At 42.1% G+C, this 107,770-nt stretch overlaps 3 protein-coding genes across 14 annotated transcripts; 1 reads left to right on the top strand and 2 right to left on the bottom strand.

The window, feature by feature from the left end:
- Positions 1–8,998: 8,998 nt before the first annotated feature.
- Positions 8,999–10,548, bottom strand: LOC108092824 (putative odorant receptor 92a). The gene is given in 4 exon segments (XM_017192628.1): positions 8,999–9,140; positions 9,142–9,240; positions 9,298–9,496; positions 9,681–10,548. Coding segments are annotated over 4 exon segments (1,227 nt in total). The 5' UTR covers positions 10,496–10,548; the 3' UTR covers positions 8,999–9,026.
- A 6,696-nt stretch (positions 10,549–17,244) lies between these two features.
- Positions 17,245–18,008, bottom strand: LOC108092831. Its single transcript, XM_017192635.1, has 2 exons — positions 17,889–18,008; positions 17,245–17,828 (listed from the first exon to the last, which is right to left on the bottom strand). Exons 1-2 carry the CDS (start codon positions 18,005–18,007, stop codon positions 17,378–17,380), a joined length of 570 nt encoding a protein of 189 aa, XP_017048124.1. The 5' UTR covers position 18,008; the 3' UTR covers positions 17,245–17,377.
- A 7,619-nt stretch (positions 18,009–25,627) lies between these two features.
- LOC108092860 (protein sidekick) lies at positions 25,628–104,637 on the top strand. Of its 12 annotated transcripts, none has more exons than XM_017192685.2 (18): positions 25,628–25,830; positions 26,324–26,590; positions 49,526–49,585; positions 71,158–71,304; positions 80,526–80,702; positions 82,513–83,266; positions 83,330–83,457; positions 83,782–83,928; positions 91,011–91,130; positions 91,407–91,562; positions 94,714–95,145; positions 96,045–96,224; positions 97,008–100,253; positions 100,313–100,594; positions 100,816–100,839; positions 101,214–101,534; positions 101,595–101,929; positions 102,298–104,637. In XM_017192685.2, exons 2-18 carry the CDS (start codon positions 26,440–26,442, stop codon positions 102,538–102,540), a joined length of 6,903 nt encoding a protein of 2,300 aa, XP_017048174.1. In that variant the 5' UTR covers positions 25,628–25,830; positions 26,324–26,439; the 3' UTR covers positions 102,541–104,637. The 12 variants fall into 12 exon arrangements, with proteins under 12 accessions (XP_017048174.1, XP_017048173.1, XP_017048171.1 ...); XM_017192684.2 differs by having other exon boundaries at positions 96,039–96,224; XM_017192682.2 differs by having other exon boundaries at positions 96,027–96,224.
- Positions 104,638–107,770: the final 3,133 nt, after the last annotated feature.

Here is a 107,770-nt window from a genome sequence, read left to right as displayed (position 1 = left end):
GCACACTGTATCCAGTGGAAATACATTGGTCGAAACTAGAGAGAAGTAGAGCTTCTAATGAGGTAACTATATTCACTTTTGAAATGTTAAAAGAAATCTTATAGGGTGTCATACTATATCCCTGATCTTATTAATCTCATTAGGATTAAGTTGTTTTTAGTTATTCTTATCATAAGTTTGAAGTCTTGTTTCTTCCTTCATATTTTAGAGAGTCTTGGGGAAACTCCTTGTGGGCCAGTGTTCTCCAGATTGCTTATGCGGGTTCAGGCTTGCGTTTGGTACAAAGATTGGGTTTGGGTTTGGGTTTGGGTGGCGATGGCGATGGCGACGGAATTTGGATTGAGGGGCTGGCTCCCCACTTTGGGCAGGAGTCGTGCAAAAGTTAAGCAAATCGCATATTTTATTCATGTGTTCATTAGGCAGCTACAATGTGCGACCGAAAATGTTTAAAGGAAGCGACAGGACGAGAAGAAGGATGGGCAGGTGGGAAAGGCGGGAAAGGAATCCACTGGCGATGAAGGAGTTGAGCCCGATGTGTTGATGATGGTGTGTGTGTGTGTGTGTGGGCCGACTGGCAATTCATGAAGCTGGGAAAAGCTGCAAAATGGGTCGCCAGGCGAGAACTTCAAAAGGGAAACCAACGAGGATGCAGGGACATATTCAGGCACCTTCTGCCAATAGAATTCAAGGGGTGGCACCGAGTGCATCACTATTATATAAGCCAAAAAAACGGGGACACCCTGATAAAGTCACTCGGTGTGTGTGTGTGTCCTTAAAGCCTGGCTGGCTGTGAGAACATAAATTTTTACTTAAATTATATGACGCGACATGACTCCAACCGACACACACAGAAATACTATATATCTGAAAGAGTGGAAAAAAAACGACGTGGAAAATGCCCGTCGCATAAATAAAACTCTTCATTTGGATGCAGGGCAACGGCAGCTAACTTTCGCATGTCACAGGGTTAACCCGTAACCCCCCTTAACCCCTCCTCTTTGGGCATCCTTGTTAGCTCCTTTCACGTTTCCTGACGTGGTCAAATGCATTTCCATTTGCACGCTGCCAAGCCAAAACTGCAAACAAATTTTTTGGTTGGCTCGCGCTATTTGACCAAAGTCGGCGAACCGCCGGGTAAAATGAACCAAGGACAAGGGCTTCGGTTTGGAAAAGCGGAACCTGGTTAGTGGCCACCGAATGGAGGAGGAGTGGAGTGGAGATTCCCAAGTGGGAAGGGAAATTCCCCAGCTAATGGGGAAGGCAAACCAAAAGGTATTGTTTCGAAAAAGCGGAAATATGTTGGTAACTTATAGTTGTTGTTCACATTTTAACTAAATAAATTACTCAATAGCAACTAATTCATAGTTGACAACAACAAACAGCCATAAAGCTAATGTTTTCCCTTTGAAAACCAAAAATGGTTCCATCGATTAGTGTTTGGTTTTCCTGGTTTTCCACGCCATCAATCGCCTGGGAACAAAAGCAGAACCACGCTGACAATTACCTATCGCTGCCATCTAATAAGGGGAACACCGAATGCGAAACTCCCAGCACAATTATTGAACTCCACTCCATCGCTTTGTCCCCAGTGCAAAGCACCCACGTCCCCTGTCGATTTCCGAATGACCATAATTAAACACCCTTCGAGGTGAACATTAAATGCGTTTTGCATTTCCCATTTCCCATATCCCATTTCGATTTGAAAATTTTCGTTTTCATTGGCCAACAAGTGCCACATTTGCATTCGGTTGGCATCTAATTAGAGCCGGATTTGTTGAGTTACGATTGCGTTTAGAAGTTCGAATTACGATGAGATTTCGGCTTGAATTTTCATGGCGTTATAATTCGCTTTCTCTTTTGAATTTTGTGGTTGGATTGGGTTTTAGTTGGATTTGGGTATATTGGTGTAACTTGCATGCAATTACGATTGCATTTTGGCTTCTGTGTTGTAAAGGGGACATCGCATAAATATTGCGCATACGACAGGTATGCCGTAATATCATGTTATGAGCAATTTTTTCGTCCGTTCTCGGTTTCACCTTTTTTGTGCCATCCGTTTATTTTTGTATACCCTTGCAGAGGGTATTATAAGTTCAGTCAAGGCGATTGCAATTTTATATAGATTATTGATCAGCTATTCACTGTAACTTCAACAAAAGTATAACTAACTATTGTAGGTTGTGTGTGTTTTCAAATCTTTTCATGGATCGTTTTATAAACTTACCATAAATCCTAACTGCAAGGGTGCTTAAGATTCGGCTGTAGAAATTTCATTTTCATAAATCGCCGCCAAATGTTGTTGCTGCTGTGTTCCTGCTTGCATAAATTAAATGTTGCATTTATGCACATCAGTGCGCTTTTAAAATTGTACAAATTGATTAAGAACGATTCGCATTAAAAATGTTCAAATTGGATGAGTGCGCTGTGTGTTCGACGCTTGTTGTTATTATCGGCCGCGATGTTGTTGTTTGCTGTTGCCGGCTCGCATTGCTGATAAATGATGTGAAAATCAATTAAAATAAATTACCAGCACTGCTCTGCGATGGGACTCTCGGTTCAGGAGAGAACTGTCAACTTGCCTTGCCCATCGTTCGTTGTGCGAAGCAAACAATCCACACAGAGTTTGTCTTTCCGATGTTCTGATGAAAGAGCGGAGCTATCCGATAGTGGTTCGATATATTAAAAAAAAAATGTTGTCAAAATCAGTTGAGTATAAGCCAAGATAATGGTCTTAAGTTATTCTAATATAACTCCAAAAACCACTAAAGTATATCCTTTATTAAATACGATAGTTAAACGATATACACGATAAAGAACATGTTGTCAAATTTACTTGAGCCTAAGCCAAGATAATGCTTTTAAGTTATTCTAATATCACCTTTAAAAACTCTAAAGTATATACTTTTATAAAGAACATGTTATCAAAATTATTCTAATATCAATATCCAAAAGACACTAAAGTATATCCTTTTTCAAAAACGAACACCATTATTTGAGGCTCCGCGTTCAGCAATGCCTGATAGTCACTGTTGATCGAAATGATTTCACACGATTTTAATATGTTGACTATTAAATTAATTTCATATTATTATTGCGGCTGAGGCAACTGACAGATTATCTTGCCCATTACTCATATTTATGTGGCCATAATTGCGGATAATTCGGAAGGCAGTTCGCTTTTCCGCTGGCTTAAATCTCGGCGCTGCGAGGGCTTAGATCCAAAGACCCCGTGTCATTTCATCCATGCCATCTTTAATTCAACAGACTATTACCATTTTAATTGTTTTCCATATTATGTTATAACGCTCTCTCGTCGCGATGTTTTTCCACGCTTTTCTTTGTCATTGTAAGCGCATTAACAAAAATGTGCAACAAAATGTTGATGGCTGACAAAGATGCTTTGCCGCTCGGCCGTGGCGATTATTTATGCATATTGTTCAGATTTGCATATGGCGAATGTTCAACAACGTATTGCCAGCGGGGAGGCGGGGCTTAGGTAGGGGGCGTGTCACGGTGACATACAGTGTTGCATTTTGTGCTGTGTTGCATGTTTTTAGGCGCTCAACGTTCGACGTGCATATTCATTAATAATAAACCAAATTACCTATATTCTCCACTCCTTCCCTGCCACTCCCCCCGCCTCCCTTTGCTGCCCTTATTGTGGCTATATCGCTTACGGTCGTCTATATCCTGTGATTTTTAACCTCCCGAGTCCCACCACCTGTTTTTCCTCCCTTTTTCCACCGCTTATCCGCTTTCCCAGTGCAATTTAATTATGCAGAACTGCCCGAAAACGGGGCAAACGGGGGTTTTGGGGGGCGGGGCGGGGAAAGCCTTTCTGTCTGGACAGGAGCAGAGCCTATATCCCATAGCACACCCCCTCCAGTGTGTGTGTGTGTGTGTGTGCTGTGGCGTTCATAATATGCATGCACACGCAGCACATTTGGGAGCAGTTCGAGTTGTTCCTGTTTCGTCCTGTTTCGTCCTGTTGCTGCTGTGTCCAATACATAGTTTTTTTCTTTTTTTTGTGGCTTGGCGAATGGTTGAATTGCCTGACCCGGATGTAAGCCAAACACAGTGGTCAACGTTTTGGGGAAAAGGCAAAAAAGAAAAAAACAACTTAACAAATATCCCAAAGCAATCAGATATGACGTTTGCCTCCTTTTTAGGCGTAAACATCTTAAATCTAAGAATTGAATCAATGTTGCCTTACCGATACCACTGATAAGTGTTATCGATTATTTGAAAATCTGAATAAAATGAGCTTGAGTGCTATCCTAAATCCCTTAGATTCCTTCAATTTAAATCGAAATCTCAGGATACTATGCGCTTCTCACCTTTGCCACCTGTTGTTGTTGGCTTCTCCCGGTTGACATTTGTTGTTGCTGCTGGCGCCATGCATATTTGGTTCATGTTCGACAAGCAAAGGGAGATGTCGTGTCCGTTTTTCAGTTTTTTGCCTTTGCGCTTATATGGGCCAAGATGCCCAGCACATTGGGCGCCATTAGCGACCATCGGGATTTGCATGTGCGAGCGTGTCTCGCTTTTACTTTCACATTAATTGGCCAGCAAGGGCGGGCAAAGTGGGCGGTGGGCAGTGGGCGCTGGGTGGTGAAAGGGGTGGCAGAAAACCAGAAAGCATTTAACGCGCGTTTCGCGTGAATGCCTCCCCCTCCCGCAGAACCAACCGCCCACAGAAAGTGACCGCATCGGGGGCCTTAATTCCAGGTAAACAGCTCTGCCCCACTTCCACATTCCCCAGTGCAATGAACTGGCGATGTTTTGGCTCCAAAACGCAAAAAAACCAAACAAAACCAGAGAGAAAATAAGCCAGTGGATCAAAGCAAAACTGAACTATATATAAACCTTTGAAAAAACACTTGTATTCTACAGAATTGGAACTCAAAAAACTAAACCAAAGTTCTAAAGATGCCGATAATATTATAATCCAAAGCTTCCGAACGGTTATGCCAATTCCATTTGTTATTGTGTGAAATGCACAATGCAAAGCGGGTGAAACCACATTAGACAGATCAGCCAGAGTTAAGCCAATAAATTCCTGCACAAAACGAGTGAATTTTCCCAAGCCCTTTGCTTTTTCCCTTCCTCGCATTCTCTCTTATTGTTTTCCCTTGATTTTGGCTGCTGACTGAACTGAACGCATAAATCTGCGGCTGCGTACCACTTTTCCACCCACTAAAAAACTAAAAATCCATCCTTTGCCTTCCCGCTGCCGGAAGACTTGATAAAAATCTTTGTTTTCGTTTCGGGAAATGCTTAAATTATGTTGCTTAGGCGACGACGGCGACGTTCGTCGTCGTACTTGACTGCATGGGAACCAAAAACTGCAATGGCAATGGCAAAACTTCGGGGAGAGCTCGAGGAGGGGGTGGGGCGAAGTGCAGCAGTTGACAGGCAAATGAAGTGCAGCAATTTACATAGTTCAACATGCGGAAAGCCAAGAGGTGTGGGAGCTGAGCCCTTGATGAGGTCCACGATTTCCATTCATGCACGTACACAAAAGTGAGATTTACTTTGCCCGCGATTAAATCACTCCACTTCGATCTGGAAGCAACGATATATTAGTAAATGGTATTATTACTTTACTAACATTATAACTTTGCAACACCCTTTCCATTCATAATTTGGGTAGCCACAAAAGGAGTTTAAGGTGCACTTATCATTCTTGTGCTGTGCTGGCATTACAGGCTGTTCTGCCTCTTGTTGTTTGGCGAATGTTGCCGAAAACGTGTGCGCATAAATATTTAAATGCCAAAAAGTCACGTCTTGAATAATTGTTAAACTTGTGTGCGCCGAAGGGCTGTCACATCTGTATTAGGGTGCGGGGTTAGCTCGCTATTGCTATTTTAGGAACTTTTTCAACTAAGTGCAGCTGTTACACTGCCTGTTCCCCTCCCCCTCATTTCCCTATTTTGCCAGCGACTTGCGTCAACAGGCACAAGGATTCATTATTATGAACGAAAATTACTCAAACTCCCACACCCGTGCACAATTAAGTAATGCGTGTGTGCTGCTGCGTTTGCATGTGTGTGCCGCTGTTAATTTTCATATTAAATCCGTTAAAATGTGCAAATACCCAACAGGCACTCAGCGAGCACGGACAGGAGGCACGTCGCCTGTCTTGAGATGGCAGCGTGACACGCTTAAGCGGCTTAAGCTCGGGATATATGAAATGGAACAGTAGGAGAGTGCAGAGTAACGCATAATTGGCGCCCAACGTGGGATAATTTAAGCAACACAAGAATGAACTTGTCATAGCAAGTCTTAGTTTCTTATTTTGAAGGATACAAATAAGTGAAATCATAGCTCTTTACATTTAATTTCAGCCATTTAAGTAGTAATATTCATTCTCCCACTCAACTTATTTAGATAAAACTATTCTTTCAAACTTCACAGATTTCAATACTACTGAATCACGCAGACATCCTCCGATCGAACCACACTAAACCAAAACTTGTTCAAGATGAGGCGAGGTAAAGTCAAGTCAAGACCGAGGGCGGCGCGTGCCACCCCCGGGTGGGGAATTTCAATAAACGAGCATCGTGTAAGTAAAGTTATTAAAGGTACTTATACAACCAAACCACCAGTAGCAACCGACCCACCGCCACTCACACACAGTTACCTACTTACCTGTGTAACTACTTACATTATGCATATTACTTTCGCCCACTTTCCACGGCATTTTTGGCTGTTCAAATGTACAAAATGTAATACAGGTTCGTACATGTGTGTACGTTGGCTGGGGTTGAAAAATCAGTGAAAAAGGTAACTCAACTACATTACACTCGCCCTAATGCGTGGCATAGAGGGAAAATCAGTTTACCTAAAATATTAAGCTGAAGGGAATAATTGGTTTTATTTCAGTCCAATTATGGGTCTATAAATACTAGCTGGAGCCAAGTCATTAATTACCGCCCATGTGGAACCTGTGATTGTGTTACATTTTGCAACCCTAAAAAGTTTCAAATATCTAGTGTTTTTTGAGTTCCGCCACGAAGATCATCTGGACCGTAGCAACTTCGACATAATTGTCAATTAGGTTATGTTAGGTGAGCATGTTCAGGGTTGCATTCCGGTCCGACAAGCATGTGCAGGTCAGCGCTTGACAGCTAAAGGGTGGCAAACGCAACTGTACCCCTTTCGTGTGGCGCTACATTGTGCCAGGCCATCCGAATTGTTAATAACTGGCAACTGGCACGTGCTTACCTGCAGCTAACACGGCCTTCTGCAAGCTGCTCCTGCTGCTCCTGCTCCTCCATTCATCCCTTTATATCCGCTCCCGTTGAGGGAAGATGGTCATAAAAAGCCCGGGCCAAGGAAACATTTCCACATGCTCACAAATTAGTGGCACATTTGGGAGAATTTCACCATGTGTTTGTGGATGGGGATGTGTCTTTTGTGGCTGTACTGCAGCAAAGTTGTAACCACCGAACAACCCACAACAGGCCACAAAAACAGCATTAACTAGCTGACAATCTTTAAAGTGGAGGGAGCTACGAGATTCAGGTGTTCAAGTTAAAAAAAAAATGCCAGAATGGCCGCAAGGTTGGATGTCAAGACACTTTTCGGTTCTGCCAAGTTTTCCTTTAGTGAAACCACAAATGAAAGGAAAGGATCTATAAATTATGAAAGTTTAATGTATTTCGGTGGTTTACATACCAAACCAATTCAACGATGTCGCCCCGGGTGGTCTTAACTAAACTGCAATTGAAATGCCTTCCGAAAATATTTTTCTTTGTGCATATTTGCTGCTTAATTGAAAACCAACAAGATGGTGATGACAACAAAAAAAAAAACTTGCAACCATGTAAATGTGTGTGCATTCCAGGCAAACAATTGAACACGTATATGTTTTTATAAGCACGTGAAGCTGTCAAGGACATGAAATCGGTACTTTGTTGTTGACTCTGTCCGGACAAAACGAACGAAAAAGGAAGGCCTCCGATTTTTCCAATCAATAAAGAGCTCCCGGGCAGCTTCATTTGGCAAGCTCATTACAAACAATAAACAAACAACAACGGTCAACCGAAATGACAATACAGGAAAGCCCTTGCAGATACAAAGCAAGTTAAATGTGAAACCTGGTTGGTTTCAATTTCGGAGTTACAAGCTATTAAATATGATACTTGGGGGGATTTTAAATATATTCTAGTTACTCAGGAACTGGCATTTGATATTCTTCTCATAGGTACGAAATTTTTCTCTGTCCACATAAATCACTTAAAAATTTAACGACTTTTGAACTTCACAATAAATTAACACATGTCGACAATCTAATCGCAAAAAGCGTGTCTTACAAATCGCTGATCATTTGCCGACCTCCGGTTATGGATCTAGCCTTAATGGCTTGACCTGTCAAGAGCTATATAACACAAATAAACGGCTTTCGGCCTTCAGATATCAAACGGACATTATTATCACACCCTCCACTTTAAAGTGCCAGAACGGTGAGGCAATCACACATTTTATGAGCTTTGATTGCTTTTGACATTTATTGATTTATTTGTCCAGAAAGGCATACAGCTGTGTGCGTGTTCAGTGTGTGTGTGTGTGAGTGTGTTCAGCTGGGATGTAAATATTTATAAAATGCTGATATGCAATTAAAAATTACAGAAACAAAATGACAGCTGCCTCAGGTGCAGGACCACATGCAAATTAAGCTGCGATGCAGCTCTTTAAAATGCAAGTGTGGGTGGAATGGTTTTATATATTCCACAATATCGGATTATTATTATTATTTTTAAAAACATCCCGTGGTTTGTAAAAAAATTAGCTATAAACATTTATGACTACTTAGGCCAAAGCTCTTTCTTTAATCCTGAAAAAAAACTTATTTCGGAAATGGGAAAATTCTGAATGCATTTCCGTTTTCACAAGAATCAGTAGGAGTATTAAAAGAAGTCTGGATTTGTTTAATGCATACTATTTCTTTAACATTTTGTTGACACTTTACAATTCATTTACCTTACATTCCCGATTAGCCACAACTGAAGGCAGTGACTCCTTTACCCATAGTAAGTTGTGCGGAGGAGTGCGAAAAACTGATATGACATGCTGATTACCTTCATGAAGGTGTTGAAAGATATCGGTGGAAAGGTGGGAGGTCTTATAGAGGCGGGGTTTCTGACTGCGCATAATAATAAATTTCAGAATGCGCTTGTATTTGGTACTGGTGGGCAACCAGTTCTGATTGAAGGCGGAGTGGCCGATCCGAGAGCTCTAAAAAGCATTAGAATGTCAGCAGATGTTTCATTGAATTTACTATTCAATACTCACCGAAGAAATCATTTCATCTCCGTAGTAACAGACCACAAAGACTTGAACCAGCGAGGCCGAGAAGAAGATGAAGTAGAGCACAATGTCCTCCACATTGGAGGCTGTGATCTGAAAGCCAGCGAAGCAAATCACCAAGGAGGCGGCAATAAAGTTCCAAAGGATCAGGAAGCTAAATATGTTGTTAACCTCCTCGCTGAGGCTGCAGCAAGAAATGAAGAATTTTAAACTTAATTTCTCCTGCGAATTAAAATCTCTTATAAATACACCGGAAAGTATGCTTCTTTTTTAATGAGTAAAAGGAGAACGAATAGCATTCTTTCAGGAGTCTTTGGAGTGAATTCTAGATATGTAGAGATTTTAGATTATAGAGATTTTAAACCTACTCCAAAGCCCTGGCATGATAGACGACCAAGTTGTGGAGGTACTGGATGTTCTCCTCATCCGTGTGCTCGCCGCCATCGTAGGCCTCCAGGTCGTCGGCTATGAAATTGAAGTGCATGGTCAGCTGGGTGATGGTCGTGATGAGCAGCAGATCGACGCAGACGTAGGAAACCCCGGCGACGTAGGCACAGTGGGCCAGTCCCCAGTAGGAGACCCAATAGACCCTCAGATCCGTTTCGGCGTCGTAGGGAAACAGAATGTGGAAACCGTAGTTGCGTTCGAAAATCTCCGATCCCAGTAGGTAATACTTAATGGTCGACTTGATGGCCGGATAAAAGCTGAAGGACGAGGTGTAGGTCATGCAGAGGATGGTGAATAAATTCATGACCCTGCTCATGTGCTTCTGGTAAAAGGGGACGTGATACTTCCGCTGCGACTCCAAATCCACGGGGTATATCTCCTTCAGATCGTCGAGCAGTTGAACTAAACGCTTTCGATTCACCGTCAGTCCGAACTGTTTGAAATCGGCCATGAAACTGAAGCCGATGCAAGGCGCCACCGCAGTGGCCTCCAATAGAGTTGTGGTCGACATGATGTGCACGATGAAGTAAGCGATTTCACCGACCACGTACGCATTGAAGTTGAGGAAACCGAGCACCAGGTAGAATCTAAGTAGATAGCGCCTGCACACATTCGGATCCCTGTCCGAATAGAGATCCTCGCCGATGGTCTTGTAGAACTTCATCGGGAACGAGGTGAGCTCCTCGAAGGTTACCACCTCGTCCTCGTCCTTTGGCTTGCTCTTGCGGAACAGCATGGCGATCTAATGGCGTTTAATCGCCGGATCCGCTGCTCCTCAACTTTTTATAGTGGGCGCTCGGTCGAACGGGAGGCGCATTAAATCGCCATGAGCCAGCCTGCGCTGACCTCATAATTACTTAATTGAATTTCGGGTAATTGCAGACACCTGCCAACACTGGCCTGCTAAAATATTTAGCTCTTGCATATGACTCGCAGGAATGTTCCCATGGCTACACAGAGAAAACTGATAACTGAGCTTTATAAATTAAAAACTGAACGGCTAAAAAAAAGGAAAGAAAATATCAAGATTTGTAATTATTTAATCATTAATCCTTTTCCAACACTCACCCGCCTAAATGTGTATTAATAAATATTTTTTTTAGGTACATTCACAATAATCCCGTTTGAAAGATTAAATCTATTAAAGCCGGAAGGATTTAACGGGCTGGACTTTGAGTCCGTCCGCCAGCAATCGACATCAAAGACAAGTTCGCAAATCAAGTGGGAGATGTAAGTACCATTGTGCCCGGGGAGTCCTTTGGCCCACTTACTAGCAAAATGCCAAGCGAATATCCTTCGGTGATTCGGTTTTGATGAATGTGGTGATGTGTGTGGTTTCCATAACCCCCGCTCATTTTCGGTCTTCTTCACAGCAGTTTGGCATTTCAACGGAAAGTTTAAGCTTGAGCCACAGCCTGCTTCAATTATTCATTAGGAATGTCCGTCGTCTGGCATCAAATATGTATGTGCTGGCATATATATCCGACCAATGTCCATATCCCCAAGCTAAGATTTGTTCAAGACGGCCACTGAGAACAAAGGCTTGGATTGGATTTCCCAAAACAATACCCTATTATATGGCTTCAGAATGTAGGAGAATTTCAAAGTCCTCGAATTAATCCTAGAGCAATAATGTTAGGTCATCGGAATCGCTGGGTTTTCGTGTCCAGATTCTGAGGCTGCATACTCCATTCCTTTATTTCAATTCGAATAATAGATAAATGGTAGTAACCGGCACTAATTTCCAATTTTCAATACAGCTGCAAACATTCCTGATCACAGACTTGGAAAATTTAAATTCGTTGATTTGTTTACCTTACGCTTAGTTTGCGGTTAAAGTTTCGCAATTAAATGCTGCATAAATTACATGCTTGTGCAAATGCGTCAAATAATTTACGGCAAATTGAAATTAATTTGAGTTACATGTTCGCCGCAACCGAATGCACAAGCAAATCAAATGTAAACTTTAATAATAATACGAGTATGCAGCAAAAAAAAAAAAAAAAAAATCATCCGAAAAAGCCCGACATTTTCCGACTTACAGGCGACGCACATGCAAATGGGCATTTCATGGCAGTGGTAATTAGTTTAAAGAATACTTATACATTTATGGCCTGGCTGACGATGTGAGAATGAGTCGAATTCCATATTTATTGGCTGGCAGCAACAGCAGCAGCAACAGCAGCATTCAGTGTGCAAATATGTGTGCGTTGGATAAACAATTAAATCGGAGATATCAGTGCTCATTGGGCTAATAATTGAGTTAAATATTTGCAGACGGAAATTCAAAACAACTCAGGGCCGTCTGCCATATGCCTCAAATTGAAATACATTTTAATTCGAAGCGTTGACTCAATTATTAATGCAAATTAATTGCATTGCCATTAGCACGAACGTGTGCCTGCCTCATCGGAGTCTCTTGTTTTTGCAGCCCAGAGGATGTGCGATGTGCAACACTTGCCACGTGCTGCCACACACAACACACACAACAGTTGTCACCCAATCACCTCTGCTTTATTTGCGTTAAATTAATTCTTTAATTAGATTCTCGTATGCCCATATTGTGTTTCCTTTGTATATAAACATGTCCATCAGTCGAATATCTATCTGATTCTGTTAAAAAAAAAAGTAGCAGCACACTCTTTTTGACTTTTGCATGTGGTGCATATTAATTCGCAATCATGGCTTCTTTTTTTCCTGAGTGTACTCTCCCCGCTTTGTATTTTTAATGGCGCCCAACTGCTGGCCGACAAATATAGTTTGTGCCGATTAGAAGTCGTTTTAGCTCTTCTAATGTCAAATTGGAATTTACATCTGGGGCAGCACAGAACCAACTGGAAATGCGCTCGTGGTCCAGTCTTCAGTCTTAATATTCAGGTAGAAGGCATAAAGAATTATCTCTCTACCAATTTAGTGAAATTGCGATGCCCTTGTGCCATCGACAATAGCAATTTTAAAGATTCCTAAACCCCCGCACACACAATTGGGCAATTGCTAGAAAACTTCCTGTAGGCTGCAGGGTTTTCCGAAGGGGAAACTTCATTTCCATCACTTGTCGATATTTGACGATGTGTGTGTGCAGCACAAAAATTTCTATTACAATTTTTGGCTCAATTTTTTCCCACTCAGGTTTGAACTATCAAAGGCCAAAGGCGCATTAGGTTTCAAAAGAGATGTGTTTTTGCCCCCCGTTTCGCCCATTCTGCATTTTCCAGCTGAGAATTGAGCTGTCGGCTGTCCGAACACACAATGCCAGCTCGTCTGTGTGTGTGTGTGGGTAAGCGAACGAGTGTGCGTGTGTGTGTGTGAAAGGGTATTCTCGGCCATCAAAATGTTCTCAAACATTTCAGCAAAATGTTGCCTTAAATTCCTCTACAAGTGGTATGCATTCTTGACCCAAAGCTTTGAAAAATCAACTTCCTCGATTACTGTAAAGTATGCTGTGGAAATTTTAAGATATCCTTGGTGGTCCTGAAATCCAGATTTTACATTTACTTAATCGCAATGTATAAAATACACAGGGTTTTGTGTTAGATATTTCTTTCCTCTTTTGAAACAATTTATTCTACAAAAGTATTGTCTTTTACAAAAATGATTTGCCAGAGCATCGGACTTCGACATAAACACTTTAATCGCTTACAAACCCGTTTCCCCTACCCGTTTACCTCGTGAATTTTTTTTCTTTGTTGGCATAATATTTAAATTGGTTGGCTCGGCAAAGAAATGCAAACTCAAAGAAGTCCTTTCCACATTCACTGGATGCGCATTTTTTTATCCTACCTTCGGGATGGGTTTAGAGCACTGCTTCCGACACTTTCAACAATGTTTGCCAGTGTGGGGAAATATCAGTTTTGGGCATCTGAGGAAAGGGCAAAAGAAAGGGCAAAATCTGTTCAGAGAGCGTAAAGAAAACACGGGCGGAAAATTTCAGGTGTTGAAAAAGGCAACTAAAGTCACGCTTTAATTGCGCTTGAGAATTTTATATGAAACACACTCAAAAATGCAACAAAATAAGGTCCAAACGCACGTATCCTTCAGCTGCATAACGGTAAATGTGGGTGCAAGCCTGGTTTTACCGTTTCTGCTTCTTCTTCTTATTCGCCTTCTTCCGTTATTTATGGTCACTTAACGCGTAACCTTAAAAATGTCCGTCGACAAAAAGGGAGAAGCCAAGATGTAGAAATTCCTGCAATTTATTGACTACCACAACCAGCGGACACTGTCCATTGATTGCCAATTGATTTGTCGAGTGTGTGGGCGTGGCCAGTAGTCGGCTAACCAGTGGCTTTTTCGGGGGCGTGCCGTTTGGTACAGTGTGGCCAAGTTAAAGCACAAAAGTCCGTTTTGGGTTGTGTTCCGAATTGTTCGCCTTAAGTTTACCCCTTTCCACCAAAAAGTTTTAAGTAAAAAAAAATAACTTGCGAATCATAAGTATAATTTTGGTAAAAGATTTTATTGGTTCACAACATTTGGTATACAACTGCAATTTCGCTTCCTGATAAAGTACTTGAATCCATAATTGTGAACAAAAAAGGATCCTTGAGGGATCTTTACATCCTAAAGGAACTTTGCTGGCGACTTATGACCCAAAATGAACAAGAGAAATTGTCCAGCACTAGCATATTCGTTAAAATTACCGCAGTGAGCGTGATAGAGGAAAGAGGAAGAGGAAGAGGAAGGTCCTGAGCCTGAAAGGAGACAACCACATAGCTTATGCAGTCGAGACCGAGGAAGGGAACCGAGTACTGTACTGCACTGATAAAAAACATTAGCATGTTCACAAATATGTATTGATAAGTTCAATCCAAAGTCACACTGAAAATATATATTTTTTTTTGTTAAATTATTAAATTGAAACACGAGTGTATTGTACATTTGATAAAATACTATCATCGAAGCACATCAGATTTTCTTTGTCTGTGCAAATGGAACCAGGCGAATCCCATGGCCGTATCCGTACAGCCAGCCTCGCGCACCGGAGCCGGAGTGATGGGCCGTGGCCCAGGAATCGCAGCGGAAAGGGATCTCGGTGAGGTTCGGCACGGCAGGACGAAGTGCAGAAGTGCAGGGAGGTGGCAGTCAGTAGTCAGTAGTCGGTAGTCGGTAGTCGGCAGACAAAAGCACGCAAAAACTTTGTTGCAAAACACTTAGCACACACATATGAATGTGGAACAGGCGACAAGGCTTTCCAGAAGGATATCTGCCTTTCAGCTAAAACAACTCAATAGCTAACAAAGTCTCTGAGGTTCGTTTACCGAATCCTCGCTTCATGGGATCTTGAACTTGCTTAAGAAGTGCCCATTGTTTCTCTGCTAATTCGGGATTACGAGTTGATTGTTCCACTATTTTATTGCTGAGTAACTTAGAAATGGCTTTTAATATTCTTACTAAACAACTCCGTTACTCTTGTCGCCTGATTTTCGCATGTTAAATGCGCGCCGCCACACATTTCTCATTGAGTGCGGCTATGTGGAGAACGAGTGCAAGGATGTGAGTGTATTGTGCATTGTCTGGTTAGTCCTTTCCGCATATATTTGAAAATAAAGTTACGACAAGTTGCACTCAATTTTCAGCATTTACTGTCAGCGCACAGGCACGCCACGCCAGCCAGTTGAGCAGTACAGTAAAGTCAGGGAAAGAGGGCAAAAACAAAAAAAAAACCGGACAGAGAAAGGCGGGTACTGAACCCAAGGACTCGTGCAACAAAAACTGTGTCAGGCCCAACGATGGTGGACAGTGGCCAGGGCATATAAAGCCAGCACTCCAAAAAATATTCCTTTAAAACTAAACACGGAAAATACTCAGAAAAAGCGGTTGGGAATTCTAAGCGCCTTCCTTGTAAAGTACTATCTCTGAACATAAAACAAAGTAAAGAATAAGCGGTTGGGAATTCCAAGCGCCTTCCTTGTGATGTACTACCTCTGAAAATAAAAATAAGTAAAGTAAATTTTTAGAAGTACCATGTAAATTTTTTTTATTTGATCAATGTTTTTTTTGCGTGTAGAAACAAAGCCTTGCAACGCATAAACGCTTGAAATGAATACGTGTTACAATTGTTAGCCCCGTAACTCCCCACGGGACCCTAAGCCCCTTGGCAAACCGCTATCGCCTATTGCAAGCTACGCCCATGGGCATGTCACCCCGAAGCCCCCCGACAAGTGTTCTTTTGCGATTTGCAAACATTTTCATTATGCCCATGGACATGGGAGCGTGCCTCTAAATTGATCAGGAATATTGTTTTACACACATGCCTGAGTGAAATGGGATCAAAAATGTATTGCTTCAGGTACGAGTGCTTGAGACCCAATAAAGTGGGGGCATAAACTGGTCAGGCCTTGATAAATGCACTTTTTTTATGAAACATGTGCCATCATAAGAGCTCTTCTAACGCACTGGGTATCTTGTTTCAATAGAGGAGTTTTCTTTTAGCAATTACTTTGTCGCAATAGTTCCGAGAATACAATTCTTAAACAGAAGTACGTGATTATTGAAAGTAAGGAAGATAGTATACGATATAATTTCCCAATTACACGTTGATTCCAAGAATAATGACTGGTAAAAAGTGAATTCCTTGAGGAGCCGAGCTCAGATAAGCGACTTTTCGAAGGACAATGAATGGAGGACACCGACGGTACGTGAATCCTGCCTTACGGTCGTCGTGACTCGCAACTTTTTGCTTCCCTACAAGCACCAGGCACCAATCCCAAATGAGTCCGGTGTGGTTGCACTTTTATGGGGCAAGAGTACATAAAAAAGGTGGTTTGTTTTACTACTGAAATGGCCTTCAACCAGTTTTTTCCGTTTTTTTTTATTGCATAAGACTGTAAGACTATACGGCTTTTGTACAAATAACCATTCGCTATTTCTGCGTTGGTGAATTCAAACCATTTTGTCCGGCCAAACTGACCAAGGGATTTCTGCGTGTGTATCTGCTCGACTCTTTTGGAAGATAAGCTCTGCAGGTGGTCCTCGTCGTTCCCGGCATTTGCATACGGAATTGTGTGGTGCGTGCGAAGTAACGTCAACAAAAAAAAAAAAGGGGGAAGGCCAAAGTGGCAAGAGTGGTGGCTGTAGTAGTCCACCGCCCACGTCCGCATCACATCTCACTCTGAAAAGTGTCACACAGCCAGCTGTCACAGCCTCCGGCAGCTGCAAGTGTATTTAAATTTCAACAAATTAGCTTAGTAAATTAGCTGCTCATAAATCTGTGGCCATTAAAACACGGACGACACGCGAGAGACGGGACGCCGGGGAACCTGGCGTTCCGAAATGGAGATGCAGATTTAGGAGACAGTTGGGACAGCCAGAGCGACAGCATCTGTCGTTGGCTTAGTTTCCATTTAGCCAAGATCCGCTCGGTGTTTCCCTAAACGTAATTAAACGGTATCCAGGCACGTGCACAAGCCAACTGCTTTTCTAATGATCTGAATCGGGTTTCGGCTGCTTCCCATATTTTTTCAAATAAAGAAAAAAAGAGCTGTGGTATCCTATTTAGTATTTAAATGTTATTATTTAAATCAGGATGAAAGTGTTTACAGCCAAAGCTCGCTCACGAGCTCAATCAAATTTTCGCCGTGATTTGTGTGATTCAATTAGATTAAAACTGGAGGGGAAGCCTTCAAGCTGTCGGTAGATTGGGATTGCGCTTGCCGGGATCGGTGTCGCCACGACCACCGTTTTCCGTTTCAGGTAGAAGTCCGCAGGGTTTGCCCAGGCGATTGTGGTAGATTCCAGCGGATCGCAGACGTTCGTTCAACTGGTCGCGGTTGAGAGACACATTGCTGTTGCCATCGGAATCCACCATGCGGTGGGCCACCAGACGCCCAATGTTCAGCAGTTGGCCAACGCGGTAAGTGTATGGGGATCCGGCTTGAGGGACCATGGACTCGAAGGCGCAAACAGCCTGGATGCCGGACATCTCCGGACAACTCAGCGATATGTCCCGGGAACAGCATGGCAGATCGAAGTAGGCATCGTCGTTAGTGTAGCGTTTGGAATTTTGCTTGACCAGTTTCTCGACAATCTCGCTGATCTTCATCTGGTCCTCCGTCTTTAAAAAGTTGGCCATTCTGTGTGCAAAGTTTATCTTTCCTACTCGCAATGTTGCAGACACGAATGAATGGACTTACCTGTTCTTCTCAGTGTTAAGAAAAATAGAAGATTTTACGATACAACCGGATCTGAATGAATAGAAAAGCTGAACGCAACTCTCTGACAAGTATTGAACAAATCTGGCAAGGACAGCCATTCCAATGAAGAGATGATTGCAAACTAACTCGAAATGGAAACTGGTATTGCACCATTTATTCAGCAAATAAAGAACCAATTCAATTAAACCAATCGCTCTGCCGCACAAGAGTTAATTAATAGCAATAAATTGTTTGTTGAAAATCGTAATCATATTAGCAAACATTTTTGTCCCTCGTTTGGCACACTTTTACTCTATGCAATGCTGGGATGGCTCTTATCAAAGTCAAGTTTGCTGTCTCACTTTTTGCTTGGTCAGCTACTACTAGTTTTTCCGGAGTCCTTTTCCCCAAAGTGTTGGGTGGGGGGTGGGGGGTGTACGGCATACATTAGCCACACAAGTTCACGTATGGGACACCCAAAATATAGAGTCACATTTTGCCAGGGGATTTTTGGGGGGTCTTGGCACGTGGGTCATATGCGGACCGAGTCGCCCCACAAATAAGTTGTAAAGTGGAGTGCCTGCTGGGTGGCGCATGCAGATGGGGTGACGGCAATTTCCAGGCAGTTAAAATAATTGCAACAAATTTTCAAGTTTTCCTTATTATCCCTTTTTGCATGCTCCTGCACATAATCCAAACGCAAACAACAGACTGCAGGGGCAGAGGCGTCCTTCCCCCAAAGAGGCAGAGGAAGGGGGGTTGTGGGGATTGTGGGGCTGTCTGTAAGAGCTCGGGGCTCGGCAGCCACATAAATGTTTTAAGCTGTTGTGAATTATGGTAATGAATGTCAGCGCAAACTTCCGGATGCCTGGGCTCAGACCGAAGACCAGACCCGACTAAAGCCTTCCATATCCACCTGCTTCCCCAGATCCCCCTTTTCTCCCTCCCCCTTCACTGACAGCACAGAAGGAAGGGAAGGGAAGGGAAAGGGAAAGGGGAGTCTCTGGATCCCCCACAACCGCTGCGCCTTTTGTTTTGACCGTCTTTTGTTCTCGGCCACGTCGCCACTCGACGACATTGGCCAATGGCAACGGCGGCGTCGGAAATGCAACGTTTTCAACTGCATGCGAAACATAATTGACAAACGCTTACACTCGGTTACAATCGCCAACGGAGGGCGAACTCTGGCATTAAGTCGATTGAGAATTGGATATATTAAGCTTTATTTTCATTATTTTAACACATTTCCAATATTATTTCAATTCCTTGCAAACCAAATTTACCAAGAGAGAATTTTTGATAGAACAAAAGTGTTGAGATGTCAGAGTTTGATGTTGCCAAAAAATAATGCAATCCTTAACCACTGTTTAATGAGTTTTTTTTGTGAGAAAAGAAAGAGAATGTTAAGTAGCGTTTTTGCGCACAAAAATTACAGCACAGTGATCGCATTAATTGGGAAAACTTTTAAATTAATATTTATATATATATATATGGATAGTAATGGCAACTTCTCAAGGGAAATAAAAAGTGTTCAGTGCACACGAGAATACTTGTACTCGAATATGAAAAATGTGTACGTATTTTACCATTTTACCCGCAAGCCACCGAATTGAATCGATTTCCGAGTGGATAACTGGCGATAGCCAGGGTTCGACACCACGGTGCGAGTTGCATGCCGCAAGACAATGCCACAATCCGCAACAATGTTGCTGCTGGCGCTATTTGCTGCTATTTGCTGCTGCTGCTGGCCAAGCAGTCTGCAGTCTGGCAAGCGAGCCAAGTGAGCCAAGTGAGCCTGCCCCTGACCAGAGCGTTTCCTCTGGGAATCCCCGCCAGGAGGAGGCCAGCGGCACTCCTGATTTATGGGGTCGCGCATTGCCATTTTTACCTGTCCATAACAAATTGGACACCAGTTGATAGAAGCGCCAACTTGTCGCAATGCAGCAGGACGGCCAAGAGCCGGCCAACCCGCAAATGCTCCACCCACTCGGCATTGGAGCGAAATTACTTATTGGAAACAGGAGGGAGTTAACCGAGGGGAATCCCTAAGTGCCGGCAAAGAGAGCTCCATTCAATTGGTTAGCTGTGCGAAAAGTGTTTCAGCTTTGTTTCAGATTATACCCAGCATAAAATCCTTTTTTTTTGCCGCTCACAAAGTTGGGCTTTTACCTTCATTTTGCCAACAGCAAAGGGAAGCGCGTGCAAACATTGTGAGTTTTAATGCAGAGCACTTAATTAAATTGTGCAAACGGGCAGGCATGCAAAATAATTGTAATTAAATGAAATTGCGATAAATAATTAAATTGTTTGCATAGAAAAGAATCGCATTTTTCGACAAAGCTGCCATAATTCGCAGCTAATTGAGCGATTATCGACGAGTTTCCCCGCGGGGAAAGCAGCTTGTCACAACTTAAGCGATGATTTGGTTACCTTGTAAGGCGGGCCACGCCCTCTTTTACCTCCTGCCGCCCACGGGCAAGTTGCGTTGTAATTTCGTTAATCGATAAAGTGTCAGATTAACAATGTTCGACATCCGGTAATGACGGCCATCATCAGCTTTGCAACGGATATGCGAGTGTATAGTATGTGTGCAGTATGCCATTGACACCTTAGTTTTCGGCAATTACGCCCACGGGGCCACGCCCACCACTTACGATGCACAGGAGAAACCACAGTCTATCAACTCCGGATCTCCAGGATAATCCCACTCCAACTCCTGATTCGCTGACTCGCTCACTCAATGTCGCATTAGTCACACAAAGAGGATGTTTGAATAAATGAGCTGCCGCATACAAACAGACTTTACACTTCGAGAAAAAATTAGTCAACTTAAAGAAGAGTTTATGACTGCAGACAATTAAAAAACAGGTATATCCCTTGAAATCGTATTATTATTGACTAAGTTATGGGCTCTCTATGAGGACTTCTAAAAGTAAAAATAATTCTGTGATTCTAAGAATCTCTGACAGTTTTTCTCCAAGTGTTGAGTGTTCTTCGCAGCTTCTACAATCCATTGAAATCGTATTTATATTGACTAAGTTATGGGCTCTCTATGAGGAATTATTCTGTGATTCTAAGAATCTCTGACAGTTTTTCTCCAAGTGTTGAGTGTTCTTCGCACCTTCCACAATCAACAATTGCATTCGCCCGATGCGCTTCATTTGACAGAAATTTAAATTCGATTAGCCGAAAGTGTTCGTGTCCGTATCGGCAGTCCATTTCCGGATGTCCACATCCGCTGCCGTGTGTCCCGTGTGCAGCATCTTCACTTCCATCTGTCTCCTGAAATCCTGAAGTCCTGATGTCCTGATGTCCTGAAGTCTCCGCTCACATTGTCGGCAAATGCCAATAACGCAAAGTCCTGGTTTATTTCCCTGTCAAAATGGCATGGCCATGGGTGGCGGGGCCAGAGGGGATCGGTGTTGATTGGCAACATGGACTAGGGTTGAGGATTGGGGGGGTGAGGGGTTGAGGGGTGAGGGGTTAGGGGGTTCGATGTTGCAAATGCCGAAGAACAAACAGCAACAACAATAAAAGGAATTGGATTGGAATGACTGCTGCTGCTGGAACTTGTTGCGCTTCTATTCCTCCGAACCCCCTTCTTCTCTCCATGGGAGTCCGCGGGCGATTTAAGGGGGGTGAAGGGGGTTGAAGGGGATGAAAGGGGGTGGTGGGTACGTGGCTGCAGTTGCGGTCCGTGGTCCAAGCAGATGGATTTTCGTGCGCAAATAAATTTGACAGCTGCTAGTCCGGATTAGGATAATGCCCTTTCTCTTCGGTTCAAATTGGAAGTGCTTGATTTTATAATGGCGCTTGACAGCCAATGATTCTATTTAATGATTCTCCAGTTAAAAACTTGATTAGCTTATGTGTACATTTAATTAATTTAGGTTTCTTTGATAATTAAATTTATAAAACCAAGGTTTATTTGGACTTATAAGTGAGGAAGCTACATAAGTAGCATTAAATTCCTTATTTGAGTTTTTAAATTAAATTTCAAATTAGTTTATTTGAAAAGTGCATTCAAAGTCGGTTGGCATGTGCAGTTGCCAATTTCCCCGCTGTTGTTTATCACGTTTTTGTTGCTTTTTTTTTTGCTGTTGCTGTCGGTGGGGTTTTCGTTTGTTTTTGTTGCATACTTTGTGTGATTTGCCAACGAGCTTGTCAACACCAAAACCCCGTGGGGATCCAAAAGGGGGGTTTTTTGAGGGGAGCTGAAACGGATTGGCCGGTTGTGATTTGTTTTTTTTTTTTATTCTAAATGCATTTCGTATGCACACTGACCACACAGAAATAAATGATTGAATATTATATGCGCAACAATTGAGTTACTCTTTATTTAACGTTGAAATTGCTGCCTGCCGATCAGAGATAAAAGTAAAAAACATTTTACTTATGGGAAAATGGAAAACCTTGGATTCAAGAACTTGAAAAACAAAAGTACTGACTTAAAGAGAAATACTACTACTCCCTCTGAACTTTGAGTTTGTATCAGACTACTTGACTTTTCTTTTTACTGTGCAGCTATTTTCCATTTTCCTATTTCCCCCACACTCACTCACTTTTTTTTTCTGTCGTCGCGTCCGTGTGTAGCATAATTTTTTAAGCACATTTCAAATCAATTTGAGTGTTAAGCCATGTCCGACTGACCAATCGGCTGGCCATGTGGAAATTGAATGGATCACAGGTCACATGGAAATGGGGGGTGAAATGCTCCGTTAATCATTTAACTCAATTAGGCATAATTAAGTTTTATTTTTTGGCCGGGAGTTTGGGGAATTTGTAATGAAGAGTCAAATTGCAATGACACAAAATAGAGGAATAAATAACACGGAGATGGGTATCTGGAGCATGTGAAAAGCTTTTTCAATTACAATTAATTGGTGGCAAAAAAGGGAGTTTCTCATTTTCAGGTTTAATCTTAGTTTCCCTTTTTGAGTTTTAATTATGTTGGTCATTTAAATGTGATTTCATTTAAGTTGTGGCCTCATCCAGATTACAATTACACCCGTTGAGCAGCGTCAATATTTTTATGTTTAATCTTCGCAGTTTTTATTTACACATCATTGCATTTGACAATTGTTTATGTATTTTAATACCAGGTTGGTCAGCTGGGGCGGCGATTATTAAAATGTTTTAATTCCAACTGTCATTGCATTGTTTGATAATTCGAATCTTAATTTGCGTCGAATTTGACTTTCGTTTATTTACTGAAATGTATTTTTAACATCTTTAATAAATTCTCCAATGCCGTCGGTTAAATGTCTCTCGCTTTGAATTTTTTCACTTATTTTTTGACTGCCTTGCTAATATTATGACATTTTATGGTATTTTTAAACAGCTTTTTGCTCTTCAATTTTCTTGGCTGCCATGCAAAATGTGGCTCATTTCCCGCTCAATCTACGATTGCGCTTTTCACGGCTTGTCTCCGATTTGCAGGACGCATGTTATTTTAGCTCCGAAAGGTAGGCAACACTTTTTTCTATTTGATGGGCAAAGAAAACTTTTGCCTGGATTTCCGATTTGCCTGGCTCTGGTGGTTTTGAGCGTGTGTGTGTGTGTGAGTGCTTGTGCGGCAGGCAAACAGAGGAGTGAAAGTGGTGAAAGCGCAACTCAAATACTATTGCACGGATACACCCACACGGCTGTCGAGATTCTCGTCGTTGGTGGGATTTTGCCAACTTGTTGCGCAAACGACAAAATTTCCAACTCAAAACAATACGACACATGCGTGGGTGTGCGCAAGGGGGCAGATGCAAAATTGAGTGAAACAGTCGAGCAGCTTTCTTTTATTTATTATTGAAAGAGTGAGTATGAAGAAAGAGTGAAAAGAATTGCCGGATGATTTTTGTATTTGTTTTTAAAACCGAAATTCATTTATTTCATCAATGAGGTTGCTTTTATCTGTGCATTTAAAGACCTCATTTCTCGCAATCGACAGAAGTGCACTTCGCGCCAGCCATTCTCATAATATATATTTTGTTGATTAAAAAAAGTTCCTCCTTTTGGCGAGTCCTAGCCTCTGGAACACCCCCTATCGCCGCCCTTTGGCCGCGTAATTGTTGTGTTGTTAATTAACTGAAATCGCATTAATAAAGTTACTTGAAAATGCGCTTGCCATCGTATGTGTGTGGTTACTAGCGAAAATATCGTGACACGGTCAACGTTTAAGCACTTTATTGGACTTTCTTTACTTAAACATAATAAATAATTAAAAGAGAAATAATTTATTTTATCCTTAGTTGATTTTCAAACAGTTAAACTGTTGGCTTTTCTTTGAAATATTATTAACATTTATCGAATGTCAAAATGGTATCCCGCATTCGGTTAAATGTCATCTCTGAAAAGGCTGTTTATGCTGCTCGTTTTGTGTGTGGAGCCGCCGCAGCGCATAAAAAGTTTTAATTGGCAAGCGACGAAGTTGACCTGTGACCTCTGGCGGGACATACACACACGCACACCGCACCAGAGCACACACACACACACGCACACGCACGCAGAGAAGCGACAACAATTTTTAAGTGCATTTTGAAATGCACATTTTATTTCGCATCTTTCTCTGCGTGTTGCGTTGCTGTTTCTTCTTCAACTTGTGTGGGGAAATGGGTAAAAACACCGCACACAACTTACAATTGCATTACATTTTGCATACATTTTGTGTGTGTTTAATTTTAATGCGGAGAAAATGCCAAGTTTAATAGCCAAAATGTGTTGTTTTACACACTTAAAAAATGAATGCACCCAAAAAGAAAAACGCTGGGAAAACCGAAAGGGGGGTAACTTAATCAGAATTTATTTATTTGCATATTCGTACATGCATTTTCCATTAAAATCGCTCCTGGAATTTCGCAATGCCAGAGGGCCAAATTCAGCAGGAGTTGACTTTAGAGTACTTTTTACATTAATATTATGCCTTTAAAATAAAATAACTCTCCATTTCTTATTAAAAACTCGTAAAAATTCATACAAAACTTAACCGTCTTGCATTTCCGCTCTAAGTTTGAACATAATACAAATTTGGTTTTTAACGAATGTTCGAAAATAATTTTTTATTTGTTTCAAATCAGTAAAGGTTACGGTTTGTGATTGAGTCAGCCGTCTAATTCCTTCAATCAAACAGCAATTAGAAACCAGATGGCGCCACTCAAATGTTTTCCGCTCAAATTTGAGTGAAGTGGCAGTTCTGAGTTTGAGTACCAGCGTGCTGGCTTTGAGCGGATTTTGCACAGTGTGGTGGGTATGATTTAATGCGCTTAAATTGTTTTAATTGTTTTACCAAACATTAATTTTATTGAACACATTTTATTTTCAGCAGTTTATACTCACAATGAAATAATATTCATCCAATTAAACCACGATATTTGTATTAAACAGCTTAAAAAATGCATTAATTATTCTATTGTAAGACTTAAAAAAATTATTGGATATTGTTAAAAATTATTACTTAAAAACTATACAACTTACAATTTAAGTAATATGGATAGCGTTGTTAAAATAATTATAATATTTATATGAATATATTTAGTGTGAATAATATTTCCTTTTAATATCTGGTATTAAGATTTTTTAAAAATATGATTTCCGTTAAACTTTTTAAAATATTTTACAAAACTATTTCAAAGAATTAAAAAACACACCGTGTTATTTACAAATTTCAACTTCGAACTTCTTTGCATCCCACTGTGCGAATCGTCGGTCGTGGCCGAAGCAGCAAAGGCAGCGACAGAAGCAGCGCAGTTTGTTTTGGACCCGCTTCGTGAACGGTTGTTTCTCGCTTGCGTTGTTTCTCAGTTTTTCGCTTGCGGAACGATTTGCGACTTTCCGAGTAGCGCGATTCTTGATTTGTTTATTATTGTCGTGTTGAGGGCAAATCTAAAGGTTTTAGTTAAAACTCGTTGGCCGATTAACAAATAACAGCGTTTACCCAAAAGAAGAAAAAGCAGTAAGCGCGTCCTCTCTCTTTATCTCTCTCTTTCGTACCGATCGCGTTTTTTGTTGGTTTTTTGTTCTGTTTTATTGACGATGTTTTGTGTGTGAAATTATGCCGCCAAAAAGCCAGGCAGAATGAAACAAACATTTGTTTAATTAACAAATTTACTAAATGTTTCTTAGTTACGGATATTTGCCAGTGTGTGAGTGTTGGTGAGAATTGCATGAGAAAAACGGGTTCAAAAAACCAGTCTTAAAAACCCAAAAGAAAAAGGGTTCAAAAGCAGTGAGAGCGAAAGAGAGGGAGATTTTTTGGTTTTGCTTCTGCATTCTCATTCCCTCTCTCTATTCGTTTTTGATCGCTCTCTTTCTCTGCTCGCTTCTACCTGTGGCAGGTGTGCTTGTGTGAGTTTGTGAATGCGCGAATGACTGGCACAAAGCAAAAACTGAAAAAGTGACGTTTAAAATTTCATGATTCGCTCTATGTTTTATGTTTTATATTTCAGCCAAAAAAGATGTGAAAAATGAGTGACTAAAACTAAACATTAGACTACAAAGTAGAGAAAAAGCCGGGAGAAAAACTTAACGAAATCTAGGAGATACGGAAACCCAACAACAACAAATGCCCAAATCAGCGGCGTCGTCGCTGCGCCGACGTCGTCCAAAAAAACCAACAACAGTCATCAAGATGCCGTCACTGCCGCAGTCGGCGTCGCTGCTTGCAGCGCTGTTTTTGATCTGCTACTGCGACAGCTGCTTTTTTTGTTACGCGGGTAAGTTATCTTCTTCTTGTTCTTTTGCATTCCCTTATTTTCAGCTCTTTTTTTTGACGAGAAACAAGTACAAAACAAACAGCCGTGGGAATTTCGAAATTAGAAGGAGCCGCACAAAAGAGAACTGAAAATAACCGTCGCGCTTGCAGTTCGAATTTAAATTCGAAGTTCGAACGATCCGCTGCAATTATTGGCTTTTTTGTTTTTCTGCTCTCAATTTTCCGCCTATCAAAATATGGCAGGCATATATTATAAATCGAAGCTCGAGTAAAACTTTATTAAGATTGACTTCTATGAATACATCTTTACAGTTCTCGCTGCAAAACAAAAGAGTCAGGGTAAAAATAAAACCGCTTATCTGAGCTTCTCTTTCAAGAGTGTAAAAATATTTTTCGCTTTTCCACGATCTGCTGGAATTCTCAAGGTTTTCTTCGCCGTGATTCTTCTGTGTGAAAATTATAAAAATGGAACCAGAATCATTAAGCATAACTGTGAAATGGGCTCCGTAATCTAGATTCCAGAACTCAAGTTTCGTGGTTTTAGTGAAGTTTTATTACAAAATACTTAAAACGAAACTTTTTGTCATATTCTGATTAAAAACGTTCCAAAAGTGTTAAAACGGCTTTCAGCTAATGTGAGATAGGATCATATTTTGTCCTCTTTATATTTTTCTTAGTTTTTTCCCTGAGAAAATATCTTATTTCGTTATTGTGCAATGCATTTCCTCCGTTCATTGGAAGACGATCTTTTAGATACAAGAAGATCTGTTTGCAACGAGGCAAAATGAGATCTATCTGCGACGACGCAAAAGAATGCCACATAAATAATCCAATTTTTATCTACATTTGCATTATACTGATTATACTGTAAGACGAATAATTTTCGCTGATCGTATTAAAAATTGTGGGAAATATATCCTCATAGAAGCTCACTGTATTCATACCCAGTGCAATTCTTGCAGTTTGTTCATTTATGCGCCGATTTGTTTGCGCAATAAATCCTTGCCCCGAGGTTGGCGAACCAAACATTATATTGTGCATTGTATTATGTGCCCGCCAAACCAAATATTAAATACGGAATCAACAAATTTCCGATTTGAATTTCTGCTGGGGCTTTCGCACATAACCTCACATTTGCACTGGGGCTTTCAACATGGAGCGTCTGAATAGTTTATAGCGGGGTGTTTCTGGGTTTTGGGGGTTTCGACTCACCACAATGAGTCCCTCAGGCTCTGTTTGTGTTGCCGCTTGTGTTTGGGGCTCTTTGGTTTTGCGGGGGCGTTCCATGGAGCTTGAAATCGTTGTGCAAATTGAACTCTATCTGTAGATAGGAAGTTGTAAATCCACATTTAATGCATTAAGTAAATCCAAATATGAACTGGAGAAGCCAGCAGAGTTTGCAGCCTAGGAGTTAATTTACTGGCTCAAAATACGCCGCGTAAATAACTGGCAGTCAAATCAAAAGTCTCAAGTTTATGAAGCGACGGAAAAAGGAAACTCTGATCTTGTGTACAAATACTTTAGCGATATTTAAGTTAACTGACTGCAACTTGACCTTGTCATGGGGCTGGGGAGGAGTACAGAAGAGGGCGGGGCATCGATCAACTGCAGCTGAGCGTGGAAAGTGCTGAATTGGCCAAATTGTTTGTGAGCTTTGTATCATTTTCCGTCTCATTCGCTTCTTTATCCGTCTGGCGGTTCGTTTTTATGTGTTTTTTGGTTTTGGCCATTTGATTCTGCCACTGCAGGTGCAGCCCGACCCTTTTCGCCCGCGGTACAATGGCTGTCAAACTGTTCGCCAGGCTGAGAAACGGAAAAATGAAAAGAATACGACGAGGAAATCTGGCAAAAAATTGAAATTGTTTGTCCAGCTGCTTTACTTTTGCCTTGTCTTTCCGCACTTGTTGCCCTGCCTCTTCTCCTTTCTTATTTTTTTTTACAGTGAAAACAAAATTGCATATGTTTTTTGGGTCCATCTTAAAATTCTTTACAATTTTTTTTGAATTGAATGAGTATGCTATGCATTAGCTGGTCTTTAACTATTGATTTATTTAATTATAACACTGTTTTTTTTTTGTATGCATTCATTTTATCATCAGTTTTCGGCCTTTTTTTCACCATTTGTGTTTCCCATAGATATCTTCTGGCCAACATCTCGGGTTGCACGACAAACATACGAAACCCAAAAGATGCCAGCCGACAGTTTTATAATTGGCTCCATCTTACTCAGGATCTTACGATCTCTGTTCATTAAATAGTGACATCAATTCAACACTGCAAAGAAATCGCCATTCAAGTTAAAAGTACAACAAAATCAACTACAGCAAACACCAAAAGTTATGAAAACCACCGACAACGAACATGAAATCACTTTTTAAGCTCTTTTTCTCGCTTAGTATTGTTGTTTAAGTTACGAATGGGGAAGGTTAAGGCACGAAAAAAATAGTACACATAAAATAGAGCAGCAGACGAGAGCGAAGCGAAATAATTTATAAAAGATTGTCCAAGGGAATTGACTGTGAAAGAGATATATGTAATTTAAACAATATACATAGAGCAGTGATGATGATGACTGTGCGGCTTTATAACGTAAACAAAGGAGCACAGTGCGTTTCATAACAGCAAGTCAATTAAACGCGACTGCGGTAATCAGAGCGGCGCAGAAATATGGTAACTGAAAAATGAGCACCTATCAAAAGCGAAAGTTTGTTATCGTTTTCAATAGGAAAAATGTTGATCGATAAATGAAAAGTGTTTCAGTGATGGTTTTATTTTACGTTTATGGTTGTGAATTTCATTTTAGTCCTTCAAACTAAACAATTTACTTAAGTTAAATAATATTTTTCCGTTTAAATTGCTCTAATTACGTATTGTCGTGTCCTTTTGATTATCGATCCATGCCAATATGCTCTTGATCCCTATATTTCATTAACTATTTTAACATGGTCGAGTTATGTGTGCACCTACGAAAATTCGATTACTTTCCCTCTGCCATCGCTTTTTCCGGTTCCTTCGTTCTGCATTTGCGGTTATTCTGGTAGGTATTTTTGGCAGAGAAAAAAGGGCAAAGGGGGGTTATATTCATCAACAATGTCACATGATATTATACTGTTATTCCTGTGTCTATGGCTGGAAAAAGAGTTTTCATTTCGCCTTCGGGGGGCATATTCTCTCGATGTCCTGTCAAACTGCTTCTGCCACACAATCTGGGCAACAAACCGAATATCTCTTTTCGGTTGCCACTGCACATTTTCCGTTAACAAGCTTTCTCTCTGGATTGCCATTTTATAAGCCAATAAGCGCCTTTGGCTAACAAAACTCTTTCAAAAGTTCGCCCAAAAATAAATCGCAGTTCTACGAAGAACAACCATTTTGTTCGCTTTCCAAAGGTTCTAATGACCAAAAGTTATATGTTTCCTATATGGGGAAATCTACCAAAATAGTTTTATTATTTAACAGCCACAAATACACGTATCGCAATTATTGCACAATACACTCGCCTAATTTAATAAAGAATTTCCGATCGAGGCGCCGAAACGACCGCATTAGATAAATCAAATTTTCCCGACCAATTGTTTGAATGCGTCAAAAATTGATTGACCCACAAATGGCCATGGGCGGCATCCCGCAAAGGGGGGATTTTGTTTGTCCTGGTGTGGCTTTCGAGCATTATCCTAATGCCTTTCTATTGACAATGTAAATCGGGCGACGCGCTTGGATTTCTGCATTAAATGGACATTTACACACTCGGGATGGCAGGGAACACAAAAGCGGAAGGCAAGGCAATAAAAAGCTTTAAATAAAACCATATTGACCTTAGTAAAGGCGTAATTGGACTGCAGATGAAGATTTCAGCAATGGAAAAAGCTTTGAGATAATTCATTTCAGTAGGCTCAGTTAGAATTATATACATACATATTTAAAAAAATTAAGCAAACCTCTTCTCCTCATACCTCTTAATTTTTAGACTATTAGGAAAATTTTCACCTAAAAATCAGTGGCAGCAAAAATGAGCAAACATGATTAGGCAACCAAAACAATTATCCGGGATCTATCGGAATATGCAAAGTGTTGATGTATGGGTAATACGTTAGAGGGAAAAGCTGACAAACAGGCAGCAAACCGAAAGCCGGTCAACAGCATTTACAATGTCAAATTACAACCAGCGGGACAATGTTTGGCCATCATAAAGAACGCTGTTCCCTCCCCCTTGTGGTCCGCAGAAAATACTGCCCATTCCCGCCGCATTGCAGTTTACCCGTTTATTTTCCCCCATTTCGAGGGTTTTCCCCGGGGAGCGATAGATTGACCAAAAAGTCAAATGGGTCTCGCACAGTTTGAGATTTTCGCTGGCAAACTGTGACAAATGAGCTAACAGTTTGATGATCCCAAAATGAAGCAAATTAAACTGGAGAAGCTTGCTCGTTGCGAGTGTCCTTAAAACTTTGATACGGTTATTAAACAGATTATCAAGTTTTCCGCTTGTTGCTAACTTTCCAGTGAGTATAAAAATCAAAAACTACAAAATGAGCAACTGCATTTCGGTAGCGAATTTCACAGAAGGAGAATGTTTAATTACGAATTAATTACAAAATTCACTTTGGGGAGTATTTATTTTGGAAGCTCAACGCAATGCGGCTAATAAAATGGTCGAAAGTTTGGTACAAAGTAAGCCCCACTAATTTCCTAATGGCTGCCAAACTGTGTGCTCAATAGTTCTGAATTGTTTAAATTCATAGAAATACCTAAAGATACAAGATACAGCAAATACTCGATAGTGTTTGTATGTACAGATTGTAACTGCTTGTGTAAATATTTAATGATTTTTTTTTCTTGCTTCATGTTGTTTTTTTTCCGTCTGATTTTTCTTTCTGCTTGCCACGCATTTCAATTAGCATTGATCCACTTGCAACAAAAGAAACTTGGAAGAAGCGGTAAGCAAGCAGTAAAACAAAAACCATTAAAAATGCAATCGAAAATATGTTTTCCCCGCCATTGTTTTTGCTTCGTCCAAATGCTCAATAATGATTTATATAGAAATTTGTGGAGAATATTTTTATGGCTTCTAATGAGGCACGTCTGTAGGTACAGTTAATGTTCGCTAATTGATAAAACCACCCTCGATACCCCCACTCAATGTTGATTACCAATTTTTTCTTTGTTTCTTCTTCTCTTACCTTGATTCATGAGCACTTTTATTGCATTTTCTTCCCGCTTACAACGATTTTTTTCTTCAATTAATATGCGAAAGAGGTAAGACCATCGCGGCATGTCAGAGGTGTGGCAAAGGGGGGTTTATTTTTAGCATGAAGCGGGAGAGGGACGCATGTCAAACTAACCGAGCGAATGATTGAGTGAAGAGTTTCTTGCAACACCTCGATCAAGGCCAGGCTAAGAAGTTGTTGGCAACGCAAAGGGGCAACAGGGGCGTCGAGGGGGGAGGGGGATATTGGTGCCGGGTGGGTCATTGCATGTGTGCTTGCCTTCGCTGGGCACATTTGCATAAGCTGCAAGCAAAGCAGCACAGACATTTTATTGTGACTTGCATACTGAAAAAGAGGTTGCAATGGGGTTCTTGCAACTCGGAGATCGAAGTACCCTATGTGATGGCTAAAGAAAAACGATTTTATTTGTTACTCACAAAAAAACGTCATGTAAATGGAGTGCTTGTTTTATTCCGTTTTAAAGTAATAAACCCATATTTAAAATTAAAAACCCACTTTTCGGGATTATCAAGTTGTATTCAAAATAGTGCAGCCCGTAGTTTACAGGGTATTGAAATACAGAAGCGCCACGACGAGCAGCGGACCAAAGTCAGGTGTAAATTTAAGCCACAAACGCCAGAAGAAAACGAAGAGGGAGCCGCTAAGCAAACAGCAGTGTATGGGACATATACATACGTATATAATACTAGAAGAAGAAGACGACGACGACTGATATCATTAGGCATTTCCGGTCTTTGACTGCCACGCACACTCGCGCATTCCTTGAGCCACTCTTTTTGGGTTCCACTTCGAGCGATTCCTTCACCCAAAATCACAGATACAAAATACTGCACACACATGGATTGAAGTTGCACACGTTTCGGATTGCGTGGAAGAAGAAGAAGATGGGGAGATGCAACCAGAAAGCCAGAAATGCAGAGGCAGGTAGCCGAAAATAACAAAGTACCATACCAAAAGTATGCCTCCTCATTGGGAAAACACCGCCGCCGAGTCGTGAGTGCAACAATCTGGAGACCAAAGTTTCAAGAGATTTTCCACAGTGTGCCGTTCGTTCTGTGGAAACTCATTGCGGCTCATGGCTTGGTTTTTCTTTCACCATTAATTGTAGCAAAGTTTCCTGGCTTGCAGACGCAGACTTGAATTTCGTAATTGATTGGATGTCGTTTTTAATCAGATGTTTTTTCGTGGCCTACCTTTCACGAGTTTCATGCGAGTTGTGTGGGCATTGCGTTGTATTTGACTGACTTTAACGTTCGTACTCCTAAGGTAATAAATATGGATGGATGCAAAACATAAAAAAAAAATTAAAATGGTTACCCACTTGTCACCTTGCAAACCCTTAACCCCTTTGTACTCGACTCCTCGTTACTTTAACTATGCGGTTACACGTTCTTATTTCCGTAGCCTACTTAACAGCCAAGGAGCCGCCAGAAAAAAGGGGTTGCTACTGAAGGGGGGCGTGGCTATCGCTAATTTTATTATGCACACACACACGTACACCCAATTTTACTCTCCACTTTCGACGCGGTGCTTTATCACTTTCTACATGGACTCGAATCTGGTCATAAGAATTGCTCCACAGCCCCGCCGTTCCATTATTTAAATATTAAATAAGAACCAGCTAGGAGAACAACAGGGAAAAACAAGCAAAAAAGGCACACAAATTCAGGGGGAGAAAAGGTGAGCCATTTATTTTTCAGCGCTTGGGCACGTTGTCAATAGCCCAAACCTGTGTAACACCCAACTTACCACTAGGTTTTCGAAACGGCACGAAACTCCCCCGCCATCAACACTTTTTGTGCCAGAGTCACCCTGTGTCGGTGTTTTTGAGTTTGCTCAGTTTTTTCCTCTTTGTGTTTGCATTTTGATCAGCTTCAACTTTGGAGATTTGCTAAGTGGGGAGGGGTTTCCTCTTTGCGCTACCTTTTGTTCCCCCCTCCCCTCCCTTCCCCTCCCCTCCCCCCACTCAATATATTTTCCTCTGACACTGTTGACAAGTTCCCTTTCCCCTGCTAATATTCCTCCGCCTTCTCTTTTTTTCTGGCTCCTTGAGTCGCATCGCCGGCTACTTCATCTTGTTTCTCGGCGTCTCCTTCATTCCACTTAATTGTGGCCACTTTTTGAGGGGGTTAAGTGTATACAGACAGAAAAATAAGTTCTACATTTCAGATATTCTGATTGCTAACCTAAGTGCAATTAAAATATTAACATTTTTCCAACAAATATTTATCATTTTAAGAACTAGTTTGTAAGTATTTAATAAGTTATTTTCTGAGTGTGCATAGTAGGGAGGGATAAATGTATCTTGTACCTCATCTTCTTGCACATTTTATTGCCTTTGTGTTTTATGACGCCTCGGCGTGTGCTGCAATTTATATTCATTTTCTTACCTTAATCGCTTATGGCCCAAACAGCTGGATAGATTCTCCTTATTTTTCCATTTCCCATTTCCCTTTGCCCATTCCCTTGTCAGTTATCCGTTATCCTTGCTGCCCTCATCCATTGTTAATAGCAGCTAAGTTTGCTTTTAATATCTCATAATTTGCCAAGTAGATCTGATAAATGATTAGGGATATCCTGCAGGGGATTAAATAGATGGCTTAACTGGGAATCCTTTCAGCGTTTGCACCTGTCTTATCAGTTTGCTATATTGCCATTGCTCTTACTCGCTAATCTGCGTAGTGCCATTCATATATATCTCGATATATGGTGAAATATTCAATAAGTTTGACTCTCAGGTTTTTATCTTATCACTCGTAAATGTCAATGGTTGATATACTTTTGTTTTACTGAAATGAATAATAAAATAGACACTGTTAATATTGTCGGGTTTCATGTTGTTGTGTTCCAAAAATATCTATTATTCCTGGAAACAACTGCGTACAATTTTCCGTGGCCAAATTCGCACCGCTGCAGGTGGCAAAACAGTTCCCCTCGCTCAACAATTGCAACAGATAATCATAACAAATCATAATGACAAGTACACAAGGGCCTGATACTGGAGCCAAAACCTAGAGCACATGCATAATTTGTGATAATGGGCGCCCACAAAATCCGTATCCACAAAAAAAAAAAACAATCGGGCAGACACAAAAAGAAAGCCCCCGAAAAATCTTATCACACACAATTGTTGACAAACGAAGGTGGAACGTGAAAAAAAACCAACACACCACAGAATACGTATAGAACTTGTAAAAGACCGGGGTTTACCTGGTCTTTGTTTGTACTGCCATTGCAGCCATGCGCCGCCCCCGCCCGCCACGCCCACTCTAATGAGCCTCATGTGTTGGCTTAAATGTTTCAACATTTATTTTACTTTCATTGTTGCCACACACTTGTTCTGTGTTTATCTCTAGGTTACCGCTGTATCTTTTCTCTACTTTTTTCGTGAAAGGGTCTGGCCATTCTTTTTATTATATTTTGAAATTCGAACCATAAGCTTGATAAAAAAGATGTTCAAAACAATTCTTTGGTGTCTATTATGAGAATTTAGTATATAAATAAATCACATTGACAAATTTCTGGCAAAATATCCATTTGCTTTTGTGTAGACAAACATTAATGCAGAGTATTGAAGCTATTGTTTCCTTTATATACATATATGGTATATTGTTTATTTCGGTTTTTTGCTCATCGGATATCAATTTGAGTTGCGCAGGGTGGCGCACCATGTTCAATTCGGTATCAATGATGGATGTTGGCCCGGCGATTAGCTAATAACTCGGGCAGCAAAAACCGTGAGGTGTTTTTTTTTGTTTCTCGGCCCCCCGAAAAACACACTGGGAAATGAGGAATGAGCTCTAAATGGGAAATGAGAGAGAAAATGAGACCAAACGAATCGAGCCAAGTTGAGTTTTTTGGCTTTGTCAAGCAGAGAATTGTGCTTAACTCATAAAGCCGGTGGAACAGCCGCCCATACGTATATATACCTGTACAGAAAACCCCAACCCCAAACCAAAAACTCATTGGTAACCAGATGCATGCCAATGGCATGAATCATGAATATTGATCTCCCTCTTTTGAATGGGTCTTAGTGTTTTGTGTGACTCAGTTCGGTTTTAGCCTTTGGTTGTGTGTTGCCTCCTCCTCCTCCTCCTCCTCTTTTGTTGCCTGTTGCCAACCGCTTTTTGGCCAAGAGAGTGGAGAGTGGGGACATAAACAAGAAGCGGAAATGGTCAACAGCAAGAGTAGTACACAAATAAAAAACACAGTTTGATGGCAATTGAATAGTCGGAGGTATTTAAGCCTTTAAATATAGTTGATATAATATGTTAGCATACTCGTATGTTGAAAAAAAAACATTTAATTTACATTTTTATTTTATTTTCACTTTTTAGAGAACAAATTAATACACGCAGTTATTCCATCGGAAAAAAAAGAAAGTGATCTCCGTATCGTTTTCATTTTTTTCTGTGTAGGAGCAACAGCAAAATGTATCCGAAACTCTTCAAAATGAATTGTCATCATCATTTTGTTGTCGCTCGCATCTCCTTTGGGGCCAACTGGGGCGCCACCTGGCGAGAACTGGTCCAACTAGTCGAACGTCGAATGGGGTAAAACCTCTGGTGAATCGGTCTTTAATAGTTCGCCTTTATGGATTTTAGTAATCTTTTGCTGATCTTCAGGTAATTCGAGGTAAACCGAAAAGTTTCTTTGAAATTTTAAATCGCAAGCTGACTTTCATCACAGCTGTCTTTTGTTATTTAAATGTCTTATGAATAATGTAGAGCTTGAAATATGTCTTTGAATTACTCTATAAAATAGATTAATTCAATTAAAATCCAAAGCATCTTTAATACAATTTAAATAAATTGCGGCCAAATTTTGTAATAAACATTCTTAAGGGATTTAAATCGGATGTCAATAAAGAAAGCTGCTACAGTTGAAAAGTCGAATGGCGATAAAAATAGATTGCCATTTTGGGCTACCTTTTTCAGGTGAGCTTTTATGGGAAATGTTTCATTTCATGATGGGCATTAGAGCTCGCTTTTCATAATTTCATTTTTTACATTTTTAATTTTCAATCCCCTGGTGGATGTCGTGTCATTCATTACGAGTGCATCAATCACAATGGATCAATACGTACCAATGGTTAATTGAAATTAAATTCTTGTGAAATTGCAGTCATAATCTCTGCTGAATTTTTCGGTGGGGCTTCGCTTTCGGCTTAAATTCCCCCAGCCAATTAATTGTGAAATGAACGTATATTTATGTGTAAATTCTGGACAGGCAACTGATAATAGAAGACATTTACTACGGCTTCGGCAGGGAGAAAAGATTGCTGCGGATAGAGTCGCTTTCCCTAATTGGGTAAGTGGGTATAGGTTTCCATCGCCCACCGCCCACCGCCCATAAATAAACCCCCCGATTGTGTCTGTTCTTTGTCCAACTATTTGAGTTATTTGTAGTTTGCGTGCGGGCAGCGCATTTCATATTCCCTCCCTATATAAATGCTCCGGAGTATCTTTTCTCCGCAGCCCGGGAATCGCTGTAATTGTTGAGATTTTTCCCGCCCACCAAGGGTTAAGTCCGTGGATCCGTGGATCCGTGAATCCGTGTATCCAAAAGCGATTGAGAGCTCCTGAAACAAAACGGCACAAAAATATGGAAAAAGAATGCCTGTTTCCATGAGGAGCGCAAAACTCTCGTTTTGATGTTTTCTTTTGTTGACTGAATATTTATGGCAGGGGGTGGTTGGTTGGTTGGCGGGTACTTATATAATTATGTGGTAATTATGTTGTTCAACTCTTTGTCCCAGTTGTTGTCTGGGTGCCTCTTCATGCCGTTACAACGACAACGACAACAACAAAGAGCAAATTGTTCGCTGACAATTGACAAAAGCGGGAGGAGAGTCAACAAATGGAGGTTTTGGAGGGAAAACAACAAGCCAAGCTCTTTTAAATCGAAGTTTAAGTGGACTCCCGCAAAACGGAAAACGGGGAAAGCGATGCGGACATATGTACATTTAAGTTGCCTTGGTTTCCAGCTTTTCTCAGCGGGTATCAATGCTTTGCCAAAATCTACAGAACCAAATTCATATTATTTGGGATGTCTAAAAATTTCCTAGAATCTACTTAAACATTATATTTTTCTTTAAAAAATTGAAAAAGTTAATCCTTATAATTAAAGTAGGTTTAAACATTTTTTTTTTTATTTAATCAAGGGAATTGAAAGTCGGACTTAATAAAAGAGTATGCAATGTTTTAGTTGCCCGTAAAGTTCATTCACGATTCTTGTTCTTGTTTCTGTTTTTGTTGTTGATTGTGCGCAGCTTCTTAATTAATTTGACATAAATTGCAAGCGAAATAAAACGCAAAGAAAGTACAGAGACATGAGTATTGTATGAGGCCGCCCCTCCGGAATTTCCACCCCGTCTGGTGCCTCCTCCCCCTTGCCAACCAGTTGCACACAGTCTGTTGCAAAAGTTGGCGCTCGGCAAATTTGTTTGCTTAAGCCCTTTTGTCTGCCAGTGTGCGTGTATGCGTGTATGTTTGAATGCTTGTTTGTTTGTAAGTTTGCTCGCTCGCACTCTTGTCTGTGTGTGTGTGTGTGTGTGTGCGAGTCTGAAAAGGACGATTGGGCAAAGTAAACTTTTAATTGCATTCACTTTGCATCAAACATCTACATACAGACATCTTGTATTACAGACTATACTTAATTGGGCATAATATTGATCGGACGGACCCGGCTTCATTAGCAGCCTTGGAATATAGTTAAAGTTTCAATCTATTCAGTCGGGCGGATGGAAAAGTTGTACAGGAGCGATTTTGGGATAACTCCATTGCCCCATTAAATAATTAGTTTTGCATACTATTAAAAAACCGATTAGGAAGGATTACCTAGATATATAAACACTGACAAATATAAATAAGAAATAATAATATATGTAATTCATGAAGTAAGTACTATCTTGTCTACAAATTTAGATTCTACTCAATTGGCGGAAAGTTTATTAATAAATTTTTTTGGTATGGCAACTTAAGGTTCAACTTGGGTTTCAGCAGAGGCGACTTTCTAGGCGGGTCATCTTGATTGTGAAAGCTTAGCACCTTCGCAATCTGCTTTTTCCCCGCCTTTCTGCACATTTGTTAATTTCAATGCCGTAATTTTTGTTTATTTCTCTCTTTTACTCATTAAACGTAATCGGAGCCCAAGAAACGAAATCAAACTTGGCTGAGTTTTCTGTTTTTTTTTTTCCCATTTTTTCGCTTTCCTTTTTTCTTTTAGCCCATTTCAATTGTAAATTTCAGCGTCAGCAGAGCGGAACAAAGGGGGGAATGTCTTGGATAAGGGCAAAAATGTAAATATTTTGCCTATTAAAAGCTAAAATTGAAATTGGTTTATGGACCTGCCTCAATGTGATTTTTTTTTCAGAGCCGATGGCAAAGAAAATTAAGTTAATGAATTGGAAAGCCAAGGAGCAGCAGAGGTAAAGGTGCGCCGAGGATCAAGAGTGTAACAATATTAATGGAGGTTCGCATTAACCCTTGGTTAATCATCTCAGTTCATCTGATTCTGATTCTGATTCTGTCCTGGGCCATTTTTCCAATTTTCTTAGTAGAGAGAGAGGTGTGGACTGGAAAGCTGTTATTTATGCGGATTTAATTTTCCTTCCTTCTGCTGGCTGTTTTTTCTTTCTGCGCTGTGAAGGTTAAAGGTTAAAGGTTTTACGTTTTACACTGTGCATTTAAGACCAGCTGTTCTTTGTGTATGGAAATGCAGTACCTAAATTTTTCTTGACTGCCACGCCTTGTTTTTTGGCCCGCGGCAGCTTATTATAATTGTTTTGTTTGTTTGCTTTGGCTTCTTTGAAAGCAGAGAGCAGTTTCGTTTGTTGCTTCTCGTTTTGCGGCTTGCAATTTAATTTCTATTCGGTTTTCCGCCCATACTTGGTTAATGACTTTCGGTTTATTTATTTAAAATTTGATTACGTTTCATTATAATTTTTAATATTTCTGCGCTCAACTTTTGGCTTCTTCGTCGCCCTTTCGCGAGTTACACTTTCTCGCACTTGGTGGCAAGTTTCGTGTTTGCTCGATGTGTGTGTACTTTTCTTTCACTCGCTGGCTGTTTCGCTTTTTGCTGCTTTTTGCGGCATTAAACAAATATTTTCGCCATTTTACAGCGGTTGCACCACCGCACCACCGCCTACCCACCCACAACTGCCTTACTTTTCCCCGTTGCTCGTACATGATTTTTTCAATCAACAATGAAAATAATTAATTTTGATTTTTGTGCTCGACTGCCTGCGAAGACTTTGTGTTTTCTCCTTCGACGAAAAATTTGAGAAATATTTTAATGAAAAATTTCTGTTTAATGCGTTTGCGGAGTTTATTAAGAGCTCGCTCAGACTTCACTGGTTTCAAAAGATCACTTAAAAAAAAAAAGAAAAATGGTGGATTCAATCTTTAATAATAATATTTTTTTTAATCAAAAAAAAATGTTCTTGACCATTTTAGTCTTTTGCTTTTTCCACTTCCGCTTAGCGAAAAATTGTTTAAATTCCATAAGCAATTGTAAGGGCATCTTAGATTTCAAATGGAATTTCAACGTTTCCCCATATTTCCCTTTGACGAAATTATAACATTTTTCAAAGAACTTGTGCAACGTGGAAATTCCGTGTGAAAAGCGCTTTTGATGGGGGCAACTTCTAACTGTTTGCCAGGCGGCAGTCTGACCGCATGCCACGCCCACTACTTACCACTGTCGCCCACTAACCGCCCACTCATATGCAGGCATAAAAACTCGGCCACATTTCTGTGCTGCCTTTGCTCATTTTCTTCGTGTTTTTATACCCTTGCAGAGCAAAGGGTATTATAATTTTGGCCAGAAGTTTGCAACGCAGTGAAGGAGACACCTCAGACCCCATAAAGTATATATATTCTTGATCAGCATCACGAGTAGAATCGGAATACGTCTGTACGTCTGTCCGTCTGTCCGTCTGTCCGTCTGTCCGTCTGTCCGTTTCTGCCTAAACTAGTCTCTCAGTTTTAAAGCTATCTCGCTGAAACTTTCCCAAAATGTGTGTAGTTATTGCACGCAGTATATAAGTCGGAACGGGCCGGATCGGCCGACTATATCGGATAGCTCCCATACGAGAGAATGAAATAAAAAATTCTTACTCCGTTGTTTTTGATCAGATCGACTTGAATTCTTCAAGATGGCGTTTTCTAACTGTTATTGAATTTCGGATTAAATTTGATCAAAATCGGATAACTCTATCATATAGCTGCCATAGGAGAGATCGAAAAATATATATATAATTAATGGAAATAAATTGATAACATCGTTGTTTTTTATCCCACGAGCATGATTTTTTGAATATAAAGTTTTTTAACAACGTTTATATTGAGAAAAAAGTTTCATAAAAATCGGTCGTCTATATCTTATAGCTGCCATAGGAAAGATCGAAAAATCTATATAGAAATAAGGGAAATAAACTTATAACATCGTTGTTTTTCATCAGACAAGTATGATTTTTGGAATATAGAGTTTTCTTACGACTCTTGAATTACGAATTAAATTTGATCAAAATCGGACAACTATATCGTATAGCTCCCATATGATCTATAGTCAAAAATATGGAAAATGAATAGAAAAATCGTCTTAGCTTCGATGTTGTCTAGCCTTTATGAGCTTTGTTCGACATATTTGATGACTGCAAGGGTATATAAGCTTCGGCTTGCCGAAGCTAGCTTCCTTTCTTGTTTCTTTTCTGTTTTCTTTTTTCGTGCGGTTTACGCTTCATTTAATTTGGGTTTCTTTAAAACAAATAACTGTGACGAAACATGGGTTTTGGTGGGCGAGAAGAAGAAGAAGAAGATAATGAAGAAGAAGAAGCGGTGGCGTCACAGGATGGTTTCTCTTCAAAAATTTATATGTTTTATTTGATCTCATCGCCATTATTTTTTTTACATTTAATTATTTTTTATATATAATTTTTTAAATCATCGCAATTGTGATATTCCTTTAAATATTTATTAATTGTTTTAAAATTGTATTTATATACAAACCATCTTTCCTTCAATATTTTTTTGTTTTCATCTTGACTGCATTTGTACCTTTGGTTTCTGGTGCCACAGTTGACTTTGATCCCTCTCTTTCTATGCCCCTATTTGCCTTCTCTTTCCATGACTCCGCTCGACTGACCCTGCTGTCTCTTTCTGTCTCTGCTGCTTAATTGAGCATCAATTAAAAATGTCTCGCCTCATTAAGTATACGCTTAAAGAAAATAAAACCAATGGGGACAAAGAAAAAAAGAAGCGAAACCAAGTAAGACCAAAGAAAAACAGATAAAGCAGCGAAGCGGCAGTGAAAATATATTTGCAATGCTTTTCTTCATTTTTTGTTGATGAGAGAGCGCTCCGAGCATTTATCAGTTCGTTGGCGATCTTCAGTTTGCCGTTCCACTCGCCAGTAGCCCCAAAACCCCTCGAAAACCCCCCATTTGTTTCTTCTTTGGCCTTTTATTTAAATATCATCTTACGCCCCGCAGTCGCCATGTAAATGCACTCTTTAATGGCTGCTCCTTAAGTGCGAGTTGTGCATTTCGTGATGACTCATTTGCATATTTGCATATTTAAGTCGTGTGTGGGATTCTCTGGTTATGAATGCAGTTGGTTATCTACTGACGAATGAAGTTTGCATGCCGACAACTGCAACTAAAACTCCGAGAAAACAACAGGCAGTACTTTTAGGTGTTATTGCCAAACTTAACAATTAGGCAAACTCAATTATATGTAGCTATTAAAACAAAAGTATAACAAACAAATCGTTTATCAAGTTACAAGTTAAATTGAAATGGTCGGACCAATTCAGGAGTATCGATTAGAGGCCTTTCATTACGCTTTGCAGATCGTATTCAAGCGATTTTCGAGTGACTGGTGACCTTTGGTCCCCTTGGGCCCTTTAATTAGATTAAAGAGCTTTCCGAGTTTTCCGAGTTGCCCTCGCTCTCTCTCTCTTAGCTCCTCCCATGGACAAATTAAAATAATTCCAGCGAACATAAATGCCATGTCCTCGCATATAAATCAAACCTCCTCCGCTGCAACCTTTTTTTTTCGACTGCTCGTAATTAAAAGATGCACAGCGTCCGGAAAGCAGCAGGGATCGGGGGGTTGAGGGTGTGAAAAGGGTGTGTGTGTGTGGAGTCTCTGGAGGGGGTGTACAATTTTCGGGGGTCTGGTCGCTGCTGGGTGGCACACATGTTTGACACAGATGCGAAAAGCTCGTAAAATGCGATAAAAAGGGAAAGCGCAGCGGAAAGGCAAGAATTTTCCAGCTGTAGCACACTGTAGTGCAATGCAATTTAAAACTGGAAATTATGTAGTGCAGTGTGGCAAAGATTTATCTGGTGTGTAGTTAGGTGTAAAATAGCGCGGTAATTACTTGTGCGCCGAAAAAGGGAGACCAATTTTTAAAAGCTTAAGCTTAATGCAAAGTGTCGCTTCTTTTCTTTAATTTTGTATTAAAAGTCATTATAACTCAAATATGCAGTACATTTGCAGTCGCCGATAGCCAAGAAAAAAATGAAAGAAAGAAAGGGAAAAAGGTGAAAAATTAATGACAGGCACGCCGCCGACAACAAAAATAATAAAGTCAAGCTTTTGGGGGCAAAGTAGAAAAGGTGTGTGGCCTTTTGCAAAATGCACATAGGTCAACCGAGTCTCGGCAAATATGTTTTGTATCTCGCTGTCTTTTTTCATCTGCCTGCCGGTGTATAGTACTGTATAGTATTTCTCGGATCCGGCGAGCATCCTAACCTCAAAAAGCGAGGGAAGAGGGAATCGTATGCCCGCGGGCGTCCTCCTCCTCGTCCTCCCCTTCAAAAATACTTGTGTGTGTGCAATGTGGCGCACTTCCTGGTTGCGCGGAGGTTGCTTTCCTTCTCTTATTTTTTTTTTTTTACCTCGAAAACCCCCTCCCAGTGCAGTGTGTTGTTGTTGTTGTTGCGCCTGCTTCTGTTTGTTAATGAACAGAATGATGGAAAACGTCCAAGGAGGAGAATTTGCGTACTAACTTACTGATAAATACCTTCTAAATAGGCGATTATTCTAAGGATGTTTTAAGAAATATAAACTGTTTTGTTGAGGGAAATATATATTGGAAATCCTTTGTATGTGCAAACGATCATCTCTTAAAACTAAGTTTGAATTCAAGGCAATCATAAAATTAAACATTTAAATTAATACATTATTTTGTTGTCCTTTAGCAGGGGATTACCAATTCTATAACCACACAGCTACCTTTAAAGTCAAGGCAAACAGCTGAGAGGGAATTTAGAGCCGAGCCGAACGCGGAAGCGTCAACATGTTCCCATCTCATCTTCTACTATCCTATCCCATCTCATCTTCTACTATCCTATCCCATCTCATCTCATCTCATCTCATGGCTTCCCATCTCATTGCTTCAGAATGTTTGTTTGCTCAGGACGGGGCAGACATTTTTCCAGCCATTTTCTCCCCCAAAGACCCCGACCATTTTCCATCATCTTTGGTGTTGTTGCTGCTGCTGCTGCTGCTGCTGGCTTTTGCTGCAACTATTTTGCAACAATTTTTTCCGCACTTTGCTTGTCAAATTATTTGTTGTTTCTGTTGGGGCTTTCCCACTCTATATACAGTGGCGAGCAAAAGTGAGTGCATGTTCGCAAAACTGACTTTCGTCGTCCATAAAAACGGAACGGTACGAGATAATTTAACAAAGTAAATTTTTTTATGTTTACTATTTTATTTATAACAAATGTGAAAAAGAATCAATATCATATAAGGTAAATTCTAAAAGTTAGAAAGAAAAAACCAAAAAAACACGCATAAACTCACTTTTGCACGTTTGAACCAAATTATTTAAATATATCCATTTTAATATTTGGTCCGCAAACCCTTATTAGCCATAATTTTATTAATGCATTTTGGCATTCCCTCTACCAAATTTTTTATAACATCTTCAGGGATTTGATCCAATTCCGATGTTACACGTTCCCAAAGGTTGGCCATGTTTGTTGGGGCTGCTTCTTACTGGCGGAGCCGTTTTTTCAAAATTGATCAAAGATTTTCAATCGGATTGAGGTCGGGACGTTGTGCTGGCCACTCCATTAGCTGAAAATGTTGTTTGCCAAACCATTTTTTGACAATTGTCGGTGTGTTTCTCAGACTGCAGCTCAAAAAAAGGCGAAATATGACTCCCAAACCGCTAGTCAAAGGTAGAAAAAAAATTATTGACAGACTCAGATGCTCGACTTATGATGTCCAAAATGTGAAAAGTCAAGCTGCTCATACCAAAGGGTGCTTCTATGGCCATTAATAAAAATGTTAGCCAGTGGACGGCCAGGGAGAGCACTGCATAACATTGGTTATGTGTCAATCGTTAAACCTGCATTATCTGCCTAGAACGTTAAAGCATAATTGGATATGCTAAAGACGACAAAAACTGGACTACTGATGATTGGAATCGTGTTATCTGGTCTGATGAATCCAAGTTAAACCGCTTTCAATCAGATGGAAAGAAATACTGCTGGTGCAAGCCCGGTGAACGTCTTCAAAGGCACCATGTAAAGCAAACTGTAAAACATGGCGGCGGAAACATAATGGTTTGGGGATGCTTCACATGGTGGCATGTTGGCCCTCTGCATTTGGTAGAAGGTAAAATGCGAAAAGAGGACTACCTAAAATTTTAAAAAATCAATCTTCCCAATTTTATGGAAAAATATGCTTATCCTGAAGACTAAATTGTTTTTCACCAAGAAGGGTGATCCAAAGCAAACACCGAAAATTGTCAAAAAATGGTTTGGCAAACAACATTTTCAGCTAATGGAGTGGCCAGCACAACGTCCCGACCTCAATCCGATTGAAAATCTTTGATCAATTTTGAAAAAACGGCTCCGCCAGTAAGAAGCAGCCCCAACAAACATGGCCAACCTTTGGGAACGTGTAACATCGGAATTGGATCAAATCCCTGAAGATGTTATAAAAAATTTGGTAGAGGGAATGCCAAAATGCATTAATAAAATTATGGCTAATAAGGGTTTGCGGACCAAATATTAAAATGGATATATTTAAATAATTTGGTTCAAACGTGCAAAAGTGAGTTTATGCGTGTTTTTTTGGTTTTTTCTTTCTAACTTTTAGAATTTACCTTATATGATATTGATTCTTTTTCACATTTGTTATAAATAAAATAGTAAACATAAAAAAATTTACTTTGTTAAATTATCTCGTACCGTTCCGTTTTTATGGACGACGAAAGTCAGTTTTGCGAACATGCACTCACTTTTGCTCGCCACTGTATATATATTTTTTTTTTAACTTGCTGTGCCATTTTGCGGAATGCGAACTGTGGGCTCCTTGTTGCATCGGTTCTAAACCGTTTGCGTTTGCCAGTGTTTCGCGCCCATTTCGGAACGTGTTTTCTTGCCATTTGCGGCTAAAGGCGAACCAAGCCAAGCCAAACCGAACCGAACAGAACAGTTTGTTTTCCCAACTTCCCGGACTCTCTGCATCCCGGAGTTAGTCTCTGTTTTTTATGCTGTTTGCTATAGTAATTAAAATCCCAAATGTCCATAAATAGAACAACTAGAAATGGGAATGAGAACGAGAACGAGAATATGAGGCAGCAACCCAAACAGAACTCACACAGAAATGGAAAGGGGGAACTAAGAGTAGAGAAACAGAAGCTGGAACTCAGATCTTTAATTGAGATCATAATTCATTGGAACTCTGCACTCGGACTCGCCGAAGATCCCTCAAAAACCAAAATCAAAACCGAGAACGCACATAAACATTTTGTCTGTTCCAGCAGGAAGTTCGTATTTAAAATAAAAAACTAGAGACAGTCACGCACAACTCACAGAACAAAATTGTAAACCAAATCCAGTGGACGGACGGGCAGGCTAGAATTTACAGTCAATTAGCATAAAGACCTTTGACTTCTCCGTAGTGTCGAGGCCTACGCCCATTTTCCTGCCTTCCGTTTCGTTTGCATTGGTGATATTAATCTGGAATTCGGTGCTGTAAAGTCCCTTTACTTGCTAACGAAGCAATACCGAATGTTTTTGGTAGTTTACCTAGGCCTTTAGCAATCTCTGGGTCAACAAACTGCGTGATTTGAGATTGTCGATGGAAGATATCAGTTTAAACTGTGTGATTTCAGATTGTCGATGGAAGATATTAGTTTAAAGCTCAAAGATTTTTTGTGTCTTAGGTCTTCAGGTGCTTAAAAAATGTATTTTTCTGGTTTACTTTTTGGTAAAAATTAAATATATATTTTATAGAAAGATAAAGTTTATATAATTTTTCATTACTAATTTAACATTATAGATTTTTTGTTCTACATTTTTTCGGTTCACTCTTTATTTGTTTATTTAGTTTCTTGATTACGTTTTATGTTTACTCTTGTCGTCTTGCGTTGAGAGTGCTGGTGTTGTCGTTTTACCGCATTTAAAAGTCATTAGTCGCAGGCCTCAATCAGCATTTCTCAGCCGTATCTGAAAAGGGGATTCCCCTTCCCCACTTTCATATTTCTACTCTTTTTCCATCTCTGTGTCTGCCCCTTTATTATTCCCTTATTCCCTTGGTGATTCTCCGCTTCTCCACTTCTCCAGTTCTCCAGTTCTCTGCTTCTGTTTTGGTTTGATCAGTTGGCCAAGTTCCCTGCCTCGGGGCTCTTTATCTATCATGCACTGTCATTAATTGTCGTTTAGTTTAGTCCTTGGTTTATGGCTTCCCCGGAACCACACAGCCCCACCCATTCGCCCATTCACCCATTACCCATCACCCACTCCCTGTCGGCGTAATTATGTCCATTAGCGTGCCGTGCCGCAGTTGCAGGCCACAAGAAGCCAGAAGGCAGTTTCAGATTCTCTGAGCCCGCTTCGAAAAGTCCAGGCCATTTGGCTCAATTGTCTTGGCACGTTTCTGGTTTTCTCCCTTCGGACGCCTCGGAACTTCAAACAAATTTGTGCAACTCACGCGGCCACATAAACACACACACACGCATACACACACATGCGTTTGGAACATCAATATGGAAGTTGATGCACAGAAAGAAATAAATTCAGGAGCAAAAATACACCCTAGTAGGTCGCCTATTATCGGAAAAAACCAGATAGGAATTTTGTAGGAGAGGCAAATTGGGATATTGGATGTTAAATGTTAATATTTAACTTTCTACTTTTATGTTTCTCTCTGTGCTGACCACTTGCCTCCCTGCAACGAGTTGTACAAGATTTATTTAGCCCTTTCCCTGTCTCCTTGTTCTGTCCTCGTAAGTTTAAAAATAATTTCCCTTGTTTTTTGCATAACTTCCAACGTCGGCCTATGTTCATATATCAGCCACTCAGAAAAAGGGCTGGAAATGGGTGGGGAATTAGGGAAAGAAAAACAAAATCCAAGAGTTATAACTTTGTTTTCCTTAAAGCAATTAAAAACTCAACATTGTATTTTAACCATAACCCAGATTCAATGCACTTTTAAATTGAATCAATTTTTTGTTGTTTAAAAGGCGTTTTATTTTTTAGACATCCTAATGCTTTTATTCACTTCCAATCCAAGACTCAATTTATGCAGAGGAGAATATTTTCCAGAAATTGTACAATTCCTCTGACTTATTTAAGGTGATCAGTTTTTCCCCCGTTTCCTGCGAGTCCTGCTTTGCATGCTTTTACCATTTCTGCCAAGATAAGGAACGGAAAAACTGGCGGGGAATCCCCGTTGCGCAAATGCTGCCAAAATGCATTTCTTCTTTCAAACGCTCGAGAGCAAGACAATTTTTGTTACTTGTCGTTCCCCCCCCAATTTTTATTTGATTTTTGTATATTTATTTACTTAGCCCCCGAATGTTGTTCATGACTTTCCATCGGTCCCTCAAAGATTTTCTGTATTTTGTGTCTGTTTGGTTTTGGTCGCGTGTGTTTGTTTGTTTACCAGTTTATTTGTCGTTCTTGGCTTTTTGGCACACTTAACTTGAGCAGTGAAACAGGCAGGGAACAACAAGTGAATCAATTCACTAGCTGATATTTATTAAATCGCACACTTGCATTGCTTCATAACTTTGTGTACTTTCATTGCTATATCTTGCACCATACTTAAATTTTATTTCATTTCTTCCCCACACCCATTGTTCCAATAAAAGGTCCAACCGAGGGCGCCACATTTTCGTATCGTGTCTGAGGGATAATACCCTCGTCAGCATTGAAATTGAGCCTGCCCCCCAATTGCTTGTTTACAGCCAATATATAAAGTTCCTCGAAAGAATTTTCTGTTCAATAGGCAGATGGTCGGTCAGTTTGTTTTAGGAGCTGCAAATGTTTGGACAGCTTCCTCCAACGACTACGGCCCCCTTGTTTTTTTCTTTTGTACCTCCTTCCCTGAATGTTTGCTTTGCCGCTTGTAGTTGGCGTTTAATTGGGCAGATAACGCGCGACGAGTTCATCGTCGAGAAGTCATTGTTATTGTTTATGTCACACATAACTGGGACACACAAATATACAAATATACACGAATGCCCAGAAGAAAGAGTAAGACGTGTACCCCACGAAATAAATGCCCCAAGTCGTCTGTCTTGATGGTCTCATGGCAGCTGTGTCTCTCGCCCTTTTGTGTGGCATTATTTAAGTGACCCCTTACTTTAATCTAAAACCCCCTCGCATTTTTATTCCAAGCTCTAGAACAATACCAAGTTATTCGAGTTTTAATCAATTTCTTTTGTTTTCGTTTCAGGTGAGTCGCCTTTCTTAGAAGCTAATTTAGTGGAAGTGTCGTCACGTAATCGTTTGGTTGGTAAGCCACTCAAAATTGATTGAAAACGATTTTGACTCATTTTAATCAAAACTCAACAAAAATATTCTCTTCAAATTTTTAACAATTTTATTTGATGTTACAAAATGGCAATCATGTTTCTGAGCACTTGACTTTCATTCATTTCATGTTGCCTTAATGTTTCGCAACTTTTTCCATTGATTAATCCGTTTATAAATGGGCAAACATTTCATTTTTTTTTCAACTTTTTATTTGTGTCTGATGCCAACGAAATCCCCATATTATTAGCCATCCCAACTCCCTTTATTGGTGTTTGGTCTGCCGTATTCCCTTTCATACCTCAAACTTTCTAGGGGAACTGGGATCTGGGGGAAGTACGAGTATTCAGTTTTCCGCTCTTATCCAGATGAGCAGCCATAAAGTCGAATTCCTTTATAAGGCTTCTGTTTTCCCAATGTTTAATTCGTTTTCCGACTAGGTTGTTGTTTTAATATACTTTTTGAAAATATAATACATAATGTATATTAAATAAAAAATAATTTATATTTGCATTAGTTGCAAGGTTTCACAAAGTGAAGTTCTTTTCAGTAGATAATAGTGTTAGGGCATTCAAGCATCGGTTTAAGGACTAGTTCTTCATCTCTTCCTTTTTCAGTAAAAATAATTTTTGTGTAGCTCGTGCGACCGCAGTTGAGAGTTCATTTGGTGTTGAAGGCTCCGGGCTTCGGAGAGGATGAGGAGCATTTGGAGCTGCTGCTGGATTACCCCTTCACTGATTATATTTTACTGCACTTGCCGGCATGTTTGGATTTTTGCCCCATTCAGACACTTTCTGGATGCCATGCTGCTGCTCTCATGCACATGCGAATGTTCTTTATGGAGTTAAAAATGCATATAAATCGCATTTAAATTTTATGGTTGACACTTTGTGCCCTGGTTTTTGTCTCATTTTGCTCTCTTTTCCACTCTTTCTCGCCGTCGGTCATATATTTCACTCGAAAATATTTCGTTTCTCCTCTGGCACTGCCGCCCAGGCAATTATTTCATTTTAATAAACCATAATTTATTTATTTTTTGGCTATTTTTAATTAAGTAATTGATAGATTCCGAAAAAGGCCGACCAACGATGGCCGGTGGTCGGTGGTGGGGGGCGCCAAAATCGATGGAATTTAATTAAATATTTTCCGTTTTCTTGTCCATAAACTTTTATGCAGTCAAAAAAGGGTTGCTTGCTTGCGAGTTCAACAAAGTGGAGTGGAGTGGAGTGGAGGTCACGAAAGCAAAGCTTCCTATTTTGGCTTGCTTCCGTTCCTTGCCTTTCACTTTTGGCGGTATCGTAGTCCCTAGAACTCGTAACGTCAAAATGTCAGCCGCCAGCACAAAGTAATCTGTAGTCCTTCCCCACCTGACTGGTCTGTTTTTAATCCCACCCGAAACGCACCTGGGCGCCCCTTTTGTTTGCCGCTTGATAATCAAACACAATTTACTACACGCACACCGCCCAAAAATGCGGAGGAGTTAGCTACCTAGTTTGCCAGCCTTTTGTTTTGCCTACTTATGTGCATTTTATTATTTTCGGTTTGGGGAAAAGTTAGGAAGCCAAGTCACAGGACAAATCACACAATGCCAGTTGGTCACGTTCGTGTTTCAAGTAATCTATGGAATAGGTTTACATGGAATAATTATTAGCTGATTATATTGAGAGTGTGGAGTTTTCATTAGTCAATTATTGTTGATTATCTCACTGAGTTTGGTGCGAGCCTCCACTCTTTGTGGCACACTATTGAGGTATAATCTCGTCCATTAAATTGTACTAATGTGTCTGGAGCAGAGCATTTTAAGTGTGACCAGGCTAATTACTATTTTCCACATAGGCAGCATGTTTACCGAAATTGCAGACAAGTGTGCAAGTCATTCTATGGTGACCCCCACAACACTGTACCACAGTCACACAGTCACACAGTCACACAGTCACAGTTTATTTGCCAACACTAATTATCCGCCACTAATTAGGTTCTGCTTCGACGGAGGCGTGGTGTTGTTCCTGACGTAAACTAATTTTCAAAGTCAATGTCGCGGCGTGGCCCCATGCACCACTTCCAACTTTTCCGCTTTTCCCCCACTTTTCCTCCACTTTTCCCCACTTTTCCCGCTCTTCGCGCTAACTGGTTAACTCCTTTTCCACGTAACGCAAGACTTTCTGTATTGCCCGGCTTTTCCTCTATTGGCCCATTTACCCAGGAGTCCTGGTGAAAACTCTCAGCCCCTTTGTGTTGGCCTCTGTATGTGTGTGTGTGTGTGTTTGTGGGTATTTGTGTGTGTGGGTGCGTGAGAAGTTTTCATTATATATTCATGCTAGGCACCTACCCACCCAAACAAAACCATTCACACACAATTTGCTATTAGACGCTCGTTGAAAACTTTTCGACTTTCGGTTCGCACAATTCAATCAACAACAACTGCAATGGCAACTCGGCTCTCAGTTGAAGAGAAAGGAGGAGAAAGTTGGGGGAAAGGGAGGAGGGAGAGATTATCAAAAATACATAGGGAGAACATTTTAAACTGTGATTAGTTTACTTCTTTAAATAAGGAAAAACATTGTGCTTAAAAAATTGCACAACAATCGCAGTCAAAGGGTGCGAATTTTATTGAAATAATTTTTAGCTGAACTATGATCCCTAAAAACATCTTAAGCTTCACTAATTTCTCTCACTGGCTTAACTTCAACTCATGCAGACTGAGATTTGTTCAAAACACACACACAGGCACGTAAGGAGAATGTGGCTATAACAAAAACGTGTTGATTTGCCGAAATCATTTTCATTTTGATTTTCATTTTTATCGCATGAGGAAAACTTCCTCGATGCAGAAAGTCAATTGTTTCAGCTTCTTTGTTCTATTGAGCTTGTGTTTCTGTAAGTTTTGCTTGTTGAATCCTCCGGATTGTTCACATCCCTACGAGCTGTCAATGTACCATAGTAATCATGAATTTATTCGCTGGCATAATGGTCTATTTTGTGACTAAAACAAATCTTAACTTAATACAAGTTTTATGATGCTGTACTTTAGTTGGATAATTTTCTATTTGTCTTGTATTTGCGCTACCCAATAAAATAAAGTCGCTGGAATAACAAATTTCTGTCTTCTGCAGCCCTTTCCACTTCGGTTAATGAATAATTAGGCAGAGAGTAAAGCATAATTTCAACTTAAATAATTGTCCCATCATTTCCGGAATGAAGTGCTGCCTCGTCGAGTGGCGCAAGAGTGGGGGAAGCGCCGAGTGGTCTTCTCGCTAGCGAGTCAAGTTAACATAGAATCCCTCTGAAGTGGCACATAAATCGTTGCCTACTTCAAGGGAATTTGTCGCAGAACTATTCGTCGCTCTTCCACAGCACTTGCACAGTACTGTATTTTCAGCTACTGTCGAAGGTAGATATCAAAAATTGAGTGTATATATACGAGTACAACTCTCTGTGTAGCATCCGTTCATGTGCGGAGTGGGGATTTTGGAATTTGCATGGCATCGGAAATAATTGGGGGGGCGGGGAGCTTTACTCTGTAGGAACAAAACGACAATGAAGGGGAGAGATTTGATTAGCTTTGTCAAATTGCCCAGCAACCGGAATTCATGTAACTTGTAGCTTGCTCCCGTCCGCCCACTGACCACGCCTTCTGGCCAAGTTGGCGAGCTTATGCAGTTGGCCATTTTGCAATGGTTTCATACAAATATGCGAAGGCCTCAATCAAAGCGAAATACAGGCATTTCGTCGACCGACTTTGATGGACCAAAATTCTCCGATTCACCACAAATACTTTTATGCATTTTTCTCGAACAAATATGGATCTTTTGTCAATAAGGAATTCTCCTAATACAACTATTTAAACATATTTCTTTATCCATGTTTTCCAACCGTGAATCATTTCCCCCACTTTGCTTACGATAATCGAAGCTGTTTTTCTTTAATCACCAACGAGGAACACTGTGGAAATAAAGATTGACAAAGTCCGATGATTCACGAATAAAAGAGTGAGTAATTCGATGTATGGAAAGCATGGAAATAAGCTTAGCAATCTTGTTCTGCAATCTCTATTCTATATTTCTCGCACAAAATGTATGCTCCTCCCGAGGTTTATCTCTCGGCTTTTACCATTCAATTGGCAGCTTTTGCATCCCTTCTGGTGATTCTTTTCATCTTGCGCTTTATTCATACATCCAGTCAGTCGCATTGGAGAAACATTACTAGATAAGTTGAAAGTATAAGCTGTTGATCCTTTCTTCCATATCACTTAAGGTCCATACATCTACTATATACATTTCCCTCATCAAGCAATTTAAATAATATATTTCAAGTGATCTCATCTGCGGACGAGATTGCCGCCAAGCGGAATAGATAATTTCCTTTCAGACTGCTGTTGTTTCCCCATTTTAATTAGATAACATGATTCGGAACATGTACTTTCCCTTATTAAATCCCAGTTCCCCCTCTTTTGGGGTTCGGCCCCTCAATCTCTGTGATCCCAGACGCAGACGTTGCAGGCGTTAATTAAAATTAAGAAAGAAATAATAAAGAATAGAATGAACTGGAAAATGCAGCTGGAAATGCAGCTCCTTATCGTTGGGGCTACGAGAAGGGAAATGTTAAGAGACCCCTCAACTATGTATAAATTCTGGAGTGGGGCCACAAGGGGGGGATAAGTGGAAATAAAACTTCTTATTCTTGGCTGCTGTCTGACAGGCGATAACAACACAAGTTGACTGCACTGTTTTTTTTTTTTTTTTTTTTTATTTGTATTTTTTGGAGTGTCTGTGTTTTTGATGGGGCGGGGAGAAAAGGGGGTTCGGAATTCGAATGCTCTTATTTAGAAATTATGCGCAACTTAGCCTTGTGTGTTTGTGTGTCCTTTTCTGATTCTTTTGCCACTTGAAGTGGAGCATTTCCACCGCTGCAGCTCCGTGTTCCTTCTCCGCTGCTCCGTTTCTTGTTGTCAACAACTTGTTCCCCGGCAAAAGTTTTGGAGCGATGTCTCAAGCCAAACAATAACCTATATCACTGGAAACAATTTCAACATTTTCACCTATAGTTTAACGTACCATATTTTATTACACTTTGTAAAAAAAACCTGTTAATCTTATGGTCTAATCTATTTTTTGCAAAATTAATTCGATTTCAAAGATATTTTATGTATTATGTAAAACGAAATAATTTTTTTTGGTGTTTTATTATTCAACTATCAGACAAAGACAAGTAAATCCTTCTACGAGGAGTCTAGGGGATTTCAGTATTGGCCTCACTTCAGTTTCAGCTGCGGGGCCAACAGAAACTCCACTAGGAAACTCCACTTGGAACGAGAGGGAGTCTACGTAGGCGGGGGAATTAGGGGTACCATGGATGGATGGATGTATGGATATGTGGAGCGGTATTCGAGCGGTAAAGGGGGGTGGCAAAGGGGGGCGGTAAAGGGGGGCTAATACTGAAAGAGCGAGCCTGCGTCTGCCTTGCGACTGATTGAATTGCCTGATTGCTCTGATTGCCGCCGCCAGACGTCATCAACATCATCAATTCAGCAGACAGATAAATGGGGGAGTGAGGTGGCAACAACAGTGGGTGCAACAGAAGTTCAGACCGAACTAAGTGGTTGAGTAACTGAAACATTTTCAAAAGAGATGATCACGTGAGCAGCTGAAGCCATACAATTCAAATTTTAAAACTGAGCCTATTGCATCCACATACTGCAAGAGATTGTTTCAGCAGCAATCTATTATCAATGAATATAACTTTAAATTCAAAATTATCTTATCAGAACGCACCATATCTTATCCCCAGCGCAGCACATTCATTTACAGCCCTCATGAGTCACGAGATACCATCTCAATAATATGAACCTGGGTCCCCAACCCCTTCCCTATATCATATATGTACGTATGTTAATCTCCCAACATTTCCGAACAAGACTGTGTCCCACTTTCAGGGCTGGTTTGCTTTTGGCTTACTTTTGTTATCTGCAGCGCCGCGATAAATGTGAAATGTAAACAGTTCTCACTCCACTCGATTTCGTTCGATTTTTTTTAGCACCGAGGCACCGAGATTTCGATAGCTAGCTAACTTAAATGGATCGATTACGTTGCGACCCGACGTTGCAGTAATACTTCAATTGGTTTAATTTTAATTTCTGTTGGTCGAGTCATCGACGAATGTTGTATTGGGAAATATGTGTTCTTTGCAATTGCTCGAGTGATGTATTAATGTGTAATCTTATCACTTGGGAACCAGATTCGGTAACAAATTGGGGTAATGTGCATGTTTTTTAAGCTCGTTTATAGGTTCGAAAGTTATCCAAGCTCTTGCAACATCTGTCGTCTACCTTCTGTTTTAAACACTCCCTTTTAAATGCCACTGAAGTGGAACCGACCGACCGACCAACCAACCCCCGATTCACCCCGCTTATTGGCTTCCTGTTCTGTTTTTTTTTTTTTTAGTATAACCGAGCACCAAGTACATTACCTCCTCTCTGGCTCTTTCACCGCCTACCTCACCACCCCCATACATTTCCATCTTCTTGGTTTCCTGCTGTTTTTTTTTCGCAAGCCGCTCAACTGAAATATGAAAATTTAAATTAACAAATAAACGAAATTGAGTTAACTTCCGTTGCAGCTTTTCGCTTTCTTTGGGGTGCGGTTGTTTCTTTTTTTTTTTTTTTTTTTTTTGGTGTGGCACGTTGATGTTGTGGTAGCTGTTGCAATTCTAGAGTTGCACTGCCAACAAAAACATCAACAACAACAACAATAACAACTGCAATTTGGGTTAAAATGATGGCGAGCGGGTTAACAAAGCATAAGCCAAGCAAAAGCAAAAGCAAAAGAGGCCTGAAAAGGAAAGAGTCAATGGCGCAGTAACAAAAGAAGCGAAATAAAAGAGCAAAACAAAAAGCCAAATTGAACAAAATGCAGTTCACTGCCTTCACTGCACTCCCCTTCTTCTTCTTCTTTTTTTCACCACATAGATGGGTGTGTGTAGTGTGTGTGTGTGTGTGTGTGTGTGTTGCAGCCACATTTCATTTGTTGTTTTTTCCTGCTATCGACACTTGGCGATTTGTTGCAGCGTCCACTCTTGGCTTTTTGATTGCCTTTGTGTGCGAGTGTGTTCTACTTTTCCGCACAGAGAGCCAAAAATACCCTGTAAATCGGGCGAGAGGTGTAATGGAACTATATTTGCTTGGCGCACATTGAACATAGTCAGACTTTTAAGAGATATTTCCTTAAAGGAAAGCCCATCCTGATGTAATTTCTACTTATCGAATATATTTGCAATTTACGAGTATGTCCTGGGTGATGTCATGAGTGATCTTGAGTGATTTGTGACCCTTCATCTATGCAGACACGTTTATGTTAAAACTAACACGGTTTTGGGCGATTTCCCAGGAAGTTTTCTTGATTGATTGATTAATTGATGCATTGCATATGTTTCCAGGTCCTCTTGCAGTCTATCTTGGTGGTTTTTTAAAATGTACTTCTTTTTTATGTTATTTTTCTTTGGTGTAGCTACTTGGCTGTTTTCTTTTTCTTAGCCATCCCTGTCTCTGTTGTTAACTACATCACATGTCGAAACTGACCCAAAGACCAGGGGTTTTTTTTTGAGAAGGCATGGGGGGGAAGTTCTCAGGCAGCCAAATCCAAAAGCAGCATGCAAAAAGGCGGAAATAAGCCACTTGAAGTGACCTCAAAAGCAGAGCCGCTGTGAGGGGGGTCGTCGAACATGTGAGTAATCGTGCGCGCCACTTGCCGCTGCCACACTGGCCGCCAAAAGTCTCCAACCGTTTCGACTTTAACCAGTGTTGAGAAGGGTAAATACGAGTACCTTTAAACTCCAACTCCGAATGGCCAATCGAGTTGTGATCGTTTCATGTTAAGGGGTTATATCCAGTTGCGATTTTGAAAAAATCGAAAATTTTTTTTTGCCTTTTTTGAATGTATATATATCTAAAAAGATTATCTGAAAATTTCAAAGTATTCCGGTAAATAGTATTGGAGTAATCAGTGTATTTGTAAAGACGTCTCCCATGTAGTTCAACTAGTAGCCAAAACTTTAAATGCGTTTTTCTCGAAACTATGTCTTCAAAGTCGGTGAGGAAAATTTCTCAGAGACGACTTGACCAATTGACTTGAAACTTTCACATTCTCTTCTTAGATATTTTTTTCAGGTAATGAGACTTGGAATTTTGGCTCCGACAAAAATTTCGATTTTTTTAGCCACTTTAAAGTTGAAATTTTTGTGCCAAAAACAAAGTTTTATGTTTGGGAAGCCGCCATTTTGTCAAAAATCAAAATTTTGAAAATCCCAAGTCTCATTACCAGCATTTGTCTATTCTTTACGTAATCCTTCTGGTTTTTTGTATTTCTGATCATTTGGACCGGAGATATTTTCCTCACCGCAAAACCCTTTTTTGAAGTGGACCCTCGGGAGATCCTCTACAGGACCGACGGAGTCCAAAATTTTTTTTTTTCAAAAATGTATTCTAAAACTAGAAAAAATTACCTATCTTTTCATATATAACACGTATACATACAATAAATAGCCTCTCCAAAAATAATTTTCAAAAAAGCTCATTTTTTTGGCCTTGCAACTGGATATAACCCCTTAAACATACGAGTAAGTGGCTATAAATGGTTGAAAATATTTTCATATTTTGATTAGCCACATATTTGATCTAATAGTGAGGTAAAAACAAGAAGAATATAATGTTTTGACCTCGGCACGAGTGCGAAATATACAGCATTTTCTTTAGCTCGACGTGAGATTGGGGAGTTGTTTTTTTCCCCACCTGTGTTTTTCGTCGTTGCCCCTTTTTGTCACACCTGAGCTAAGCTGCTGCAGTTTCTGTTTCTGCAGCTGAAAGACTCCAGCTGGTCTCCTTCCTTTTGAGCTTCCGTCGATTCATTCTGCTTTATGGAATATATGTACATTTATTCCTCGCATATATACCACTCGTAAAATGCCTGAAATATTTCACCAGCAGCGCTGCAATGGTGCTCCAACAAAAGGTTAATACTTTGACGGCTGAAAAACCTGATTTACTTGTTCTCCATGTTTGGCTCTCTTCTCCTTTAGCTTCTCATTCTTTTAAGCCGTTTTTCCACTGCTGTTGACTGACCTGCAGCCTGAATTTTCCAGCGGTTATTTAAGGTTGCACATTAGCCAACTCCATTTTCCTTCCCCCGTTTCTGTCTGTTTTTCCTCCAGCGAACGTGTTGAACACATGGCTCCGGCATTAAATGACGCCCAACTGCATTTTATTTGTATCTATCGGTGCGCAGATAAAGAAAAAAAAGATACACTCGGCAAATGTTATCTACATTTGATATGGTTTTGTTGCATTTTGTTTTCCTTTTGTATATAAATTAAATAAATCGCAAAGCCAATATTCATTATTTACATTGTGAATTTTTTTTTTTTTTGATAAGTTATTAATGTTATTTTTGTTTCTGTGTGCTCCACTCTTCAACTCTTTTTGGTTGTATTTGTGCTTGTGGAGTCTGTGCTGCAATTGCGGCATCATCTCCTCCCAAACTCCCCGTTCGATAGTATAACCCCCGATCCGAACCAAAATAGAGGAATAAACAAAAACATTTTTAGACGATTTCATCATCATCGTCAGCAGCAGCAGCAGCAGGCAGCTAGAATGAGAATGTGAAGCGGCAAAAGTTGAAGGCGAGGAGCAAATGAGAAGATGCCGCCGCAGCTTGAACAAAAACAAAACTAGCGGATGCAACACCTCCCCGAAAGACCCGAAAACCCCGAAAGCCCCGAAAGCCCCTTGAAAACACCAGACAACTTAGCTTGTCTTGCGTTTTCAATAATGAAAATAGCAAAATTGTTTATAAATCCAAAGCAATTGCAATTTGGTTTGATGGTAGTTGAAGGGGGAGTAAAGGGGGTAAAGGGGAGTAAAGGGGTAAAGTGGGTCTTGCAAACGATGCGTTTTGTAAATTGGGTTAATGCGCGAGCATAACGATTTCAAATCCATTGGGTGTGCTTGGGAAAACTTTAGAAAATTCGCACAGCTAAGTGATTGTAAAAAAAACAAAAACAAAAAAAAACACTGAAATGGGAAAGATAATGATGAAACGTTGGAACAGTGGTTGTGAAACGGAAATGGTTGTGTGACATGCAATAACTGTAAGGAAATGGGGTATTCATCGAACCGGTTATGAAACGGTTTTCTGTTATTTATTCATTTTGTAAGAAGCTTAATTTACTAAGCGTCTATAACCAATTGTGCCAAACTTAAGATCAAACTTAATTGCCTTAGGCAAATTGCTTGAATCAATATTTGCCAAACATGGTCCGCCCACACTAGAAATTTCCCCCACTTCAATTGCGTCCTTATTTTTGATTGGCAAAAAAACTGGAGGATGATGTTAATAGGAATAGGAGGAATCTCCTCGTCTTCTCTTTTTTTTTTTGTAAAAATAAATTGCTTTGCTCAATTAGCGGTTTTTCCCCTTACATCCATCTGCCCTCTTGACCATTATTGCATTTCTCAATTGCCTCGGGGAGAGACTCTCCAAGCTAAATTCTTTTCAATTTGGGGCCATCCATTTGCCGGGGGGAGAATGGCAGTCGTGCTTCAGATTGATGGAGATGGGATATATATATAGACACAAATATATACATACATATATATATGTATGTGTTTGCTAGTGGGTGTTTGCTTGTGTGTGTGTGTGTGTGCGCTCCCTTCAATCTGTTTGATTAGCCAGGTGACCCCGACCACCTACCTCACCCCAAACTGAACCCCAACCCTACCTTAATTTTGGCTTCCGTCTTGGCTGCGAAATCTGAGTCGAACGAGAGCGTCTCAAATTGTAGGAGTTAATCGAGCTCTAAATTGTCAGTCAGTCAGCCAGCCAGCAGCTGGCGGCGGCATTGCCCCACCTCCAGTGCTGTCCACCCAGCCCATATCTCTGCGATGCCCCAGTTACTGCTACGCTTCAGCGGTGGCAACAAAACCTAATTATAATAATCAGGCAACGAGGGAATAACTTGCATGCGAAAGGGACGATGCAATAATAAGGGGGATCGGTTTATATTTCAGGCGAATATGCATTACCACACACGGCACACGATTTTTATTCAGCGATGGGATCGGTTTATCGGTTTAGCTATTATTTTAAAAATCTAACATAGACTGTTCTGTTTAATCAATGTTTAATCCAAAATGAAAACCTCTTGATAATATAGGTCTATGTAAATAGACATTAAAATAGGATAAAGATTGTATATTTTTTTTAGACTGTCCCTAGGTGATATTAGACGATATTTTAAACTATCGTAGCACGATACTAACTCACGAACTCACGACACCACAACGAATCTTTGAGGGCTTCAGATGCTCTGGCATTGTTTCAATGTCGGGTTATCTCTCCTTTTCCCGCGGAAGTTTCTCCACTTTGGGCGAGTGCGTGTTTAAAGTGCCAGACACTCTCGAGTGCCGAAAGGGTGTGAACCCAGAGTCAGGGGCGTAGGGGAGGGGGACGGCTGCTTCTCCGCTTCTCTGCACGCTTCTCTGTCACGGATGAGGAGCTTCTCCCGTTCTCCCGTTCCTCTTCTCCTGTTGCAGCTGTCGCTGACAGTGCAAGGAAATGCGCTAATTATGTTGTTCTTGTTACTCTGGTTGCTTCGGTCGAGACCTCCCCCCACCCACTCACTACCTACCACCTTAACCCCCACCCCCTTGAACTCCCCTTTTTGCGACCTTGATTGCAAAAACGGAAGAAGAGAAGAAGAAGAAGAAGGCGCACGGCAGAACAATGAGCAAAGTTTTGAGGTTATGAAAATGTCAACAGAAAGCTAGCAAGTGCAACAAAATGAGATACGAAAATTCCCCTGATTATTATTGCCACAGAATTTTTCTATGACTGCATGCAAAAAAAAAACAAATCAAAGTTAAGCTGAGGTGGAAACAGGTTAATTTTTTATCATATAAAAAAAAATAACAATTTATTGCATTTCAAAATGTATTTTTAACTGTGAAAAGGATTAAGTTTATAGGATTTTCCTTTCTAGCAGAAACCAAATTTACAAATTTTTCCAAAAATCTACATATCTCCTCTAAATTTGTACCTCTTTGCGCTTTTATTAGTTTTTAATTTGCCTCTCGTCTTGGTCCCAACTAATTTGACTTGTTGTCAGTTGTTTAGAAGGGCAGGAAAACAGCACAGAAGCCAGCAATACAAAAGGGCCAGAAAATTCAAACCCCAATGATGAAGATACCGAAAGAGCAGGAAGAAAAGAAGGAGCAACAGCAGACAACAAGCGGCAATAAAGTAAAGAATTATTTATATGTAACATATAATTCCGAGAAGCTTCCAACCCAAACTGAACTACTTAAAGTACAAATACGGCAAGATGTACCGGGTCCAAAAGAGGAACCCCCCTCCTCACCCCCCGGTTTCCCCCCACTTCCACGTTGCCAAGTTGTCGTGTCCAAGTCTGTAACTCCCAATAAGACGGCGGAGGTTGCTCCATGTGTTGCCAGCCAAGGAACACTGACAGTTTTTTGAGAGGTTGTCTGGGAAAGGAAAAGCAAGGGAACTACACAAATAAAGGGACAAGTGCGGAGAACGAGGAGGGAAAACACTGGCAAACAACAGCGAACCGACAATGACAATTGCTGGAAAATCATATTAAAATAAAAGCGCAATAAACAACACACGAACACGTCGAGGAGAAAAACGGGAGAAGCTTCCCTTTCCTTGGAAGACGTCTCGACTTTTCCCCCATCGCTCCTCGGCTCCTTCGCCTTTTCGTGCCAAATCCTGGACGACACACGGTTGGGTTTATTAAGTCGCATCAAAACACTCATAAATTACTTAAGATTCTCCCTGGATGAGTCCGAATAACGACCGCAGTGAATAAGCATTCGCTTTAGAACATAAAGTTTACAGGGCTTGTCTAAAATATGATAAAAGCGGTTTCCAAATCAGATGTTAAGGTGACGTTAAACCAAATTGTTTTGAAAATTCACAAACCATTTGAAAGCCTAACACATATATTTCAATTATATAAATTTGAGCTTGCTTTCGATTACATATACATATCTCCTCTAAAGCCTCATTATATTTGAGTTCATTTAGTTGTAATGCCCTTCGTTTTGAGAGCTAACTCAACTAAGAGAAATCTACCAAAAAGGCGAACTGAATGAGCTTCCTAGCGCAATTTGAAGATACGATCCATATAAAGAGTGTGTCCTTCATGCTCAAATGATTTCCGTTGTTGCCACCGCGCTGCTTGGCACAAATTTTGCCGCTTTTCTGTAGCGGATTTTCAGTGCTTCGCTGTGCCACATATTTTCCTTTATATTCCTCGCCAGCAGTCAGGTGCATTGTTGCTGCCACCGCTGCTGCCATCGTGGTGGCTCATAATGAGCTCGAGAGTGAGAGTCTTGGCCAGAAGAAGAGACAGGAAAGGAAAGGAAGGGAAGAGGAGCTTCCCAAGCTTCCCGAGCTGCAGAAGCTACTGATAAAGCATCTTGACAGCCGGGCAGCTAAGCTGGATGGCCGTGTGCTAAAGTCTACTAAAAGAAAATTGCACGCCATCCAATTTTTCGTGGTACTACACACACGCTGCACAGATAAAAAATATCGATGCTAACTTGATATTTGCTGGTCAGATAAATACATACACTTAATGAATAGCTCCAGATTGCTCAAGCTATTCTGCAAGCTATCGGAGATTGGCAAATAGTTGAAAATTAGACCTGCACCAAAAGGTGAAAAACTATAAGTTTTTTCCCGTGTACACAGTGGAAAAGAGCCGAACGAAAACGGGTTTTCCTGTGTGAATTCTCATACAGAGATGAGACATAGCGGAGTGAAGGCGGAGGAACTGGTTTGGGGCACATAATATAATGTGGCCACATGTACCGGCAGCTTGGGAAAGTTCACTTTTGTTTTAATTGCACCTAACAAGTGATTATCGCTGGTATGCAAATCTGTGAGGAAAGCGCCGCCGCCTTTGAATCTCTCGAGACAATCTCAAAGCGGAGTAAAGTGGCAAAAGCAAGTCGATATATAGATCTTTATCGGGTGGAAAGACAGCTCATGGAAAACAATTACCAGTTCCAGTGCAACTGAAACAGAAATACAAATTTAAAGGACGACCAAACTGATTTTCCAAATAATAATTTTATTTCAGCTTGTTAGCACTTAAATGCAACTACCCAAGTTAATTAAATTTATGAACCGATTGGATATTAATGAAAATATATGCAGATTAGAAACCCAAGAGCGTTAAATTAGTTCTACTTAATGTTGTTATAAACAAATTGTGCAAAAATGGAAAATGATTTAAAATAGTGTAATTTGCTGCACTTAAATCATTACTTTGAGTGGCCTGCACAACGTTTCATAAATAGCCAAGGACATCATAAACAAAAGTGTATAAATATACATTTAGCCACGTTGAAACCCTTAATACCCGGGCTTGGCTAAATAATCCATTATGAATCGGGACAGCAAACAAACATCTTTCGTGGGCTATTTTTATCGAAGGTTTCAGTTACAGACTCGCTGTTTTTCCCCCTCTTGGGGAAAAAAGAGCGACGACAAAAACGATGGCCAATGGCCATTTGCCTCTTGGACGGCAACAATGTCAACGCAAAAAAATATTTTCACAACTACGCCTGTGACCCCCGAAATTCCTGCTTTCCACAGCCCCAGTCCAATGCAAACTAAATGCTTTTCAGCATTCAAGTCTAGGGCAAAAAAAAAAAAAAAAAAAAAAAAAAAAAAAAGGGTACACAACAAGTTGGAAAAAAAAAGTAAGAAAACAACGCGAAAATCAATAAACTCTGAACTTAAGTTTTTTGAACTTTCTTGTTCGAGTTGTCGGGCAATTCATTGTCATACATATATGTATATATACATATATACCCAGCAATGGTGATATATGGCCATCTCAGTTGGCTTCGGGCAGGCCGAAAGATTAGCGATTTGTGTGTTATGTTACCACACTTTGGTGTCATGACAAATACGACTTTTATTTAATATCTTACACTTGTTAAACTTAAAGTTTAACACTTTTTTTTATTTCGTTTGCTTACAGTGAGCTTCACATTTCTGTTTTTTTTTTTTTTTGTTTTTTTTTAATATATCAGATTTATTAATTATATGTTTTTCATAAACAAGCTATTTAAGAGGTGAATTTTATGTTTGCTTAGCATTCATTTATATTATTTTACCTCTGCTTTGTGTGAATTCCGTTCAGTTAATGCAGTTTCTAGTCGAGAGGAACAGTTTTTGGCAGACAGCCGACCTACATATAGAGTATGTTCTTCAGTTAACTCTCCCTTGTCTGCTCAGCTTTCTGTCCTTAGTATTAGTTTCCCGACAGAGTGCCAAGAATTTCTCGAAATGTCATTTTAATAGTTCTGCCTTTGCCTTCGCTGTGTTGTTAAGTTCCCCCAGTTTGGCCATTTGTCGCATTCAAAACTTTCGCAGAGATTCAATAAGCCCACGGACCTGGGGATTTTCAAGTAGTGGATCGTATTTTGGCTGCAGGCATCATTGATTTCGGAATGGATTTTTCTTGTAGTTAGAGTTGGCCGATAATAGTTCAAAGTCGGTTGAGCCGGGGAATTAGTGCTTGAATAATGTCTTCATTCCCGGCGACTCCCACCTCCTCTAACCAGCCGTTTAACCCTTAACCCCAGAGGGTCCTGGCCACAGTTAAACCTATTCAACGGTATTACGTGCGTAAACGCAACCGCAGGAGATTAAAGCGAAAATCACGGAATGGATTTAACTCGGGAGAAAAGGGGAAAGGGCAAAAAATAAAAACAAAATAGAACGGGGGGCAAGTGATAAGTGCAATTTCTCACGTGACACGACAGACAGACAAGGACGGCGATATTGTGGGGGGGTGGGAAGAGACAGGGAGAGAGAGAGAAAGAGAGAGAGAGGAGGGAGAACGCGGATTAGGCGACGGCGCAGCGACAGCAATGAAATTTATGAGACGTGTCAACGACGGCTGCTGGCCAGGAAAACTAAGCTAACGGGAGCTTGGGAAATTGTGGAGGGAAATTGTGGAGAACCCGGGGAAAAGATAAAACTATCGCGTGAAATAGGGAACTATTTGTGTGGTGTTTGGGCTAACTCCTTTTGATAAACGACAACAATGTCAGATGGACAAAGCAAAGAAAAATACAAAATTACGAGGAAATGAAATGAAAGCGGGATGACAGTTGCTTCTTCATTTTTAGATGGTTTGGAGTTTCGTTTTAATACCTTTTGACTTTAAAATATTGCCAAATTAGCTAAAAAGTATGCTTGAAGGATCTATAAAAACACAATTATGCATTACGAATCAGAGAAAATAATAGCCGAACTTTGTTATGGTATAGTCTTCTCCATTTTTAATTTCGTATAATTATATTTTTCTTTTTCGTTCTGGGCGTGTAGCTTGAATCCCTGGTCCCAGAAGCCAGCGGTAATTCCATGTTTTCATAGCTCGACTCTGGGAATATGTGAAGTACAAAACAATTGCCACACTTTTTCGCTGTCTCCCTCTCATTCCCTTCCATCCCTCTCACTCCCTCACTCTCTTGCCCACAAGCAGCGTGCTTTAAAGTAATTTAAGGCGTCACATGTGGTTTTAGCCGGGTGAAAGAAGAGTTTTGGGGGTGGAGTTTTCTCTACCGCGCACTTTTTTTTTTTTTTTTTTTTGTTCTGTATAAATTATTCGCTTCTTGACTCGGGAAATCTCCCACAACCCCCGCGGGAAAATGACGCCGCACCCCGCACTTCAGTTGATGTCTATAATTACCAAAAATGCTTCCTCCCTTCCAACTATTTCGGGGTGAGCGTTTCTAATATTATTGAAAATTTGCTGCCCATTTATCTTTGGTTCCTATAATCCCCTGTTACCCCCGTGTCCCTTTGTTCTTTTCTAAATTTAAAGACAACTTGAATGGGATCATTAGCATGCATGCGCCGCCCAAATATAGGGGCGTCACCCCCACATTATTGAAAAACTCGGGGAAAACTCGGGAGAAAATAACAATAATTGAACAAATTAATGTTTTTGCTTACTCAGAAATATTTTTAAATATTCCAAGTCTATTCTACGAAAATGAATCTATACATTTTGGAAGCCCTTGAAAATATCAAAAAAATGTCTGTGCTCGGCAAACACTTTTCTTTAAAGGCTGAAAAATGGCAGAAATCCGCGAAAAGTTTCCAGCGAACGTTGGCCAAAAGTTACCACCTAGCTTAATTTATTTAAACTTGTAATAAACCATTCTGGAAACTTTTTTACTGGCCCGGAAAATGTACACGATATAAGTATGTGGGTTAAGAGTGTCAGAAAATCGGGGGGAAGTCGGGGAAAACTAACCCAAAGAAATCAAGTTGAATTGTTTGTGCGGGTTAAAGTTTGATTGATGTGCCGTGTCCCGCGTGCAGACAACATGAAAATTAGTTGAGAGACTCGAAAGTTGTATGCGGAATGGGATGGGGGTTCGGATATATCTACGTATATTCCCCGGGTCACAAATAGTTCGGCCTGCAGTTGGAATGGAATGATTGACGGTTAGGCAAACGAGCTGGGCATTCTGGAAACGCTTTAAAAACAACCATCGAAAGAAACAAACTGCCATGTAACTTGATCTATGGCCTGTGTGATTCACCAATGTTCAGATTTGGATGAAACAATTCCAACGAAAGAGAAAAACCCACCATAAATAGGGAGTTCATTCATTCATTTTCTAAGATTGTTTGAGGTTCAACTAAATATCAGAGGAAATATTTTTTCCAAGGAAGTCTTGTGTGTGTGTGTGTGGGAATATCAACAGGATCTGCAGGCATTTCAAATCACTTCCCCTAAAACCATTGTGGTGTGCCTTGCACAATTCAGTTCATCTTTAGTTTATCCCTCATGCGAAAAGGATATCAGATTCAAGTGTTATCTGTGTGTGTGTGTGTGTTTTAGGGCCTTTTCAGCCACCAGCCTGTAGAGTGACCTGTGACCCGACCCCGGGTCGGACCGCCCAGAAACACGCCCACTTGAACGCGATGGCTATGGGCAACATTAGCAGCATGTGTCTGTTTTATCATTAACTTGAGTTGCCGCATAAGGAAGTTGCTGCTTGGGTGTCCTGCCGGTGCGTCCTTCCCTCCCTCCCTACATTCTACCTCTGTGTGTGTGCGTACGAGTGTGCGTGTGTGTGTGTGCGTTGTGCATCATTGGGTAAACAAATGCAGCAACAAAAGCCGATGCTGCTGTGCGGGTTTGCTCTAGTGGCTGCGATTGCTGCCAGCAGGCAGCATGTGTTGCATGTTGCATGTTGCTGGGAGTCGGGAGTTGGGGGCTGACACAGTTTCCTGTCGGCCTGCACCACTTGAGTGCGTGTTGCAAATTGAGCGCATCACTCAAAACAGCCACCAGCCACAGACATCAGAATCAGATTTTTGGTTAATTTTTGAGTATAAAAAAATACTTTGTATAAAAAAATATCAATGCAAATAATAGTTATTTCCGTTTCCAAAGCAGATAAAAAGTAACGACTGTTTCATGCTCTTCGCTTGGTTTTTCTCTGTGTAGATTTGGCTTAGGCATCTGGGGAGGGACATCAGGGGGTTGTGTTGTGTGTGTGTGTGTGTGTGGATAAGAAGCAGCAGCAGCAGCAGCAGTAGCAGTGGCAAGAAGAAGGTTGTCCGAATGCCACAGCAGCATATCAAATGTCCGATATGGGGAAGCCATGCAAAATGGAATTCGCGGTGGGCTGCGCATGCGCAGAAAACCGCAAAAGCCAAAAGGGAGGAGGAGGGGGATGGAGGAGTTTGGGGGCATGGCAAGTGCATAGTGTATAGTATAGCCAAACCCTGACCGAGGCAAAGCAAACCCGGTCTGCAAAGAGCGTGCCAGAGACAGCCACGTGGAGATTCCGTTGCTGGCAATTCCCCACCTGCCCCAAAACCCTTCGCCACTTCGCCCCATTGCCCCTTTGCCCCTTGGATGTCCAGTCCCCTCGATGATGGCAATTTAACGCCAGCTTTGTTTGATGACAGGACAACTGGCAGTGGGGCACCTGCTAGAAATGCACAGAGAGAAACGTGGGAACAATTGTGCAAATCAGATAAATATTTGCATAATCCCTACAGAACATTGATCTGTTCAAAGGAAGGTTCAGACCAGAATCTTACCTATTATGCTACTTGCTGCTATATAGTATTCTCTAAGACCGTGATTATAATGACATTTGATCGAATTGGTATGCTTCGATTTGGCTCAGTGGCCTTCAGACGGTTGGTCATCATGTCAACGCCTCTGGGCGACGGCGGCGGTGGCCTGTGGCAGAAGCGTCATTGACTCGGGCTGAAACCAAACAAGGGCTCAACAACTAGAACAACTAGAACAACTAGGTAGCGGGCAATAGTCAACAGCCAAGTGGCGACACAGACCCCAGCAACCAGCAACCAGCACCCAGCACCCACTTACCGCCGACGGACGACACAAACGGAAACATCATCACTCAGCCAACAGGCAACAGGCAACATCCAAACACTATCGCCATCACCATCATTATTCTCGTCGTCATCAGTATTGAAATCGACATTATCCGCACGATGGACACATGACAAAGATCAGCAAGTGTTGGGTCGCAAATTGCTGCAGTTGACCAATTGATTGGCATCCTTAGCGGTTTCGAGTGCTTTCCACCGCAAATGATTTCACGGGAATGAGAAGTGGAGTTGAGAGGTTGAGAGGGGAAGGAATGTGCAGGTGCCACTAGCAATTCGAGTTTGTGTTACTTATTTTTAGGTTTTTGACTTTCCTTATACTTAAACATAATTGGTTAGAAATGCAATACAACCGATGATATCTTCATCCGAAATCCTTTGTGAATCTTTATGGAATTTAATTAACATTAGTGAAGTGGCTAATTAGTCCGTTCTCGCGCCACTTGGTGTTGCAAATTGTTCACGGCCCATCAAATCGGGCTGCTTGTTGTCAGGTGCCTTTGGTTTTGCGAATGTGTGCCAATTAGAATGTGTTTATGGGCAAACGAGTCGTATGCAGGAAGTATCTCATGCATATGTTATACAATATCCTGAATAATTTACTCACCACCAATTGAAGGCACACTGAACACAAACAAACACACATCCTTTTGTGTGTCGAGTGTCTCGATGAATGCAAATTTTGCCTCCTTCGATAATTGCTCTCGATGTCATTGTTACACGATGTTGCAAAGCATCTATGCATACAAATGACAAACATTTATGAAAAATAATTTACTCAACTATATATGGTAAATATTGTTTCATTCACCACGTGATGATGCTCCGCACTCCCGCACTTTGTTATCCCAAAAAAGTGGAAAATATTGCAGTCTCTGTTTGCGTTGAAAACGAATTTATAATCCCGCAAACGGGTCGCAACAACAAAATAATATTAATGCGGGGGAACGGGAATGGGAAGCTGCAAGGTTGAAATAACAACTCTGTTATTATTCTAGGTATTCTCGATTCTCTGCAAGTGTGAAAATAATTCCCATTACACTGGGGTCCTCTTCGAAAGTTATTGAATATTGTTTGCTTTATTATCAACGGGGTTGCTTTTCTGACCAAAGGGCATCTGACATTCGATTTGAGGCACCCCTTCGTATTCCGGTTCCTTTGGTTTCGTTGCGATTTTTCCGAACTCTCCGCCCTTTTGGTTTCTCCGATTCGGTTTCGGGTTCGATTTGCGTGGGTAAATTAAATAAAAATGCCAGCAAAAAAAAAAAAAAATAAATAAAATAAGAAGAGAACAAAAATGGAGATGTGTTTTAATATTTTTTTGCGAAAAATGAAATAATATGCGAATGTTTTTATTTATTAAAGCTGCAATTTATTGCTGTGTCCTCCGCCATATTGTTGTAGTTCCTGCAACCTTTATTTTTGCCAAGCCCGAAACCGAAATGGGGAACACAATGCAAAATGCAAAATACAAAATACAAAATACGAAATACAAAATGCAAAAAGTTCCCGAAATGGGAAATAAAACGCAAGTGCAATCGATCTCGCATGTTTTGGGTGGGGATTCGTTATGGATGGGATGTAAATGAGTGCGGACTCAGGTCGTTTCGCATTTCCTGCAACGCTTTTTGCCTTCGCTCTCTGAACTGCCATAAATCAAACATTTTCATCTTTAAGCCCTTTGGTTTTGCGCCAAAGCCGTGCAAATCGGCCATCAGAACGGGTTTTCGGGTTTTCGGGGTGCGAAGCTTTTAAGTAAATCCGGCTAATACTTGTTTCCCCGGACATGGCTGATGGCTTTATCGAGCACTGTGATTGCGGATTTTTATATTTCGCTGTAAAACGCTGGAAAATGACTCGATTTTCATATATTTAAGAGCCTCAGTAGCACAAACAATTACTCAAAATAACGGCTTACTGCAGCTTGGCGGTTACGAATATTCTGGCGTACCCTCTCATTCATGATTAGCCCCTACTTGACTGAACAGCATAATTAAATTCCTCGCAACCCTTGAACTGAACTGAACGCTGACTAAAAGTGTCCTCCATCCTGCGTTTTTTTCCCTCATTACAGATGCCAATCCGCAGCCGCAGCCGCAGCAGCAGAATCAGCTCGTCCAGCAGCAGCAACTCCAGGCGCCGAGATTCACCACGCATCCATCGTCATCGGGGTCGATTGTCAGCGAGGGCAGCACCAAGATACTGCAGTGCCACGCGTTGGGTAAGTCGACAAACACTATATAACCAAGAGGGGAAAGTCGGATCCCCTGAACGAAGCTTAGATGTAGTATATAAACCCCACATAAACCTCCCAATCGAACTCCCACTAGTTAAAGTTATGGAACAAATATTAGTAAAAAAGTGTTTAATCAGATTCTGCCTATTAACCCATTGCATTTGCAAAATGTTTGTCCCCTCCCAAGCGAATTCCCACTAGTTAAAGTTATGGAACAAATAGTAGTAAAAAAGTGTTTAATCAGATTCTTTCTATTAACCCATTGCATTTGCAAAATGTTTGTCCCCTCCAAATCAAATTCTCACTAGTTGAAGTTATGCAGCAAATAGTAGTAAAAGAGTGTTTAATCTTTCTATTAACTCATTGCATTTGCAAAATGTTTTTGGCATGACTAATTGGAACGACGACACATGCCATCATGTCTGGGGACTGCGAGCTGCCCCTGCTAGGCGTGTCAAACATAATGCCCTCCCTGAACGGAATTATAATACTAATACCCCCGGTGGGTGTTCATCACACCCCCCCTTTCCTTTTCCGCTGTCCTCCCGGCTTCCAAACACACAACACTTGTCCACCCAAAGCGTCTGACAGCTAAGCTGAAAGCAGAGGAAGGGGCTTAGTGTAAAACGAAACCATAAACGAAAACACTTTTTCCTCGTGCTGCGCGCTTTTGAAAGATAATGAAGTAGAAAAACAATAACTTTTATGAGGTTTCCCCCACAGCTGGGGCTCCTTCTCCTTCGCCTTCGCCTTCGCGCGAATCCTCGGACCTCGGAACCCTCAGTTCGCAATCCCGATTCGCCACACCCACCGCCCACCGCCCACCTTCATTCCCAGGCGGCCGTCGAGTAATCCTTTGAGCGCTTTTGGGCGTGCCCCAAAGTCCAGAGTCGCAGGTTCACAGGATTCGAGGTACACGTAAACGTAATGCTTCCTCCGGTGACGCCGCCTGCATTTGACAGTTTCGAGTATCGGTTTCATATTGTTCCACTTCCACTGCCCCTCCCCTTCCCAATTCCCTCCCCCCCAGAAATCAGCCCAAAAAGAATAAAAAGCTATGAACTTACTTTGGGCAGGCCGTCTGTGTCCTTCGGCCTTGTTTCTGAATACTCTCCTTGAGGGTATTGTTTTTTTTAGTATTTTTCTTTTTGCAATGTCAGAAGGAAAACATTTTGAATCTTATAGTGTATGATATATATTTCAAATATACCATATCTGAGTATGTTACCAATATCTCCTTTAGTGTATAAACTTCAAATGCGATTCGAAATAATTAGTTTAAGGTCTTCGATAACAATCTTGGCAACCTGCTGACCTCCAAGGGTGAACCAACTGCGACCAACGGAAGTTAGCTGGCCTCCTTGTGTTTTTGTTGTTTATTTTGGGGTGTCCCCACTTTCCCCGCTTTCCTCGAAGTCTGTGCCTGTGTTTTATGGCCGCCGGATTCGCAAAATTAGTCGTCAAATGTCCGGACTCCTGGGGCGGGATACGAGTATATGCATTGTTTGTTGTAAATTAATTGGCGAATTACGGCTCACGGGGAATATTAAAAGTTAGGTCTTGGTGGACAAAAACTTTGAAACGCCAAAAGGCTGGGTTCAAGGTGAAATTCAAGCGTTTAACCTTTGAACCGCGAAAAGGAGGGCGTTCTTGAGTTTGTATTCTCCCGAAGAAACCAATTTAGGCCAGCCGGTGTAACTAGACAACCCAAACCAGCCGTGTAAATCCCCTTCGAAATAACTGTTTGTGGGGCTTTTCAAGCATAATCGCAGTTGGTTTTTTGGCCTTTTGAGAGGGGCGCCAATGCCTTCGTCTGTCATCAGCATTTTGATGCACATTGGAGCTGCAAACACAGCCGTGCATCTGCGTTTTTGAGCGCATTTATGGGGATCTATGCAACGGCACCCGAGAGCCGAGCACTTTGCATAAGCTGCAAGTGGGCAACAAAAAAAAAAAAAAATACGAGTACGAGTATAGTTAAAAAAAAAAATGAGCAAGAAGAAAAAAAAACCCGAAAAAGTGGGGGAAAACAGCGAGTGGTGGGGAGCGGCAAAAATAAAAACAAATGCAAATCTCTTTAGCTGCTCTTTGGCGTTGTCACACATGCCGCAACGTTCGCGCTTTCAGTCACTTTGGCGGTTTTAGCCGTCATCTCCCTTTCCCTTTTGCACACCAGCCTCCCTCTGCCCCTTCCCCTTCCCCTTCCCCTCTCCCCATCTCGCTCTTCAAGATAGTTTATGGGTGTATATGCAAAGGGGATCCCTTCCTCTCCGCGAGGAAGTCTGCCTCCTACCTTTTTAGTGTTTCGGTCGGGATTTTGTAGTTGTGACCGTGGAGGGACTCTCAAGCAAAACAAGTTCCCCATCGCTCTCTTTCTCCTCTCTTTCTCTTCTCTTTGCCCTCCCCTGTCCCTACTCTCTCCCTCTCTCCCCCTCTCTCTTTCACCCCCTCTCTCTCTCTCTCCCTGTTTCCCCTTCTATTGCCATCTCATCTGGGCTCCGCTTAACGTTTGTTCGCGTTTTTGTGCAGCGACAATCGTGAAAACAACATAAGAATAGTCTAGGAATTGTGGAATATGGCTTACAACGCTGTGTATACCCTGCAAAAAAAAAAAATAAATAATAATAATGAATTTGAATTTGGTAATAGCCACGCATCCAAAGATGAAAGCAGATACCCAAAACTGTGTTGGGTATTTTGACAAGGTTCCAAGGTTTTGTTTAGGTTCCAACTGGTATGCCCCATTGAGGAAACTTTGGGAGCATAACAGCGGCATAAGAGCTAAGCAAAATGTGTGTGCAATTGTTTCTGGCCAACAAAATGAAATGCGATGAGGCCGCATATTGGATGGAGCGAGAGAGGTGTTCGAGGAAAGTACGCTACGCATAGAATGGGGGGAGAATGGGGTTTCTTCTGCAGCTTCTCCTTCTTCTTCTTCTTCTGCCTCGGTTGCCTCGCAAATGTAGCGCATTCACTAACAACAAAGACTTTTTTTATGGCAACAACAAAGCCGCCAAAGCTGTTTTCAGTGGCAATGCTGCAAGCCCAACATGTGTCGAACACGAAGAGGGGCAACAAAAACAGAGGGAAACCAAAAAAAAAAAAAAAAATGCATTTCTAGAAGTGAGCGAAGAAAAGTTGGGAGACACACTTGGCAGAAACGTGGCTCTAAATGTGGTTAAAGCCTTCTTCTGCTTTCCCTCAGTACGCAGTTCAAATAAATGTCGCAGTGGTTTGCATCTCGCTTTTCCAAAGTGAAAAACTTTCCTAAATTCAAAATAAACAAGCAGGTGTTTTCTGAAAAGGGTCTGGTTCGAAAACGTTCTCTATCGCCGTTTGATATCGAGACCCGCATTGATATATGACTCAAGCGATATGATATGATATCACATTATTTTTTTTTTTGCTGTGCACTTTCCTTCTTCTTTTGAGCACTTTCTTCTCCTGCGAATGAATAGCGTGAGAGAAAAAACAATGCAAGAAGTAGAAGAAGGTAAGCTGAAAAATTGCAAACTATTGTTTTTGTTGCTTCCAGCTTTGTGTCGCTGTGTTTTACCCTCCTTCCTCCACCACCTGACCCCCCTCCCCCCTTGAGCAAACCCTCTTGTTTACTCGCAGGAGAAGAAAGAGGAAGAACAACCGATGTGCCTATATCCTATGTGTATATGCAACTCGTGTCGTCATTTAGGCTGAAGTGGATGGCTTTGCTTAATGTGTTGTGAAGGAAGAATGCGATATACGTTTGCACAGGCATTCATCCGCACAGAAGGTATTCCAGGAACGGAAAAAATTAAAAAAAAAAGAAAATATCAAAAAAATGAAACAGTTGCAAAATGATAGAAGGCAACAAGGATATTGTGTTTACTTAAAGATGAACTCCTCCAGCAGCAAGAAAAGTAAACTACAGGCAGTTAATGAAAAAATTGCATACATTACCTGAACAGGCAAAAAAAGTATGAAAAAGTAGTCGGCAAATGGAGTGATTTGCAGATGCCAAGGGAATTCAGGTTCTTTAATTTAGCTGAGCACGTTGATTATTCCGACAAGTAAAATAAAGCAGCTTTCCGAATGCAGTAAACATTATTTAAAATATAATATAAATACTAGAATAAAAAAACATCAAACCCTAACTTCATTGAATCTCCATATGTTTTTTTGATCAGGAATATTGGGACTGAATAAGTAACAAATTTTTCCAGTGGATCAAATGTAAACTTCTTTAACCAAACAATTTGGCCTGTGGTATTGTTGTTCTTTTGCGGTGTAAGTTGCAAACAAAAATGTAAGAAAAAGCAAAAAAAAAAAAAAAAAAGCAGCGACCAACAATATGTGTAAACAAAGGCGGCAAACGCAAACGCATAAAAGTGAAATGTGCAGTTAAAAAGTGCAGCAACAACAGGCAAGACAAAGGTAAAAAGGCTTTTAGGCACTTTTAAAGTTTGCATCGCTCCAAGTGCCACAACATAAAAACACGAAACTACTCCAAATGCATATAAATTTACCTGGACAAAACTTAAAACTAGTACACGGAAAGAAACTGCGACCCAATTCTGCAGCCACAGGTTGACGAATTTGTCCGAGGAGCACAAAAGCCCAGGTTAAAATCCCACTTTTTGTCTTACTATTTTTCTTTTGACTGCTGTGCTCCAGCTTGCTGTCGAGGTCCAAAGGCGTTAGCGCGTTGCACTGTGCATAATTTAGCAAACATGTGCCAGTCTTGCCACAGAATAACAATAAAGAATACGAGGAGTCAGACAGCTACTGCGGGGAAAAGCAGAGGAAGGTAGACACAAGCTGAAAAGCGACCACCGAAAACTAAAGGCAAATTAAAATTGTGTAAGACAAGCTGAGGAAACACGTGTAAAATAATGAAGAGGAAAGCAAGTACAAAATGTTTAAAAAAATTTCACAAACAAAGTGCATAAAGTTTTTTTTTCCAAATTGGTTGGAATTTGGTCAAAAGGGGGCGATATACAATTATTTAGAAAACAGGGAAAATAATTAAATTAATTAATATCAATTAACCTCATTTATCTCAAGCTTACAAATAAGTCACAGAAACTTTAACAATTTGAAAAACAATGTCTGCTCGACCGTGTGTCCTATTAGTGGCTCATATTTGTTTCACAAACGTAAAAAGGCTAACACACTGAAAATTATACTTCCTTTGTGTAGGTTTGTAGATTAAATTACATTTCATTACTAATTTAACCTTGTTGCTGAAAACATGCATCGCTTGAATCACACGCTGCTTTAAATAAAAGCTATTTTACTTTGAAATCAATCTTGTTGTGACTAACTAAAGTTCTAAAAATGAATCTGTTTATCACCAAAAAAAAAAATTTAATAATATAAAACAAAAGCTGAATATAGACTTTAGATTAGCTTTAAATTATAGACCATTACCAAACCTGATTCAACACATTATGTGAATAATCATGTTAATAATCGTTATATAAATATAAAGTAATTACGAGAACCAAACTTATAAATGTAAATTAATATTTTATGCCTCATGATTTATTTTTCCTCTCAAGACTTTTCGACCGCTTTAAAGTGTCCGTTGCTTTATCCTCAAATGAAATCCGCCCAAAGTTCGACTGACATCACAAAAGAATGTACACAAAGGTTGGGATTCAGGGTTTTTCGGGTTTCGGCCAGGATGAAACCATCCGATATCTCCTGGGCCAAGAGTCCAAGTTGACGGATTGGCAAATAGTCTTTTGAGCCCAATGCAGAGAGTGCGCTTGACAAACGTTGATGGCACGGAGTTGGAGTTATGAATGCCGGTGCCATCAGTCCGGTTTCCGGAGGTGGATTCCCTCCCCCTCTTCCTCTCCCCACGCAGCCCTTGTCCTCCTCCATATCCTCCCCACTCCCAGTGCACTGCTCCTATATGCAATTGATTTCGTGGGCTTTTCCATAGGCTTGTTCTGGCCACAAATCAAACAATTTCCGCTATGCGGAACAACAGGCAATCCCCTCTTCAGATACAAATGCAATTTGTTGCATTGCGTCGCCTTTTTATTGAATTTATTTATATGCAGTTGGGCTTGCTTAGACACTGGCTGACTGACTGACTGATTGATTGATTGACTAACTGATTGACTGCCTGGCTGACTGGCTGGCTGGCTGGTTGATTGAGTGAGTGGCATTTGGCTGCTGTGTGGCACTGTGGCAAGCCGCAAAGAAAGAGTCGCGGAAATATGGTGATGACTTGTTGCTGGTTTCTGGTTTCCGTTTGCTGTATTGGTGAGAAAAAAGTGTAGCACACTTTTATGGGCGGCGAAAGGAAATCGCGATTTTATGGAATGGCAAAGAAAAGCGGAAAAGCGAAAAAGACAGCTTGCAAAGGCGACCTAAGTGATTGAATTTTGGCGTTTAATTTAAGTTCATATTTCGATTAAATTTTGGCATTTCATTTAAGTTAACATTCTGATTGAAACTCGCGTTACATTTCGGATAATGTTTGCACAACTGCTGTCTGCAATTCCTTTGACAATTTTTGTTTAATGTCCTGCCGCCTGTATGTGGCAAGAAATTGAAAATTTGTTTCCTTTTTAATGAATTTTTCGCTCTGTCAATTCCAATTGGCCTTCGGTTTACCAGGGTCGTTTTAACTATCTGATTGACTCTGGCCGCTTCCCAAGAGAATGTAAATTTCTGTTTCTTTTGGCTTCTTTTTTTTCTCGGCCTGCTATATCTTTGGTTCTCAAACTTGGCGACCTTTTTTTCCTTTCGCCGCTTTGAGGTTTACTTTGGCTGGCGACCGGTTTTCGGAGTGACAGTGACTTTGTATGGCTTGGCTTAAAGGATTTTTGTCAGTTTAGTTATTAAAAACTCATTACACACATATGTGGACACACACTCAACGGGACGGAGACATGTGCAGGCACTGAGAACAACCAGGAGCTCTTCTCAAGATTAAGTTCATTTTTGGATATTCGTTTTTGGAATTCCACTTTGTTAAGCGGCTTTGGAATAAATAGTATTAACATATAAAATTAAAAAAATTAGGGATAGCCATTACTTTGAAGTGCAGCTATCAATTGGTCATTGTAAACCCAATTGAAAAGTTTATTTTGTTTTGTAGGGAAGAAATTCCCGCAGTGTATTCTCTGGTAAGGATCCTTCGGGGACCTCTTCACTCTCTCCCTCTCTTTCCTGTACGTCCTGTCTCTTTTCCCCCGATTCTCCCGGCTTCCTCCGCTTATTGGGCCTCGCTTCGATTTAGCGCTGACACATTTCGCTGGAGAATGTTTGTTTCTTTGACTTTCTTCTTCTTTTTCTTTTTGCTCCCTCTGCTGTTTACTAACGGCACTCTGATGTGGCAGTGTCTGCGTGTGTGTGTGCACATGTGAGTGTTCGTTCTTGCGAGCATATGTCTGTGTCTGTGTGTATTTGCCTTACAATTCCCCAAATTGTAATTTTATAGCAGCGTCATTGCCCAAAATGCTCAAATAGACTTTTGCCTTTTGGTCCGTTTCATGTAACTTTTTTTTCCTTTTTCTTCTTCTTCTTCTTCTTCTGTGCTTTCTTATCCTTGGGTATTTTCAAAAAAAATTTTTTTTTTTTTTTTGCCAACACTTGAGAAACTTTTGGCTGCTGCTGGGCTTCTCCTGTTCTGTTCTCTCCTTTCCCAAGCCTTCCCGCCACTTTCTCTGCCCTCGTGTCTTCCCACTCTCCAGTTGATTCCTATTCTCGACTGGTAGTTTCCAGTTTCGCTTCTAACTCGGCTCAATTCGATTTTGTCTGCAAACTGAATGAAGTGAATTGCATTGCCATTGGCCGCCCAGAAGCTACCCCGTAAGTACCTCAAAGTGGATCGAGCATATAGGCTGGTGATTTCTTCAAAGATCTACTGAATAGAAGCAGGTATAAAATATCGAAAGGGTATTAAAGGGGCGTAGAGGAGTATTAAAGTTAAATAAATAATTTAATGATTTCTTATTAGACTGAACCACCAATCAGTCGTCTGAGATTAACGCTGCATTAGTACAGGGTATCGGGAATAATATCCAGCTGCCGGGCAGTCATCAACCCCAAATTCCTCAATGAGGCCAGTCCCCGACTTAAGCTCTTTGCAAAAGCGTTGATGGCACCGCCAGGGTTTTGGGTTCGCCTGGGTTGGGTTCGCCTGGTTTGGATTGGGTTTGGGTTGGAATTCGCCCCCGTCGGCCTCGTCGGCTTGATGACCTGATTCCAGCCTCCGGCCATCCAATCCGTCTGCTCCCGTTCGGTGGCCTCCATCCTGTGCTGTGCTGCGCTGTGATGTGATGTGATGTGCACTCAATCCTGTTGCATCCTGGCCAGTTAGGCGAATCGCATATTTTATTCAGACTTTCATTTAGTTCAACCATCACTCCTCTCACCTCTTCACCTCCTCCCCACATCCCCACCTCCCCTTGGGTCACATGTAATTTTTGTTTAGCCATTCCAATTGCAATTCCATTTCCCAAAGAGAGTCTGAGGGGACGGTCAGGTGGCTGGGTGGCTGGGTGGCTATGTGGCTCTGTAGGAGGTGTGGTGGCCATATAAATCAACTCTAATTTAAATGCTCGGCTGCAGCAATGAAATCAGAATGAGCACTCTGCCAACCAGCCCCTATATATATGCATCGCTCCGCCTGTGGAACTCTGCAGCTCTGAAGCTCTGGAGTCGTTTGCTTCTTTTCTGGGCGGCAGCTTAAACAAACGAAGCCATCTGTGGCCAGCACAGAGTGTCCTTTGTGCTCCAGTCCATCCAGCCTCCATCTATCGCCCGGTTTATGGCAGGAAAACCTGACTGGCCCTCAATTTAATTGCGCCAGTGGCGGGTATTGAAAGGGATAAATCAGGGGTTAAATGGGTTTACAATAATTAACAAACAAGGCTTAGCACTTAATAGCATATACTTTAGGATTTGTTCCTCAATGAAAAACTAAATTAAAACTGTTACCGATGACAACTCCAAATATGTGAAAAAAATGAATGAAAATTAAATTGATATTGCAAATAAAAGCTTTGATAGATGGATAATCCAAGGATAATCCTCTTGTCCGACCCTGCCAATTTGCTTTTGCCTTTGTCAGCGCAAATCAAATAAAGTCAGGGTTTAATGAAATGTACGAGACGCCCTTAAAAACACCCATCAACCGCACACGCCCAACATGATATTTATTAAACCATTTTCCCCTGTCTCTCCCTATATATTTCTCGCCTCTGCAGGATACCCGCAGCCCACATATCGATGGCTGAAGGACGGCGTCCCCGTGGGCGACTTCTCATCCAGCCAGTTCTACCGATTCCACAGCACTCGGCGCGAAGATGCGGGCAGCTATCAGTGCATCGCCCGGAATGACGCCGGATCCATATTCAGCGAGAAGAGCGACGTTGTGGTGGCCTGTAAGTACAAGTTCCAGAAATCCTTTCCAGGGAACCGCGTCCTGTGGAGCATCATACATCCTACATCTTTGTACGACGTCGGTTACGCAACATCAACACAAGTGCAATTTCGGGTGAAAAGTAACACAGCTTCAGGGCGCGGAAATTTGAGAGCCTCCCGTTCTATCTTTTTGGGTTGCCCATTTGACCAGATTAGGTTACCAATTAAACGAGAAACAATTGAAGTTCACTTAAGGGTATTTCGGGGATCTTTAGTGCAAATTAACTAGCTGGAAGGCACATATTATTAGGAAATTAGTTAAGCGTCAACGAACTTTTACTTTCTAACAGTGACAAAACTTGAGTTTGTTAGGAATTTTATTTACAAACTTTTAGGGGTGAAAAAATAAACTAACCACACATGTTAGAGAATTAAACGTTAAAATTGGATCAAAATTAGAAAAGTTATGTAAAGAGAATTAGTGAAATTTGGTCGATTTTCAGCAAACCCATTTTTGGAAATTTGGAAAGGGGTAAAGTTGTAAAAATTAAAGAAAATCAGCCAAAAAATAAAAAATTTTCTAATGATGCAGTTAGTTAAAGAATTAAAATAGAATCTTTTAGAGGTATGCCACTTGAAAATCGGATGAAAATTATATTTTTTGGAAATTTAGTTAGGGAATTAAACTTTAAATTCGTAGAGGTATGCCACTTCGAAATCGAACTTCAATTGAAAAGATTGGGGCGTAAAAGTTCTGCGATTTGTTCACTTTTCTGCATTTGCGATTTTTAGAAAGAGTTATCTCAAGAAAATACCCAATGTACGAGTACATCTAAAAACTGCGGGCCTGAAAATGCTAGGGGAAAACGTGTAGTCCTAATCAAACGGCTGTCACAGCAGCCAAGCCTTTTCCCCTCTGGCCATGATAAATGTCGAGCTGCTAATTTTTCTTTAATGCGAACTTAATTGCAACAAGAACGCAGCGTGGGGGAGGGGAGCTCTTGGCTCTTAGCTCAGAGGTTTAGGGGTTAAGGGTCACTGGGTAGGTGTGGATGTAACGAACAATTAGACAAGTAAGTGTGAGTGACACTTGAGCCCTCGTGTGCGTGTGTGTGAGTGCTTATTACCCCACTACTTGAACCTAATAAATCGAGCTCTCGACACGAGAACGACCTCCATGAAGAGAACGCCGGATTCCAAAGCTGGTGCTCAGTGTTGGGAAACTCTGGCTATTTTTGTACCTAGTTAAAATGGGGAAGTGCTCGAAAGTAGCCGTTTTTTCAACTACGTATCCTAGAAAATGTTATAAACTTTTGAAGGTACAGGTACACCTTTAACGGTGACCTTCTTTTCGGAGGCGTTAGGTGGGCGTGGCTCACTGACAAGCTGACAAACTGACTCAATGACTCGTCGACTGGTTGACTTGGAGCAGCAGCAGCGTCTTGAGCACTTAATTAATTGTAGAGCCAAGGAGGCGAGTGGCGAGAGGTGGAGCGTGGAGCGTGCTCAAACTGAACTAATAACCTTTAAAGCTCGACAGAAGGGGCTGCTTAAGAGCGGGGTGAGGGGTTAAATTGACTTGCCCGCAGGCCGTTGCGTTGCCTTCAATTCAATTAGCGAATGACACCACAGGAAGGCGAAGGCGCAGCAGTGGCCGCGTTTCCATGGAATTGGGGTTACTTCAATAGGGGCTTAAGTAGATTCAGGCTTCATGTGGTGTTTAGCGGGAGAACTCGTATCAATGAAGATTCGAATGAGTAGAACAGTATTACAAAGTTAGCAGTTTCATTATCTGATTGATTAATAATAACCATTCATTTTCCTCCACAGACATGGGCATCTTCGAGAACACCACCGAGGGTCGTCTGACGGTGATCAGTGGCCATCCTGCGATATTCAACATGCCGGCCATTGACTCGGTGCCGGTGCCCTCGGTGATGTGGCAATCGGAGGACGGATCCCTCAACTACGACATCAAGTACGCCTTCACGCAGGCCAACCAGTTGGTTATCCTGAGTGCGGACGAGAACGATCGCAAGGGCTACCGCGCCAAGGCGATCAACACCCAGCTGGGCAAGGAGGAGAGCAGCGCCTTTGTCCACCTGAACGTCAGCGGGGATCCGTACATCGAGGTGGCGCCCGAGATCATCGTTCGTCCGCAGGACGTCAAGGTCAAAATGGGAACCGGCGTCGTCGAGCTGCAGTGCATCGCGAATGCCCGACCCCTGCACGAGCTGGAAACCCTCTGGCTGAAGGATGGCCTCGCCGTCGAAACGGCCGGCGTAAGGCACCGGCTGAACGACCCGTGGAACCGCACCCTGGCCCTGCTCCAGGTGAACAGCTCCCATTCCGGCGAGTACACGTGCCAGGTGCGATTGCGCAGCGGCGGCTATCCGGCCGTCAGTGCCTCCGCTCACCTCCAAATCCTCGAGCCGCCGGTCTTCTTCACTCCGATGCGAGCGGAAACCTTCGGGGAGTTTGGTGGCCAGGTGCAGCTGACCTGCGATGTGGTGGGGGAGCCCACGCCCCAGGTCAAGTGGTTCAGGAACGCCGAATCCGTGGATGCTCACATCGAGAGCGGAAGGTGAGTGCATGGTGCATCGATTTTCCGGCAAAAGCTCACTTCCCTTCTGTTAATACCCCGCAGATACACGCTGAACACGGATAATACGCTGGTAATTAAGAAACTAATCCTGGATGACGCCGCCATGTTTCAGTGTTTGGCCATCAACGAAGCGGGCGAGAACTCGGCGAGCACTTGGTTGCGCGTAAAAAGTAAGTCAAGAGCTGATTTCCTACTCTGCCTGTGTGACAATGTGCCTAAAGTGTTAGCTAAACGTTGCTCTAATGGAAATTGCTTGTTCAAAGTTTCTGAATTTAATTCGGATATTTAAATGAATATTTAAATGGCCACATTAGCCAGTGTCACACAGTGTATGGTAATGCCTGAAAGCCTGTCTCATCGATTAACTAAAAACTGCTACTTCCAAATGCCATATGGTATATGATTCGCTCTTCAAATCTTTACCCATGAATATCCCTAACCCAAAATTTTTGCATTTTGACCTTTTAACCCACGATTAACAAACGAATTCATAGCAAAAACGGCCAAGATCCGCGTGAAGCGTTTGGCACAGCCGCGAATCCTGAGGGTAAGAGCTTCGCATGCTGGCTTGGGATCGGAAAAGGGATCGGGATCGGGATCGGGATCAGGTTCCTCTGGTAGACGCAAGGAATTTCGCTTTGGTATGGGCATACAGCTAAATGCCACACAAAACAAAAAACAATACATAAACCAAAACCAACACCAAAACACTCACCAATGCACCTAAAACAAAATTTACTTGCACCAATGATAGCATGGCACCTTCACGAAACCCCTAGAAAACCCCTTGAAAACCCCTTAAGTAGCCCACAAAACATGATATCCCCCCCATAGAAGTAGTAGCTCTTTGATTGTTTGCGATTGAATTTGTTGTTTTATTGGCTTGGCTTGCTGTTATTTTACTGCCTTTGGGCCACTAAGCTTAAATATTATCTGCAAGAATTCTTTTGGCTGCCTTGTTTTTCCGTTTCATCTTCCTTTTTTTGTGCCATGGACCATTCTTAATTTGTTTTTCACCCTACGGCTTCCATGGTGCTTCGGTTTGCAGTCTTAGCCAAGCGCCTTTGGCCAACAGGAGCTGTTGGAATTTCCTCTGCTCTATTCTGTGTTGCTTTATCAAATTTGTCAAAAGCAGAAGTATTTTTCATCCAAGTTGATTAGTCCCCGGCAACCTACACCACTTTCTCTTTGCTTGTTTGTTTAAACGCACACTTTTGCGTGATTAATCCAATGAACCCAAAAGTTGTATACGAGTATGCAAAAAAAAAAAAAAAACTCAGCTTATCTCAATTTAACCTAGTTTATCCTTTGCCTTTTTGGGTACCCAACCAAAGGAATTTGTTATTTTCACGTAAATTAGCATTTGCACCTAATAAAATCCATGTATGTAGTTATTTTTCTTACTTTATTTTACTAAAATATACATATCTACCTTCATACCAAGTAAGATTAACCCTCTTCTATTTAAATTATTTACTATGAATTCGTCATTTAGTGGCTGATGGTATCATTGTGTATGAGTTAGGACTTAGCCTTCAAAGGCTCGCAAGTACCGTTAAGTGCTGAGTTAAATGGCTGCCCTAGGGTTGCCACCCACCTAAAAAAAAAAGGGAAATATGACTGACTGTGGGACAATTTTGCATTTTAATGAATTTCATAATGCGAAAATTAAGACAGACACACAAGTCACACTTCTGGGGTCGAAAGAGTCCTGTCACGCTGACATGACATCGTAGGGTTTCCACCCTCCCTCCATTTTGGTCCTCCTTTCATTCAAATTGCCAGTTCGAAGTTCCTGGCTGGCCGGACCTAGAATAATAATTCCTCATTTATGAGGCCAAGCCGAAAAACGAGTGACTCCGCCGCTGACGTTTTAAATATTTGACAGACAGAGTTGAGAGCCGAGTTGAGGCGAGTCGAGTCCTTTTGACGGGGAGAAGGACATATTGTTTTGCGGGTCTAAAACAAGTTTTGTCTCCCTGTCTTCCTTGATGGGACTTTAAGCAAAGTTTGAGTTGAGCTGCCTGCTGCCTGCTGCCTGCTGCCACCCTCATCGCTTAAATTTTTATGGCCAGAGCTGGGATTTTCATGTAAATTTCAAATTTCCATGCATATTTTGCTGAGTTATTCTTATGTTGCACCATCGCCTCCCCCTCATTTCCATCTATTTTTATCTCCTTTCCATGATTTTTTTTCTTTGTTTTGTTCGTTTTGTAGCCCGGCTGCATTGTATTCGAGTTAAACTAGTTAAGAGATTTTGTCGTCAGCGGTTTATTGAAAAACTTTGCAGCTTTTATAGTTGGCTTGGGCAAGTTTCTGATTCTGATATTTTAGCTGGTCCGCCTGCTCGGCTTCCTTTGAAGCCATGACTGAATGGTAACCAATCGTTGCGGCTCATTTAATTTTATTTGCCTAGGCTAATTCGAGTCAATTTCTTTGTCTGCGCCAGCGCATTTTACGATCCTAGGCGGGCCATCATTTAGCCTTCTCCTCTCCAAGTCTCTAATTCTCCCCATCTCAGGGATAAGTTTTATTGCCGGCACAAGTTTCAAGTTTCCATTCCCTGTGTCCATGGCCTCTGTTTATTCTGTTGCCTGTTGTCTGATGTCTGCTGTCTGTAGTCCAAATGCACTAGGTCCTGGCGGCGGCCGGCAGGATGAAGGAGCTGCCTGCTGCTGGTCTAATCGGCTTTGTTTCTGACTGCGAATGTGTGTGCCCTGGCCGCTTTTGCCTGCGAAGTGGTAGTCGCAGTGCTTTTCTCATGCCAGTTGGGTTCTGCCTCGTAATTGGTCTCTGCCGAGATAATCCAGATCAGGATCTGAATCGGCTTATGAACACCTTTGGCCGCTTCCTGTTTGACTCGCCGGCCTCTTGATTCGATTATCCACCGGTTCTGGTCCGACACTTCCTGTTATTTACACTGGACAAAATATAACTAAAGGGTCCTTTGAAATAAAAAGCTAACATAATATTGAAAATTATCTATAAGTACTGCAGTAGTTGGGACCTTTGGAGGTAAGAAACCCTTGACCCGCGTGTTTAAACAGTCTCTGGCGAGCCATTCGTTTTTTCAGTGGCCACAATTAATCCGGCACGCTGCCCTTCTCTGCGCTTCTCAAGTAGCGCACTTGGGACCCGCTTGATTTCATTTCACAATTTCATTCGTCGTTTATTGTTTGTGCGCTCGTTTATCTGCTGGCAAAGCAGCTCTCACTCCCACTCCCAATCCCACTTTCCCATCCGTTGGCTCCTGATTTCGCAGCTCCTTGCTATGGCAACAAGTGTTTTGGCATTTGTTTTGCTGATTCCTCCCCCCTTTGGGCTCCCTAAGCTCCACAGTTTCCCAGCTCCTTGCGCCCAGCACCTTCTCTATTTTCCGCTTGGAAGGCCACTTGAGGGATAATCCTTGTGCCGGAGCACTTTTCACTTAGATAGAGGCGAAGAAGTTGAGTTGGGAAATTATTTTCCAGCCTTTCGCGTTCAAGGGGATTGCGCTGGCTTGTTGTTGTTGTTCTTGGCTAAGACCTGGCTGCATTTTAATTGCAGCCCCCCGCCATCCAGCCATATTCCACCATCCGCCCAGTGTTTGCCAAAGTTTTGCATCTTTCTTTCTGTGTTGGCCTTTTCTCGGCAGCACCGGCAATAGCAACTGCAACAGAAACAGCCAGAACAGCCAGAACAGCCAGGTAGCTGGGCTTCTTCGCTTCATTTTTGTTAAGTCGGCGCAAATCTGAGCTGCCTCTGCCGCTACTGCTACTCGCTGCTCGCTTGCCGTGCACCTGCCACAGTCAGAGTTTTCCACATCGCATTTTCCGGCTGCCTAAGCTTTTCCCGGCTGCTTCAACTCTCGAGTAACATAATTTCGTAATTTCCCGAAACGCAAAAGTGATTTTAATCGCCGTTTCCTGCCATTTCCAAGGTGCCTGCACTTAACACCCACCGCCATTCCCCTTTCCTTTCATTTGTTTGTGTTTGAGTTTCTGTTTGTGTGTGTGTGTTTGCTTGTAAGTTTGTGTGTGTGTGAGTAATTAGGTGACTTCGGGGCGGGGTGGGCGTGGCTGGTTCACTTCCTTTCCTTGCCTGATGGCTCAATGCGATTGCCACTGTGCGAATTTGCTGAAATTCCTTTCATTCGCCCATCGAAAGTTTTAGTTTCGTTTCGTTTTTCGTTTTACATGGCCTCTGCTAGCCAACAGGTGGCGTATTCGTATTCCTCAGAGGTCAGAGGTCAGCACAAGCACAGCTTAGACCCACTGGCCCAGTGATTGATTGCAGCGAACGTAAGAGTTTCGAGTTGATTAGTCTGCGACATGCCATGCCCATAACAAAAGAGGTTTCAAATGCCGCGAGTGAATTGGTAAGGTATCGTGTAGTTTCTTTCTTTTTGCTTTTTAAATGCCCGGCCATAGATCGCCCTCTAAGAACTGCAAATAAATAAAGTCAACAAAGATTGCATAATGTATGAGTTAGCTTGATGTTAACGACGTTTGCTTTAAGGGCCGAGCCAAGAACACACTCTCTGAAATCGCCAACTTCCATAATTGTGCACTGCCGGGGAGTTCTTTTCGATTAGCCGGGAAAGTCTGTATCAAAAATTCAGCGCCTCAAAGAAAGCCGACCCTCGCGAAAGCGGTTCTTTATGCTTATTAAAATAAGAAAAGGGCCGCCCGCTTAAAAGGAAGACTGAAACGAAAAACCGTTTAAGCGGTGCCAAATGGGTGGGTTGGGTGGAAATTTTAGAGAGTCGGGCACAAAGACGGCACGAAGGCACGGAAAACAATTCGCATGCTAATGTCGGACTCTGGAACGGGTGGCCACTTCAATGGCCAAGTAATGGCAATTATTGCCATCGCACGCCATTGCCATTGCCTTCCAGCTTGCCATCGCAGTTTGCCATCCAGTTTGCCACACCACCACCCACTTTTTCCACTTGTCCGGCTGAGTGAGCGTTTTATTATGACTTTAAGTTGATGGCGCGGCCCCTTTAGTGGGTCAACTCGAAATTAATTACAGCCAACCCCCAGTTGATGAGGGAAAAGAAAGGGAGTTCAAGAAAGTCCAAGGGAAAGAGAACCAAATTTTGAATTGGTTTGGTATTTTGTATTTAGAAGCACAAGGCTTCTTATGTGTCACTCTGATATCCTGCTGACTATCGCACTCTTGTGCTGAATTACTTAACAAATATTCATTTAGACATTTTGTGGCTGCGAATGTTACATATACTTAATGCTAATTACGTATACGACATGTTTCCTAAGTCGACCTAAAACAGCTTTCGGCTCGTTCGATGCGATATGCTGGTAAGCCTGGTCAAATTTTATAGCAAAATCTGTACCAAGACAAGTTGATTTCTCCTTGTGTACCTATTACGTATACTTAATAAATATTGCGTATACGCACCGTTTGATTACCAGCATAAATCATTTCCTCTTTCCGTTCATTTAATGCCTAAAACTGGAAATCCTAGGCAAATTTTAAAGCAAAATATGTACAAAGACAAAAGTTGATTTCTCCTTGTGTACCTATTACGTATACTTAATAAATATTGCGTATACGCACCGTTTGATTATCAGCATAAATCATTTGTGCTTTTGTTTGATGCTGTACTGGAAATCCTAGGCAAATTTTAACGCAAAATGAGTACCAAGACATAAGTTGATTTCTCCTTGTGTACCTATTACGTATACTTAATAAACATTGCGTATACGCACCGTGTGATTAACACCATAAGTCATTTGCTCTTTTGTTCGATGCTGTGCTGGAAATCCTAGGCAAATTTTAAAGCAAAATCTGTACCAAGACAAAAGTTGATTTCTCTTTGTGTACCTATTACGTATACTTAATAAACATTGCGTATACGCACCGTTTGATTATCAGCATAAATCATTTGCGCGCTTGACTTCGATTTAGTTTCAATTTATGCTAAGCACACTGCCCAGATGCAAGTGTTCTCCCGTTGACTCACGCCGGCGATTCAACCTGCCACAAATTGTTTCTCCTTCTTGGGAGGTCCTTTCCTTGCCTTAACTTTCCGTGTCTTTAATATGCGCCTTGCGTGAGCCATAAAAATGGGGCCGAAGGACCTCAAAAAACCGAGAAAGAGAGAGGGAGGCCTGCTTTCTGCTTACTGACCACCTGGGCAGCTTAAACACACTTAACACGTTGCCCGGCCAAAGGATTTATCCGGGTTGTATTTCGACCTTAAATTCGCCATAAAAAAATGTAACCCGAAGTGATGCAATATCCCGCAAAGCTTAATGTCCTTAAAGTGCGTATCGCACGAAAGTAACTTGTGGCCCTCGAGAAGCCGCTTAATCATATTTAACCCGACTTTAAGATGGCCTGCCTGCATTTCTTTTTTTTTTTTTTTGCCCATTTGCCACGCCCCGGATTTCCCCCATTTCTCTTTGCGTATTTTTGTTTTCACTGCGATACGATACTATGATAATACCAAGCAAGTTGATGTCTTTATGATTTCACCGAACGAACAACTGCAGCGGCAGCAGCAGCAGCGAGCACTTAATATCTTAATGTTGCAAGGAGCCCGGGTGCTTTTATTGTAATTTTATGCACTTATTTGCATAAGCGTAGTTAACGGGGAATGCTCCATCATGCGAAATTATTACGAATATTATTACATTTGCTGCGAGCAGCAAAAACAGTTGAAAGCAGCCTCAGTTTCTCTGGCTTTGAGCGCGTGGCATTTGCCCATAACAATAAAAACAGGCAAGGAACAGCGGGAACAGGCAGCCGCCATCGCCTCCATCGTGCCACTCAAAATCCAATAAATAATTTACATTAAACAGCGGCAAGTGAAAGGGCGAGAAATGGAGCCAAATGGTCCGAAGACCAAAGGATGAGGAGGAGTTGGATGGGGATGGGGAATCGACCTGGATCCACCTGATGCGGCCAAGGAGGCAGCATGATTAATTGGCCAGCCTTTAATTTGGTGTAATCATAATTGCAAAAGTCAGCACGCAATGAAGGGCAGAAAGTGAAAGGTGGATTGAGTCAATGAAGCAGTTAATCATTGCAAAAGAATCAATTACAATCAGTTGTTGCTTAATGCGGGCTTCAACTCACTTGTGAACCCAATGAGAAGGATACAACTTAATGGACTCGATGATCGACTAATAGAATCAGGGAGCAATGATGAAATGGAAAATGCTTTCAAACAATATAACTTTGAAAAAAAAAAAGTGGGAAACTGCACGTTGTACTTAATTACAGTGAATAAATAAGTAATAATAAGACAAAATAAACATTTGAAAAAGGTAGTTTAATAAGCCCCACAATAAACAAAAAATGTTGCATCCTGAGCTCTAAAAAAGGAGCATTTGCTTTGAAAAAAAAATCACCTGCACAATTACTAGACAAAAAATAGCGTTAAATATTTGATATTAACACCCAAATGGGTTTCGTCACGCATTCATCATGTTTTTGCGCCTTGAATTATTTATTGGTATAGTTCGTAGGCTTACATATGTAAATATCCCTTATTGTTTATTCATCAATAAGTTTTCAGTAGATTTATTTCAATTAATTTTTGTTTCAGCCTCGCAGATCTTCCTTAGAAGCTGAATAAAAAAAACGCCACACTTACTACTTACACCTCTTAATCAACCACTAATTGCGTTAATCTAAATCTAGTCTAAAATCCACCTTAATTTACTTGAAAGTTAATTGTGTTGTAATTGTAATTAATTGAATTTAATTTCTGCAGCATCGGCCCCAATTATGGAGCTGCCGCCCCAGAATGTGACCGCCTTGGATGGCAAGGATGCGACTATTTCCTGCCGGGCAGTGGGATCCCCCAATCCGAATATAACCTGGATATACAATGGTGAGTTTAGCGGGGACTTTTGATAGATCGTTAGATCGTTAGAGCATGGCCAGAGTCCCACTAATGATGATGATTACGATGCTAATACCATGTCGTTTTTCTTTGTTTTTATTTCTGTTTGCCCGCTAACCAACCAACTCTCGTAATGCTAACAAACCTACTTGCTGCCGGAACCCGTAATCGTAACCGTATCCGCATCCGTATCTGCATCCGCATCCGTATCCGTATTCGTATCCGGCAATAACCCACCGAACTGCCGAAACACTGCCTCTCCAGAGACCCAACTGGTGGACATATCCAGCCGGGTGCAGATACTCGAGTCGGGCGACCTGCTCATCTCGAACATCCGATCCGTGGACGCGGGTCTGTACATCTGCATAAGGGCCAACGAGGCGGGCAGCGTCAAGGGCGAGGCCTATTTGAGTGTCCTGGGTGAGTTGTGTTCAGCTGTGTTGTGTGTTTGCCTTGTGTTTCCCCTGTGTAACCCTTTAACCCTTTAAACACCGCCCCCCCCAAAGGAGCCCCCGAAAATGTAATTGCCTGCCGCCCAGCCTGCTAGTTTGCCAGTCTGCTAGTCTGCCAGTTTGCCAGTTTCAAGTGCGTCTGTCTAGTCGGACGCCTTTGAGTGCTGCCGTTTTAGTTAGTTGGGCTTTCGAGGGCTTCATGTTTTATGTAGCAGCCCGGCACTTTTTAGACTGCAACCACGGAACTAATGCAGGCATTTGAGGCATTTAAGTCAGTCAGGAGAGCATGCTGAATTTGCACTTTGCCTTCGCATTAGTTTGCTTAGTTTAGCTAATTAAATAAGTGATTTAAGCTTGATTGATTGTGAACTATAAATAATAACTTTCACTGACTTTGTTTAATGGAATTAAATTCCATGCAATGTTTTTTTTTATTGAACAACTGACTCGGGCAGACTCATTTGGTGTCCCCCATCTCGATTCCCGATCAATTGTTCAATGGCGGAGCTTTGATGTTGGCACATCCTGCGACTCCTGCTGGAAAGCTGAAAAGCTGTCATCCGCCCAGCGAAGCTCTTGTGTAACCACAAAAGAGATTCAAATTGAGTTTGCTTACCAAAAATGTTCTCCATTAAACAGACAGTTCGGTGTGCACCTGTATGAGCTCCGCTCACTCTATATATCTATATACCATATTATATGTATGTATATATGCTGCTCTATTCCCATATGATTGCCAATGACATTTGGGTAAACACACACAAAGAAATATCAATTCCAAATGGTCATGTTGTTGTCTATGGAAATAACAAATATATTTGATTTAAGTTTCTGGTTTTATGACCGGAAAAGGACTCTTTGAATGACGTGTTTTTTTTTTCATTCATTCATTATTTTGTTACGCAAGCGGGACTGCAATGTTTTTTATCGTGTAGATGCTGCCGTATATGTAACATAGGTTGCCCTAACATCGCATCAAATCAACTAAAATGCATGGTCCAATAATAATAATGTATGTCATCAAAGCCGCAGCAGCCACAGCAACAACAACGGCAATAGCAACAACAACAACAACAACAAGGCATAATAATAGTGCCAACCAACAACCAAAGAAGTGACAACGACAACAACGTTAACATCCACATCCACATCCATGGGTTGCCATTTGAAGTGCTCCCTCCTGGGCAGCGTCAATTGCTTTTCGGATGATACGTATACGCAAAATATTCAGCCATCCCATCCACATTTTCATACACTAGTCTCTGTGCTAAATGGGCATATGGCTTTGACTTTTTGCGAGAGCGCCAACAAATAGAAAATAGAAAAGAGGAAAACCAGAAAATCCGAATCCGAATGCTTCAAATGCTTCAAATGATTTTTTTCAAGGGCTTTTGTTGCCCGCCGCTGCTGTCCATTGTGTTGTTTGTGTAATTAAAGTTGATTTGCACATGCACTATTTTTGGCCCTTAGCACACGAAAGTGTTCTGTGTATTTTGTGTAAGTGTGAGTGTGAGTGTGCATGTGTAAGTGTGTGTGTGTTTGACACGTGTTTGTGTATGTGTGTATGGCTCCTAAAAGGCAGCATCAATGTGCGGCTAATTGGCAAAACGCCGGAATGCGGCCCGTGGACTCCGGACTTTGGCCACCGCGCTGATGGCAGTTTTCCATCACCATCAGCATCACCCCTTTAAGCCAACAAAACCGCCTGCTGGCTTTATTTGTGTGCTGCATAAAACACCGGGCAAAAGTCCGACAAAGAATTTAAAAAAAAATATATATATGAGAGGAAAGGAGTCGTTTTTAGGCGGCTTACGATAATTAGAATACTCTTATTGCAAAAGCAATTGCCACTAGATTTGTTTTCAATAAAATAAAACCTTATAAATAGGTGTTTCGAGAAATACATTTGCATCTTAGTTATTGAAGCAAGTTTAAAATATTTTTAAATACTATTTAATAGTTATTCTAGGAACACCTCTGAACAGGGTATTACATTTATATAGGGTATTGCATTCACTTGTGCACCTTTCGCTCCTCCAGTCATTCAGTGCAGTTCATCTCGTTCCATATGGGGAACAACTTGGCTTATGGCAAACAGACCGACAGCAACAAGAACAAGAACAACTGCGACTACGACTACAACAACAACTACAACTACAACTACAACTACAACTACAACTACAACAACAACATACGAGTATAGCAGCACGTATGGAGTTCCAGTTCCACCAACAATGTCTGGGCCACGGGGCGCGTTGAACTTTTGATGCATGCGGGCCACCAAGTGACTGAAAAGGGCTAAAAAAAAAAAAAAAACCCAAAAAAAAAAAAAAAGAAATGCCAAGCGAGAGCAAAGAAAAAAGGAAGAAAGGGCATAAAATAAATAAAATCAAAAGAGAAAGCCGTGCATAAAGGGAGCAAACGGAGGGGAACCGCCTGTTTGGTGCTTAAGGACTTTGAAATACCCTTGAATGTGAATCAGTTGGGCGGGTTAAATAGGCACTAAATACAAAGCTTCGCAATATAAACAATATGAAGAAAATCCATTGAAAGTGTAGCTTATAGTATAGAAAGCTAGAATACAATTCACCTATAACCTCCAATTCAAAACTATTTTGATTGGAACTTAATGAACGCAATGTTATCCTGATAATTATCACATCTTTCTGACTGCATCACTACTGTGCAATTAGCAGAGGGACTTTCCACATGGCACTCGAATGCAGGGTGCTCGCCATGCGGGCTTCGTGTGTCAGTTGCGGGGCCTTAAAACTTCATTTTGGCCACCTTTGCGGCTCCGGGGATTTGTTCGGCGTTATAGGGATAAGCCAGAGGGGGGGGCGGCAGTTAAAAGACGCTGCCCAGATGGGGAGTGAGGGTATAGGGAAGCAGGGAAGCAGGTGTGGGAATGGGAAAGTGTCCAATGGGCGGGCTATAAAAGTGGGCGGGTCGGCCGCGACTTGTCATTCGCCATACACAACTTGCGGTCGTTTAATCTGCATTGCCGTGTTGTTAATGTGCTCCCCAGCCAACCCAGCCAACCCCCCATTAATATATTTGTATACTTTCTGACCACATCTTTCCTCCTTTTACCTTCTGTGCACTCCTTTTACCCGCAGTGCGGACACAAATCATCCAGCCGCCGGTGGACACGACGGTGCTGCTGGGCCTGACGGCCACGCTGCAGTGCAAGGTGTCGAGCGACCCGAGCGTCCCGTACAACATCGACTGGTATCGCGAGGGCCAGACGGCCACGCCCATCAGCAACTCGCAGCGAATCGGCGTCCAGGCGGACGGGCAGCTGGAGATCCAGGCGGTGCGGGCCAGCGACGTGGGCAGCTACGCCTGTGTGGTCACCTCGCCCGGTGGCAATGAGACGCGGGCGGCCCGCCTGAGCGTCATCGAGCTGCCCTTCCCGCCCAGCAACGTGAAGGTGGAGCGGCTGGCGGAGCCGCAGCAGCGCAGCATCAACGTTTCGTGGACGCCGGGATTCGATGGCAACAGTCCAATATCCAAATTTATTATCCAGCGACGTGAGGTCTCCGAATTGGGTAAGTTTCGTTTTTATCTTTGTACGTACGTACGTATTTATTATTCGGTAGCGTAGAGTTTTGTGGGTTTACGGTGGTTTTGGTTAGCATTGGACTTATGATTTATGGAAAACTGGGGGGAAAAACGGGGAGAGAACTGTGGTGGTGAAAAGCGCACCCGGTTGCCATTTATAAGCAGAAATGTTCGAAGAGAAGAAGTGGTACACGAAATACATTCATTTATACACACTACGCGGGACTTATTGTTCTTCGATTGTCACTTAAGATCTGCAATACAGTACATATAGTAACTATAATAACTAACTGCAAAAGAGAAATGAAATTACAGGAACCACCAACCACGAACCACCTTAAGTTATAAACCCATTGCAAGCCACACAAGGGAAACAACATTTTTGATGCGTTTCTTTCTGTTCTCTCTTTTTCTTCCATTTGAATTTACTTTGAATCGAACATCACCACAAACTGGAACGAACTGAAACACTACAAACTGTAATTTAAATATTTATTGAATATGTATATTGTATTTATTGATGATAACTTTTTGTGTACAAATTCGTTGTCTAATTTTCGATTGTAATTTGTTGTTTTGCACTTTGATTTCATCGCGATCACATCAACTTCAACCACAACCACAACATCACTTCACTTCACGGAACACGCTGTAATCTACACACACTGTTCACCAAATATTAATAATGAACCTCAATCCAATTACCAAATCACCAATTACCAATTACCAATCACCATAACACCAATCACCAATCACCATAACACCAATCACCATAACACCAATCACAACTGAATCTCTGTCCCCACTCACCACTTACCTTCGTGATCCCCGTCCGCCTGCTGTACTTCCAAACGCATTAACATCACAGAAAAATTCGTAGGTCCAGTTCCAGACCCTCTGCTCAACTGGATAACCGAACTGAGCAACGTCTCGGCGGACCAGCGGTGGATCCTGCTGGAGAACCTCAAGGCGGCCACTGTCTACCAGTTCAGGGTTAGTGCGGTGAACCGCGTCGGCGAGGGTTCGCCATCGGAGCCCAGCAACGTGGTCGAGTTGCCCCAAGAAGGTGAGTGCCACACCAGAGAATCCCGCCAGTGAATCCCGCTCCCCGGATTTGTATCCTTGTATCATTTGTGTGCATCTCGTAATGTATTGTATCTTATGTCGTATTTCGTCTGTGTGATGTGTTTTGCTCTCCCTGAGTTGCTTAATTTGCTTCATTTGATTTGTGAATATTTAAACGAATGCTCTTGTACCTAGCAAGTATTGCTTTTATTCGGAAATTACTTGAATTATCCTTTGAACAAAGGATAATTAGTGAATATTTTAACGAATGCTCTTGTACCTAGCAAGTATTGTTTTTATTCGGAAATTAATTTTATTTCCCTTTGAAGAAACTATAAGTTTGTTTTAGTACAAACTTTATTTTTTTTTTATGTTTCGAAATATTGAAAACCTTATAAAATATATAGCCCGTATATAGCCCTGTATAGTGTAAAGAACTAATGCTGAATACCCTGTATATGTATTATACTTTTAACTGCTATCGTTGTCACCACGAAAATGAAATTTGAAAATCGCCGTTGGTCGCCCGCCCGCGCGTAGAGTTTCCGCTTCACCGAGGTATATACATATATAGCCCACTTAAGACCACGCCCCCTTACAGCCATACACCCTCACACAAATCACACACACAGAAAACCCAAATTGTAATCAAGAAAAAAAAAAAAAGAAAAAGAAAACAAACCCCAGAGAGAAGTACAGACTCTCGATTGAGTGGACCAACTATGTAACTACTCGACTTCCCAAGGACTTTCCACTGATATTGCCACTCTGATTCCCCATTTAGCTCCCTCGGGTCCGCCGGTGGGATTCGTGGGGTCCGCCCGCTCCATGTCGGAGATCATCACGCAGTGGCAGCCGCCACTGGAGGAGCACCGCAACGGTCAGATCCTCGGCTACATCCTGCGCTACCGCCTCTTCGGGTACAACAACGTGCCGTGGTCCTACCAGAACATCACCAACGAGGCGCAGCGCAACTTCCTCATCCAGGAGCTGATCACGTGGAAGGACTACATCGTCCAGATCGCCGCCTACAACAACATGGGCGTGGGCGTCTACACCGAGGGCTCCAAGATCAAGACCAAGGAGGGCGTGCCCGAGGCTCCGCCCACGAACGTCCAGGTGGAGGCGATCAACTCGACGGCGGCGCGTTGCCGCTGGACGCCGCCGAATCCGCAGCAGATCAATGGGATCAACCAGGGCTACAAGATCCAGGCGTGGCAGCGCCGCCTCATCGACAACGAGTGGAAGGACATGGAGCGGCGCATGATGACGGTGCCCCCGAGCCTCATCGATCCGCTCGCCGAGCAGACGGCCATTCTGGGGGGTTTGGAGAAGTTCGCCGAGTACAACATTAGCGTGCTCTGCTTCACGGATCCCGGCGACGGGGTGGCCAGCATTCAGGTGCCCGTGATGACCTTGGACGATGTTCCCGACGAGGTGACCGCCTTGCACTTTGACGACGTGTCCGATCGCTCGGTGAAGGTCTTGTGGGCGCCGCCCCGCTTCACCAACGGCATCCTCACCGGCTACACGGTGCGCTACCAAGTCAAAGATCGTCCGGATACCCTCAAATCCTTCAACCTGACTGCCGATGACACGGAGCTGACTGTCAATCAGCTGCAGGCCACCACGCACTATTGGTTCGAGGTGTTCGCCTGGACGCGCGTGGGCAGCGGAGCTCCCAAGACGGCCACTATTCAGTCGGGTGTGGAGCCCGTCCTGCCACACGCACCCACCAGTTTGGCCTTGTCCAACATCGAGGCCTTCTCGGTGGTGCTGCAGTTCACGCCGGGCTTCGACGGCAACTCGAGCATCACGCGCTGGAAGGTCGAAGGTCAGACGGCGCGCAACATGACCTGGTTCACCATCTGCGAGATCAGCGATCCCGATGCGGAAACCCTGACCGTCACCGGGCTGGTGCCCTTCACCCAGTACCGCTTGCGGTTGAGTGCCAGCAACGTGGTGGGCAGCTCGCGGCCCTCGGAGGCCACCAAGGACTTCCAGACGATCCAGGCGCGGCCGAAGCATCCGCCCTTCAATGTGACGGTGCGTGCGATGAGCGCCCAGCAGCTGCGGGTGCGATGGATTCCGCTGCAGCAGACGGAGTGGTACGGCAATCCGCGGGGATACAACATCTCCTACAGGCAGCTGGTGAAGAGCGGCTCACCGGCGACGATGCTCAAGCACGTGCCCCGCTCGGTGGTGATCGAGGACCACACGGCCAACTCGCATGTGCTCGACGGACTGGAGGAGTGGACGCTCTACGAGGTGATCATGACCGCCTGCAACGACGTCGGCTGCTCCAAGGAGAGCGGAACGGCGGTGGAGCGGACACGGGAGGCGGTCCCCAGCTACGGGCCGCTGGACGTCCAGGCAAATGCCACCTCCTCCACCACGGTGGTGGTGCGGTGGGGCGAGGTGCCGCCGCAGCACAGAAATGGACAGATCGACGGCTACAAGGTGTACTATGCGGCCGCCGACAGGGCGGGACAGCCGGTGCTGCACAAGACGATACCGAACAACGCCACCTTCACCACGACGCTCACGGAGCTGAAGAAGTTCGTCGTCTACCACGTCCAGGTGCTCGCCTACACGCGCCTCGGCAACGGCGCCCTCAGCACCCCGCCCATCCGCGTCCAGACCTTCGAGGATACCCCGGGTGTTCCGTCGAATGTGAGCTTCCCGGATGTCACGCTCACCATGGCCCGGATCATCTGGGACGTGCCGATGGATCCCAATGGGGAGATCCTCGCCTACCAGGTCACCTATGCTCTGAATGGCAGCGCCACCCTGAACTACAGTCGGGAGTTCCCGCCCTCGGATCGGACCTATCGAGCCACCGGGTTGCTGCCGGAGAAGTACTACAGCTTCAGCTGCACCGCGCAGACGCGACTGGGATGGGGCAAGATAGCCACCGCTCTGGTGTACACCACCAACAACAGGGAGCGGCCGCAGGCGCCGTCGGTGCCGCAGATATCGCGCAGCCAGATCCAGGCGCACCAGATCACCTTCAGCTGGACTCCGGGGCGGGATGGCTTCGCCCCGCTGCGCTACTACACGGTGGAGATGCGCGAGAACGACGGCCGTTGGCAGCCGCTGCCGGAGCGCGTCGATCCCCTCCTGAGCTCCTACACGGCACTGGGACTCCGGCCCTACATGACCTACCAGTTCCGCATCCAGGCCACCAATGATTTGGGTCCGTCGGCCTTCAGCCGCGAGAGCGTTGTGGTAAGGACCTTGCCCGCTGCTCCGGCGGCTGGAGTGGGCGGGCTGAAGGTGGTGCCGATCACCACCACCTCGGTGCGGGTGCAGTGGAGCGCGCTGGAGACGGGCATGTGGAACGGGGACGCGGCCACCGGTGGGTATAGGATCCTCTACCAGCAGCTCTCCGACTTTCCCACCGCCTTGCAGTCCACGCCGAAGACCGATGTGCACGGGATTAACGAGAACAGTGTGGTGCTGTCCGATCTCCAGCAGGATCGCAACTACGAGATCGTGGTGCTGCCCTTCAATTCGCAGGGACCCGGACCGGCCACGCCCCCAGCGGCGGTGTATGTGGGCGAGGCGGTGCCGACGGGAGAGCCGCGAGCGGTGGACGCTGCTCCGATCTCGAGCACCGAGGTGCGACTGCTGTGGAAGCCGCCGAAGCAGAGCAGCCAGAACGGGGACATCCTGGGCTACAAGATCTACTACCTGGTCACCTATTCGCCGCAGGCCCTCGAGCCGGACCGCAAGTGGGAGGAGGAGATCGAGGTGGTCTCCGCCACGGCCACCTCGCACAGCCTCGTCTTCCTGGACAAGTTCACCGAGTACCGCATCCAGTTGCTGGCCTTCAATCCCGCCGGAGATGGTCCTCGATCGGCACCCATCACCGTGAAGACGCTGCCCGGAGTGCCGAGTGCCCCGCTCAACCTGCGCTTCTCGGACATCACCATGCAGAGCCTGGAGGTGTCGTGGAACCCGCCCAAGTTCCTCAACGGCGAGATCCTGGGCTACCTGGTGACCTACGAGACTACCGAGGAGAACGAGAGTGAGTCTTAGTTTCTTTACCAACTGATTTCTTTAATCATTTACATTTACTCCCCACAGAGTTCAGCAAGCAGGTGAAGCAGAAGGTGTCCAACACGACGCTGCGGGTGCAGAACCTCGAGGAGGAGGTCACCTACACGTTCACCGTGCGCGCCCAGACCTCCGTGGACTACGGGCCCGGGGTGAGCGAGAACGTGACGACGGGACCCCAGGACGGCTCCCCGGTGGCGCCGCGCGATCTCATCCTGACCAAGACGCTATCCAGCGTCGAGATGCACTGGATCAACGGGCCCTCGGGCCGGGGACCCATCCTGGGCTACCTCATCGAGGCCAAGAAGCGGGGTGAGTGTTTCCACTCGTACGAGTAAAGTAGTTGCCTAACTGGTTTTGGTCTTGCATTTACCACTAACCACTTAACTTTAATATCGTACCACTTGATCTCTCCTAATCTCCCTGCCTCCCTGTACTTTTCGGATCTCTACTCTTTGGTGACTTGGTTCTAATCTGATCTAAACAAACTCTTTTCAATCACAACAAATGCACTCTTCGATTTGCTTGCGTAGAAAAAGGAGAGCCGTCATTTGTTTGTAAGTATTGCCGACCCGTAGAATCTAGAATGTAAGCTAGCCTAGATCTGAGATTAAATCGATTTCATTGCCTTTCGTTTGATTTTTTAATCCCTTTAACTTGGAATTAATTAATAAGTTGTTTTTCTATTTCTATAATTTGCATTTATAAATACCTTATTTAACTTAATAGAATGTAAGCTATCCTAGCTCTAAGAAACCTATTTCATTGCCTTTCATTTGCTTCCTTAAATCCCTTAAAATTGGAATTAACCATTTAGTTTCCCTACTTCTATAATTTGAATTCATAAATGCCACTTTTAACTTACAATTGGTTTAAAGTTGTTCGCTATTCCTTAAGCAATTAACTTAATTAACTCAATCGTTCATCTCAGACGACTCCCGCTGGACGAAGATCGAGCAGAGCAGGAAGGGCATGATGCAGGACTTCACGGTCAGCTACCACATCCTGATGCCCTCGACGGCGTACACGTTCCGTGTGATCGCGTACAATCGCTACGGCATCTCGTTCCCCGTCTACTCGAAGGACTCCATCCTGACGCCCTCGAAGCTGCATTTGGAGTACGGCTACCTGCAGCACAAGCCCTTCTACCGGCAGACCTGGTTCATGGTCTCGCTGGCGGCCACCTCGATCGTGATCATCGTGATGGTGATCGCGGTTCTCTGCGTGAAGAGCAAGAGCTACAAGTACAAACGTAAGTTGATTGTCAATTTAAACTGAAAGTGGAGAGGAGTCTGAACCTTTGAACTTACAGAGGAGGCACAGAAGACGCTGGAGGAGTCGATGGCCATGTCGATTGACGAGCGGCAGGAGCTGGCTTTGGAGCTCTACCGATCGCGTCACGGCGTGGGCACCGGCACTCTGAATAGCGTGGGCACCTTGCGCAGCGGCACCCTGGGCACCTTGGGCAGGAAGTCGACCAACCGACCGCCGCCGGGCGTCCATCTCGGAAAGAGCCCGCCACGCCCCTCGCCCGCCTCCGTGGCATACCACAGCGACGAGGAGAGCCTGAAGTGCTACGACGAGAACCCCGACGACAGCAGCGTGACCGAGAAGCCCTCGGAGGTGAGCAGTTCGGAGGCGTCGCAGGTGAGTTGAGGGAAACACAGTGACCAAGTAAAATATGCAAGCACTTGACGCTCCCCTAAATAATTAGAAATTAAATTAAATAAATTAGTACTAACCTTAGTGCGAAACCTACTAACCATAATCATCACGAAACTGTAATGCAATGCAAATGTTGAAAGCTTGATTCGTTGTAAGCAACCATATTTTACTGAGGACCGTTTGCCTGCTTGAAGAATACTTTGCTCAAGACATGTGGACTAGATCGTCTTTCCCTCATGCTTTTCAGTTTGTATAACGTCTTTGGTTTCCAAGAAGAATAAAGCCGGAAAGTCGGTCCACTAATTTGCAGTCCCCCACTAATTCGATATTTCTGTTCTCCCAATTTGCAGCACTCGGAAAGCGAGAACGAGAGCGTGAGGAGCGATCCGCACTCCTTTGTCAATCACTATGCCAACGTGAACGACTCGCTGCGGCAGTCGTGGAAGAAGACCAAGCCGGTGCGGAACTACTCCAGCTACACGGACTCGGAGCCGGAGGGCAGTGCCGTGATGAGCTTGAACGGCGGCCAGATCATCGTTAACAACATGGCCAGGTCGAGGGCGCCGCTGCCCGGCTTCTCCTCGTTTGTCTGACAATCAACCGAGTTCTAAGATCTAAGCATCAGTAGCAACGGCACCGTCATCCGGGAGACCTTCGTCTAGGCGGGGATCAAGGATCACGGATCAGGGATCACTAATCACGAAGCAGGAGCGACCTGAGAACGAGGTTATCCGGATTCGGGAGACGGAGCTGGGGGTCTGGCTGGGGGCGAAAAACTAAACCGAGGAGAAGGAGGAGGATCCACACCAGGCTCTGCTCCTCGCCTCAGCCCCTCCAGCTCTCCGACGATGCGCTGCTACAGGGATACAAAGAAAACAGAAAACAGAAAATAGAAATCGGAAAACAGAAGCAAACTTACTAAGCAACAGACATTCGGTTAGGTTATCCTTAATGCATTTAGTTGTAGTTTCTAGTTACGAGAGATCTGAGATTTGCGAGCATTTCGGGGCTCTCCGCACTGCCAAGTGGATCCGTCGCCGAGTGGCAATCCAAAGAAGATGTAGCTGTAGGTTCCATGAACGATTCTTGGATTGGAAACTCGAGCACAAATCCGCGAGGCAGAGTGGAAAGCCCCTCGGTTTTAGCCTGTGTTTCCCCACTGTGTGTGTATTTTCCCAGCACGACTCTGCTCCTATTTTTTAGTATTTATTTGTAATTGTGTGCGTGTGTGTGTGTTCAGTGTGAGTGCGGCGCCGCCCGCCACGCCCCCAAACCATGGCATTTATCTAAAAGGGGCGCCGGATCGGATGCGAGTCCTGTGATAAACCGATTCGATTCCGATTCGCCCGCTAGGAGTTCACAAATGATTTCCAAGTGTGTTCAGCGCGTGGCAGGCAGCCTCAACCTTCGAGTGACTGTGAGTGTGAGTGATTTGAGCGTTAGTCTGGCGCAATCTCATATATTTAGAGCGGCAGCGAGTTGTGTTTTATGTTAGATTTTTTTTGTGTGTGCAACTAAGACTAGGAAATCGAAAGTTTGAAGGCGAGGACGAAGGACCCCGATGCAATCGGTGGAAAACCAAGAGAGAAGGTTCAAGAGAAGCGCAAAACAAAGGAAAATATGCGAACGATAAAACAAAAATCATATCTTATAAGCGAAGGAACATAAATGTATTTGTTTTTTTTTTTTGGGACAGGCAACCAGAGGAAGGCTATAGCTATTTGGAATGAGCAGAGTATCTGAGGACGAAGGCTTAGGTTACGTATATTCATCAGATATATTGATAGGCCATATTAATGCAATTTCTTTACCACATAAGCCCACAAACGAATCGCAACTGTAACACACAAAGCAAAAAAACAAACGAGAAACAAACGAGCAAACATGCAACATGCAGACCTGCCAGAACACACAAAAACAAAAAGGGGATTCAAAGATACTTTTTGGAGCGCATGCGCAGCAGACTTAGCACTAAGTACGATCAGCACGATCTTGGTAGACGTAAGATGGACATTTTTTTTTTTTAGATGGGCCCAGTTCCTCCAGTTGCGGTGGAACTACGCCCTGGTACTCGTAGATCGTAACTCTTCGATTGTTCGACCCCCGACGCGACGCTTAGATGTAATCTTACTCGTACTCGTAATTGTATTTGAGCGCAGTTTATATTTATGACTATATTTATATATCGATGTATACATGTATATCTAAAAACTTAAACGACTGATTATATATTTTCCCCGATTAGTTGTATACTTAACTCCTTTTTTGTACTACCTTACCTTACTACCTACGCATTAACTACGTTTAGACCACTTTGACGCCCGCGAAACGCAAATCGGAGTGGAAAGCCCTCGAAGTTTTCCGCCGAGCGCAAGCTACTTTCAACTGCAAAGACTCGAAGCACAAGTTCGTCTAGTTAAGTTAATGTATTTGTAATTGTTGAATTGATGATTGAATGATTGGATGAGGGCTTGTCGTCCTCCGCGGTTCGAGATTAAGTGGTTTGGTGCGGAGGAGCGGCTTTCGGCGGACGAAGAAGACGATGGCGGAGCTCAAGGATCTTGGCTCGGGGCTAGTTGAAATCCGTGCAGCAAGCGCAAAGTATTAGAATATTGATAAATACAATTTAAATGTGTAAATGTAATTGATGGAGCATACGATTATGAATAAATCAAATAAAACAACATGAATTCAATGTGAACATTTGTCTTTCAACAATTACTTATTACTCATTTAGAAATCGAATTTTTGAAAATAATAAAAGCCAACTAATGAAAATTTACTGTATTTACAACTATTTACAGTTATTTACAACTATTTACAATGTTAATTTATAATTCGCGCAGACAGATCGCTGGGGTGGAATCTTTTTAGGCGTCTGAGGGTTTGCGGGTCGGCCAGCCTGCCTGCCAGTGGATTTGGGTGGCTCGTTAGCCTATCCGAGTAACGCCTGCTGTGTTGGTTTAGGAGGTCGCCCACAGGAACAAGGCGTAGGTCGTTTTGGATGGCCTGGTTTGTACCAGACATACCAGGGAAGCCCGGATGCCCGGATGCCCGTCGGGCAGCACGTGCCTGTACTGCCCTCAGCCTGTTTAGCTGGTGCTTGGATGCGGTGCCCCATACTTCGATTGCCTACGTCCATGTTGGCGTAAGGATTGCTTTGATGAGCAGAACTTTCGTCGTGAGCTGGAGGCTTTTGGAGCTCAGCAGCCAATCGAGCTTTTGGAGTTTGCGAACGCATTTGGCTTTGATCGCCGTGATGTGGGTGTTCCATATGAGCCAAAAAACCCCTCAAAATATAGTGTTTTCTACCGGAATTGTCAACCGATCTTTCCCAAATCAGTTTAAATGAACTAACTAAAGGATCAATTAACTATAACAATTAAATTGCATTCGGTGCCATGAATAGTTGGGCTTTTCTAGTTTCCAGAACTATACTTTGTTTGGCTGTAAGTTGTTTCTTGCCCAAATAACAGACAAATTACCAATAGGAAAAGTTTTTTTTTTTTGCTCAAAACTACAAAAAATGGCTTCTAAAAAAACCTCGTTTTTTTGCAATATCTGAGAAAGTACTCTCCCAAATATGGAATGGCATACTTCGTTGAATTCGTGATAAAATTCTGAATCCGTTGGTATAAACACCCAAAAAAGTTGAAATTTTGCCATTTTTCGCAAAAAATGACGATGTTACCCCTTATGAAAATTGCGAAAATTGGCCAAAAATCATTTTTTTTGAATCGTCCAAAAAGTGATTGGGCTCGTTAACTGTGGTCATAAGGTGCTCAAAACAGTGTTTGGTTCCGCTGTAAGTCACTTTTTGGCCTTATTACAACCAAAAAACCCCCAAAATATAGTGTTTTCTACCGGAATTGTCAACTGATCTTTCCCAAATCAGTTTTTATGAACTAACTAAAGGATCAGTTAAATAACAATTAATTTTGCATTTGGTGGCATGAATAGTAGGGCTTTTCTACTTTCCAAAACTATATTTTGTTTGGCTGTAAGTTGTTTCTTGCCCAAATAACAGACAAATTACCAATGGAAAAAGTTTTTTTTTGTCCAAAACTACAAAAAAATGGCTTTAAAAAACCCAGTTTTTTTTGGAATATCTCCGGAATTTTTCTTCCAAATGTGGAATGGCATACTTCGTTGAATTCGTGATAAAATTCTGAATCCGATGGTATAAACACCCAAAAAAGTTGAAATTTTGCCATTTTTCGCAAAAAATGACGATGTTACCCCTTATGAAAATTGCGAAAATTCGCCAAAAATCATTTTTTTTGAATCGTCCAAAAAGTGATTGGGCTCGTTAACTGTGGTCATAAGGTGCTCAAAACAGTGTTTGGTTCCGCTGTAAGTCACTTTTTGGCCTTATTACAACCAAAAAACCACTCAAAATATAGTGTTTTCTACCAAAATTGTCAACTAACCTTCTCCAAATTAATTTTTATCAACTAACTAAAGGATCAGTTAATTTTGAATTCGGTGGCATGAATTGCTGGGCTTTTCTAGTTTCCAAAACTATACTTTGTTTGGCTGTAAGTTGTTTCTTGCCCAAGTAACAGACAAATTACCAATGGGAAAAGTTTTTTTTTTTTGCCCAAAACTACAAAAAATGGCTTTAAAAAAAACAGTTTTTTTGGAATATCTGAGAAAGTACTCTTCCAAATGTGGAATGGCATACTTCATTGAATTCGTGATAAAATTCTGAATCCGATGGTATAAACACCCAAAAAAGTTGAAATTTTGCCATTTTTCGCAAAAAATGACGAATTCGTTCCGCCAATACCAACATATTCAACCAAACCTCATTTTGAAGTACCAGGCGAACAGAATGAAATAGTAGGTGGTTACTCTTTTTTTTAATATTTTCAAATTGCCCGCAAAAGTATGCTATAAAAAATAAGCAAGAGCAACACCACGTTTTGTCTATGAGCCCCCATAAGTACTCTACAAATTTGGAAGCCCCCTAAGATATGCAACATTTCTTATCAAATTAATCTATATTTTTATTCGAGTTTCAAACCCAGTATTACCAGTGATGCCCATCACAAAATCCCCGTATGTTTCGTTGATCATGCATAGATGGAGATAGTCAGACGACTTAGAGCAAAGGCGAGTAGCATGGCTTGGCTCCTCAATAGCAGAAATAAGCTATCGCTCAAAAATAAGGCCAACATATACAAAGTTATACTGGCACCCATCTGGAAATACGGCATTCAGGTTTACGGCATAGCAGCAAGATCCAACCTTAATAAAATACGCATAATGCAGTCCAAAATCCTGCGTAGAATGTCGGGTGCAGCATGGTACATTCGCAACAGAGACATCGAAAACGATCTTCAAGTACCGAAGGTCGGAGATGTTATCAACCGGCAAGCTCAGGCGTACCTATGCAAGTTGTCGAATCACCCGAACCAACTGGCGAGAAGGCTCCTAAGAAGGACACGCATTCACGGAGTAAGAGTGAGAAAAAGGCTCAAGCGCGTTCACCCTTCTGATCTCAACACCAGAATATTATAATACCCCGTCCTCAAATACCCACCCTATCATCTAGGCTTAAGTATGTACATTTGTATATATTATGTTGAACCTGTAATTCCCTTTAGTATAAGTCGCTATAAATAGTGACAGTAAGCTAAATAAATTAAATAAATAAATTAAAAAAAAAAAAAAAAAAAAAAAAAGATCATGCATAGTCAAGTTTCGTTTTGTCTACGAGCCCCCATAAGTATGCTACAATTTGTCCCTTCGATTTCGTTCCGCCAATACCAACATATTCAACCAAACCTCATTTTGAAGTACCAGGCGAACAGAATGCAA

This window comes from Drosophila ficusphila, unplaced genomic scaffold (genome assembly GCF_018152265.1).
Source record: "Drosophila ficusphila isolate 14025-0441.05 unplaced genomic scaffold, ASM1815226v1 contig_198, whole genome shotgun sequence".
Lineage (NCBI taxonomy): Eukaryota > Metazoa > Arthropoda > Insecta > Diptera > Drosophilidae > Drosophila > Drosophila ficusphila.
Note: the sequence above shows the minus strand (reverse complement) of the source record. Positions and strands in the feature narration are given on the sequence as shown.

What these genes read in the sequence shown, in the direction of transcription:
- LOC108092831 (XM_017192635.1), bottom strand. Translation starts at nt 18,007, where the DNA reads ATGGCTGTCCTTGCCAGATTTGTTCAATACTTGTCAGAGAGTTGCGTT. An exon ending in CTTAACACTGAGAAGAACAG is followed by an intron (nt 17,829 to 17,888) that starts GTAAGTCCATTC and finishes CTTTGCACACAG; the next exon opens with AATGGCCAACTTTTTAAAGA.
- LOC108092860 (XM_017192682.2), top strand. Translation starts at nt 26,440, where the DNA reads ATGCCCAAATCAGCGGCGTCGTCGCTGCGCCGACGTCGTCCAAAAAAA. An exon ending in TATAACCTGGATATACAATG is followed by an intron (nt 91,131 to 91,406) that starts GTGAGTTTAGCG and finishes CTGCCTCTCCAG; the next exon opens with AGACCCAACTGGTGGACATA. An exon ending in CATCGAGGCCAAGAAGCGGG is followed by an intron (nt 100,595 to 100,815) that starts GTGAGTGTTTCC and finishes TTGCTTGCGTAG; the next exon opens with AAAAAGGAGAGCCGTCATTT.